Raw genomic sequence first — 113,292 nt, forward strand, 5'->3', positions numbered from 1 at the left:
CATGTCCCTGAAGTGGCTCTGTGCTGTCTATTGTACAGTGCTTGTCCCTGAAACAGCTCTGTGCTGTCTATTTAGAGTCCACGTCCCTGAAGTGGCTCTGTGCTGTTTACTGTACAGCGCATGTCTCTGAAACAGCTCTGTGCTGTCTTTTTTACAATGCACGTCCCTGAAGCAGCTCTGTGCTCTCTATTGTACAGTGCTTGTCCCTGGAGCAGGTCTGTGCAGTCTATTGTACAGTGCATGTCCCTGAAACAGCTCTGTGCTGTCTATTTAGAGTCCACGTCCCTGAAGTGGCTCTGTGCTGTTTACTGTACAGCGCATGTCTCTGAAACAGCTCTGTGCTGTCTTTTTTACAATGCACGTCCCTGAAGCAGCTCTGTGCTCTCTATTGTACAGTGCTTGTCCCTGGAGCAGGTCTGTGCAGTCTATTGTACAGAGCATGTTCCTGTAACAGCTCTGTGCTGTCTATTGTACATTGCATGTCCCTGAAACAGCTCTGTGCTGTCCATTATACAGTGCATGTCTCTGAAGCAGCTCTGTGCTGTCTATTGTACAGTGCATGTCCCTGAAATATCTCTGTGCTGTATATTTTACATGCATGTCCCTGAAGTAGCTCTGAGCTGTCTATTGTACAGTGCATGTCCCTGAAATATCTCTGTGGTGTCTATTGTACAGTGCATGTCCCTGAAATAGCTCTGTGCTGTCTATTGTGCAGTGCATGTCCCTGAAAAAGCTCTGTGCTGTCTATTGTACAGTGCATGTCTCTGAAGCAGCTCTGTGCTGTCTATTGTGCAGTGCATGTCCCTGAAGCAGCTCTGTGCTATTGTGCTGTGCATGTCCCTCAAACAGCTCTGTGCTGTCTATTGTACAGTGCATGTCCCTGAAGCAGCTCTGTGCTGTCTATTGTACAGTGCTTGTCGCTGAAATAGGTCTTTGCTGTGTATTGTGCAGTGCATGTCCCTGAAATATCTCTGTGCTGCCTGTTTTACATGCATGTCCCTGAAGAAGTTCTGCGCTGTCTATTGTGCACTGCATGTCCCAGAAATAGCTCTGTGCTCTCTATTTTACATGCCCGTCCCTGAAGCAGCTCTGTGCTGTCTATTTCACAGTGCATGTCCTGAAGCAGCTCTGTGCTCTCTATTGTACAGTGCTTGTCCCTGGAGCAGGTCTGTGCAGTCTATTATACAGAGCATATTCCTGTAATAGCTCTGTGCTGTTCTATTGTACAGTGCTTGTCCCTGAAGTATCTCTGTGCTGTCTATTGTATAGTGCATGTCCCTGAAGCCACTCTGTGCTGTTAATTGTACAGTGCATGTCCCTGAAGCAGCTCTGTGCTATCTATTGTACAGTGCATGTCCCTGAAACCGCTCTGTGCTGTCTATTGTACAGTGCATGTCCCTGAAACAGCTCTCTGTGCTGTCTATTTACCGTGCATGTCCCTGAAACGCTCTGCGCTGTCTATTGTACAGCGCATGTTCCTGCAGCTCTGTGCTGTCTATTGTATAGTGCATGTCCCTGAAGCGGCTATGTGCTGTCTATTGTGCAGTGCATGTCCCTGAAATAGCTCTGTGCTGTCTATTGTACAGTGCATGTCCCTGAAAAAGCTCTGTGCTGCCTATTTAACATGCATGTCCCTGAAGCAGCTCTGTGCTGTCTATTGTGCAGTGCATGTCCCAGAAGCGGCTGTGTGCTGTCTATTGTACAGTGCTTGTCCCTGAAGCGGCTGTGTGCTGTCTATTGTACAGTGCTTGTCCCTGAAGCAGCTCTGTGCTGTCTATTATACAGTGCATGTCCCTGAAATAGCTCTGTGCTGTCTATTGTACAGTGCATGTCCCTGAAAAAGCTCTGTGCTGCCTATTTAACATGCATGTCCCTGAAGCAGCTCTGTGCTGTCTATTGTGCAGTGCATGTCCCAGAAGCGGCTGTGTGCTGTCTATTGTACAGTGCTTGTCCCTGAAGCGGCTGTGTGCTGTCTATTGTACAGTGCTTGTCCCTGAAGCAGCTCTGTGCTGTCTATTATACAGTGCATGTCCCTGAAGCAGCTCTGCGCTGTCTATTGTGCAGTGCATGTCTCTGAAATAGCTCTGTGCTGTCTATTGTGCAGTGCATGTCCCTGAAATAGCTCTGTGCTGTCTATTGTACAGTGCATGTCCCTGAAAAAGCTCTGTGCTGCCTATTTAACATGCATTTCCCTGAAGCCGCTCTGTTCAGTCTATTGTACAGTGCATGTCCCTGAAACAGCTCTCTGTACTGTCTATTTACCATGCATGTCCCTGAAACAGCTCTGTGCTGTCTATTGTACAGCGCATGTCCCTGAAATATCTCTGTGCTGTCTATTGTATAGTGCATGTCCCTGAAGCGGCTATGTGCTGGCTATTGTGCAGAGCATGTCACTATAACAGCTCTGTGCTGTCTATTGTACAGTGCATGTCCCTGAAAAAGCTCTGTGCTGCCTATTTAACATGCATGTCCCTGAAGCAGCTCTGTGCTGTCTATTGTGCAGTGCATGTCCCAGAAGCGGCTGTGTGCTGTCTATTGTACAGTGCTTGTCCCTGAAGCAGCTCTGTGCTGTCTATTGTATAGTGCACGTCCCTGAAGCGGCTCTGTGCTGTCTATTATACAGCGCATTTTCCTGAAGCATATCTGTGCCGTCTATTGTACAGTGCATGTACCTGAAGCCACTCTGTGCTGTTAATTGTACAGTGCATGTCCATTAAACAGCTCTGTGCTGTCTATTGTATAGTGCACGTCCCTGAAGCGGCTCTGTGCTGTCTATTATACAGCGCATTTTCCTGAAGCATATCTGTGCCGTCTATTGTACAGTGTATTTCCCTGAAGCTGCTCTGTGCTGTCTATTGTACAGTGCATGTCCCTGAAATATCTCTGTGCTGTCTATTGTACAGCGCATGTCCTGAAATAGCTCTGTGCTGTCTATTTTACATGCATGTCCCTAAAGCATCTCTGTGCTGTCTATTGTACAGTGCATGTCCCTGAAGCGGCTTGGTGCTGTCTGTTGTGCAGTGCATGTCCCTGAAGTGGCTCCGTACTGTCTATTGTGCAGTGCATGTCCCCGAAGCAGCTTTGTGCTGTCTATTGTATGGTGCGTGTCCCTGAAACAGCTCTGTGCTGTCCATTATACAGTGCATGTCCCTGAATAATCTCTGTGCTGACTATTTTACATGCATGTCCCTGAAGCATCTCTGCGCTGTCTATTGTGCAGTGCATATCCCTGAAATAGCTCTGTGCTGTCTATTGTGCAGTGCATTTCCCTGAAGGAGCTCTGTGCTGTCTATTGTGCAGTGCATTTCCCTGAAGCAGCTCTGTGCTGTCTATTGTGCACTGTATGTCCCTGAAATATCTCTGTGCTGTCTGTTTTACATGCATGTCCCTGAAGCAGCTCTGCGCTGTCTATTGTGCTCTGCATGTCCCAGAAATAGCTCCGTGCTCTCTATTTTACATGCATGTCCCTGAAGGAGCTCTGTGCTGTCCATTGTATAGTGCATGTCCCTGAAGCGACTATGTGCTGGCTATTGTGCAGTGCATGTCCCTGATGCCGTTCTGTGCTGTCTACTGTACAGTGCATGTCCTGGAAACAGCTCTGTGCTGTCTGCTTACAGTGCAGGTCCCTGAAGCGGCTCTGTGCTGTCTATTGTACAGTGCATGTCCTGGAAACAGCTCTGTGCTGTTAATTGTACAGTGCAGGTCCCTGAAGCGGCTCTGTGCTGTCTATTGTGCAGTGCATGTCCCTGAAGCAGCTCTGTGCTGTCTATTTCACAGTGCATGTCCCTGAAGCAGCTCTGTGCTCTCTATTGGACAGTGCTTGTCCCTGGAGCAGGTCTATGCTGTCTATTGTACAGGGTATGATCCTGTAACAGCTCTGTGATGTCTATTGTGCAGTGCATGTCCATGAAATATTTCTGTGCTGTCTATTTTACATGCATGTCCCTGCAGCAGCTCTGTGCTGTCTATTGTACAGTGCATGTCCCTGAAGCATCTCTGTGCTGTCTATTGTATATGCATGTCCCTGAAACAGCTCTGTGCTGTCTATTGTACAGTGCATTTCCCTGAAACAGCTCTGTGCTGTCCATTATACAGTGCATTTCCCTGAAATAACTCTGTGCTGTCTATTTTACATGCATGTCCCTGAAGCAGCTCTGCGCTGTCTATTGTGCAGTGCATGTCCCTGTAACAACACTGTGCTGTCTATTGTGCAGTGCATGTCCCTGAAGTGGCTCTGTGCTGTCTATTGTGCAGTGCATGTCCCTGAAGCAGCCCTGTGCTGTCTATTGTACAGTGCATGTCCCTGAAATATATCTGTGCTGTCTATTGTATATGCATGTCCCTGAAGCGGCTCTGTGCTGTCCATTATACAGTGCATATCCCTGAAATACGTCTGTGCTGTCTATTTTACATGCATGTCTCTGAAGCAGCTCTGCGCTGTCTATTGTACAGTGCATGTCTCTGAAGCAGCTCTGTACTCTCTATTATATAGAGCATGTCCCTGAAATATTTCTGTGCTGTCTATTTTACATGCATGTCCCTGAAGCAGCTCGGTGCTGTCTATTTCACAGTGCATGTCCCTGAAAAAGCTCTGTGCTGCCTATTTAACATGCATGTCCCTGAAGCAGCTCTGTGCTGTCTATTGTGCAGTGCATGTCCCAGAAGCGGCTGTGTGCTGTCTATTGTACAGTGCTTGTCCCTGAAGCAGCTCTGTGCTGTCTATTATACAGTGCATGTCCCTGAAGCAGCTCCGCGCTGTCTATTGTGCAGTGCATGTCCCAGAAATAGCTCTGTGCTCTCTATTTTACATGCATGTCCCTGAAGCGGCTCTGTGCTGTCTATTGTACAGCGCATGTCCCTGAAGCAGCTCTGTGCTGTCTATTGTACAGTGCATGTCCCTGAAGTGGCTCTGTGCTGTCTATTGTACAGTGCTTGTCCCTGAAACAGCTCTGTGCTGTCTATTTAGAGTCCACGTCCCTGAAGTGGCTCTGTGCTGTTTACTGTACAGCGCATGTCTCTGAAACAGCTCTGTGCTGTCTTTTTTACAATGCACGTCCCTGAAGCAGCTCTGTGCTCTCTATTGTACAGTGCTTGTCCCTGGAGCAGGTCTGTGCAGTCTATTGTACAGTGCATGTCCCTGAAACAGCTCTGTGCTGTCTATTTAGAGTCCACGTCCCTGAAGTGGCTCTGTGCTGTTTACTGTACAGCGCATGTCTCTGAAACAGCTCTGTGCTGTCTTTTTTACAATGCACGTCCCTGAAGCAGCTCTGTGCTCTCTATTGTACAGTGCTTGTCCCTGGAGCAGGCCTGTGCTGTCTATTGTACAGAGCATGTTCCTGTAACAGCTCTGTGCTGTCAATTGTACAGTGCTTGTCCCTGAAGCAGCTCTGCGCTGTCTATTTTACAGTGCATGTCACTGAAGTGGCTCTGTGCTGTCTGTTGTGCAGTGCATGTCCATGAAGCTGCTCTGTGCTGTCTATTGTATAGTGCATGTCCCTGAAGCAGCTATGTGCTGGTTATTGTGCAGTGCATGTCCCTGAAGCCACTCTGTGCTGTCTATTGTACAGTGCATGTCCTGGAAATAGCTCTGTGCTGTCTATTTACCGTGCATGTCCCTGAAGCGGCTCTGTGCTGTCTATTGTACAGTGCATGTCCTTGAAAAAGCTCTGTGCTGTCTATTGTGCAGTGCATTTCCCTGAAACAGCTCTGTGCTGTCCATTATACAGTGCATGTTCTTGAAATAGCTCAGTGCTGTCTATTTTGCATGCATGTCCCTAAAGCGGCTCTGTGCTGTGAATTGTGCAGTGCATGTCCCTGAAATGTCTCTGTGCTGACTATTTTACATTCATGTCCCTGAAGCGACTCTGTGCTGTCTACTGTGCAGTGCATGTCCCTGTAAAAGCTCTGTGCTATCTAATGTGCAGTGTATGTCCCTGAAGCGGCTCTGTGCTATCTATTGTACAGTGCATGTCCCTGAAACAGCTCTGTGCTGTCTATTTTACAGTGCATGTCCCTGAAGCAGCTTTGAGCTGTCTATTGTACAGTGCGTGTCCCTGAAACGGCTCTGTGCTGTCTATTTACAGTGCATGTCCCTGAGGCGTCTCTGTGCTGTCTATTATACAGCGCATGTCCCTGAAGCAGCTTTAAGCTGTCTATTGTACACTGCTTGTCCCTGAAACAGCTCTGTGCTGTCTATTTACAGTGTATGTCCCTGAAGCAGCTCTGTGCTGTCGATTGTACAGTGCATGTCCCTGAAGCCGCTCTGTGCTGTCTATTGTACAGTGCTTGTCCCTGAAGCAGCTTTAAGCTGTCTATTGTACACTGCTTGTCCCTGAAACAGCTCTGTGCTGTCTATTTACAGTGCATGTCCCTGAAGCGGCTCTGTGCTGTCTATTGTACAGTGCATGTCCCTGAAATATCTCTGTGCTGTCTATTTTACATGCATGTCCCTGAAGCAGCTCTGTGCTGTCTATTGTGCAGTGCATGTCCCTGTAGTAGCTCTATGCTGTCTATTTTACAGTGCATGTCCCTGAAGCATCTCTGTGCTGTCTATTGTATATGCATGTCCCTGAAACAGCTCTGTGCTGTCTATTTTACAGTGCATGTCCCTGAAGCAGCTCGGCGCTGTCTATTGTGCAGTGCATGTCCCTGTAACAACTCTGTGCTGTCTATTGTGCAGTGCATGTCCCTGAAATATCTCTGTGCTGTCTATTTTACATGCATGTCCCTGAAGCAGCCCTGTGCTGTCTATTGTACAGTGCATGTCCCTGAAATATCTCTGTGCTGTCTATTGTATATACATGTCCCTGAAGCGGCTCTGTGCTGTCCATTATACAGTGCATATCCCTGAAATACGTCTGTGCTGTCTATTTTACATGCATGTCTCTGAAGCAGCTCTGCACTGTTATTGTACAGTGCATGTCTCTGAAGCAGCTCTGTACTCTCTATTATATAGTGCATGTCCCTGAAATATCTCTGTGCTGTCTATTTTACATGCATGTCCCTGAAGCAGCTCGGTGCTGTCTATTTCACAGTGCACATCCCTGAAGCAGCTCTGTCCTCTCTATTGTACAGTGCTTGTCCCTGGAGCAGGTCTGTGCTGTCTATTGTACAGAGCGTGTTCCTGTAACAGCTCTGTGCTGTCAATTGTACAGTGCTTGTCCCTGAAGCAGCTCTGCGCTGTCTATTTTACAGTGCATGTCACTGAAGTGGCTCTGTGCTGTCTGTTGTGCAGTGCATGTCCCTGAAACAGCTCTGTGCTGTCTATTTACAGTGCATGTCCCTGAAGCGGCTCTGTGCTGTCTATTGTATAGTGCATGTCCCTGAAGCAGTTATGTGCTGGTTATTGTGCAGTGCATGTCCCTGAAGCCACTCTGTGCTGTCTATTGTACAGTGCATGTCCTGGAAATAGCTCTGTGCTGTCTATTGTGCAGTGCATGTCCTTGAAATAGCTCTGTGCTGTTTATTGTGCAGTGCATGTCCTTGAAATAGCTCTGTGCTGTCTATTTTGCATGCATGTCCCTAAAGCATCTCTGTGCTGTCTATTGTGCAGTGCATGTCCCTGAAGCGGCTCTGTGCTGTGAATTGTACAGTGCATGTCCCTGAAATGTCTCTGTGCTGACGATTTTACATTCATGTCCCTGAAGCGACTCTGTGCTGTCTACTGTGCAGTGCATGTCCCTGTAAAAGCTCTGTGCTATCTATTGTGCAGTGCATGTCCCTGAAGCGGCTCTGTGCTATCTATTGTACAGTGCATGTCCCTGAAACAGCTCTGTGCTGTCTATTTTACATGCATGTCCCTGAAGCAGCTTTGAGCTGTCTATTGTACAGTGCGTGTCCCTGAAACAGCTCTGTGTTGTCTATTTACAGTGCATGTCCCTGAGGCGTCTCTGTGCTGTCTATTATACAGCGCATGTCCCTAAAGCAGCTCTGTGCTGTCGATTGTACAGTGCATGTCCCTGAAGCCGCTCTGTGCTGTCTATTGTACAGTGCTTGTCCCTGAAGCAGCTTTAAGCTGTCTATTGTACACTGCTTGTCCCTGAAACAGCTCTGTGCTGTCTATTTACAGTGCATGTCCCTGAAGCATCTCTGTGCTGTCTATTGTGCAGTGCATGTCCCTGAAGCGGCTCTGTGCTGTGAATTGTACAGTGCATGTCCCTGAAATGTCTCTGTGCTGACGATTTTACATTCATGTCCCTGAAGCGACTCTGTGCTGTCTACTGTGCAGTGCATGTCCCTGTAAAAGCTCTGTGCTATCTATTGTGCAGTGCATGTCCCTGAAGCGGCTCTGTGCTATCTATTGTACAGTGCATGTCCCTGAAACAGCTCTGTGCTGTCTATTTTACATGCATGTCCCTGAAGCAGCTTTGAGCTGTCTATTGTACAGTGCGTGTCCCTGAAACAGCTCTGTGTTGTCTATTTACAGTGCATGTCCCTGAGGCGTCTCTGTGCTGTCTATTATACAGCGCATGTCCCTAAAGCAGCTCTGTGCTGTCGATTGTACAGTGCATGTCCCTGAAGCCGCTCTGTGCTGTCTATTGTACAGTGCTTGTCCCTGAAGCAGCTTTAAGCTGTCTATTGTACACTGCTTGTCCCTGAAACAGCTCTGTGCTGTCTATTTACAGTGCATGTCCCTGAAGCGGCTCTGTGCTGTCTATTGTACAGTGCATGTCCCTGAAATATCTCTGTGCTGTCTATTTTACATGCATGCCCCTGAAGCAGCTCTGTACGGTCAACTGTGCAGTGCATGTCCCTAAAATAGCTCTGTGTTGTCTATTTTACAGTGCATGTCCCTGAAGCATCTCTGTGCTGTCTATTGTACAGTGCATGTCCCTGAAATATCTCTGTGCTGTCTATTCTACAGTGCATGTCACTGAAGCCGCTCAGTGCTGTCTATTGTGCAGTGCATGTCCCTGAAGCGACCTGTGCTGTCTATTGTACAGTGCATGTCCCTGAAATATCTCTGTGCTGTCTATTGTACAGTGCATGTCCCTGAAGCCGCTCTGTGCTGTCTATTGTACAGTGCATGTCCCTGAAGCATCTCTGTGCTGTCTATTGTACTGTGCATGTCCCAGAAGCGGCTCTGTGCTGTCTATTGTGCAGTGCATGTCCCTGTAAAAGCTCTGTGCTGTCTATTGTGCGGTGCATGTCCCTGAAACAGCACTGTGCTGTCCATTATGCAGTGCATGTCCCTGAATAATCTCTGTGCTGTCTATTTTACATGCATGTCCCTGAAGCAGCTCTGCGCTGTCTATTGTGCAGTGCATGTCCCTGTAAAAGCTCTGTTCTGTTTATTTAACATGCATGTCCCTGAAGCAGCTCTGTGTTGTCAACGTGCAGTGCATGTCCCTGAAATAGCTCTGTGTTGTCTATTTTACATGCATGTCCCTCAAGCATCTCTGTGCTGTCCATTGTGCAGTGCATGTCCCTGAAGCAGCTCTGTGCTGTCTATTGAGCAGTGCATGTCCCTGAAGCAGCTCTGTGCTGTCTATTGTACAGTGCATGTCCCTGAAGCATATCTGTGCTATCTATTGTGCAGTGTATGTCCCTGAAATATGTCTGTGCTGTCTGTTTTACATGCATGTCCCTGAAGCAGCTCTGTGCTGTCTATTGTGCACTGCATGTCCCAGAAATAGCTCTGTGCTCTCTATTTTAATTGCATGTCTCTGATGCAGCTCTGTGCTGGCTATTGTACAGTGCATGTCCCTGAAATATCTCTGTGCTGTCCATTTTACAGGCATGTCCCTGAAGCAGCTCTGTGCTGTCTATTGTACAGTGCATGTATCTGAAGCAGCTCTGTGCTGTCAATTGTACAGTGCATGTCCCGGAAATATCTCTGTGCTGTCTATTGTACAGTGCATGTCCCTGAAGCAGCTCTGTACTGTCAACTGTGCAGTGCATGTCCCTGAAATAGCTCTGTGTTGTCTATTTTACATGCATGTCCCTGAAGCAGCTCTGTACCGTCAACTGTGCAGTGCATGTCCCTAAAATAGCTCTGTGTTGTCTATTTTACATGCATGTCCCTCAAGCATCTCTGTGCTGTCTATTGTGCAGTGCATGTCCCTGAAGCAGCTCTGTGCTGTCTATTGTACAGTGCATGTCCCGGAAATATCTCTGTGCTGTCTATTGTACAGTGCATGTCCCTGAAGCAGCTCTGTACTGTCAACTGTGCAGTGCATGTCCCTGAAATAGCTCTGTGTTGTCTATTTTACATGCATGTCCCTGAAGCAGCTCTGTACCGTCAACTGTGCAGTGCATGTCCCTAAAATAGCTCTGTGTTGTCTATTTTACATGCATGTCCCTCAAGCATCTCTGTGCTGTCTATTGTGCAGTGCATGTCCCTGAAGCAGCTCTGTGCTGTCTATTGTACAGTGCATGTCTCTGAAGCAGCTCTGTACCGTCAACTGTGCAGTGCATGTCCTGAAATAGCTCTGTGTTGTCTATATTACATGCATGTCCCTCAAGCATCTCTGTGCTGTCTATTGTGCAGTGCATGTCCCTGAAGCCGCTCTGTACTGTCTATTGTACAGTGCATGTCCCTGAAGCAGCTCTGTACCGTCAACTGTGCAGTGCATGTCCCTGAAATAGCTCTGTGTTGTCTATTTTACATGCATGTCCCTCAAGCATCTCTGTGCTGTCTATTGTGCAGTGCATGTCCCTGAAGCAGCTCTGTGCTGTCTATTGTACAGTGCATATCCCTGAAACAGCTCTGTGCTGTCTATTGCACAGTGCATGTCCCTGAAGCGGCTCTGTGCTGTCTATTGTACCGTGCATGTCCCTGAAGCAGCTCTGTGCTGTCTCGTGTGCAGTGCATGTCCCTGAAATAGCTCTGTGCTGTCTATTTTACATGCATGTCCCTGAAGCAGCTCTGTGCTGTCTATTGCACAGTGCTTGTCCCTGAAGCGGCTCTGTGCTGTCTATTGTGCAGAGCATGTCCCTGAAGCAGCTCTGTGCTGTCTATTGTGCAGTGCATATCCCTGAAACAGCTCTGTGCTATCTATTGTGCAGTGCATATCCCTGAAGCAGCTCTGTGCTGTCTATTGCATGGTGCGTGTCCCTGAAACAGCTCTGTGCTGTTTATTGTATACTGCATGTCCCTGAAGCGGCTCCATGCTGTCTATTGTGCAGTGCACGTGCCCTGAAGCAGCTTTGTGCTCTCTATTGTACAGTGCATGTCCCTGAAGCAGCTCTTTGCTGTCTATTTACAGTGCATGTCCCTGAAGCGCCTCTGTGCTGTCTATTATACAGTGCATGTCCCTGAAATAGCTCTGTGCTGACTATTTTACATGCATGTCCCTGAAGCAGCTCTGTGCTGTCTATTGTGCAGTGCATGTCCCTGAAGTGGCTCTGTGCTGTCTATTGTGCAGTGCATGTCCCTGAAGCATCTCTGTGCTGAATATTGTACAGTGCGTGTCCCTGAAACAGCTCTGTGCTGTCCATTAGACAGTGCATTTCCCTGAAATATCTCTGTGCTGTCCATTTTACAGTGCATGTCCCTGAAGCAGCTCTGTGCTGTCTATTGTACAGTGCATGTCCATGAAGCAGCTCTGTGCTGTCTATTGTATGGTGCCTGTCCCTGAAACAGCTCTGTGCTGTCCATTATACAGTGCATGTCACTGAATAATCTCTGTGCTGACTATTTTACATGCATGTCCCTGAAACAGCTCTGTGCTATCTATTGTACAGCGCATGTCCCTGAAGCATCTCTGTGCTCTCTATTGTACAGCGCATGTCCCTGAGGGGGCTCTGTGCTGTCTATTGTGCAGTGCATGTCCCTAAAGCGGCTCTGTGATATCTATTGTGCAGTGCATGTCCCTGTAAAAGCTTTGTGCTGTCTATTGTACAGTGCATGTCCCTGAAGCCGCTCTGTGCTGTCTATTGTACTGTGCATGTCCCTGAAGCATCTCTGTGCTGTCTATTGTACAGTGCATGTCCCAGAAGCGGCTCTGTGCTGTCTATTGTGCAGTGCATGTCCCTGTAAAAGCTCTGTGCTGTCTATTGTGCAGTGTATGTCCCTGAAGCGGCTCTGCTGATTATTGTACACTGCATGTCCCTGAAGCAGCTCTGCGCTGTCTATTGTACGGGTGCCTGTCCCGGAAGCATCTCTGTGCTATCTATTGTACAGTGCATGTCCCTAATGCGGCTCTGTGCTATCTATTGTACAGTGCATGTCCCTGAAGCGACTCTGAGCTGTCTATTGCAGTGCTTGTCCCTGAAGCGGCTCTGTGCTGTCTATTGCAGTGCTTGTCCCTGAAGCGGCTCTGTGCTATCTATTGTACAGTGCATGTCCCTGAAGCGGCGCTGTGCTATCTATTGTACAGTGCATGTCCCTGAAGCGGCTCTGTGCTGTCTATTGCAGTGCATGTCCCTGAAGCGGCTCTGTGCTGTCTATTGTGCAGTGCTTGTCCCTGAAGCGGCTCTGTGCTATCTATTGTGCAGTGCTTGTCCCTGAAGCAGCTCTGTGCTGTCTATTGTGCAGTGCATGTCCCTGAAGCGGCTCTGTGCTGTCTATTGTGCAGTGCATGTCCCTGAAGCGGCTCTGTGCTATCTATTGTGCAGTGCTTGTCCCTGAAGCGGCTCTGTGCTGTCTATTGTGCAGTGCATATCCCTGAAGCGGCTCTGTGCTATCTATTGTGCAGTGCATGTCCCTGAAGCGGCTCTGTGCTATCTATTGTGCATTGCATGTCCCTGAAGCGGCTCTGTGCTATCTATTGTGCAGTGCTTGTCCCTGAAGCGGCTCTGTGCTATCTATTGTGCAGTGCTTGTCCCTGAAGCGGCTCTGTGCTATCTATTGTGCAGTGCATGTCCCTGAAGCGGCTCTGTGCTGTCTTTTGCAGTGCTTGTCCCTGAAGGGGCTCTGTGCTGTCTTTTGCAGTGCTTGTCCCTGAAGGGGCTCTGTGCTGTCTTTTGCAGTGCTTGTCCCTGAAGGGGCTCTGTGCTGTCTATTGTACGGGTGCCTGTCCCGGAAGCATCTCTGTGCTATCTATTGTGCAGTGCATGTCCCTGATGTGGCTCTGTGCTATCTATTGTACAGTGCATGTCCCTGAAGCGACTCTGTGCTGTCTATTGCAGTGCTTGTCCCTGAAGCGGCTCTGTGCTATCTATTGTGCAGTGCTTGTCCCTGAAGCGGCTCTGTGCTATCTATTGTGCAGTGCATGTCCCTGAAGCGGCTCTGTGCTGTCTTTTGCAGTGCTTGTCCCTGAAGGGGCTCTGTGCTGTCTTTTGCAGTGCATGTCCCTGAAGCGGCTCTGTGCTGTCTTTTGCAGTGCATGTCTCTGTGCTGTCTTTTGTGCAGTGCATGTCCCTGAAGCGGCTCTGTGCTGTCTTTTGCAGTGCATGTCTCTGTGCTGTCTTTTGTGCAGTGCATGTCCCTGAAGCGGCTCTGTGCTGTCTTTTGCAGTGCATGTCTCTGTGCTGTCTTTTGTGCAGTGCATGTCCCTGAAGCGGCTCTGTGCTGTCTATTGTACAGTGCATGTCCCTGAAGCGGCTCTGTGCTGTCTATTGTGCAGTGCATGTCCCTGAAGCAGCTCTGTGCAGTGCACGTGCCCTCAGTTTCACGTGTCCTGCCTCTCGTGGGCTCTCGCGAGATGTGTAGGTGGGGCATGCGCAGTCGGTGCGCCCGGGCGGTAAGTGTGTTTGAGGGGGTTTGGTGGTATTTTTAGCCTGAAGGCGGTTGACCCTCTCTCGGGGTTTGGTGGCCGCGTGCGGGCTCCCCTCGTTCGTCGGGACTGGGATAACCGGAGCGGTGGAGGCTGAGGGCTCTCCGTGAACCGGGCACGGCGGCGGAGGCCGCCCTCGGCCTCAGGCGGGCCCTGTCAGTCGGTTTGAAGTCGAACACCGACAGACCCCGGTTTTATACCGTTTATAAATACGCCTCGGGGGTTGCTCTCCTCACTCGCTGCATTATATTATTACTCATCATCTGGTTTTGACATTAAACCAGCGACGAGTGCCTCGCGGGGTTTGTTGTGCCCCGCTTTCTCCCCCCAGATCCTGTCATTAAACTCTGCCCCTCACTCAGTTTTGGGTTTACGTCTGTTTTAAATTAACAAATAAACTGACTGGACCTTGAAGCCCAAAGAATGCTGCAAAACAGAAACGGAGATTGCTGAGCCTTTCCAGCAGTTTCTGTTTGTTTCGTTTTTGCAAAACCGATTTGCGAATTGCTCGTCCTGATGCAGTGCAATGTTTTCGTTGTTTCCATTTATGAAAATCGACAAGTTGGCTGAGGAGGCGGGCTTCCCACTATATGTGATCTATTAGTTCACAAATTACCTCAAAATTGAAGGGCGCGCACGAATCGAAAGTTTCGGTGGTTTCCCGTGCAGATTTGTAAATTCTATTGGAGCACAGTTGTTAGCTTTTGTGAATGGTATTTCTCACATGTTGCTTCACATTTTTTAGATTAGATTAGATTAGATTACATTACAGTGTGGAAACAGGCCCTTCGGGCCAACAAATCCACACCGACCCGCCGAAGCGCAACCCACCCATTCCCCTATATTTACCCCTATACACCTAACACTACGGGCAATTTAGCATAGCCAATTCACCTGACCTGCACATTTTTGGACTGTGGGAGGAAACCGGAGCACCCGGAGGAAACTCCGGATGTACACCTAACCTGTACATCTTTGGACTGTGGGAGGAAACCGGAGCACCCGGAGGAAACTCCGGATGTACACCTAACCTGTACATCTTTGGACTGTGGGAGGAAACCGGAGCACCCGGAGGAAACTCCGGATGTACACCTAACCTGTACATCTTTGGACTGTGGGAGGAAACCCACGCGGACACGGGGAGAACATGCAAACTCCACACAGTCAGTCGTCTGAGGCGGGAATTGAACCCGGGTCTCTGGCACTGTGAGGTAGCAGTGCTAGCCACCGTGCCGCCCACATTGTTTAACCGTTGCAATTTAATTGTTTAGGAAGCCTGTGAAGGCTTAAGAGATTGCAGAAAAGATTAAAGAACATGCTTTTATGTGGATGGGTTGTCCTAAAAGCAGAGAATCATAGAATTCCTACAGTGTGGAAGAAGGCCATTTGGCCTTCCAGTCTATGCTCATCTCCTAACATCATCCCACTTCCGCTACCCTTCCATTTCCCATGACTAATCCACCTAGCTTGTGCAACCCTGGATACTATGTAGAATTTAGAATGACCAATCCACCTAACCTGTACATCTTTGGACTGTGGGAGGAAACCCATGCAGACATGGGGAGAATGTGCAAACTCCATGCAGACAATCACCTGAGGGTGGAATTGAACCCAGGTCCCTGGCACTGAAAGGCAGTGGTACTAACCACTGAGCCAATGTGATCGATTTTATGGTGTTTAAAACAACAAGAAACATGCCAGTGGCTGTATGTGTATTGGTGCCAGCTTAAGTCATCGCTCTCAAAAGGGAAGTGCATAATTTTAAAATTCATTCATGAGATGTGGCTATAGCTGGCTGTGCCAGCATTTATTCCCTGTGCCTAACAATCCTTACTGAAGGCATTGGTGAGTTGCCAATTTGAACTGTTCTGGTCTGTTTTCTGTAGGTAGATTTACATTGTTGCCAGGATTTTGACCCAGTGTCACTGAAAAAACAGTAATATAATTCCAAGTCAGGATGGTAAGTGGCTTTGAGTGGGACTTGCAGATAGTGATATTCCCATTTGTCCACTGTCCTTGCCCTACCTTTTTTAATCTAATTTTAGAGATGCTGTTACACACCCCCAGATCAGGTGGTACTTGAATCCAGGCCTCTTGGTCCAAAGATAGGAGCATAATGCTGTGCCACAAGAAGGGGCCCTGAAGAATCGCTAGCAACAGTGATGAGAGTGGGATATAAAGTGGCTGTGTGTTTGAATGATGTTGTCCAAGGAGCCTTGGTGAATTTCTGCGCTGAATCATTAAGGCATCAGTGGTGGAGGGAGAGGATATTTGTGGAAGTGGTGCCATCATTCGGGTTGCTTTGACTTGGATGTTATCAAGCTTCTTGAATGCTGTTGGATCTACACTCATTCTGGTAAATGGGGGAGTATTCTGTCGCAGTCCTGAGAGGGAGGTGAGTTACTCGCTATAGGATTCCTAATCACTGATCTGCTTTTTTTTTGTCACATTATTTCCACAGCTAGTCCAGTTCAGTTTCTGGTACAAGGCAACTCTTAGATGTTGTTAGTAAGGGATTCAGTGACGGTAATGCCAGTGACTGTCAACAGATTGTCAACAGATATCTAAAGAGTGCTAATTTGCAGAGTTATAGGTAAAGGAGGAGAGAATGGAATTAAGATTAATTCCTATTGTAGAGAAGTATTACAATTCTATAACTGGGTAACTAATGCTGCTGTGACTATGTATGGTGGTGCAACACAGCATCTTGAATACTCTCTTGTTAATATGCTTATGTTTTTGTAATTTTTTTCCATCATAAGGTTTGAATGGAACACAATCTCTAAACCAAGACTGTAATGTTCAGCAATGGATAAGGAAGGAATTATTTGAAGCTAATATAAGCTTGCTAGACTGATTCAACAACAGACAACTTCTTTATGAAGATACTTTTGCAAAATGTCTTGATGACATTCTTATGGAGAACATACATTAGGAATAAAGAAACTGAAAACTAAAAGAGTGTGACAAAATCCTGAATTTTCATTCGATATACATTCTACCACCAGGATATGTGTGCAAGTAAGTCAAAAACTGTTCGTATTCCTCTCAAAAGAATAGTGAGGACGGTTTATTCACTGTCTACCCATCCTATTCATTGCTGTCTTCAATGAGACTTTAGTTGACATCATAAGGGACTGTTATAGGTTGTCTGTGCCAAGTTTTTCTGGAAGATCTGTAGCTTTTTTTTTAAGTAAATGAAATTGTTATTTTGCATACTGCAAGGAACTTAATTGTATTGTACTTATTTAGAAAAAAAATCATGAAGTATATTTGTTGGCTTGACCAGCATATATTTCTATATCCGGTCACCCTTGAGGTAGTGGTAAGCTATCTTCTGAACTGCTACAGTCCATTTGGTGTGGATACCCCTACAATACATCTGGGAGGAAGTTTCAGGATTTTGATCCAGCAACACTGAATGAACAGCAATATATTTTCATGGATAATTATTGGGATCGTCCTGAGAAAGGTGCAGGAACAGCTTATGTCCTTTATTTTAGATGAAATGTTTAATGGTCATCTGCTTTGGAGGTCTTTTGATGTCAGCATGGTCCCGGATAGCTTGCCTAGTGAATTAGATCAAAATAGGATCTCTGTGGCTTACTCAGTAATCTGTCATGGAGAGCAGGTGCTCAAGTCTGCAATTTCCAGGATGCTACTCTTGTGAGAGATCAGATTTTTTTGAACTGCTGTGAACCTCTTCAGATACAGTTGTCTCATAATGAAACGAATTTGTTTTTATTTTTGTGGCCTATAAATGGAAAAAACAACCACACTCAATTAATTGTAATCTTTTTCAGGTCCTTGGACCACCCAAAATCGGAATGGGAGGAATTGAAGAAGATAAACATTATTTTATTGTGATGAAAGAATTTACTGAAAACAGGAAGAAGATCCAAAAAGGCTCATTGGGATATTGCACTAGATCAGAAAATGAATTATCTGCAGTTGTGGAGTTTAACAAAAAGACCATAAAATTAGCAAAAGTGAAGCAGGAAGATCTCCAAGAAATCAGCAAGGATGAAGCAGAGTTGCTTCTTGAAATCCAGGACATGTCTCATCGATGTGTACTTGTTCAGAATGAAAATCTTTTCAAATCTATTTCTGTCCTACAAATTAATGACATTGTGCAAGTGAAACGGAACAGGGTAACATGGGTAGGAATTGTCAAAACTATTATCAAATCTAGGCGTGACAGTGGATTGGAACTAAATGGATTGTTGTTTCGAGTAGAGTGTGTGGTAAGCGCATAACTATTACTAAATATTATAGGGTAGTGGCGCTTTCTCACAAAACGTTATCACACTTTCCAACTCAAGGAGGTATTTATAGATTTGTACTGAAGTACTGCAAGATGCAGGACAAAGTACAGTTGATTATGTTTTGTTGGAATATCAATTTTCTTTTGTCTCCTTTCTCATCTATATCTTCTTATTCTGGAATTAGATATTTGTGTAATTTTGGGCTACAGAGCAGCACAGTGGTGCTTAATAGTTAGCACTATTGCTTCACAGTTTCAGGGACCTGGGTTTAATTACGTCCTTGGGTGACTGTGAATTTTGCATATTATCTCCATGTCTATGTGAGTCCAAAGATATGTAGGCTATGTGGATTGGCCGTGATAAATGTGGAATTACGGAGATAGGTAGGGGGCTAGGTCTGGATGGTATATTCATTGGAGGGTCTGTGTAGACTTGATGGGCTGAATGGCCTCTTTCTGCATTGTAGGAATTCTTAAAAGTCCAGTGATTAGTCTATGCTTTCACTTTGCACTGAGGCTCAAAATGAGGTAGAAAACTCTGGTGATTTATGTGTTGCAGATTGGCTGTCTTTATCCATTAACATCTGATTTTGACTTCAGTGAGTCCGTATAACAATATAAAATTTTCAGAGTTGACCAAAGCTATAACAACTTTTCATCATGTAACAAACTTGAGATTTTAAATCATTTGTCCACTGCCTGTGAACTTTCCTAGCTGGCCAGAATTTATTGCTCATGCCTAACTTCCCTTAGAAAGTGGTAATGAGCCACTGTCCAAAATCGCTGGAATGCAGGTTGTAAGCCACAGTGTCGTTAGGGAGAAAGTTCCAGGATTTTGATCTAACAATAGTGAAGGAACGATGAAAAAGTTCCAAGTCAGAATGGTGTGGGGCTTGGAGGGAACTTGTAGGTGGCGGATTTCCACTGTTTTTGTTGTCCTTTTGTATGGTTGAGTTATGAGTTTGGGAGGTGCTGTCAAAGGAGGCTTGATGAGTTACTGCACTACATTTTGTGGATGGTATGCACTGTTGCCACTTTGTGTCAATGGTAGAAGCAGTGAATCTTTAAGATCGTGAATGCGTGCTTGTCAAGTAGGTGCTTTGTCCTGGATAGTGCACAATTTGTGCATTGGTATCCAGACATGTGAAACATATTTCATCACACTTCTGGCTTGTGCCATGTAGATGGTGGGCAAAGTTTGGACACTCAGGACTTGAGTTACTTGCCATTGAATTCCTAAGCCCTGACTTGCCCTTGTGGCCACATTATTTATATGGCCAATGGTAACCCCCAGAATATTGATAGTGGAGGGTTCAATGATGGTAATACCGTTGAACGTTTTGGGGAGATGGTCTGACCTGTTACTTGTGTGACCATCTTAGATGGTTTTGGAAAACTGGCGTATGTAAATTATTTTCTCCACTAGAGGGGGAATGATTTTCCTTGCTTTGACATGACCTTGTCTCTTTCCCAGGCAAATAAGTTTTTTGAATCCTTAATCCCACACTGAAAGAAACAATATTTTTTTCAACAAAGAATGCAGCTTTTGATTGATTTTCTGTATTGAAGGTGTCTCCACTTTCTCTTTCCCTCTCCACAGTTGCTGCAAAGGGGTTTTGATTTGTAGAGATTCCTGGGTGCACCAAAGGATACTGTATGTTAGTGGTGTAGTGTATTGTACTATCAAGAATGCCCAATTTTAGTTTTACTTTCATTATACTACAGATCTTGCACCTTTCATGATATTTGCCCACAGGCTGCACACAGGCTGGTTTAGGTGGGTAGAATATTCTCTGGTCATGTGGTTATGTTTGGTTGCCTGTATGATTCAACTCTGGAGTGATCCTCTCTTTTAGCATTGAGATAAAAGCTAGAGAAAGTGACCCATTGATTTTCCCTGGTGTTGTTTTCTCATCTCTGTTTGGGGTCAGTTTACATTCTCTTTAAACCTAATAACTTGCAAACTAATGCTGTAGTTATGCTGTTTTGTGTCAAATATTTCTTTTCTCCCATTCAATGCAGGAGGGAGGAGACCATAAAATGAAGGGGAGGAAAAATGACAAAGAAGTTTTCATTAATGCAGGAGATATCACTTGCGCAAGTAATACTAAAGTGGGTCCGTCTCATTCAAATGATAAAGAGAATAAATTATACAGTAATGGTAGGTTCGAACATCAATTGATACTTTTCACTGGTAGGAGTTTATTTTGTGTATATAGCTGTCAATGTGTCTACATTTTTCTAAAGTCTTTGAACATTTTTTTAATACTGATCTCAGTGTATTTTCGTCTTTTAGATAGCTGACGTTTTACAGTATCACATCGATTGATTTAAAAGCTATTTTGTCAGGCCTCTGTAATATAGATCATTCAAGAATCATGGTGATAAAGCTCCCTACATTGACTGAAGATGGGTACTGCAATGTTTTTATGATCCAATAGAGAGCGATAACTCTAAAAGAAAGATTTGAATTGTCACTCACCAAGTTAGAATTGTTCTAACACTTCTAATGTAGCAAACAAAAATCAGTCCTGACTAAATATTACTTAGCAAGCAACTCGTACTCCAAGCAGCAGAAATAATAGCTTTTATTGATGTCTTAATACTGCCAATGGGTGCATTTTTCCCAGCTTTGCTGAATCCATAAAGTCCCTCAACCATTGAAGACTCTCTTCCTTGACCCTGTCAGAATTTCTGATCTGTCAGTCAGTATAAGAGCCAGTGCTGTTTTTTCTTTCTCTGGCTCACCAGGAACAGATCTTCCAGTGTCCCTAACTGGTGGACAAGCTATTCCCAGTATTCTGTCTGGTAGCTAATTGACAATACGGTCTTTCCCCAACTGCTGAGCCATCTCTTTCTTTCTTTCTTTCTTCCTCAGTCTCTGTTCAAAGACTTTGAGATAGAAAATCTGTAAAAAGAAGAACATCTGCTTCATCCTTTGTTTTCAGGTATGTGACATTACACCTTGTTCTCATAGGTTTTGACCTGGGCCTCCTGTTCCATGGTATCCAAGTCACACAGCCCGTTAGGCAGATCATGTGAATTTTTTCATTGCTCCATTTTACATTAGTTAAAGAAACAGATCAAACATAATCATGTTATTAATCACACTTCATAATGCACTTCATGACTGAGGTAGGTTCAGAATCCCATTGCAACCATACAGTTGTTAGCCATTCAACATCATCTTCAATGTACTTTGGGAATTAGGCTTGGAGTAGGAAAAGTTAGAAGTAGAAAATAAATTCCATGTTCATGTTGAAGTGGTATGCAGTTTCTTTTAAGGGAAGAGACACCAGTAAATATTAACACGATCCTTTCCTAGTTTTGCAAAGTTTCCATCACCACCTAAAGGAAAATAGTGCTACAATTGCAGAAAAGATTTCCTTTTGTTCTTGATAACGATCAAATATCCACTTTTTAGTTAAAAGTATAGTAAATTTAGGCAAAATACGTAAGAAAAACACACGTTTATTGACGTTTTCCTGTATTTTATCCATTGATTCTGTGCTCCTTTGCCTTTTATAGTGTAGATCATTTGAACTATGTAGAGTTCTCTGTATTGATGACAAGTGGGTACTGCAGTCAATGTGTGAAGAAGATTCAGATTGCTGTTGTACCCCTACAAATGTTGGCACAATGAGGTTGATTTTCTCTGCACAATGCATACTTGCTAATTGCTAATTTTGTGAGAGCAAGGCATTTTGTAAAAGTGTCCCAAGTGGAGGGCATGTCATGGCTGAAAAATCTATCTTGGATAGTGGGACAAATCCAGTTAGATCTCTCGCTTCAATTTTGAAAATCTAAATTTTTTGAGGGGAAAATAAATAAGGAAAAAAACTACAATTTCATAAGCTACCAGAAATTCCCATTGTACATCCATATCTAAATATTTTACATGACTCCATGTCTTCAAATCCATTCACCCCTATAATACTATACTGAAGTTTTTGTTAGATTTTAAAAACAATATTCAGGCTAATGAGTCATCCTTAGTGCTTGACACCAATAATGTTGGGTGATACTGATTACAGTCAGTTTGCTGTCATGTTACCACCGTCTTTTTCGAACAATTCCTAGCTGCTTCATCTCAGCACAGTGCATGGAATGAGGCACCATTACAGCCTCCAGATGCTGTATTTTCAATTGCTGGATTTCTTTTTATAATGTTGTTTATATCACAAATTGAACCTCTTTAGTAAACACCGACATCAACTTTCAGAGTAGTTTAGGAAATTACCTTAATTTGCAAGAGAAATTGTAAGTCTTTTTAACTAATTTCTTTCTCCTCTCACCTTAAAATTATGCCTTCTAGTTCTGAACTGCCCAACCCTAGAGAAAAGATCTTTTGCTATACATCTTATCTATGCCCCCCCATAATTTTATAAACCTCTAAGGTCTCCCCTCACCACCTACACTTGAGTGAAGAACCTGTTTCTATTCAACCTTTCGTTATAACTGAAACTGTGGGCAATTTGTTTGTGGAATGAACTGCCAGAAGAAGTGATAGATACAGGTCTAGTTACAGCATGAATAGGAAAGTTTTAGACCAATATGAGCCAAAAGCAGGCAGGTGGGACTGGTTTAATTTGGGAAACTTGGTCAGCATGGACGAGTTGGACTGAAAGGTCTGTTTCCATATGACTCTGACTCTTGAAAATTGCAATTCAGAATTTTTTTTATTTGACAGTATTAACATACATGGGAGAAGTAGACAGTTGTTAGCTTAGAGATGTTGAAACCTAAATGCAACACAAAATTAGTTCTGTTAAAAGAACTAAAGTAAACCACTGCCAAATGTACATGTAACAGTGACCACTTGTTTCTATCTGACTATCCCTAGCTCTTTCTGAACTTTGGAAACCTACCATTCAAGTTATTGCTAAGTAACCGATGATCTGGATGAAAAAAAATCCAATTTCCTTCTCTGTTCCAACCCACCCAAGAAAGTGTGATAATGCTTAATAACAAAGAGGCAATCTTCTAAATTTTACAAGGATGACTCTGAGTTCAGTTTGAAAACTTATCCCTGGTTACATTTTTGTGAAATGTCTATGAAATCTTTGTTAGTTTCTTCTCCTCTTGAAGGACAACTTGACTTGCATGCCTGCTGATACTTGTTAAAATTGGCATTTACTTTTTAATTTAGAAAGAATACTTGTCTAAATACAGGATGCATTTTATTTTCAGCATTGAAATAAAGCAAAATATAGGGATTTTTGTACTCTTGTCATTCGTTATAATTTTCCCTCAAGCCAAATGGAGAATTAAGTGCAAACAAAACCAGAAGTTGCAGCTTAATAGGTCTGGCAGCATCTGTGGGAAGAAAGCAGTGTTAATGTTTTGAGACTGGTAACTCTTCATTAGTTCTAATGCTGCACACTGATGCTGCCAGACTTGCTGAATTTCACCAACAATTTCTGTTTTTGTATCTGATCTCCAGCATCCACAGTTTTTCTTTGTTGGGAAATTAAGTAGATAGAGGGGAAAGCTTTTGTGATTGCCAATTCAATAATTTATTCAAAGAGAAGTTCCTGTAATGCAGTTAGAAGAAAAACTTTCAATTTTCTAAACTCCTTGTCAGGCCAGACTTGAGAGACTTGTGCAAGTAATTGAGACTGATACGTCAGTGCAGTATAGATGGAGTGTTGCTCTGTGGCACATACTATCTTTTGAATAAGATGTTAAATTGCTTGCCCCTGTAATTAGATGTAAAAGATCCTACAATACTGTTCAAAGGTGAGAGTTTCTTTCAACAAACCAGCAAACATCTATCAGTTAATCAATCACTAAAACAGGTTCTCTACTCATATCCTTGTTATTTGTGAGATCTTTCTGTGCAAACTTGTCCGTACAATGTAATAGTTGAGAGAGTGGTGCTGGAAAAGTACAGCAGATCAGGCAGTATCCGAGGAGCAGGACAATTGACGTTTCGGGCAAAAGCCCTTCATCAGGAATGAGGCTGTGAGCTGAGGGGGTGGAGAGATGAATGGGAGAGGGGTGGGGCTGGGAGGGAAAAGTAGCTGAGTGTGCAATAGGTGGATGGAGAGCGGGGGGAAATGGTGATAGGTCGGAGAGGAGGGTGGATGGAGCGGATAGGTGGGAAGGAAGATGGATGGTTAGGACAGGTCATGAGGGCGGTGCCGAGTTGGAAGTTTGGAACTGGGATAAGATTGGGAGCCAGGGGAAACTGGTGAAATCCACATCGATGTTGTCTGGTTGGAGGGTTCTGAGGCGGAAGATGAGGCATTCCTCCTCCAGGCATTGGGTGGTTAGGGCCTGGTGTTGGAGGAGGTCCAGGACCTGCACGTCCTTGGTGGAGTGGGATGGGGAGTTGAAGTGTTCAGCCACAGGTGTCCTGGATGTGGTGCGGGTGTCCTGGAGATGTTTTCTAAAGCACTGTGCAAGGATGTGTCCTGTCTCCCCAGTGTGGAGGAGACTGCATCGGGAGCAGCGAATACAGTAAATAAAGTGTGGAAGTGCAGGATATGGAAGGCTCCTTTTGGGTCTTGGTCGGAGGTGAGTTGTGGTGGTGGGGGTGGGGGGGGGGGGGGGGGGGGGGGGGGTGAGTGCAGGTTTTGCAATTCCTGTAGGAGCCGGGAAAGGTGCTGGGAGGGAAGAGTGGGTTGTTGGGGGGCATGGACCTGACTCTCCCTCCCACTCCGCTAAGGACATGTAAGTCCTGGGCTGCCTCCATCGTCACTCTCTAACCACCTGATGCTTGGATGAAGAACGCCTCATCTTTCGCCTCAGAACCCTCTAACTACACGCATCAATGTGGGTTTCCCCATTTCCCTTGTCTCCCACCTTATCCCAGTTCCAAACTTCCAAATCAGCACCGCCCTCATGACCTGTCCTACCTATCCATCTTCCTTCTCACCTATCCGCACCACCTTCCTCTCTGACCTATCACCATTACCCCCACCTCCATCCACCTATCGCACTCTCAGTTACCATCCCCCTCCCATTTATCTCTCCACCCCTCGGCTCACAGCTATATTCCTGATGAAGGGCTTTTGCCCAAAATGTCGATTATGCTGCTCCTCAGCTGCTGCCTGACCTGCTGTGCTTTTTCACCACCACGCCCTCGACTCTGATCTCCAGCATCTGCAGTCCTCATTTTCTCCCTGTACAACGTAATAGTTAATATACGTCAAACAGTTTCTAATTTGGCTATAAAGCATAAGATTGTGAAAGGTGCTATATAAATCTTGAGTTCTTTATTATTTATCAGAATGGAATAATAGATATGTGGCAGAATTATGGACTAATGCTGTGAGCATGTGCCCACAACTATGTAGGTGAACCATATCCTACTGATTCTAACGGCTTGCATCATTGTGGGCTGTATTCTCCAAACTCACGATAGTTAAAGTCAGAATACTGTTGATATGAGGATGTATTTTATATAATCTCAGTGATCATCTTCTGTCACATAAATCAATTGTTAGTGATTTTACACTCCTGTTACTTTCTTAGATACAGAAATCTGGAACAAGTCGCCAGTTGGAAGTCAGTCTCCTAGTTTGTCGCCTAGGAAAATGGGCAGAGAAAAATCGGATGAAATTTCCACCTCAGCTCATTCAAAGATTTCTAAACACAGTTCCAAAACTTTCAATTCTACCCTATCCATTCCTGGTCAAAACCTTGTGGAGAGTGACAGTATTGCTCTCGAGGTTGAGTCGATGGTGGAAGTGAAATTGCCTAATAATGCTATAGTCTATGGAGTTATCAGATGGATCGGTATACCAGAAGGTCACGACAATCTCTGGGCAGGAATTGAGTTGGTGAGTTTAGAGAATGCTGAATCATGTGCACACGTATCTTTTTTCAATTTGAATGTTTAAAAAAATTGTATATTGGGGTGTCAAAAACTTAGTGACCAGTGATATTCTCAAAAAGTGGTTCCAATTTCTTGGTCATCCACAAACTAGCCAACTCAAAAAAAACAACAAAAACAGAAATTGCTGAAAAATGGTCTGGACTCCAAACATTAATTCTGTTTTCTCTCCACAGATGCTGAGTTTCTGCAATTTCTGTTTTTGTTTCAGATTACCAGCATCCACCGTTCTTCATTTTATTTCAGAGAAAAACAAATTTGGAAAAGTTTTCACTCTAACATTTTTATGCAGATGTTAGTTATTGTGCTGTACATTAAACATCCTTTGGGAGGAGCACCATAATATACAAGAAATTTTGTAGAACCCAGTTTGTCCACAGATTTAAGTATCCAGTGAAATCTTTGCTCATGTGATGAGCTGTTGTGCTGATTTATTAGAATTAGTTAAGCAACTTTGTATTTGAAAGCAGTGGTTATCTTGTTCTTTTCTTTTGTTCATGTTTGTTTACTATTAATTGAAAATCAGACTATTGCCACTGCAGCAGAATTAATTTAGGAGGATGTGGGAAGTCTAACCTCTCCTTTACAATGTGGTATGGCTCTTGTGGGATCGTAAGATGGCTGAGCAGAAGTCTGCCATTAAGTCCATTCACCCTGCTCTTCCATTAGTGAGAGATCATGGTTGATCCAATCCTCTTACCTTTCCTCTTACCTAACTCTTGACTCTTTCCTGATTAAGAATCTAGGAGAAAGTGAGGACTACAGATACTGGAGGGTCAGAGTCAAAATGTGGCACTGGAAAAGCACAGCATCCAAGGAGCAGGAGGGTTGACGTTTCAGGTGGGCTTATGCCTGAAACTTCAACTCTGCTGCTCCTCAGATGCTGCCTGACCTGTGCTTTTTTAGTGCCACACTTTTCGACTCTGATTAAGAATTTATCTATCTCAGCCTTGAATATACTTAATGACCTAGACTTGACTGACCTCTGTAATAAAGAATTCCATACATTTACTACCTGAGAGAAGAAATTCCTCTGCATAGCTGTCGTAACTAGGTGACACATTTATTTGAGATTATGGTCTCTGATCCGGGACCCTCCAACAAGAAGAAGCAACCTTTCCACATCTTGTCAAGCTGCATAAGAATCTTGTACGTTTCAATAAAGTCTCTTCTCATTCTTCTAAGCTCCAGCGAGAACAAGCCCAACCTATTCAATCTACCCTCCTGAGAAAATCCCCCATGCCCAGCCATCCTAATTCAAAATAATGCACAGTACTATTTTGTTGTTAAAAACCGGAAGAACTGTAAATCAGAAACAAAAACAGAAATTGCTGGAAAAGCTCAGCAAGTCTGGCAGCATCAGTGGAGAGAAATCAGAGTTATGATTTCGGGTTGAGTGACCAAAACGTTAACTCTGATTTCACTCCACTGATGCTGCCAGACCTGCTGAGCTTTTCGAGCAATTACAGTTTGTTGTCGTTGACTCTAGGAATTAACATATGTAAATACAGAGCTGTTGAGACCATCGTTGTAGTCCACATTAGAGTGTAATCTTTCTGGACAAAATGTTTTCTCGCTGGTGAGATAAAATTGCTTTAAATACTAAATTTATCCTGTCCTTCCTAAGTATTCTACATTCTGGTTTAAATGATTAGACTTCTGGCAAGTTCTTATTAATTATGCATTTAGGATGTTACTTTAAATTTAGGTGTCACCTGATAATGAATTGGATGTTTGATTTCCTGACCATTGTGCTGTGGGGAGATTTTGAGCAGAAGAAATGTTTATTTCCAGAGTTTCATCTGAGTGGACCATCCTGATGTACCTTCCAGCAACTGGAATAACCTGTTTCTTGGTTTTTCCTGGTCGTTGCTGGATAGATTTATGATATTTGTTAAATGGGGATGTAAAATTAAATGGGACATGACACCCCAGGGAGAGAAGGGTCAAGACTGGAAAGAAAGCACAATTTTATAACACTGGCAGGTAATGTTTTGTGTGTCTCATTATATAGGACTATGAACTAAAAGATGCGAGTGATGGAACTTTTGAAAAAAATCGTTATTTTTGTTGTGAACAGAACAAAGCAACTTTTATACCATTAAGGAACTGTAAACCTGACGCACGCTTTTCATCAAACTTACTGAGGGAGATAGTCAGCAGTCCAGTTCCCACACCAGGTAAAACCATCATTTCCACCGTAACGCTTTTGGGTATTTAAGTAAAGAATTATAACCTAGTGGAAGTGGGGCTGTCAAAACTGCAGGGCCTGTGGAGTAAATTGGAATGCAGTAGTACCTTTTCTGGGAGAAGAATAATACATCTATTACTGAAGTAGTTCAACAAATATATTATCAGAAACCTGTTAGAGGAAATGCAGCCACAGCAGAGAAACTTATGTAAAGTGCTTGAGTGCCTGGAAGTTTCCATTCCGTGTTTGAACCAGGTATGATAACAGAAAATATTGGAAATGTTGAGCTGGTTAGGCAATGTTTGTGGAATAAACAGATTGATGTTACTGGTATATGGCTGAAGCTTAATAAGATTGTGACCCAGGATTCATACACTGTTACTTCTGCCCTTGAATGAATTTAAGCACAGTTGATCTTTGTAGAGATCTTCTTCCAGGCGCGTGTTGCCATGGTCTGGCGATGGAGGAGGTCAAGGTCCCAGCCCTGCTGCAGTGTTCTGGTGGAACCCAAACATCAGTTACTTTTCTATCTAAGCAGTTTACCGCCATCAGGACTCAACACTGGGTTCCCTTTGCATCAACTTCTCTCCCTTACCAGTGGCATTTCCTTTTTGTTTTGCTCTGGACACTTCACCATCTGATCTACTTGCTACCCCTCCCCCTTAGTCATCGACGTAAATATCATCATTTTCCAGCCATGTTGACTTCTGAAGACTCATAAGACTCAAAACAGTAACTTTGCTTCTTCCTCTGTAGATGCTGACGTACCTGCTGAGTTTCTCCAGCTCTTTCTGTCTTTATTTTAAGTCTCAAGCATTCGCAGTGTTGTGCTTTAATTTACTATCTCAAGAGTTGTGGGTTGACAATTTTAGTGCTTCTACAGTTTGTGTTCCCAAGCTAAGCCATGTTCAAGGAGAGACATGGTGTAAAAATTGAAGTAATTCCCAAGTCACTGTGTGCCTTCTATTAACTATTTCAGATTTCATACCTGGGAGTATGAAATGCCCTTGGGGTGGCAATGGACAGAAAAATAGATTGCACTAATTGGTGCAAAGTCAGTGAAGCTGCTTTTCTTCATCTTTGTAGAGAAGATAATTAATAGCTTTCATACTTATCAAATGATTGAAGTGGTTTAGAAATATTTATAAGGCAGGAAAATAACCTCTGATTTGTGGACTGATTAGTTAACTGCCAAAGATGAGGTGGCAGATTGCTTTCCTTAGGAAGCTTGGAGTCGTTTCTTGGACTCTTGTTCATTAATGGTTTGTGGCCTTTTGTTTGATGTGGATTGTCTGATGAAGTAGAGGTGTCCTAATGATGTGCTGTGGGTGACCTGTTTTTTTTTATAACTGGGTTGAGTACAGAGCAAAGAATGAGGATTGTTCGTATGAATTCATAGCTCAGTCATTCACTCTTGTCATTGGAACTTCAGGATTAGATTTTGTAGGTTTTTGTGTTGTAGACCAAATAAATTAGTGACTGCGATTTTAATTTTTTTTCGGCTGGGGTTTCTGGTTATGGAGGTGGGTCCAGGATTACTGAGATCATTAGGATACAATGCAGATTTTTGTCACTATTGAAAGGATTAATTTAGTCTGTTTCAATTCCAAGTGAAGACAATTCAAGATAACCTGACCATACAAGAGGATGTTCCTCCAGTGCGAGAAAATGAAGTACTGCAGTTGATGAAAGGAAGAATGAAAGGGATTCAGGGACACCACAATTCTTGCTATTTGGACTCCACAATTTTTAGGTTTGGTTGATTTTTTTTTTCTAGTTTTCAATCAATTGGGAGGATTTTGCTGTTCTTGGGAAGGGGTTGCTTGCATGCTGAATGCATCCAGCATAAGGAATATAAACTCTAGTTTCTGATTTGTACCAGGTATAGTGGACCACCAGACCCTCAAGAAGTACAGACTCCTGTGACAACATACACTCTTTCACACACATTCTAACCTTGAATTATGTATGGAGTCTCACAGCATGGAAATAGACACTTTGGTCCAAATAGTCATGCTGACCATGTTCCCAAACCAAACTAGTGCTGTTTGCCTACATTTGGCCCATATCCCTCCAAACTTTTCCTAATAATGTACTTATCCAAATGTCTTTTAAATGTTGCAATTGTACCTGCATCCACCACTTTCTTTGGCAGTTCATTCCAAATACGAACCACTCTGTAAAAAATAAAAAGTTGCCTGCCTTTTTAGATCTTTCTCCTGTCATCTTAAAAATATAATCCCTGGTTTTGAACTCTCCCACCCTAAGGAAAAGAACCTTGCTATTCATCTTAACTATGCCCTTCATGATTTTATAAACTTCTACAAGGTCACTCCTCAACCTTCTCCGCTCCAATGAAAAATATCACAACCTGTCTTTAAAACTCAAACCCTTCATTCCCATAACATTCTGTTAAATCTTTTCTGAACCTTCTCCGATTTAATAATATCCTTCCTATAGCAGGGTAACTAGAACTGTACATAGTACTCTACTAACATCCTGATCAATCTCTGCATGACATCCTGACGTATATACTCAAAAGGTCTGAGTGAGTGATCCTAGAGTTACCACTACTCCCATCACATGACTGATTAGACTCTGTCCCATTCTGGTTGCCTGCCATTGACATATGGTAGAATAATTTACAGGTTGGTACTCACCCTGTTTGGTTGTTTTTTGAGTGCACCATCCTTGACCGTTAAGTCCTGTGTGGGACTTGAACCTGGGGTGTTTTGGCTCTGAGGCAGAGATGTTACCCACTGGGCCACAAGACCTCCCATAGAATAATATGTGGGCCCTTAATGGGTACTACTACAGAACTTCAGGCATGTCTGACCTGTTACTCCCATTTCTGTCCTCTTCCCCTAGCCCTTCCTCTGAACTATGGTAGGATTCCCCTGGTCCTTGTTTTCTATCCTGCCAGTTGACCTTGACTATTACTGCCATATCTAGGATGCACCACCAAACACTTCATCCTCTCGAGTTGTCAGCATTCTGTAGGACTGTTCTCTCCTTGACAACCTAATCCACTCCCCTGTCAGTCCTAACCACTTCCTCACTCTCCTGTGGTACCTAACTGTTGCAAAGTCACGGGTCACATGACACCAGGTTATGGTCCTACAGGTTTATTTAAAATAGTAAGCTTTTGGAGCGCTGCTCCTTCGTCAGGTCCTCTACTGGCACTCCCACATCCAACCTAACTGTTGGAATCATGTAAGATGTAAGACTTTTTTCTTTTTTTTACTGTTTAGTAAACTCATTCCTTACACTGATAACAATTCTGATGGTGTATAATAACATCTATTGAATCAGATCTGATTGTTTCTTGTTCCATTGAATTCATTATTTAAAATAATGCTTTTCCAGCTTGTTCGCATTCACTTCAGTGGTGGATAGCATACTTCACATGCCTGGAGGACACAGTGAGAAAATTCAACATGTACTGAAGGAGGACATAGTCAACCCACTACGCAAGTGAGTGAGGATAGTGTTTGCAAATGTGTACCTGACAATTTAAAGCTTTCTACAGTTTTTATATTTTTATTACTTTTAATGTTCTGGTAGGAATCACCACCGATTACATCTTGTGCTACCTCTGATGGTGAGCAGCTGAGCCACGAGAGCAGCAAAGTCCCCAAGTGAATTCTCAGTTCATTGACCTCAGTGTAGTATTAGAGGCAGTAGATTAGGCCTCAACAACCCCCATAAGGATTTCCTTCCATTTAATCATGGTTACTTATACTGAGCATGCATTTGTTCAGAGATCTGAAAACAGCATTGTTACGATTTCACAATACTACCATTGATATCCTTTTAGGTTACGAATCACAAATCTATTCCGATAAGTGGACATAGCATTTCTTAACATCCAGAGAACGTTTACTCGGCACAGTATCTGGTTAGATATGGAGTAGAGATTGTAACAATAGATCAACTGTTGTTTATACTGGGTTCTGTGATTTCTCACATGCTTATTTATACCCTCTCCCATCTTTCTCATGAGCAGACTAAACAGCAGTCTGATGAAGTAGGGCTCATTGAAAACCAATCATTTGGTTCATTTTTAGCATGGAACATGAGTGAATTAATGAGTCTTCCATCAATCCTGCTGCTCATCAGACAAAGAAATTCTCAACCAGCTGTTGTATAGTGTCTGCAGGCTTTTAACATCAGGACATTATGGTGAAATTCTGGGGGTTAACTGATCAGAAACAGAATGTGCCTGTAAGCTAACACACTATAAATTAAACCAAAATCCCTTCAAGAACATAGTTTAACTTATTTAAACTGATAACAAAAAAATCCCAGTATAATATCATTTCTAGCTGATATACAGACCGTCTAATATTCTCTACACTTAAGTTTGAAGAGTGACCACTTCAATGAGTTGCTAGAAATCTCTCTGAACGTACAGAATTTTAACCCAACATGAGATGCTGCCTTGGTGACAAAAAGGGAGCAGGGAAATTATTAGTGTAGAAGTGTTCTGAAATATTGCACTTTGTAATTTTCTCTGTAACCTAGGATCCGGATTTTTAATTAAGTGTTCAAGATGCCAAGGATTAACCAACAAATCCTTTGATCCTAGGACTGGAGTTGTGAATGCAGATAAAGTGACAAAATTAAGGAAACTATTAGGATGTGACACGTTTACTTCGGCAGAAAAGGGTAATTGCTTTTTTTCTTGCATAAGTAATGTTCTGTTGAAGTTGAATTAGCCCAAAATGTATGAATTTGTCCTTTCTTCCCTCTTCATTTGCATGCCCTCTCTCTCCTAAACTTATCCAGACCTAGCAACCTTATATGATTTTATATTGATTTGAGATTTTAGTGGTTTGATGCTTAGTTATACAAAATAAGCTAATTTCCATACTTCATCTTCTATTTATTATAATGTTTCTCCACATCAGATATCTTTTATATCTTCAGCGCATCAAATAAGCTCTTTCATAGTGCTAGAATTTTCCAGCCATGTCTCATCAAATCTTCATGCAGCAACTTTGTGGTGTAGAATTTAAGTATTGCTGAAAAAAAGAGACTGGGTTTTGAAGGTTTTAATCTTGCGCTCATCAGGACAGAATGATTTGAACAGATGTATCTGTGATTCTACCCAGGTAAGTATGAAACAAAAAGTGTATCTCTTTTCAGCAATGCAAAAACTTTCTGTACTTTTTTTCAGTTCACTCATGGGCATTGCTGGCTAGACTAGCATTTATTGCCCATGCCTAGTTGTCCTTGAGAAGGCAGTAGTGAGCAGCCTTCTTGAACTGCTGTAGTTCATGTGCTATAGTCAACCTGCAATGCCGTTAGAGAGGAAATTCCAGCATTTTGACCCAGTGACACTGAAGGTATGGTGATGCATTTCGAAATATGGATGGTAAGTTGCTTGAAAGGGAACTTGTATGTGGTGGTATTTCCATGTAAATGCTGCTGCTGTTGTGCTTAGAGATGGAACTGGTCATGGATTTGGAAAGTGCTATCGAAGGACTTTTGGTGAATTTCTACAATGTGTCTTGTAAAAAGTACACACTGCTGCTGCTGAGTATCTCCATTTGACACTATCACTATGTCTTCAAAACTTAATGTAAATTTTATATGATTAGATGAGCTGCTCAAGATTAGCTAGTCTGTTACTGAGGGACATTATTAAAGACAAAGAAAATGCAGATGCTGGAATGAGACGAGCAGGAGGCTGGAAGAACACAGCAAGCCAGGCAGCATTAGGAGGTGGAGAAGTCGATCCTTCTTCAGGACTGTTAAAGAGTATGAACATTTTGGCATTAATTTCAACTTTTTTTTGATAGCTTTGCAAAGGACTGCGTAAAGCATGAAACCTAATGCAAGTGATGGAATGCTTTTAACTGATCTTGCCTGGAATTTAATTAGCAATTAGAATTTCTTTTAAAAGGGACACACCTCCAGTGTAATAGTGCATTGTAGTTTGCAAGCTAAGACTTCGTGGCCTTACAATTCAGAGTTTCATCCAAGAGTGTTCTGCTAAACGTATCTTATCAAATATTATAATTATGTCAAACTAAGCCGACTAACACTGCTTACATAAGTACAAACAAATTGTGCAACTTTTCAAATTTTAGATCCAGAAGAATTCATCAATGTCCTACTGCATGAAGTGCTGGCAGTTGATCCATTGTTAAAGATCAGGTAGCTTGAAAAATCTTTTTTCTGCTTTGTTCCTATCAATATTGAATGTTGCCAGGATCAGTTTCATAAATTACAAATGCTTATTGATACCACATCATTGTGGTCAGTTCATGATATTCATTGAAGCATGATATTCATCAATTGGAATTTTAAAATCACCATTTTCAGACACATTATGACACATCCCTGTGGCAGGTGAGAGTTAAACTGGACATTCTGGAGCAGAGATAGAGATACTACCACTGCACAACAAAAGTCATTCCCTATTTCTACCACAGCTAATCACATAGAGATCAACCTCAGTTCTGGAGTACCTAATGTTCATTAGTCGATACATTTTCTTTTTTCCTCCCTAGCTGAGGAAACTAAGGCTAATTGTAAATCTCAAATTGTCCCACTGATCTGAGTTCAGGCTACACAGAATAGGTTTCGAACCATATTTGGGAAGTACTTGTCAATGTAGCTATTTGTTACACTCAATAATACTATCTCACATTAAAGGATCTCAGCCAATAACTTTAAAATGAAGGGAAATTTGGAATGTTAGTCAACAAACTATTATAACTTGGGACTTCAAATTTGTCCGTTCCTTTACACAAAAGACAGCTATTTAAAAGTGGATGTTTCAATCTTTTCATAAAATTCATGAGTTGCTGCAATTAAGTCATTTCCTCTATTATCACTTGTTGTCAAGCTGTGTGACACTGGCTTAAATGCAAGCCTGAATTCAGTACACAGATTTTCTGTTTTATCATGGTGTCTATTATCTCTCAAAAATACTTGTGTTTTACTTTTGCTTGTATTTAGCGCTGCAGTAAAAGTGATCCCACATATTGACAGTTTGTCATTCGCTATCATTTATTCAGGGGATTAGTGTGATCACTGGTGACAAGAGGCAAATGACAATAGCTCCAAAATAAGAAATGGCTGCCCAACCATGACAAGTGGGAAATTGGAGAAGCTGGTTTGGGAGTAGTGATGGGTCGGCATTATGTCATTATTTCACTGAAACCTACAGCAACCTCTAGAGTCCATGGTTTTTACTGTAGCCACAGTAAGATATTGAAATCCAGAGATTGTCAGTAATTCTACACCACTTTAGATGAACAGCTAAAGTTCCTTCCAACGCAAACAAGTAGAAATAAATGAAATGATAAGAACGTACTCTTCTACACAACTAGTTTTGGTGCAAAATGCTTTGAAAAATATTACATCATTTTGAATTAGGTGTAATTGGGTTTTAAGTGATGGACTAAGGTCAAATCTACAGCTATAAATAATCTCTGTCCTTTTCATTTGTGGAGTGTCAGGTTTCTCTATTATGAGATTATGAGCTTGTATACTAAAAAACTCTTTTCTGTTCTGTGTATTATATGTGTGGTACTGTTTTTCTCCTTGGATACCTTTTTAATAGCTTTGTGAATAAAATAACTCCTTTTGTAGTGCCGTTCTGATGATTTTGCTTTTCAAAAAGAAGTTTGATATTTTCGCTCTACCTTAGTTCCCATGTGTATGTTCAAACTTTTATGTCAATGTCTCGAAAATGGAAAGTGAAGGGGAATTTCTGCATTTTGCTTCTGTTTTTTTGCCTGAGAGAATTTTTAATTGTGCATCTGCTTACCTTGATAGACATCACTGTTGCGTAACACTAGGGAATTATCTTGACATCAGACCAGCTTGATTTCAACAAAGGGGGAATTGCATTAAATTTCCTTCGAGCCTAGGGTTCCTCTTTTACGTGGTCTGGCAGGATCTGTGGAGAGAGAAACAGTTAATGTGTCGAGTCTATAATCACTCATTTTGAGAATAAGGTGGTTAAATTGTACAATAAAATATTGATATTAAGGAAAGCACTATTAACACGTCAAGGGAGAATGAAAGTAGATAAATCCATTACTGAAATTGTTTGGAAATCTAACAGTCTCTGCCCAATTTCTATAATTTCCTTGAAAATACATTTTTTCAAAAACTAGAAAGTACAAGCAGTATGGAAATTAGATGTTGGATTTTTATTTCCTACAATTTATACTGAAATATTGTCACTTTGGTCAAAGTTTCTTTTTGTGATAATGTCAATTTTTATAAAACCAACAACATTTTCTTCTCAAATCTGCTGAAGCTGTGCAGTAACCCCACATTGGGCAGTTACTCATTCTGACATTTTTAGCTTCATTTCTCTTTCCAACTTGTATTTCCTGAGTGACTTGGGTCCTGACCGGAAACTATTCCTGGTATGCTATGCTGTGTGTGTCCTCACATGTGATTTGTAGTGCACTATTATGGTGTGCCATCTTGGATGATGACATTTACTTCAGGTTTTGGAAATTTCATCCTCACCTACAAATCTTTAGCATATTAATTGTTAGTGGTAGTTTTTATGGTTACCTTATAATTGCCATATTTATTGCGCCCAAGAGATTTATGTAATGTTATTATTCATGCTCACAATTCAGGTCAGGCCAGAAAATTCAAGAGAGCTACTGTTATCAGATAATCCTGGAAAAAGATGAGAAACTGACCGTACCAACAGTGCAGTTGCTTCTGGAGAGATCCTTTCTCTCTTGTGACTTAAAATTCGAGGAGGTTGGTTATAGTCTGTTTTCAAACTTATTAAAATCTTTTTATTTACCCCTTGATCTTTTTAGGAGTTGCAGATGTTGATATTCTGTGTAATACAAAGCAGTGTCAGAGATAAAGTTTGATGAATGTGCTTTAGTATTGTCTCGTGACCTTATCTTTTCCACATATATAAGTAACTTATATTTGAACTTAAAAGAACCCCTCCATCCAAATACAATGTACTTCTGACCATTTGTTTATTTTCCACTAAAAACATTGAACTATCTACAAAATTTAAGTCAGCAATGTAGCAGAACACTGGTCTAAAAAATACTTGAATTATCAGATAATTTGAATTAAAAGTAGCCTTACCTCAATAATCAGTGCTTTCACTTTTTTAAAAGCCTACTAGCAAATGATTCATGCCTTGTGTTTCTCAACTTTAAAAGTTGTTTCTTATGGTTTGTGAAGGAAGTTCTATTATATGCTGTCATGGGTGTTACAGAGAATGAATTACACTCTGTTTATAACTGTTTAAAAAACAAATTCACATTGTATGGTCTACATTAATCACTGGGACTTGATTTGAATTATGAACAGATTGATAGCGTTCTCCGTTTACTGTCTGGGTTCAGTCTAGAGAACATGTACAGCCCAACCCCACATCCATTTTTCTGATAACGCAGAAATTCTCAAATCACACAAGTTACAAAAAACACACTTTATTGTAATTAATCCAGCGCGAGATCAATAGTCAATAATCCAGAGTATCAATCATAGATATCGCTGAATATGCTAATAAAAGATCTCAATTCTATTAAGGTTGCAGCATAATTTATACTCTTAAGCTGCGTGATTATCTCATTTTCTCTAATTCTCATCATATGATGTTTCTTTATTAATTAGGTTCTCATTACATAATATAATAAATTTAGTATTGATAAACCAAGCTGCTGATGTGGTTTTATTTGTGTTACTGCATGTGAACCAGATAATTAATGCTTTGTGTCGTTTCACATAGGTTAAACAAAAGCCATTTATGTGACATTATTTACGTCAATTATAGATTAATATCTAGGTTACGATCTATATTCTAGCCATTTTGTTATAGCAAACGTCATGAGAAAGAGACAAATGCTAGCGTTTGCCAAAATTCGTGCATTTCATATTCCGTTCCCATGGTCACTGAGCTTAGCCATTTTAAGAGTCAAGTTATTATTTCAAAATGGAGACTTACTATATGGAGGATTTTAGTTATTATTTCTCCAATACTTTATCACTTCCCCCACTTAGTTGGAAACTGCTGATAATTTGGCAGTAGTGGGAAAGTAGAGAACATTATGGCTGGTGTGGATAGTGAAGTGTTTTGTGCAGTGGGCGATAGGGAGTTAAGACATATTGGGACAGTGTAGCAAGGTTTTTGCTTGCTGCCTAATCTGTATGATCTTGAGCTGTTACAGTGTCTGCTAGAATCCTCCACCACTTTGAGCATTGTTTCTTATTTCAGATCCCATCATGCCTGCTGGTTCAGATGCCACGATTTGGAAAACAGTTTAAAATGTTCCCAAAGATTATTCCCTCATTGGAACTAGATATCACAAATTTGCTTAATAACAGTAAGTATTAGCTCCATGTTAGTTATTGAACAAAAGGTATCAAAAGGCAGCAATATTTTCTTTTGCTTGATGTCCTGAAATGGTACAAGTGAATTAATGAACAGTAGCGGGAAACATACCATTTTGTAATTACTCACCTGCTAGTATCAATATTGTATGGTCGGTGTAATTAGGCAGCGTCTGTTAGAAAGCATTGCAGATTTTTCGTAACTACTGCATGCAGTGTAGAGATTGAAATAACTTTTGTTGTCACTTGTTTTATATCACAGACATAATCAATTATGCAGTTGATCTTGTAACCCATTTTGTACAGGTTATCCTATCCCACTATCAGTATAGGTCCACCCCAACTCAAAACATACTTGACATAGAGTTGGGTGGGAGTGACGGTGAATGTGCTAAATGTTGAGATGGCTAATAGTGCATTTCAGGCTGTGTAAAGAATATGGCCATTTGGTTGTTTGTAGCTCTGAGGCAGTGCTTTATATGTGGAGAAGTGGCAGAATATGAATGTGCCCAGTGTCTTCTGGACCCAACACTTCATCCTGGTGCCATAAAACAATACTGCATCACTTGCAATAAACAGGTACAAATACTGAATTTTAAAAATTGAAAGCGAATAGTTGTGTGCAACTTGTTTTAGTTATGCTTTCTGTTCTAATACTGTTCTGATATCTTTTCTCATGACATTTCCCACAGGTTCATTCCCATAAGGAGAGGAAGGACCACCAATTCAGAAAATTTCCATATCCAAGAGACATTTCTGCTGGATTCCCTTTTCCACGACACAGGATGGAATTGTTTGCAGTGCTTTGCATTGAAACCAGCCATTATGTTTCATTTGTGAAATACGGGCCCAGCAAACACTCATGGCTTTTCTTTGACAGTATGGCTGACCGAATTGGTAATTTCTATTATAGAATCTCTACGGTGCAGGTAGAGGCCATCGAGTCCTCATTGATTCTCCAATGAGCATCCACTGTAACCACAGATGTCACATAGTTAACCTACTTAGCCTATTGCATTTTCAAAGCAAAACGAATTGGGATTTTACAGAAGATTCCCCTTTTCGTTTCCTTCCCATGTCTTCCCTCCATGTAATTTCGTAATTACTTACCAGTGGAAGAAATAAAATGTGTTGTTTGGTGGGGAGTGGAAAAGTGATAGTACTGAAGCAACTCTAGTGATCATTATCTAAATGTTTTCTAATATTGGGAACTCTATATATTGGTATTATGTTAAAATTTGCTGGATGACTGAATGAAGAATTGCTGCTTCTGTGGATTGTGGTAGTTAGGTCAGTCTTTACAGCATTTCTTGCGAGCTTCTCCTTTTGTCCTAATCCATCTTCAGTAACTACTGAAAAATGAGCAGTTTAATTTGATAAAGTGGACTGTACATTTGATGACATATCAAATTCTCCCCTGGCAGTGAAATAGTTGTTGTGACACCTGGACACATGCCGAATCAGAATCTCAAATTGACTCAGGATCTGTACTTATGGATATTACTTAATTTTCAAAAATGTTTAAAATAATCTGCAATGCAAACAGATCAACCACGATGCTTTGAATGGCAGAGCAGGCTCAAGGGCCTGAATGACAACTCCTACTCCTAGTACATACGTTCTTCACTACCTCTAAAACAAAGCAGTTTCTTCTTTATTCTGATATTCTCCTGAATATATCTTTTGGCCTTAACTAGATTGACTTACTTGAAAGCAAGGGCAGTTGATATATTATAAAGCAATCGCCACTTCCTACAACCCAGCGTCTTCAAAGGATAAGGGCTGATTGATTTTGAGTTGATATTAGACAGTAATGTAACAATGTTATGATAACGCACTTAGAATCCCACTTCTTGCTGAACAACAGATAAGCACATTACAGTTTGCTTTAATGATAACACCTATCTCTGAATCATAGCATGTTGGTTCAAGTTCAAACCCCAGGATACAATATCAGGGGATTATGGTGTTATTGAAAGTGACATATTTTAATTGGGGCATTAAATGGAGGTATCATCTGTCTGCACATAGTATTACCTGTCCTTAGGTAGCACTATGGACTCTGGAAAACTCAGAGCACTATTCAGAGAAGATCAAATAATTCTCCTGTTTCCTGACCGACATTTATCCCTCGACTACCACCACCGTACATTAATTAATCATGGAACCTTTGTGTGCAAAGTTATAGTGCAGTTCCTTGAATTTCAAAAAGCAGTCATTTTTAATTCTAAATCCTTAGAGTTTGGAGGCAGTGGGACTATACTTGAGAGAAATCAGGAAGGTAAAAAGGAGACATGAGATAGCTTTGGCAAATAGAGTTAAGGAGAATTCAGAGGGATTTTATAAAAACATAGAGAAAAGGGTAATTAGGGAGAGAATAGGACCCCTCAAAGATCAGCAAGGCAGCCTATGTGTGGAGCTGCAGGAGATGGAATTACTAAATGAGTATTTAAATTAGTGTTTACTGTGGAGAAGGACATGGAAGATATAGAATGTGTGGAAATAGATGGTGACGTTTTGAAAAATGTTCATATTACAGAGGAGGAAATGCTGGATATCTTGAAATGCATAGAAGTGTGTAAATCCCCAGGACCTGATCATGTGTGTCCTAGAACTCTGTGGGAAGTTAGGGAAGTGATTGCTGGGCCTCTTGCTGAGACATTTGTATCATCGATAGTCAGAGGTGAGATGCCAGAAGACTGAAGGTTGGCTAATGTGGTGCCACTGTTTAAGAAGGGCGGTAAGGAAAAGCCAGGGAACTACAGACCGGTAAACCTGACGTTGGTAGTGGGCAAGTTGTTGGAGTGAATCCTGAGGGACAGGATGTACATGTATTTGGAAAGGCAAGGACTAATCAGGGATAGTCAACATGGCTTTGTGCGTGGGAAATCATGTCTTACAAACTTGATTGAGTATTTTAGATAAGTAATGAAGAGGATTGATGAGGGTAGAGCAGTGAATGTAATCTATCTGGACTTCAGTAAGGCATTCAACAAGTGTTCCTCATTGGAGACTGGTTAGCAAGGTTAGATCTCATGGAATAAAGGGAGAACTAGCCATTAGGATACAGAACTAGCTCGAAGGTAGGAGAGGGAGGATGATGATGGAGGGTTGTTTTTCAGCTTGGAGGCCTGTGACCAAATGGAGTGTCACAAGGATCGGTGCTGGGTCCGCTACATTTCATCATTTATGTAAATGATTTGGATGTGAACATTGGTATAGTTAGTAAGTTTGCAGATGTCACTGAAATTGTAGGCATAGTGGACAGCAAAGGTTAGCCCAACATCAGATGGGCCAGTGGGAATTTAATTTAATAAATGCAAGGTGCTGCATTTTAGAAAGGCAAATCAGAGCATGACTTATACACTTCATGGTAGGGTCCTGGGGAATGTTGCTGAACAAAGAGACCTTGGAGTGCAGGTCTATAGTTCCTCGAAAGTGGAGTCTCCAGTAGATAGGATAGTGAAGAAGGCATTTGGTATGCCTTTCTTTATTGATTAGAGCATTCAGTCAAGGAGTTCAGAGGTCATATTGCAACTGTACAGGACATTGGTTAGGCCACTTTTGGAATATTGTGTGCACTTCTGGTTTCCTTTCTATAAGATGTTGTGAAATTTGATAGGGTTCAAAAAGGATATTCAAGGACGTTGCCAAGTTTGGTGGGTTTGAGCTATAGGGAGAGGCTGAATAGGCTGGGGCTGTTTTCCCTGGAGCATTGGAGGCTGAGGGGGTCACCTTTGGAGGTTTATAAAATCATGAGGGGCATTGATAGGATAAATAGACAAAGTCTTTTCCCTGGGGTGGGTAAATTCAAACTAGAGAGCATAGGTTTAGGGTGAGAGGGGAAAGACATAAAAGGGACCTAAGAGGCAATGTTTTCACACAAAGGGTGGTGCATGTATGGAATGCACTACCAGAGGAAGTGGTGCAGTCTGGTACAATTGCAACATTTAAAAAGCATCTAGGTGCGTATATGAATAGGAAGGGTTTAGAGGGATATGGGCCAAGTGCTGGCAGATGGGACTAGATTAGGTTAGGATATCTGGTTGGCATAGACCAGTTAGACCAAAGGGTTTGTTTCTGTGATGTACCTCTCTATGCCTCTTTATAATGTCTCAAGACTATAAATTAATTTTTTTATTTTGATTTGTTAAACCCGAAGTCATTTGACTCACTGAAGATTCTGTATTAAATGTTTCTGCTCTGTAAATTACTTAGAATTTCTGTGCTCAAAGAGCAACCTATTTGTTCTGTTGGTGCTTTGAAATTTGCTTTATTTGTTCTCCAGTCTGCTTTCTGTTTACACTGAAGTAAGGAAGTGTGTCTTTTATATAATACATTATATATTTAAATCCACAATTTTGTACTCCATTTACCAAACATCTTTATATGGTACAGTCTACATTTTCTTTAGGCATAGATTGATGCCTGTCTCATTTCACTGACCAACCTGTTGTCCTTACTCTAGGTGATGAGAATATTCCAGAGATAACAGATTGTCCACAAATAGGTGATTACCTGCTGATGTCAGAGGACATTCTGGCTTATACAGACCTGAAGCAGCTTGATGGATTTGCAAAGAGACTTTTTTGTGATGCCTATATGTGCATGTATCAAAGCCCAAGGATGTGCTTGTATAAATGATGTGCAACAGAATTCAAAAGGCTGATAGTGAAACTGACCTTTCAGAAAGTTATTGGAAATAGTCTTTTCTTCAGTGTTCAATATCCTTGAGTGATGGAGATCGTTGAATGGGAAGTAATAGGTCTGACAAATGCTCCTATACTATCTTCGACTGAAATGCTGTGCATGACAAAACAACTTTGTAAAGATGGCTAGGTATTTTGATTTTGAATTTAAACCTGTTTTAAATAAATGTCTGATGCAACTAATTCTCATCTAGTATTTGTTGTATTGACACAAGCAAGTACACAGGGTTTATTGAATCAGAAGATAAAGCCTAGATGCTGTTGCTGGATTTGGTAGGTGTAGTTTGGCTACAGATTGTAGCAAAGAAAATAAATTCTTGACCATATGGTACAAACAGCTGGACTTTCATGTTGGGAAATCAGACTGTTATATAAATTAAATCTGCAATAACTATTGGAGAAATATCTTCCATTAATACAATTGCAATGTTATAATTACATGCACACATCCTATGCCAGACATAATTTTCTATCTGAATAAACGATGTAAGAATGAAAGAACGTATAATCTAATTTTTATGAAGCAATTACTCATTTTCCACAAAAATCATTGTTACTAATCTTCCTGTTCTATTCAATTAATTCATGCAATGTGTCCATTGGAGATTGGCAGTAAATACTGGCCTGAAGTACAGTGGTTTATTTGACCATTTAAGAGTCCATCATATGCTAATAGGGTCTGGAGACATCACAAGGCTGAAAGAAGAACAATTTCCTTTCCCCAAAGGACAATAATGAACCAGATGGGTTTTTAATAATCTGGTTGTCTACCATTTTCAAGTATGGTCACTGTTACTGTACTAGCTATGATGGGATATCTTGGTTCAGTTTAAATTCATTAATTAAAGTTTGGAAAAATTGTGGCAGGCCTACAATTTTCTGGGAGTGCCAACTGTGCCAGGAACTGAGGATTCAACTATCTAGTCAATGATCATCTTGACTATCCAGCAGTTAGGTAGAGAACGGAATGTTTTTAAAGTGTGGTGATGGACACCAATGAGTTACCACAATTGAATCAGTTAGTTAAAAACCTGTGTTTTGAAGGTCATTTCAATTCCATCCACTCCTCTTGATAATTGTGAATAAATATTTCTATATTTTGACAAGTGGTCTTATGATAAGTATAATTTAATTTGCATTACTTACCATCTCACCTTCATGACATCTCCAGAGTGCAAAGTGGTGCCTGAGGCTGAACCATCTTTAGCTGCTTTATCAATGACTTCTCCTATATCATAGGGTCAGAAGTGGGATGTTTGGTGATGACTGCACAATATTTAGCACTCATACTGAACTAGTCCATGTCCAAATGCACCAAGTCCTGGGTGATGTCCAGGTGTGCACTGATAATTAGCATGCAACACTTGTCACAGGTGCCAGACAATACCTTTCTCAAACAAGAAAGCGCATAACCACTGCCCCATGACATTCAGTGGCATTGCCATTGTTGAATTCCCCCCACTTTCAGCATCATGGTGATGGGGGTGTGCTTACCATTGACCAAAAACTGAACTGGACTAGCCATATAAAGACAATGGCTACAAAGCAGGCTAGAGGTTAGGTGTCCTTCACTGAGTATCTCACCTCCCGACTCCTGAAAGCCTGTTCATTAGTGGTATATATTAGGAATGTAAAGATTTCCCTTTGCCTGATTGAGAACAACTCCAATAACACTATAAACATGACATCATCGATGGTGTCTCCATGGTTAGCTGTACTAGGGACCAGGGTTTGATTCTAGACTTGGGTGACAGCGTAGAGTTTACACATTCTCCGTGTGTCTGCATAGGTTCTCCAATTCCCTTCCACAGTCCAATAATGTACTAATTGCCCTATAGTGTTCAAGGATGTATAGGCTAGGTGCATTAGTTATAGTAAATGCAGTGTTACAGGAATAGGGTGGGGGTGGTCAGTGCAGACTTGATGGGCCAAATAGAATCCATACAGTGCAGGAAGAGGCTATGAAAAGCAGCCCACTTTATTGGCATCGCATCCACAAGTTTTCACTCACTCCACCACTAATGCAGGGTAGCAGCAGCGTGTATATCTGTAAGGTGCAGAAATTCACCAAGGTTCCTTACATTGCACCTTCCGAATCCATGGCCATTACCATTTAGAAGGACAGTGGCAGCAGATAAATGGGACTACCACCCTGTGCAATTTCCCCTCCAAGCTATTCACTATCCTGATTTGTAAACATATCACCATTTCTTCCATGTTGCTGCAGGAAAAATTTGCAGTTCCCTCCCCAACAGCTTTGTGGGTCTACCTGTAGTAAGTGGACTGCAACAGTTCAAGAAGGCAGCTCGCCATTACCTTCTGAAGGGCAACAAGGGGATGGGTCATAAATTCTGGCCTAGACAACATCCCATAAATAAGTGCCAGTGTTTTGGTGATGGCTTGTAATGACTTCACCGTCCATCTATGAAAAAAAGCAATGTAATTGCTGGGTTGGACATTTCTGCGATTTTAGCCATACCAACAGGCAACGAAGTAAGTTTTCTATTCACCAATCTCCATTAAAGCAAGGGAGAGGTAGTGGATTCAACAATCTGTCTTCACTGTTACCAAGCTCGATATAGAAAAAAAGATTTGCTGCTGCTCTAATGGTTGTGGAACTCTATTTGCTAATACTGTCAACAAAGAGACCAATTAAAGTGAGCAGAAGTAACTCTAATATATCAAATTTGTGTAGTGTTAGATTTCACATCACGGATAAACTTCTGTTGATTGTAATTAGAGCACTCTGACTTCCAAAACTGGATTTTTTGGTTCTTTCACATTCAGAGCAAATGTAATTCAACTCTGAGCAGGCAGTAGCTACAATGCACAAATATTCAGCAACTTCGTCACGAGGTTGGAATGTTCCATTTTTAAATATATTGGAATAAAAAAAGACATGAAATTGTTAATGACAGCCCCAATTTATTTCTGGAAAAAAAAAATCAATTTTGTCAAAAATGTAAAGAAATATCAGAAATGAGGCATTGTGCTGTACAATTATCATTACTAATCATCCATGATTGAATAGAATTACCTAATCTTGTTACTTATGATAAATTTAACAATGGACCCATTTAATATTATTTGTTACACTCTCATAAGTTTTTTGCTCCCCTTACTTTACGTAGCTTGTTCTGATCCTTTCCTTGGATGCTAACTAATACTCTATTTTCAACAAATAGCATTTTCCTTTATTAAGGCAGCAAAGTGTTAAATATCACACAGAACACTGCCGACAATTTATAATATTACCATTTTTTAAACTGTAAAAGGTTTATGGAGATTACTGGTGCTGACCCATGGGACGTGATGATGATCCCAATGGTAAAAGCATCGAGAAAGTATCAGCAAACACCAAAGCAAAATGAGGTGAATTAGAATTAAATCAGATACATAAAGAAAAACTACGAGTTAGAGTTTGGATTAAGTTAGAAAACAAACAGGAAATTAAAGTTTTTCGGAAAAGAAAAACTCTAGGAATAATTTACTATTTACAATTACTTTGGCCTGTTCCGGTTTCTTTCAGCCTTTCAAGCATATTCTACCATTCAATGAGATCATGGCTGACCTGTGGTCTAACTCCATATACCTGTCTTTGGCCCATACCCCTTAACACCTTTGCTTAACCAGTAGTTATCTGTCTCAGATTTAACTCAATAACTGATCTAGCAAATCCATTGTGGAAGACTTCCAAACATCTACTACCCTTTGTGTATAGAAGTGCTTCCTAAAATCTCTCCTAAATAGCTTGGCCCTAATATTTAAGTCTATGCCCCCCAGTTCTAGAATCCCCAAACAATGGAAATAGTTTAACTTTATCTACACGGCTATATCCTGCTAATATCTTGAAGGCCTCAATCAGAACACCCCATAACCTTCTGTATTCTAGAGAAAACAGGCTTAATTTGTAATCTCTCCTGAAAACTTAACCCCTGAAGTCCAAGATTTGTTCTTGTAAACCTAGTTGGTATTCTGTCCAAGGCCAATATATCCTTTCTAATCTGCTCACAGTAGTCTAAGTGATCCAACCAGGCTTTTGTATGACTGAAGCATAACTTCTACATCCTCATACTCCAGTCCTCTAGCCACAAAGTCCAATATTCTACCAGATTTCTTGATTTTTTTCAGTTGTATGTTTTCTAGACCGGTGATGTTAAAGTAGCATGTTAAGATCATAAATTGAGTCATTAACAGGATCCTGCAACGTGACAGTAGTATTTTGTCCAAAATACATGACAAGATTATTTCATCTTATTGGTATAAATATAGCAATGTCTTGACACATGATTGATTCAAGGCTTGTAGCAAAGCAGTGCTTTGTTCAACAGTTTGCCACCCATGGTTCCTCTTCATCTTGTCATGAATTGCTGTTCTCTAGACATGATACTCATTATTTTCCAATTTGAGGAACTTGGTGGCTTTGGTAGAGGGAATAAAATTTTAATAAAAGCTTTAAGGAGCATCATGGAGTTAGTGTCATGTTAAATTATGGTCTCTAAATGTGACAACCTGACCACTCAACAGCAAGTAAATATATAGTAGATATTGAGGAAATGAATCTTCTTGCTTCTCATGTGTCTTACTTAGCTAGATCTTTCCCATTTTAAAGCCCTTCTTAAAATCTACCCACCTTTATTCAAGCTTTCAGGCACCCTCCTAACATGGCCTTGCTTCAGCATTCTTTTTCCTCTGGTTTTGGCAGAGGAAGCGGAAATTGTATTTCCTTTGCTATACTGTATCATCCAGTCAGTTGGTTAACATGTCAGTTGCATATGATAGCATTCCACAAAAAAGTTAGTCAATATGAATTTATGCAAGAAAGTCATGTTTAACATACCTAATGAGTCCCACAAAGTCAAAGCACAAGGAATTAAGTGGTAACATACTGGTTGGATAGAGAATTAGCTATCAGACAGGAACAACTTATGATCTTGATATGCTATTTAACACCACAGATCGAGAAATCTAGTGGAACATTGACCCTTGTGGCTAGGGGACTGGAGTATAAGGAAACAGAATAGGAATAAATGGGTTTGTTTTTGGAGTGGAAAGCAGTAACGTGGGATCAGTGCTTGGGCTCCCAAAATTCCCAGTATATACCAACAATTTGGATGAAGCAAACAAATGTAATATTTCTACGTTTGTTGACACAAAACTAGATGGGGTGTCAGAGTGATGAGGAGAACCTTTAGAGTTTTCAGTGAAATTAGACAAGTTGAGTGATCAAATGCATGACTGATGCAACATAACTTAGATAAATTTGAAGTTGTTCACTTCATAAGAAAAACAAAAAGGCAGAGTATTATTTAAATGGTATAGTTGGTTGATGTACATTGGTCACTGAAAGCAAGCCTGCAGGTTAGCAAACAGTTGGAAGATAAAATGGTGTGTTAGCCCTCATTACAAGAGGGTTTGAATACTGGAACCATGAAGGCATACTGTAACGCCACAGGGATTTTGTGACTACATCTAAAACATTCTGTATACGTTGTCTCCTTACTTAAGATATACTTGCCATAGGAGGAGTGCAGAGAAGGTTCACCATACTGATATGTATGCAGGAATGATGTTCTATCGCATATCAAAGGGACACAGCTTGATTCTCTACCTTGTGATAGGGGATAAGCCATCTCAGACAGAGATGAGGAGAAATTCCTTCACTCAGAAGGTGGGGAACCTTTGGAATACCCAACACAAAGTTGTAAAGGGAAAGTCACTTCACATATCTAAGAAAGAAATAGATTGGCCCCTCAAAGATCAGCAAGGCGGCCTTTCTGTGGAGCCATAGAAAATGGGAAGATGCTAAATGAATATTTTGCATCAGTATTTACTGTGGAAAAGGATATGGAAGATATAGACTGTAGGGAAATAGATGGTGACGTCTTGCAGATTACAGAGGAGGAAGTGCTGGATGTCTTGAAACGGTTAAAGGTGGATAAATCCTCGGAACCTATCAGGTGTACCCGAGAACTCTGTAAAGCTAAATAAGTGATTGCTGGACCTCTTGCTGAGATATTTGTATCATTGATAGTCACAGATAAGGTGCTGGATGATTGGAGGTTGGCAAACGTGGTACCACTGTTTAATAAGAGCGGTAAAGACAGGCCAGGGAACTATAGACCGGTGAGCCTGACTTCGGTGGTGGGCAAGTTGTTGGAGGGAATCCTGAGGGACAGGATGTACTTGTATTTGGAAAGGCAAGGACTGATTAGAGATAGTCAACATGGCTTTGTGCGTGGGAAATCATGTCTCACAAACTTGAGTTTTTTTGCAGAAGTAACAAAGACTGATGAGGACAGAGCAGGAGATGTGATCGATGTGGACTTCAGTAAGGCATTCAATAAGTTTCCCCATGGGAGACTTATTAGCAAGGTTAGATCTCACAGAATACAGGGAGAACTAGCCATTTGGATGCAGAACTGGCTCAAAGGTACATAGGGTGGTGGAGGGTTGTTTTTCAGACTGGAGGCCTGTGACAGTGGAGTGCCACAAGGATCGGTGCTGGGCCCTCTACTTTTTGTCATTTACATAAATGATTTGGATGCGAGCATAAGAAGTACAGTTAGTAAGTTTGTAGATGACACCAAAATTGGAGGTGTAGTGGACAGCGAAGAGGGTTACCTCAGATTACAACAAAATCTTGATCAGATGGGCCAATGGGCTGAGAAGTGGCAGATGGAGTTTAATCCAGATAAATGCGAGGTGCTGCATTTTGGGAAAGCAAATCTTAGCAGGACTTATACACTTAATGGTAAGGTCCTAGGGAGGGTTGCTGAACAAAGAGACCTTGGAGTGCAGGTTCATAGCTCCTTGAAAGTGGAGTCACAGGTAGATAGGATAGTGAAGGCGGCGTTTGGTATGCTTTCCTTTATTGGTCAGAGTACTGAGTACAGGAGTTGGTAGGTCATGTTGCGGCTGTATAGGACATTGGTTAGGCCACTGTTGGAATATTGCATGCAATTCTGGTCTCCTTCCTATTGGAAAGATGTTGTGAAACTTGAAAGGGTTCAGAAAGATTTACAAGGATGTTGCCAGGGTTGGAGGATTTGAGCTACAGGGAGAGGCTGAACAGGCTGGGGCTGTTTTCCCTGGAGCATTGGAGGCTGAGGGGTGACCTTATAGAGGTTTACAAAATTATGAGGGGCATGGATAGGATAAATAGACAAAGTCTTTTCCAGAACTAGAGGGCATATGTTTAGGGTGAGAGGGGAAAGATATAAAAGAGACCTAAGGGGCAACCTTTTCACGCAGAGAGTAGTACGTGCATGGAATGAACTGCCAGAGGATGTGGTGGAGGCTTGTACAATTGCAACATTTAAGAGGCATTTAGATGGGTATATGAATAGGAAGGGTTTGGAGGGATATGGGCCAGGTGCTGGCAGGTGGGACTAAGTTGGGTTGGGATATCTGGTCAGCATGGACGGGTTGGACCAAAGGGTCTGCTTCCATGCTGCACATCTCTATGACTCTATTTCTGGAACTTAAAGGTGCCAGGGGTAAGAGGAGAGAGCAGGAGTATAGCATTGAGCTGGAAGGTCAGCCATGATCGTGTTGAATGGCAGTGGACTTGATGAGTCCTGTTTTCTTTGCTCCTATTTTCTTTGTTTGTGTACTTGGGGTTTGGAGAATTGCGGAGAACCTGTTTCCACCAGCAAGATGATTACTAATCAGTAAAATAACTCTGAGGAAGATTCCAGGGGAAGCAAGATTTCCTTTTACAATTATAGAGGCAATTGAAAAGAAATTCAATAGTTCCTTAAAAATATGTTTGATGTCAATTTGAAAAGGAAATTTTGTAGGGTTAAAACCAAGCAGCAAGAATAGGAGAATCATTGATGGCTCTTTCGAAAATCTGACAGATACAGCTGCATAAATGACTTCCTCTTTGCTGTAATATTCTACATGATTTTAAAGTCTCAAGACAACTGGTGGTAAAATATACGATCTCAACCCAGTAGCTTCAATGTACCAGGTCTGGTAAGAAAATAATCAAAGAACGATAGATTTCTTAACTCTAATGCAATTTCAGCTCCCAGGAAGGGTAAACAATTTATGTACTTCTTCCATGGGATGTGGGGACTCCTAGAATGGCCAACATCTGTGTCCATCCACATTTTCTTGGAACTAAGTGATGTGCTGTGGCCTTCTCAGAGGTCACTCAGAACTTAGCCAAATCACTACTGGCCTGGAGTCACATGTAGGCTGAACCAGGAAAGGCAGATTTCCTTGTCTAAAGGGCACCAGTGATACAGATTCTGACTGTATCTTTATATTGCAGATTTAGTAACTGGATTTCAATATCACCAGCATTAGCTCTGGCTCTGCATTACTACTGCAGTTGTTTTCTCATCATTTTTTCTGAATTAAGCATCATGATGGTTTGCTGGAGTATAAAGTACTATCATAGAACAACTAATTTAGAAGAACATTGTTTAAAAACAAACACAATGCATGCACTCAGACAGCTCAGAAAAATATGCTCAATTTAACCTGATGGTACTAATTTGTGTTACTGAAAGTAAAAATCAAGTCTAACACAGGGCTTATGCCCGAAACATTGATTCTCCTGTTCCTTGGATGCTGCCTGACCTGCTGCGCTTTTCCAGCTCTGATCTCCAGCATCTGCAGTCTTCACTTTCTCCTCGAATATTTTTAAGACTGTAATTTTCAGGTCATCTGGTGAAGAGATTGAATTCATTTATGCCCACAACAAAGGCATAAATGAATACATTTCAATACACATTTTCCCTTCAGTGTTCAAAAGGAGAAGATGATTGAAGCTTCAGCCCCTGTACAGCAGATATAGATGAAGGCTGCATCAGCATCACTCAGCAACAAAACCTAGGAGACTTGCAAACAAATGAATTAGGAGCAAAGACTAAGACACTCAGCCCATCAAGCCTGTTCCACCTTACTGTAAGATTTAGCTGAACAGATATATTCTTGTTTTCACAAGAAAACATTTGCATTAAAGTAAAAACAACTCTTAAAATGACATTAGCACACTCATCAGAAGTGATTTTAATGGTCAATCTGCACTTATACAATTCAAACTTTCATCCTAAATCAATATTACCAATGCAATGACTTGTCATTCTGTTAAAATATAAGAACTTCTCATCTGCTCCTTCTATTCCTCTCACCTCAAGCAACATTCCCCTTTATTTGGGTTGTTAGAACTAAAAATATTTCGGTGTGTGATAAATGCAATAACCTTTAGAACTGACTACTCAATGTTTCCTTGGAATTCTGACAATGGGGAGCAAATCTGTACGACAGGGTTACAAAGAGGAGAATTCCTTTAGGATATTCAAACTTTTCGGACATCCAGTAAATCTTTTGTCTGATGTGGACAATTTTACACAGGCATTTGTAACAACCAATCTGGACAAAGTGCTGGAAACAGCAAATGAGATTTCAAAAATCTAGTAACTGTGTTGTGGTGCTGTTGGCTGAGGTAGGAATGTTGGTCAGGACACTGGGACTCCCTGTTCTTCAACAAATTGTGACGTTAGATCTTTTACATCAACTAGATCAAGCAGTCAAACTTTGGTTTCATAACATCTGAGAGATGGGGTGGCACCTTCATCATTCTGCCTGCATTATCTTGACATTAAGCCTGGACCAGATAGTTACCTTCAATGCTGCCTTGTGAACTACAAACTTTAACTCAGTCAGAAATGACACCACCTAATAGAAGCTGTCACTTCAAGAGACAAGGCCATAGACTGCACAGTATGAAATCATATTAAAATATAAAAGATCAGACAACCACTGCATTCAGGTTACATCTTTGTACAAATACTTTGCATACTTTGATATTCATTAGTTTCAAGGCAGTAAACCAAACTGTGACAACTATAAAATGCTTCCAAGAGGATTGTTCAGAATAGCATTATATAATCAAAGTAAATTGTACTTTTATTTTGTTATTTACACTATGTCCATGCTCAAGACAGGATACAACGTGCAAGAGCATCGTTAAACTGAATTAGAGTATTTACTCCCTTATCTTTGCAAGGTCTCCACAGCAGTGAGCAGCATGGTTCCAACATACAGAACCAGAAGGTTTGATCGCTTTGAGGGCTGTGGCTGTCCTCTACTCCCTAAAAAGGGGTCTTACTTCATACAATCATTGAAATATACCCAACATATACAACTTAAACAAATATCATTGCTGTGGTTCTAACTCCAAATGAATGGGATGAGTAAATGCGCTCTATAGTCTGTTTGAAATTAAATCCATGGTGAAGCATTGACCTCTTGCTCACTGCATCTGGCAGTGCTACCACAGTCGAGATTAATAGCAAATACGGACAAAACACAAACCATAGCCCTTAGTTCTGCTATTGCCCAAAATGTTTCTGTTCTTCCATCTTTTCAGCACTATATCAGCAACAGCAGCTCAAAGTGGGTACTGAAATCACTACTGAGTTATCTAAAGGCTCCCAAGGCACATCGTCCTTATCAATCTTTAAAAAATAAATCTTCAGATCATTTGAACCTTGGTACACAGCTGGAGTGATGAGCAAACTGACCAGAAGATATGAGGAGCCTTGTTGAAAATTCAGAGTCCGTCAGTTTGAAACAGACTGCACATTATGAAACATTAGAGAAAAGTCAAGACTCAGATTTCATAAGTGGGTCACATCAATGAAAATATTAACTATAGCATCAGGTTGCGAAGCAGCATTTGAACACTGAGACATATAGCTCTGATCTTAAGATTATGCAAAGAATATTTTAATAATTGAGATCACCTCTAATTCCACATGCAGTACAGACTGCACTCCTTCAGCATTAATACAATCTAGTAGGTCACTCATATTGCATATTGACTGCTCCCACTGTGGTGTATCATTTATATAGCTTTGCACTTCACTAAATATTAAAATAAAATTTATCAAGAGAAGAATGCTGAGCTGCCAGCATTTGAGAACAGATGTGAGGACAATTTGATCGATAAAGTGCAAGGACTAAGTTGCTAGGCAGTTTGTAATTTATTCTAAATCAAGGACTGGCAATAACCAATGGTCATAATTTTAAGATGGAAAAGATGAGGTCTTAGTACTTTTTCTGTCAGAGAATATTGTAACTTTAACAAATTGCTTCCTCGAATAGGAGGCACTAATTCATCAAATTTCTTCAAGCAAGAGTTCCACCTGCTTCTGGTTGTGGTTACGTTAGCTCTTACAAAAAAAAAAAAAGAGGTAACTGAAAAAATTAATAGGGGTCAGAGCAATTTTCTGGATTAGTTTCAATTTGGTAGGAGGGTTAGAGAGGAATTATCAAGATGTTCTCCTCAAAAATTGGCCTATGTTTTAAAATCTATATTTTTTTTCCACCTCTCCTGGGAAGATACTCAATTTTTTTTAAATTGAAAAAGGTATTACAAGTATGTGGACCAGCCTGGACAGATAAGGAGGTCTTCTACTGGTGGTCAATGCTCTGATATTTACCGGACAGGTAAAGCTTTCACAACACTGTACCCCAAAAATAAAGTGTTTGATAGCTATCCATTAACCAGACAACATATATTTGTACCAAAACACAAACAAAGGAGGAAGACAAGAATAGGGGTTAGGATGAGAAACTCAAAACCAGCCCTTACTGGATGGGTGTAATTTTGAAATGCTGGCTGAATACTTGGATTTTTAAAACAGGTACAAAACACCCAAGGGGCAATCATTTTCCATTATAAAGACTGAAATACAAACTCTGAAAGATGCACAAGTCAAAAATTAATGTTTCTTCTCCAATTCTACAAGTCATTTACATTTGTTAAATTAAAACAGATACTAACAACAAGAGTACCAACATTAGAGGGTATGACACTGGAAAGCTGCACTTTGATGTGGTTGTCATCAGACTTCGATGCTTCTGGAGCTCTTGAAACAGTCTTAATGCAGAGATCCATGTCTTGTAAGATTCCTGGGATGTTCCATACATTATTGCAGATATTAAAACAGCCTCAGTGGGAATACTGCTTCCTGCAATATATCCCAAGGTTTCATCACAGGTCCCGTGATTTGATGGCACAAAACACTTCTGAACTATTGCCAGTTTTTATGATGTAAACACAGTTAAAGTGTTTTAATTTCTCTCTTTCGGTAATTTTAAAACTTGACAGGGTTAGGCAGCTGTTTTTGGTCTTTAATCAAAGTGAATTGCAGTGTAAAAAATTATCCAAACCACCTGGAAGGGGGAAAAAAAAAGGAAGTGTTATCAAGCTACATCTGGAAATAGTTTCTAATGGCACTGTCACTGAATGACTAGGATCTGTTGTGTTCAAATCCACTTTGGCCGGTGGTAACCTTTGGGGAAAACAAAGGGACCCACTTGTGGCGTAGAGTCCCTAGCCCTGGAATGGGAGACCTGGGTTCAAGTGCCACCTACTCCAGAGGTGTGCAACATCCCTGAACAGGTTGTTTAGAAAAACAGGTTACTTTTTTTTTAAGAAAAGCTATGACAGATCTATGCAACTAAAATAATCCACACAGCATCAGATTATTCAGGTCAACATTTGGGTAATATATAAATAAGTGATAATAGACCTTAAATAAAAAATGTTTTAACCAATTTAGCCAGCATTTAGGTTTCCCCTCCTCTCAGCTCCTAAAAGGAGTAGACTTGCATTGCAAATTGATTTCAAAAGTGAAAACAATTTTCCAACATGCATAATCCATGCACCAACTTGTCTCATCCATCAGCCCAGAGTTCAACTTTTATCAGGCTATTTCATTCCTGAGAGAATCGTAACTGATTTGTTCCCAATTGGTGCACCTTCCAGCACACAAACACTGTTTTAAGTTCTGCACCTTCAGAACTGCACTGAAACACCAGCCTAAATGTTGTGCTTCAAAGTCTGGAACAAGTTTTGAACCCACCATATTCTGATTCAGGGCAAGGAGAGATATCACAAACAAAAGAATCAAGCCAAGTATGTTTCTGTGTTTCTAATCAAGTGGTGCACCTTGTTCCAATTTTTTTATTCATCCAAGATATCCTATGCGATTGCAATATGGATGCCGTATTTTTTAAAAAATGCTTCAAGGTAATTGCTATTTTCACTTTGCATGATCCACGTTTTTATGCACCATCCTCGTTATTCCAAACAAAACTCACCCCCAGCAACTACCTCAAACCAACTATAATTCATCCTCAGGAGGTTCTACTTCAAAGCTTTTCCTAGCCATTCTAAGCCAGCCAAAAGGAGGTGTATAGCTCAAGTGTTACTTCTTCTATGGTGATACAACAAATCCAACTCTTTTCAACTATTTAAAATAACTAAGTCTTTTTTAAGAAATTAAACTGAACGCTGCATTCTATGACAATCTGCCCCATATGCATAGAATGAGCATAATACGTAATCTTTGTTTTTGGATATAAACATAAAAATAGCTAACTTATCACATTCAGAAGTGGCTACTTCATCTTGAAGTCCAAAAGAAAACATATTCATTTTGTCATTGTTTAATTGTATTGACATTGACTGCCGGAACATGCAGCTTATTGATTGTTATTCCTCCTGCCTACTTTGAATTTTTTTCAAATCTAATTTAGCTTTACACTAAATGATTCATTTACTTAAAGCTGTTCAATAATCTTGAGCTTGTCAACTGCACATGTGATAGTAATTTCCCAAATAATGTATACTTTAAAACTTTCTGGTTCTATTATTAATCATCTGGAACATGTCCAGGTTCTTGTGGTGCACTGTTAGTGATCCTCCCTCTGAACCAGGAGACCTGGGTTCAAGTGTAACCACATCTCTGAACAGGTTGACAAGAAAATAAAAATCAAACGAATTGTGAAATAAATGAGACACAAGAATATCAGAACATATCCAAATCTACTTCCTTTAGCTGCATCATAGAAAGAAGGAACCACACAATTCACACCTGTTAGAGAATGGCACCAATACAAACACATTGAGCAGCAACACTCAAGTTTCTAAAAAGGGTGCAGTTTGAGCTGAAATACGGAAATCTGTAAATGTCTCAGTGTAAAAATTGTTATTGGCAGAATTTCCCTGCATTGAGCGCAGAAATAACTAATTACCAAAAACAACGCAAAAGATGTCATGAATCCCTCTTTTGTTAACTCCCAGGTTCCGCCATATTCCTCTTCATCTACTTGCTGGAAGCTGCTAAAGTAGAGGTACAAAAGTCCAGCATTGATGAGACAAAATCTAGAAGCAGAAAACACAGAATTTATAATAATGTCTGTTCAACATGACAACAAGGAAGTATTTATATTACTCACTCTTGCACTGATCCACCTCTATCATCACTAACCCCATCGAAGACGCTGATTCAGAATGGAATACAGTCAGGAACCCTATCCTACAGTATACTCAACCTGGAGTGTGGATGAGATCGATCAATCATGGTGGACATTGCTGCCATTTGCAACCTTGCCCAGCCACCCCCATTTTCAGTGGTTATTACTAGACTGCAGTCTGGGCAATCTCTCTCCTTCCTAGGACAAAACAAAGAGCTATAGACGTGGAAGGTTAAAAGAAAAGGGAAGGACTCAAAGTGGCTAACTATAGGTCAGTTAGTCGAACACATATCATTCTAGGAAAAATTCTGGAATCAATTATTAAGTAATAGCAGTAGATTTCGCAAGTTGTAATATAAACAAGCAGTCAGCATGGCTTTGTGAAAGAGAATTTGCACTTGACTAATTTATGAGGATTTCTCAAGGAAGTCTCAACCAGAGTGCATACAGGGGAACCAGTAGATTTGTTGTATTTGGACTTCCAGATGGCATTTGATAAGGTACCTCAAAAGTTAAGTCATGGTGTTGGAGGTAGTATATTGGTATGGACAGAGAATTAGTTAATGAGCAGGAAACAGCAAGTTGAGATAAGGGCTCTTTTTCAGGCTGGTAACTTGTAGTGGAATGAGAGGGGATCTCATTGAAATGTATAGGATTCTTAAGGGGCTTGATAGTAAATGATGAGCAGATGTTTTCCCTCATGAGACAGTTTAGGACCGGAGGGCATAGTCTCAGAATAAAAGGACCAATTTAAGACTGAGATGAGGCGGAATTTCTTCTCTCAGAGGATCGAGTGACTTTGCAAGTCCTTGCCACAGAGTGTGTGGGAGCAAAGCCATTGAGAGTATTTACGACTGAAATAGTTTCTTGGATCAGCCAGGAATCAAGGGTTAAAGGGAAAAGGACTGGAAAGTGGATATGAGGATTGTCAAATCAGCCATGATGCTATTGAACAGCCTCAGGGGCTGAACAACGTATTCCTGTTCTATTTCTTATAGTTTTAATTAGAACAGCATCACAGTTAATCATCTGCTTACTTTCCAACTGGTTGGGGGGGGGGGGCGCGTCATATGGTTGACTTAAAAGAGCTTTTTTCAAAGAGGAGATGGATTAGGAAATAGGTCTTTTTCATTAAACCCCACAATGTAAAGTAATTTAATAAGGATGGAGATGAATTATAACTTCGTAAGGTAAAACTGCCTTCAAAGGTAAACATTTTACTCGCATTTTATTAATAAAAAGGAACATAACATGAACTTACATTGCTATTCCCAAGAATCCTTTAAGTGGAACAACGCCCCAGATAACTCCTAAAAAAATTGCAATTAATTGTCGAAACCAATAGATCACATCTAGAAACTCATCCTGTAAGGAGGAGGAGAAATTCAATTAACTTTGGCACAATTTGTAGTCCACCATTTTCATAAAGAAAGCAACTTGTAAAAACGATTAACATTTATCAGCTAACAATTCCATATGCTTCAATTTAAAACTATTTTGATTAAAATTGACAAATCATAAATGATATAGTAATGAAATTTTATCTGAATGTGCATAATATAATGATTGGAGGTGCAAGTGCATCAGTATAGGATAGATAAACATCTCTTTGGTTTGTCTGACTATATGTTACAATCTACTAAACATGGAGAATGGATGAGATTGATCGATCATGGTGGACATTGCTGCCAAATCAATTTTGCCCAAACCCGCCTATTTTCCATGGTTATTACTAGACTGCAGCCCGGGCAATCTCTCTCCTTCCTAGAACAAAGCCCTATTTCACCATTGGAAACACCAGCTTTTTAAGTAGCAATGTCAGAATTTACCTTTTCGATAATATATGAACACTTATTAAGAACAATTCTGTGTTTGTGATGGCAAAAACAGGCTATTATGTATAGTGTGTATGTATACATTATGTATAGTGCATGATATATAACTGATGTGCGCCACATGTTTCCGTCACTTCATTTGAATTTACAGCTTTCAGTAAACGTTGGCCCTTATGGGTTTGCAGGCATGAGACAACTCTTCCAAAGCCCTAGAGATGTTGAAGCAATGAATCAGGAGTAGTTTTGGATTAAAGGGAACAGTCATTTAGGACTGAGGTAAGGAGAAATTGCTTCACTCGAAAGGTTGTAAAGCTATGGTATTAAATTCTGCACAAAGCTGTGGATGTTCAGTCATTTAGTATATTCATTTGGAAGTTGACATTGTTTGATAGCGTGGGAAGGCATAGCTGAGGTCAATCATTTGCGATCTTGTTGAATAACAAAGTATGCTCAAGGGATCAAGTGGCTTAACCTCATTCCTATTTTTTACTTCTCTTTCGAGATCAACAAACTGTAAAAGTTACTTTCCAATTTCAGATTGTCGTGTGCCTGCATTGTTCTTCGCACATCGCACAAAGTGAAGCTTAACTGGAATCGCTGAGAGGACAAATTCCTGCTGTAGAAGTACTGTTCTGCTCTTTTGACAAGTTTTACCAGATTATTTTTAACTTAAAATTTGAATTTGAGTGACCATAGCTGCATGTTACATAAAATATTAGCAAGCTTTTGTATTTCACTGCTTTCGGGACGTACAAAAGAATCAAGTGGGATCGTTTTCCTTTATATTATAATCAACAACCTGTGTTCAAATTGCATATACTCAATAAAATGCTCCAGAGGTTTGAGAAAACAAAGTATGGCACTGAGTCACATAAGGAGATATTAGACAAAATGACACACTTCATGGAGTGTTACCAGCCCACATAATAATGCTGAATCCATGATTAGTACAGTCAGAAAACTAGGTCAAATTTGAAAGGTAATCTGATTGTGGTGTTAACCCTGTCCAATCCAATACATGAATTGGTATCTACTTGACGGTTTCACACTCCTCTAGAGAGATACCCATTCACCTGTTCCACACAATGCGTGCCTTGCTCAGCCTTTGTCTCTGCACTTGGCTCGTTACCTTTATATGTACTTCTTGTCAGATGTGGGAGTTTAAAGAGAGTTTAAGGGTCACTGCGGATTATATCTGCCATAAATGCTGTTGGATGCGAATCTTATCAGATCGAGTGGATCGGTTGGAGAGACAGATAGAAGCAATGAAGAATTTGCAACAGCATGTGATGGATGCCAGTTATAGAAAGGGGGGAAATGTCTCAGATACAGTCACATAGATGGGTTAACTCCAGGAAGGGTAAGAGAGGTAGGCAGCTAAAGCAGGAGTCTTTTGTGGATATACCCATTACAAACAGGTATGCTGTTTTGGAAAATGTAGGGGGGTGATGGATTCTCAGGGGAACGTAGCACAAACAGCTATGTTTCTGATATTGAGACTGGCTCTAATGCAACGAGGGGTATGTCGGTTTCCAAGAGATCAATTGTGTTAGGGGATTCTGTAGTCAGAGGTACAGACAGCCGTTTCTGTGGCCAGAAGAGAAAAAGCAGAATGGGTGTGGTTTCCCTGGTGCCAGGATCAAGGATGTCTCAGAGAGGATGCAGAATGTTCTTATGTGGGAGAGGGGCCAGCAGGAGGTCATTGTCCACATTGGAAGGGAAAAGGTTGAGACTCTGAAGGGAGATTACAGAGAGTTAGGCAGAAATTTAAAGAGGAGGTCCTCAAGGGTAGTAATATCTGGATTACTCCCAGTGCTACGAGCTAGTGAGGGCAGGAATAGGAGGGTAGAGCAGATGAATGCATGGCTGAGGAGCTGGTGTATGGGGGAAAGGATTCACATTTTTGGATCATTAGAATCTCTTTTGGGGTAGAAGTGACCTGAACAAGCAGGACGGATTGCACCTAAATTGGAAGGGGACTAATATACTGGCAGGGAAATTTGCTAGAACTGCTTGGGAAGATTTAAACTAGTCAGGTGGGGGGGTGAGACCCAGGGAGATGGTGAGGAAAGAGATCAGAGACTGGTACAGTTGAGAACAGAAGAGAGTCAAACAGTCAGGGCAGGCAGGGACAAGGTAGGACTAATAAATTAAACTGCACTTATTTCAATGCAAGGGGCAGATGAACTCAGGGCATGGTTAGGGACATGGGACTGGGATATCATAGCAATTACGGAAACATGGCTCAGGGATGGACAGGACTGGCAGCTTAATGTTCCAGGATACAAATGCTACAGGAAGGATAGAAAGGGAGGCAAAAGAGGAAGGGGAGTGGCATTTTTGATAAGGGATAGCATTACAGCTGTGCTAAGGGAGGATATTCCCGGAAATACATCCCGGGAAGTTATTTGGGTGGACCTGAGAAATAAGAAAGGGATGATCACCTTATTGAGATTGTATTATAGACCCCCTAATAGTCAGAGGGAAATTGAGAAACAAACTTGTATGGAGGTCTCAACTATCTGTCAGAATAATAGGGTAGTTATGGTAGGGGATTTTAACTTTCCAAACATAGATTGGGACTGCCATAGTGTTCAAGGTTTAGATGGAGAGGAATTTCTTATGTGTGTACAAGACAATTTTCTGATTCAGTATGTGGATGTACCTACTACAGAAGGTGCAAAACCTGACCTACTCTTGGGAAATAAAGCAGGGCAGGTGACTGAGGTGTCAGTGGGGGAGCACTTTGGGGCCAGCGACCATAATTCTATTTGTTTTAAAATAGTGATGGAAAAGAATAGACCAGATCTAAAAGTTGAAGTTCTAAATTGGAGAAAGGACAATTTTGACGGTATTAGGCAAGAACTTTCAAAAGCAGATTGGAGGCAGAGGTTCGCAGGTAAAGGGACGGCTGGAAAATGGGAAGCCTTCAGAAATTAGATAAGAATCCAGAGAAAGTATATTCCTGTCAGGGTGAAAGGGAAGTCTGGTAGGTATGGGGAATGCTGGATGACTAAAGAAATTGAGAGTTTGGTTAAGAAAAAGAAGGAAGCATATGTCAGGTATAGACAGGATAGATTGAGTGAATCCTTAGAAGATATAAAGCAAGTAGGTGTATACTTAAGAGGGAAATCAGGAGGGCAAAACGGGGACATGAGATAGCTTTGGCAAATAGAATTAAGGAGAATCCAAAGGGGTTTTACAAATATATTAAGGACAAAAGGGTAACTAGGAAGAGAATAGAGCCCCTCAAAGATCAGCAAGGCGGCCTTTGTGTGGAGCCACAGAAAATGGGGAAGATATTAAATGAATATTTTGCATCAGTATTTACTGTGGAAAAGGATATGGAAGATATAGACTGTAGGGAAACAGATGGTAACATTTTGCAAAATGTCCAGATTACAGAGGAGGACGTGCTGGACGTCTTGAAATGGTTAAAGGTGGATAAACCCCCAGGACCTGATCAGGTGTACCCGAGAACACTATGGGAACTTAGAGAAGTGATTGCTGGGCCTCTTGCTGAGATATTTGTATCATTGATAGTCACAGGTGAGGTGCCAGAAGACTGAGGTTGGCAAACGTGGTGCCACTGTTTAAGAAGGGCAGTAAAGACAAGCCAGGGAACTATAGACCGGTGAGCCTGACCTCGGTGGTGGGCATGTTGTTGGAGGGAATCCTGAGGGACAGGATGTACATGTATTCGGAAAGGCAAGGACCGATTCAGGATAGTCAACATGGCTTTGTGCGTGGGAAATCATGTCTCACAAACTTGATTGAGTTTTTTGAAAAAGTAACAAAGACTGATGAGGGCAGAGCAGGAGATGTGATCTATATGGACTTCAGTAAGGTGTTCGACAAGGTTCCCCATGGGAGACTGATTAGCAAGGTTAGATCTCATGGAATACAGGGAGAACTAGCCATTTGGATACAGAACTGGCTCAAAGGTAGAAGACAGAGGGTGGTGGTGGAGGATTGTTTTTCAGACTGGAGGCCTGTGACCAGTGGAGTGCCACAAGGATCAGTGCTGGGTCCTCTACTTTTTGTCATTTACATAAGTGATTTGGATGCGAGCATAAGAGGTACAGTGAGTAAGTTTGCAGATGACACCAAAATTGGAGGTGTAGTGGACAGTGAAGAGGGTTACCTCAGATTACAACAGGATCTGGACCAGATGGGCCAATGGGCTGAGAAGTGGCAGATGGAGTTTAATTCCGATAAATGCGAGGTGCTGCATTTTGGGAAAGCAAATCTTAGCAGGACTTATACACTTAATGGTAAGGTCCTTGAGAGTTTTGCTGAACAAAGAGACCTTGGAGTGCAGGTTCATAGCTCCTTGAAAGTGGAGTCGCAGGTAGATAGGATAGTGAAGGCGGCGTTTGGTGTGCTTTCCTTTATTGGTCAGAGTATTGAGTACAGGAGTTGGGAGGTCATGTTGCGGCTGTACAGGACATTGGTTAGGCCACTGTTGGAATATTGCGTGCAATTCTGGTCTCCTTCCTATCGGAAAGATGTTGTGAAACTTGAAAGGGTTCAGAAAAGATTTACAAGGATGTTGCCAGGGTTGGAGGATCTGAGCTACAGGGAGAGGCTGAACAGGCTGGGGCTGTTTTCCCTGGAGCGTCAGAGGCTGAGGGGTGACCTTAGAGGTTTACAAAATTATGAGGGGCATGGATAGGATAAATAGACAAAGTCTTTTCCCTGGGGTCGGGGAGTCCAGAACTAGAGGGCATATGTTTAGGGTGAGAGGGGAAAGATATAAAAGAGACCTAAGGGGCAACTTTTTCATGCAGAGGGTGGTACGTGTGTGGAATGAGCTGCCAGAGGAAATGGTGGAGGCTGGTACAATTGCAACATTTAAGAGGCATTTGGATGGGTATATGAATAGGAAGGGTTTGGAGGGATTCAGGCTGGGTGCTGGCTGGTGGGACTAGATTGAGTTGGGATATCTGGTCGGCATGGATGGGTTGGACCGAAGGGTCTGTTTCCATGCTGTACATCTCTAAGACTCTATGACTCCCTGGTCGTGCTGCTCTCGATTCCTCACGTCCTCCCTCCTCTTGCCACCTTTCTCCTCACAATAGTGAGCAGTGAGGCAGCAGAGAGGGGAGCAGGAGGAAGGCATTGGGGAGTTTGACGTATGGTAGGCTAGTGCTTTAAGCGAACAAATTGCAATCCCAGGATTTGACTTATTTTAAAACACTGGAAACCCTAATTTTATTGCTTATATTTACTGATCTAGGTATCTCACTGATAGTGGGTGGCGAATGCATTCTGTGCAGTTTCAGTGGCAGCAAATACAAGCTTAAAAATAAACCAATGTGCTTATTTAACTGTTTCTTTTACTTCTAAGGTACAAAACAGTTTTCAAAAAGTTATTTTTCTTTAAAGTTGAAAACTTTACTGCCATTAAAGTTGACAAGTGTTTGGATTGCAAAGGCAAAATTCTTAGTGTCACCCTATGTAATATTCTTTAACCATTATTAGATATCTTCTGCTCAGCCGATTCCTCAGAAACAAACCCAAACAAGCAGACACAATAAAACCAAAAACTATAGCCACATTACCTTACATCAAAGACATATCAGAAATGACTTCCAGACTACTCAGACCTCTTGGCATTATGGTAGCCTACAAACCCACCCACACACTTTAACAGTGACTAATAAACCTAAAGGATCCAACAGATACCACCAGCAAAACTAACGTCATTTACAAGATACCATGCAAGTACTGTAAAAAAAAAACTCTACATTGGACAAACTAGCAGGAAACTTGCCACCAGGATACATGAACACCACTGGCCTCCAAAGACATGACCCACTATCGCTAGTTTCTATACATACAGACAAAGAAGGGCACCACTTTGACTGGGACAACACACACATCCTAGGACAGGTGAAACAAAGACACGCATGAGAATTCTTAGAGCCAAGGCATTCTAACCAGAACTCCATTGATAAAACATCAATTTAGATCCTATGCGGGACATACCACCAGCACTTCACCGGAGACTCACGCTGATGATGTTACCAAGTATGGTGATGAAACGTCTGAAAACAAACCATCAAGCTCAGCAAGCTAACTTACTTATTTCTATCCTTTTAAATGATATTCAAAAATTTTTCGTGCTCTTGCTTATGGCAAATTGCACTTAAATCGTCCCTCTCACACAGTAAAATGTCACAAGGCACTTCACTGGGTGTAATCAGACAAAACATGAGACCAAATCACAAAGTGATATCAGGGCAAGGAACAACTGCTTATACGAGGAGAATGATCTTAAAGAAACATCTTAAAAGTGAAGACAGGGTGCTGAGCTTTAGGGAGGGAATCCCCAGCACTGACTGCCAGACCTTTCAAGACACAGCTGCCAAAAATTGAAAAGTGGGCCTGGATACTTCACCAACAACACTTAGAAACGAGGGCCAGTTAGCTCAATTGGCTGGATAGTCAGATTGCGGTGCAGAGTGATGCAAACAGCGAGAGTTCAATTCCTGCATTGGCTGAGGTTACCACAAAGGACATGCTTCTCAACTCCTCCCCTCACCTGAAGCATGGTGACCCTCAGGTTAAACCACTACCAGTTGTCTCTATCTAAAGAGAGAGCAGCCCTATCGCCTGGTAAGATTATGGCACCGTTACGCACTTAGAACCACTGATTGATAATGACACAGGGAACAAACTGGCAGCTCTGTTAGCACTTTGAAGCAGGTATTCAATTATATTCATTGTCTGACTATTTCCCCATGATTCTGCAAAATGTATTTCTCCTGTTTAAGTATTTATCCAACTCTCTTTTAAAGCCACCACTGAGTCTGCTGTCACTGTCCTTTCAGATAGCTCAGTGCAGATAATCGTAACTTGTTTCTCTCATGTTCCAGTACATGACGAAGTTGCATTCAATAATGTAAAGCCTTGAAAACAGCAGGCTATTAAAATTACTGCTACAAAACATGGAACTACTGGCATTTTGAACTCAAGATAGTCCTGAAGCTCAAGCAAATACCTAATTAAATTTGGACATTCACTGCCATCCAAGGAATTCACACAATTCTTTGTTCAAGGATGGTCCATCAACAAAAGAATTATAGCATTCCCATCATTCTATTTCACCATGGTCAAAAGAAACAGCAAAATTCAATGTGTTAGATGAACGTGAATGGATTCCATTGAGCTTTCATTGAATTATGATGGTGCCCTCAAATAAATTAGGCTGGCTGTGTCTCAAGATGTTAAATGACAATACAGAATTTGTAATCAACACATTCTCTCCTGCTAAAAGGATACTGAAATTGTACAAGTCAGATGAAGTAGTCACCATTTTGTTGGATGCTTATAAAATAACAGTAATAACTACGATGCAGAGACAGAGTTCCATCAGAAACCACCAAACAATCTGCAAGTTATCTTCACAACTAAGGTAATAAACACCATATTTAAAGTGAGAGAAGGACTCCCCTCCAACCAATGGAGAAAGTGAGGACTGCAGATGCTGGAGAGTCAGAGTCAAAAGTGTGGGCTGAAAAAGCACAACAGGTCAGGCAGCATTTGTGGAACAGCAGAGTCGATGTTTCGGGCCCCTGCATCACCCTCTTATCTATCCCTCAGCCCCCTTTCCCTTCCACATTACTAATGAAGGGCTTATGCCCAAAACGTTGACCCTCCTGCTCCTTGGATTTTATAGCTGACCTGCTGTACTTTTCCACACGATTAATTTTGACTCCCCTCCAATCAATTCCAATGTTGGAGTTCTCATGAGAACCAACTGCCTGGAAATTTAAGTAGAAGAGGACAAATTTTGCATGCGATACTGCATTTAAAAAAACATGCGTTCTGATTCTATTACTAACCATCTGAAATAGACAACTGTTTCTCATCTTCTAGACTCAAACAGCATGGAAACAGAGCCTTTGGTCCAATTTGTCTATGCTGACCAAGTGTCCCAACCTAAATTAGTCCCATTTGCCTGTGTTTGACCCATATCCCTCTAAAACATTCCTATCAAATACCTGTCTAAACATTTTACTAAATGTTGTAACTGCATCTGCATCCACCACGTCCTCTGGCAGTTCATTTCACATACGAACCTCTGAAAATGTTGCCCCTCAGGTCCCTTTTAAATCATTATCCCCTCACCTTAAAATGATATGCTCCACTTTTGAACACTCCTACCTTTAGGAAAAGACTTTGATATTCCTTTTATCTATGCCCTCATGATTTTATAAACCTAAGGTCGCCCCTCAACCTCCTCACTACAGTGAAAAAAAATCCCAGTCTATCCAGCCTCTCCTTATAACTCAAACCCTCCAGTCCCAGTAACATCGTCATAAACTTTTTCTGCACCCTCTCCAATTTAATATCCTTTCTATAGTAGGGTGACCAGAAGTGTATACAGTGCTCTAAAAGTGGCCTCACCAACATCCTGTACAACCACATGATGCCCCAATCCTTCCACTCTGAGCAATGAAGACAAGCGTGCCAAACACCTTCTTTACCAACCTGTGACTCAACTTTCAAAGAACTATGTATCTGTACCCCTAGGTCTCTCTGTTCAACAACACTCCCCAGGGCCCTACCATTAACTGCATAAGCCTTGTTCATCTTACCAAAACGCAACACCGCGCATTTATGCAAATCAAACTCCATCTGCCATTCTTGATTAGATTAGATTAGATTCCCTACAGTGTGGAAACAGGTCCATTGGCCTAGCAACTCTCCGAAGTGTGACCCGCCCAGACACATTCCCCTACCCTATATTTACCCCTGACTAATGCACCTGACACTCCTCTGCCATTGGCTCCAATTGATTAAGATCTTAGATCACCTTCTTCACTGTCCAAAAACCTCAAATTCTCAACCAAATTGTTTAAATAAATGACAAACAGTGGGTCCAATACCGATCCCGGTGGGACACCGCTGGTAACAGGCCTCCAGTCTGAAAAACAACTCTCTGCCATTACCATCTCTTACCATCAAGCCAATTTTGTATCCGACCAGCAAGCTCTCCCTGAATCGCGAGTGTTATAACTTCACTAACAGTCTACTATGCAGAACCTTATCAGAGGCTTTATCTCTTTGTAATCTTCACTGCTCTAGCAACAACCCAGCTTCTCAATCCATCCACATTAATAAAATGATAGTGAGTAAATTACTTCAGTATATTAAGTCTATAGCCTCTGAAAAACCCCAACATCACTCCTAAAGAGTGGTGCCCATAATTTAAAAAAACAATAGTTCAGTAAAGCTATTTTGTCATGAAACTGAGCTAAAGAGATCCTGGAGTCAGTGGTATTACACTGATGTTTTCACCTATGGGCCAGCAAATTAATGCTGGTACTATAATACTGTCTTTTGTTTGGAGCAGGATTGTGGCATTTTGTTGTCAAAAAGTCTTTAGGATCATTAGTTTAAATAGGCCAAAAAACGTAACAAAAACAGAAGCTAGCCAGAGGGGAAAGTGAATCTCAGGATCCAGATAAAAGACATGTTTCTTCTCTGTAAAGAAGAGTGATATCATAGAATCATATAGTACAGAAGAGGCCCTTCTGCCCATTGAATCTGCACTAAAAAAAACTACTCTAAATCTGTACTAACACCATTTTCCAGCATTTGGCCCTAGCCTTGCATCATTAGATTAGATTAGATTCCATACAGTGTGGAAATGTTGTAACATTTCAAGTGCACATCCAAGATGCTTTAAGTGTTGGGAGGCTTTTTGCCTCAACTACCCTCCCAGGGAGGGTGTTCCAGATTCATTCCCACAACTCTCTGGGTAAAAGACATTTTTCTTAAATCTTTTCTAAACCACCTGCCTCTCCCTTAAAATTGTGCCCCATTTTATTGACCCTTAAAGTGCTTTCTATTCACCTTGCCTGTGCCCTCGACCTTATACAAATATATGTTTCTATTAAATGGAATTAATGTAGTTTGCCATTTGTTGGTCGGCATAGACGTGGTTTGCCAAAGGACTTGTTTCTATGCAGTATGACTATGACTGCAATCAGGCCCTCACTCAACCTTCTCTGCCCTAAAGAAAACAACCCGAGGTAACCCAGCTTCTCTTCATTGTTAAATTGCTCCATCATAAACAACGTCCTGGTGGATCTCCTCTGCGTCCCCGCCTGTGCGCAGTGACCAGAACTACACACAGTACTCCAGCTGTGGCCTAACCCTCTAACATTACCTCCCTGCTCTTATAAACTATGACACGTCTGATAAAGGCAAACATCAGTACGCCTTTTCAATTACCCTGTTAGCCTGTCTTGCATCTTCAGCGATCTGCGAACAAGCATCCCAAGATCCCTCTGTGCTTCAGTGTCCTACCATTCTTTATTTCCTTCTCTTGTTCCTTCTTTCAAGGTGCTTCGCTTTACACGTTTCAGGGTTAAATTCTATCTGCCACTGATCAATCCACCTTTATCCTCCAAAGGCTTTCCATCGTCACTGTCAAACAACCAGTCAACTTTGTGTCATCCACAAACTTAGTCTCCTCACATTTCTTTCAAAAGCAATAAAGGAATCTAGGCCTGATCCCTGTGGAACACCGACCTCCAGTGACATAAGCAGTCCTCTATCATCACCACCTATCCCACCACTAAAACAAGGGTTGAAGTCAACAAATTACCCTAGATCTCATGTGCTTTTATCTTGTTTATCATCTCCCATGTGCGATCTTGACAAAGAATTGTTGAAATCCACAAAAATGACATCAACTGCACTACCTACACAGAATTTTGAGGAGATATCCATTAAATTTGTTAGGCATGACCACCCTCAGACAAAGCCATATAATCTACACCTGATAAAATCATGTTTCTCCAAGTAAAGATCAATTCTCTCCTTCAGAATTTTCTCCAATGCGTTATGGATACCACAAGATCTGAATTTTGTAACGTATTTATTTTGCCAACTCTAAAATACAATAATGTTACAAGATGAATAGAAAAACACTGACATAACCTGGGAAACTTTGTATTCAATAGTAAAAATGCCCAAATTCAGAATTTCCTACACAACATACACATATTTCATAAAATCCTTTCCATCTACTTAATACTATTTGAAAAGGAAACGTCATGCATCTTATAACTTATCAAATCAAATGTAATGCAGGTTATTTGGAGATAGTGAGGACAGCAGATGCTGGAAAGTCAAGAGTGGAAAAAGTGTGGAGCGAGAAAAAGCATAGCAGGTCAAACAGCAGCAGAGGAGCAGTTTCAGGTCAGAATCTTTCATCAAGACTCCAGGTTATGTCAACAAACTGGATCTCCAATTAAAATCTAATCACTTCAGTACAACTGATATCAGTAACTGATTGAAATCAATTCTTGTTATAGGAAAGATATTAAGCTGGAGAGAGTTCAGAAAACATTTACCAGGATGTTACTAGGAATGGAGGGTGAGTTGCAAGGAGAGGCTGGGACATGTTTCACTGATGTGTCGGAAGCTGAGAGGTGACCTTATAGAGGTTTATAAAATCATGTGGGGTATACATAAGGTGAATGACAGGTGTCTTTTCCCTAAGGTAGGCAATTTATAAAGTCAATTCAGCACGGGAACAGACCCTTCAGTCCACGTGACCAGAATCCCAAACTAAACTAGTCTCAACCGCTTGCACTTGAGCCTATACACAAAGTCAGAACTTTCCTATTCACATATTTATCCAAATGTCTTTTAAATGTTGTAACTGTACCCACATCCACCACTTCCTCTGGAAGTTTATTCCACATATGAACCACTGTGTAAAAAAAACTGCCCTTCATGGCTGTAAAATTTTTCTCCTCACTTTAAAATTATGCCCCCGAGTCTATAAATCTATCACCCTTGGGAAAAGATGCCTGTATTCACCTTATCTACACCCCTCATAATTTTATAAATCACTATAAGATCACCCCTCAACCCCTACTAGGGGGCAAATTTTTAAGGTGAGAGGAGAAATGTTTAAAAAATGTTTGCTTTTTTTTTTACAGAATGGTTCATGTGTGGAATGAACTTCCACAGAAAGTGATGGATATGGATACAGTTACAATGTTTAAAAGACATTCCGATAAGTACATGAACAAGAAATATTTGGAGAGATATGGGTCAACTGCAGGCAGATGGGACTAGTTCAGTTTGGGATTATGGTCGGCAGGGACTGGTTCAACTGAAAAGTCTGTTTCCATGCTGTTATGTCTATGATACTATGACTATCAGAAAGTAAAAACTAAAATGCAAGTCAACTTGCATAACCAGAATCATAAAAATAGACATAAATTTTTCACAACACTAAATGGCGACTTTCATTGCATGACTTAATTTTACACAATCTTAAAACCATCTGTCCTCATAATCCGATGAAATAACTCTGAAAACATTGCATTGCTCCATTTACATGATCAACTTTATTGGTCAGGAGTTGGGAGGTCATGTTGCAGCTGTACAGGGCATTGGTTCGACCACTTTTGAAGTATTGAGTGCAATTCTGGTCTCTCACATATAGGAAGGATGTTGCAAAACATGAAAGGGTTTAGAAAAGATTTACAAGGAAGTTGCCAGGGTTGGAAGCTAAATAGGCTAGGGCTATTTTCCCTGGAGCATTGGAGGCTGAGGTTTATAAAATCATGAGGAACATGGACAGGGTATACAGGCCAGGTCTTTCCCGGGGGTGGGGGAATCCAAAACTAGAGAGCTTAGGTTTAAGGTGAGAGGGGTAAAATATAAAAGGGAACTAAGGGGCAACATTTTCATGCAGAGGGTGGTGCGTGTATGGAATGAGCTGCAAGATGAAGTGGAGGAGGCTGGTACGATTACAACATTTAAAAGGCATCTGAATGGATAGATGAATAGGAAGGATTTAGAAGGCCAAACACTGGCAAATGGGACTAGATTTATATAGGATATCTGGTCAGCATGGATGAGTTAGACCGAAGGGTCTGTTTCCATGCTGATTACCTCTATGACTTTAAGTCAAAGAGTTGAGATGCAACCTTCTTTCTTTTTAGACCCATATACCTTCACTACATTCAACCTTGCCCTGAAAAAAAAAATCAGAGCACCCATCTGGTACACACAATTTTCTTAAAAATGGTTTCCAATTTCATCAAGATAGCATTGTACTTGACAGATGGCACAAACATTCTGCAATATCACTTTTTAAATTTTCTGTGACATGTGGACATCAGTGTGGGTGCCAGTATACCACAGTGCTTTTAGGCAAGATGTTCTAGGATTTTGATCAGCAACCATGAAGAAATGGTGATACAGTTCTAAGTCAGATGGTGTGTGGCTTGGAAATGGTCAAGTTCCTATGTGTCTGCTGCCCTTGTCCTTTTAAGTGGCAGATGTCACAGGCTTTCAAGGTACTGTCTATAAAGCCTTAGTAAGTCGTTTTTAGAATCCCCACAGAGTGGAAGCAGGCCATTTGGCCCATTGAGTCCACACTGACCCTCCAAACAGCCACCACCCAGACCCAAGCCCTACCTTTTCCCTGTAACCCTATATTTCTCAAGGCTAATCCCCTAACCTACACATCCCTGGACAATGGGAGGAAACCGGAGCACCCGGAGGAAACCCGTACAGACATGGGGAGAATGGCTGTGTGGAGTTTGCATTCACTTGTCATGCATCTTGCACACTGTTGCCACAATGCATTACTGGTGAAGGAAGTGAATGTTTAAGATGGTGCAGTTATTTTTTACTGGTTCATGGGATGTGGGCATTGCTCAATAGACCCGCATTTATTACTGACAGCAGTTAATCATCAACTACATTGCTGAGGGTCTGAAGTCATGTGGGCTAGACCATTATGGAAGGCGAATTTCCTTGTCTCAAGGACATTAATAACTGGGTGAGTTTTTATAACTATTAAGATTGGTTTCCATTAATTAATTAATTTCCATTTTTATTCCGGAATTTACTGAATTCAAATTTTGCACAATCTGTCATGGTGGTAATCAAATTGACGTGCCCAGAGTTTTAATATTAGTGATCCAATGACATTTCCACTACCCCACTGCATCCCCCTCCAATCAATATTTGATTACTGACTATTTAAATTAAACAAAAAAAAAATTGCACACATCTTAGTATAAATGAGATCCCATGCTTCCAATCCCTCTCAGTGACCAAAATAAAAATCATGTCAGACAGATCTGCTCAGCCTTCGCTACCACAGATGTGGAGGTGCCGGTGTTGGACTGGGATGGACAAAGTCAGAAGTCAAACGACACCGGGTGACAGTCCAACATGTTATCACTGGCACATTGTTCTTAATACACCGCCACAAAATTTGCACTTGAGCCTATACACAAACAAGTGACAAATCTCTTGAGGTACCCCAGTGTTGGGCGTCGGGGCGGGGTAAATAATCCTCCCTTCTCTCCCACCCCTACACCTCCTTTCACTTTGCAGACACAGCCCGAGCTTGCAAGTGGGTTAACTCTGCAGCCCCAGAAGATTTTCCGAGTGTGGAGATTTTCCACGGGAATGGTTGACACAGTCACTGCCCCTGTGTCAGTCAGACTCTCTCACTGGGACTGGGGGCTGGGGCCTGGTGCCACTCCCCAGGCCGGGGACCAGACCCACTCCGTCTGTCTCCCTGCTCAATCCTTTCACCCACCCGGCTCTAACCTTATCCTCCCAGGCCGCGTTACTCTTCAGCACTTTACTCCAGACGGACACTTTCACGCCGCCATTGGCCAGGTGCTCTCTGGACGACTTGCCCCCACTCATTCTCCTGTCACCACCGGCGGTGGCGGCGGCTGCTCCTCCTCGCTCTCTGTCTCCCGTTCTCCCCTCGCTCCCAGCCCCGGGGGCAGTGCCGCACTCTGCCACACACGCCGATAGCTGCGGGGGACCCCAGCACCGCGCACGCGCGCCCCGCGGGTCCTCCAGCGTCCCGGCATGCTCGGAGGCCGCGCCCCCGCCGCTAGGAGCCGCCATTTTGTCGCGGGGAGGGAGGTGGAAGGCAGCAGTGATCACGTGACAGCGGCCTCGCCGCCTCTACCGACGGCAGGAGCAGCTTTTCTACTTTCTCCGCAGGTCGGACATGGGTTCAAATGATTTAAATTCAGTTCATGAGTCTGCAATCAGTCTCAACTGTGGTGATCTTGAAGCCATCGTTATATCGCAGAGTTTTTTTTCAAACAGCACACAGAGAGACCCTTTGGCCCATCGTGTTCCTGCTGGACATCAACTATCCATTTATTCTAAAGTAAAATAACGTTTCAGGTCCAGTGACCCTTCCTCAGCACCGATCCTTCCTACAGTGTTACAATTAGAAATGCTCACAGTACTCCAGCTGCGGTCTAACTAATGTTACATACAACTCGATCATAACCTCCTTGCTCTTCTATTTCTTTTTTCCTTTTTTAATTCAGTTTCCACCACCAGGAAGAAAGGAAACAGCCAGGTGGACAGTGACAAGCAGTGCCCTTCACATCAAAGGGCAATGCTGTGTGGTCAAACAGTGAATGGGAGGGCAGGGATTAAATCAATATAGAATTGGAGGGGGAAATGATGCACTCCACTCCCTGCGGTGCCCACCTCTCCCTGAACAACTCCAGGGTGTTGGTGGACACCGCGTGCTCCTTCTCCAGAGACACCCGGGCTCTTAACAACTGGGGAAGAGGAGCAGGCAGTGGGCCCTAACAACCCTCTCCACGGCCCGCTCCCTGGACCTGTTTATGGCCAGTTTGGCCAGGCCCAGGAGCAGACCCACGAGGACGTCCTCACTCCTTGCTCTTGTATTCAGTGCCTTGACTAATAAAGACAGGTATCCCATATACCTTCTTAACCACTTTATCTACTCTGTCCTGTTGCCTTCAAGGATCTATGGATGTGCACACCAAGGTCCCTCTGATCCTCTGTACTTCTTGGGGACCTACTGTAGTAAATATTTGTACTTCCTTGCCTTTATAGTCCTCCCAAAATGTATCACCTAATACTCATCAGGGTTAAATTCCTTTGTCAATGTTCAGCCATTGTTGTTGCAACAACCCATCCAATTCACTAATGTCTTTCACAGAAGGAAATGTGTTGGCCTTACTTACTCTGGCTTACACACAACTCCAAATGGACAGCATTGTGCTTGACTCTTAACTGCCCTTTGAAATAGACAATTAAACAAATCAGATCAAGGGAAATATGGAAGGGCAGCAAACACTGATCTTGCCAGGGACATCAAATCCTGTGAAAAAATGTTAAAAAATGCTTATGTTCCGAAGAATAGTCATTGGACCCGAAACATTGATCTTGTTTTCTCTCCATATATGCTGCTGGACCTATTGAGGTTCTGTGACTATTTTTGTTTTTGTTTTAAAAGTCCTTCAATTTGCTGTGTGAGCAGTCATAACCACTGATCATATTGTATGATGTTGTCTGCACTGCTACTAATCATGGCGTGTGTTTGCTGCCACCATCCTCTTTGAGGATGGGATCCATCCATGATAAGTAATAAAGCAGACAGTTTCATACAATATGTTTTTATTTCTGTACATAAGAAGACATGAATTAGGACTGGGAATAGGCTATAAAAATGTGTTGCTGGAAAAGCGCAGCAGGTCAGGCAGCATCAAAGGAGAAGGAGAATCGACATTTCGGGCATAAGCCCTTCTTCAGGAATGAGGAGGGTGTGCCAAGCAGGCTAAGATAAAAGGTAGGGAGGAGGGACTTGGGGGAGGGCGTTGGGAATGCGATAGGTGGAAGGAGGTTAAGGTGAGGGTGATAGGCTGGAGAGTGGGTGGAGGCAGAGAGGTCGGGAAGAAGATTGCAGGTCAAGAAGGCAGTGCTGAGTCCGAGGGTTGGGACTGAGAAAAGGTGGGGGGAGGGGAAATGAGGAAGCTGGAGAAATCTGTATTCATCCCTTGTGGTTGGAGGGTTTCCAGGCGGAAGATGAGTCGCTCTTCCTCCAGGCGTCGTGTTGCCATGGTCTGGCGATGGAGGAGGCCAAGGACCTGCATGTCCTTGGCGGAGTGGGAGGGGGAATTAAAGTGTTCAGCCACGGGGCGGTTGGGTTGGTTGGTGCGGGTGTCCCAGAGGTGTTCTCTGAAACGTTCCGCAAGTAGGCGGCCTGTCTCCCAATGGGCTAGTCAACCCTTTGAGTCTACTCATCATTCAATGAGATCATGGCTGATCTGATTATGACCCTCAGAGAAGACAACTCCCGAGTTCTTCCACAAGGGAAACATTTTTTTTGTATTCACCCTTTCCAGTCCTCTCAGGATTTTATATGTCTCAATAAGATCACCTCTTATTCTTCTTAACTTCAATTGATTCAACAGTTCATCCTTTCTTCAGATAACCACCACAATTCCAGGAACCAGCTCAGTCCAGCTTCTAACTCAGTTATGTTCTTACTTAGACAAGAACACCAAAATTGTACACAATATTCCAGGTAGCTGAAGGAAACATTCTCACCTTTGAATTCGATTCCCCTTGCAAAAAAATGACGTTATTTAATTAGCCTTCTTAATCAGGTGCTATATCTGCATATTCCCACATTCCTGACGAAGGGCTTATGCCTGAAACATCAAATGTCCTGCTACTCGGATGCTGCCTGACGGCTGTGCTTTTCCAGCACCACAGGTTTTGACTCTGATCTCCAGCATCTGCAGCCCTCATTTGCTCCATACCGGCATATTAACACATTGTAATTAATGTACCACCTAGATCCCTGTGTACTTCAGAGTTTTGCAATCTTTCTCAGTTTAAATCATGAGCTGCTTTCCAATTCTTGCTGCCAACTGGTCAAATTTAGATTTTCCAATATTCCATCTGCCATATTTCTCCCATTCACTTAACCTACCTACTTGCATTTGCAGACTCCGATGTTCTCTTCACAACTTACATTCTACTTTTCCTTTAATTCAAAGTGCTTTATTAGATCAGTAAAACATCAGTAATTGACCAGAAGGGATTGTTGCAATCTTGAGAGAGGGACAATACTGAGGGAGCTTTTTAAAGTGGCTTTGGAATTGAAAAGACTGAAGATGAAGGAATGAGAGGAGTTGAATAGATATCCCTGATTGGAGAGGATAATGACCAGGGAACAAATTATGATTTGGAGATGCCGGTGTTGGACTGGGGTGTACAAAGTTAAAAATCACACACCAGGTTATAGTCCAAAAGGTTTAACTGAAATTATACATTGAAAAATTGATTGTCTGTTAAGCCTTTCATCTGTTAACAACTAACCCGAGAATGCAACTTTAAAAAAAAGGGTTTTGTGATTTACACATGAAAGAAGTGAAGCTATCACTGTATTCTAACAGATGAAAGGCTTAATCAATGTTTCAATGTATAATTTCAGTTACATCACACTGCAAATTTTTGCTATAAATTCTGTGTTACGATCGATCCCTCCACAATCACCTGATGAAGGAGCGTCGCTCCGAAAGCTAGTGTGCTTCCAATTAAGCCTGTTGGACTATAACCTGGTGTTGTGTGATTTTTAACAGGGAACAAATTATAATGCTTAATTATGGGAAGCGAGGGAAGAGATTGCTGGGCCCCTTGCTGAGATACTTACATCACTGATAACAATGAGTAAAGTGCCAGAAGACTGGAGGTTAGCTAATGTGGCACCATTATTTAAGAAAGGTGGTAAGGAAAAGCCAGGGAGCAACAGACAGGTGGGCGTGATGTCAGTGGTGGAGGACCGGGGGGGGTTCTGTCCTCATTGATTGGGTGTGGTGGGGTTCAAGGGCAGAGGTGTGGGAGTAGAGAAGATGTGCTGAAGGTTATCGTCAACCATGTGGGAGGGGAAATTGCAGTCTTTGAAGAAGGAAGCTATCTGTCATTTTCTGTGGTGGAACTGGTCATCCTGGGAACAGGTGCAGCAGAGACTGAGGAATTGGAAATAAAGGATGATGTTTTTACAACAGGCAGGGCAGGAGGAGGTGTAGTCCAGGTAACTATGGGAGTCCGTGGTTAGTCATAGAGTCATAGAGATGTACAGCATGGAAACAGACCCTTCAGTCCAACTCGTCCAGGCCGACCAGATATCCCAACCTAATCTAGTCCCACCTGCCAGCACCCAGCACATATCCCTCCAAACCCTTCCTATTCATATACCCATCCAAATGCCTCTTAAATGTTGCAATTGTACCAGCCTCCAACACTTCCTCTGGCAGGTCATTCCATACACGTACCACCCTCTGTGTGAAAAAGTTGCCCCGTAGGTCTCTTTTATATCTTGCCCCCCTCACTCTAAACCTATGCCCTCTAGTTCTGGACTCTCCGACCCCAGGGAAAAGACTTTGTCTATTTACCCTATCTATGCCCCTCATAATTTTGTAAACCTCTAGAAGGTCAACCCTCAGCCTTCGACACTCCAGGGAAAACAGCCCCAGCCTGTTCAGCCTCTCCCTATAGCTCAAATCCTCCAATCCTGGCAACGTCCTTGTAAATCCTTTCTGAACCCTTTCAAGTTTCACAACATCTTTCCGATAGGAAGGAGACCAGAATTGCACGCAATATTCCAAAAGTGGCCTAACCAATGTCCAGTATGGCAGCAACATGAACTCCCAACTCCTGTACTCAATACTCTAACCAGTAAAGGAAGGCATACCAAACGCCTTCTTCACTATCCTATCTACCTGCGACTCCACTTTCAAGGAGCTATGAACCTGCACTCTCTTTGTTCAGCAACACTCTCAAGGACCTTACCATTAAGTGTATAAGTACTGCTAAGATTTGCTTTCCCAAAATGCAGCACCTCGCATTTATCTGAATTAAACTCCCATCTGCCACTTCTCAGCCCATTGGCCCATCTGGTCAAGATCCTGTTGTAATCTGAGGTAACCCTCTTCGCTATTCACTACACCTCCAATTTTGGTGTCATCTGCAAAGTCGCTTGCAAGACATCAAGATGGAGAGGTCTATGAAGGGGAGGGAGGTATCCAAGATGGTTCAGGTGAATTTGACGTCAGGGTGAAAAGTGTTAGTGAAGTTGATGAACTGTTCAACCTCATACTGGGAGCACGAGGTAGCGCCGATACAATCATTGATGTAGCAGAGGAAAAGGGAGTTGGTGCCGGTGTAGCTGCGGAAGATGGACTGTTCCACATACCCGACAAAGAGGCAGGCATAGCTGGGGCCCATGTGGGTGCCCAAGACTACCCCTTTGTTTGGAGGAAGTGGGAGGATTGGAAGAAATTGTTATGGTTGAGGAACAGTTCAGCCAGGTGGATGAGGGTGTCAGTGGAAGGGTACTGGTTGAGACGGCGTGAGAGGAAGAAACAAAGGGCTTGGAGGCTTTTGTCGTGGCGGATAGATGTATACTGGGACTGGATGTCCATGGTGAAGATAAGGTGTAGGGGGCCAGGGAAACAAAAGTCTTGGAGGTGGTGATGGGCATGGGTGGTGCCCTGAACGAAGGTTGGGAGTTCCTAGACGAAGGGGGACAGGACAATGTCAAGGTATGCAGAGATGAGTTCAGTGGAACAGGAGCAGGCTGAGACAATGGGTCGACTGGGAAAGTCATGGTGGTGAGCTGCCTTCTGGAACCACAGCTGTAGGTAAACCTACAATGTGCCATAGGTAAACCTACAATGCCATTAGGGAGGGAATTACTGGATTCTGACCCAGCAACAATGAAGGAATGGAGATATTTCCAATTCGAAATGGTAAATAGCTTGGAGGGAAACTTGAAGGTGGTGGTGTTTCCATGTAACTGCTTCCCTTGTCCTCCCAAATCAAAGTGGTTATGGGTTTGGAAGGTGCTATCTAAGAAACCTTGATGAATTTCTGCAGTGATTCTTGTAGTTAGTACATACTGTTGCTTCTGAGCACAGGTGGAGTGACTGAATGTTTGTGGATGTGGTGCCAATCGGGTGGGTTACTTTATCCTGGATGGTATCAAGCTTCTTGAATGTCACTCATGCAGGCAAGTGGGGAGTATTCCATCAAACTGCTGACTTATGCCTTGGTGGACAGGCTTTAGAGAGTCAGGAGGTGAGTTATTCTGCAGTATTCCTTGCTTCTGACTTGCTTTTGTTGCTCTTGTATTTATATCTTACCACTTGGGCTGACAAGTTGCAAGTAACATTCGTGCCGCACTGATGCCAGGCAATGACCATCTCCTATAAGAGACAATCTAATCACTGCCCCTGACATTCACTGGTGTTAGCATCACTAAATCTTGCATTGTCGACATCCTGTGGGCTACCATTAACCAGACACTCAACTGGACACAGTTGCCACATGAACAAGTTAGAGGCTGGGAATACTGCAGCAAGTAACTCACCTCCTGACTCCCCTAAATCTGTCCACCACCTACAGGCAAAAGTCAGAATACTTCCATTTTCCTGAATGCTTGCAACACTCAAGAGGCTTGACAGCAAAGCAACCAGTGTGATTGGCACCATATCCACAAACATTTACTTCCTCCACTACCAACACTCAGTAGCAGCAGTGTGCACTACCTACAAGGTCCACTGCAGAAATTCACCAAAGATCCTTAGACAGCACCTTCCAGCCCCATGACCACTTCCATCTAGAAGGACAAGGACAGCGGATACATGGGAAAACCAACACCTGAAAGTTCCCCTCCAAACCATTCACTGTTCCTTCACTACCGCTGTGTCAAAATCCAGAGATTCCCTCCTTAAGGGCATTGTGGGTAAACCTACATCACATGAACTGCAGCAGTTGAAGAAGTCAGCTCAACACCACCTTCTCAAGGGCAACTATGGACAGGCAATAAAATGTTGGCCAGCCAGCGATGTCCACATCACACGAGTGAATAAACAAAGGCGAGTCCAGTTCAGTTTCTGCTCATATAAACTTCTGAATGTAGGTAGAGGGGCATTTTGTGATAGATTTTTAAAGAAAAACATTTGTGCGTGTGGGTTTCCTCTGGGTGCTACGGTTTCCTCCCACAGTCCAAAGATGTGCAGGTCAGGTGAATTGGCCATGCTAAATTGCCCATAGTGTTAGGTGCATTAGTCAGAGGGAAATGGGTCTGAGTTGGTTACTCGTCGGAGGGTCGGTGTGGACTTGTTGGACCAAAGGGCTTGTTTCCACATTGTAGGGAATCTAATCTAATCTAAATATTGAAAATAGAAACAAATATTAAGTCTGACAATATAGTATGTCCAATATTTCATGAAGGAATGATGGTAAACCTGGAACTCCCTTCCTATCAACACTGTGCACGTACCCACCATGCACTACAGCAGTTCAAGGCAGATCAACTCCACCCTCTTGAGGGCAACTGGGGATGGGCAATAAGTACTGGCCCCACATCTACATCAATATCACAAGAACAGAAAAATAAACATCAGTGTTGTCTCGAATGTAAAAAGCTATCAGTTAAGATTAACAGTTGACATGGTGCTCCATTTTGTGGCATGTATAAACTTACTAGATCAGTACACAAGGCTTGTTGTTTATGGAAATGGTCTTTTTGATGTGAATACAACAAAACATTGGAAAAAGTTAAATGTAACTGATAACAGATTTTGAATAAAACATCCTTGTGGTTAATAAGAATGCTGCTTATTTAAAGGAAAATTAGGGCTTTGGAGTCATGTGTAACTTGATTGAGAATGTAACTTTTAAAAAAAGGTTTTGCGATTTACATATGAAAGAAGTGAAACTAAGATAGTCATTCTAATAGATGAGAGACTTAACAAACAATCACGGTATTTTTCAATGTAGAATTTCAGTTACATCACACTGTAAACTTTTGCTATAAATTCTGTCTCTTACAACTATGTAGCCCACAACCACCTGAAGGAGCTGCGCTCTGAAAGCTAGTGCTTCCAATTAAACCTGTTGGACTATAACCTTGTGTTTTTTAACAAAAGAGTTTTGAAAAGTCACCAATTCAAAATATGATTCTTTGCGGGCATCATTTTGCAGTATCAAATTGATACTGCAAAACAGTGTAAACAGTAGTTCAGACCTTGAATATTTCGAGACATCCATGCTTTTGAATCTTTCACTCATCAGGACAAACCGAAGAATGCCAAATTTTAAACGCTAACTATTTATACTATAGCAGGAAAAACTATACCGCAGGGCATCAAAGATTAACAGGGTTATGCAGGAATATAGAGTTGAGATTAAAATCAGGTCAGCCATGATCTTATTGATTGTTGAAACAGGCAGAAAGGCCTACTCTTGTTCCTTGTTTGTATGTTGTAAAGAGGTGCTAAGTAAAGAGGTGTCAAGTTTTCTGATTGGCCATGGGGTTGCCATTGTGAAAACAATAGCGAATATAAACTCTCTTAACTCATGAGTTATTCAAAAAAGGCACAAGGGTTTAACATGTTCCTTTTGTTTATAAATGCTTCTGAATTGCTGGATTACATCTCACAATAGGCAGAGTACAGACTATACTAAATGAGTTTACTCTTGCAAAACCAAAACAAAACGTCTTTCAGAGGTAATTCTGTGATTGGGCAACACCTGCTGAATAATCATGAGTACACACTGATCATTAAACTAAGAGTAACATAATAATAAACTTAATTTGTCAGGCTTGTCATATGGCTCATTTATAATTGCATTGAGTGACATATATTCCTAGACAGGAGCTCACCCACGCAAACTAAAGGCTCTCAAGTCCATTTCAGTCGGTGAGATTTAACATAGCCACACTGAAGCTCCAGCTCAATTTGATTTATGTCTGGACCATTGGAAGTCAGGGAAATCCATTATAATGGTTAATAAATTCCTAAGATAAATACATAATTAACAAGCCTAATTGTGATTACCTGGACAAGTTACCACTTGATGGTCTGCTGTTTTTGCAGCCATAACTTCACTTTGTAATTTCTGAATATATCTGCACCTGTCATAAATTGCAACTTTCTTTCTTTGGTCCTTTTAATTCCTATGTTTTCTTTTAGGAAAGATTATTGCCGAAGCCAGAATTATGTAAATTGGTGTTTCTTTTGTCATATATGTCACCTTGCTGTCAGAATAATATGTAACAAATGAAGAAGGTAGATTGCAAAAGATAATACAAAAAGGACCCCTATGAATTCACCCCTTAAATATTTATTATTTACAATAGCTCGAGAAATTAAAAAACCATTGCAATGAATTTTAAACACAACTCTGAAAAACAGATATAATTTCGAATTCAGACTTTTTTTTAAACAGAGTTTGACAAAGTTAAAAAAAAAAGTTGAACAACTTAAAAGTTAAGAGAAAATAAAAATATTTTCATTATCCAACCATTGATCGTTTTCTCCCTCTCTGCCTAACTTCATCAAGTTTTTTTAGCACAGGGCCTGACTTCTTAGAAGTGGTCGAGTAACTCTTAAGGAAAACTTTGAACACATTTTCTGTGTTGGGGTGACTGCTCAGGAAAGCTTTCTCCAGAACATAAAGATCGACCCCTTTATCCTCGGGTAAAGCAGATATAAAACTTAGGCCAAAGTCTATCAGCACCAAACTCAACTCTTCCCCAGGTTGCCGTATCATCATGTTTGAGGTAGTGAGGTCCCCATGGATAACATCCTCATCGTGCATCTTTGCCAGGATCTGCCCAATTTTTTCGGCCAAGGGAAAAAGCTTTGCTGTATCTGTTGCAGAACTGTGAGTGGAAGTTATGTAGTCACGGACAGTTACAGCCCCAACTAAATCTTCAAAGTAGATGCAACTTGTATTGTAGTCCACAAAATACACTACAGGGGTTGCAATACCTAAAATTAAAAGAAGAAAAAAATGACTTTCTACATATTTTGTTTTAACTCAATGAATTTTCTTCCTCTCCAATCGCATGGAAGGTTCAACTCCAACCAGAATATATAGTTTGACAGATTTTTGTTGCTCTGTTACTATCACCATGTAACTAATATCTCGGTCCACATTGCAATTGAAAGCAAGCTATTTCATTTTATGGGGTATCATACTTGAGTCCAATATTTTCTGAGTCACTTTCACACATTTTCTATTGATTCAAGGCCAATGCTATGAATCTTAACCAATTTTTCCTTCACTGGTCCAGTTGGTGCACAGTTAGGTGTTATGCCCTTACTGCAGGGTGGATAGCAAGAATTTCTTTCCCCACAGGAGAGGATTTAATTACTATGGGTCACCAGTGCAAAGTGAGAGGGGAAAAGTTTAGGGGAGATATACGGGGAAAGTTCTTCACGCAGAGGATGGTGGGTGTCTGGAATGCTTTGCCAGTGGAGGTGGTAAGGACAGGAACGATAGCGTCATTTAAGATGTAACTAGACAGATACATGATTGGACAGGGAGCAAAGGGGTACAGATCCTTAGAAAATAGGCTGCAGGTTTAGATAGAGGATCTGGATCAGCGCAAACTTGGAGGACTGAAGAGCCTGTTTCTGTGCTGTAATTTTCTTTGTCCTTTGCGACATCAGCTGAGATCAACTGATATGGCAGATGCTATACTGAACTCAACTCAATGAGAACTCCAATTATACACTTCTCTGAGTAACTGAGCCAATGGGGAACTGAACACTTAACGTGGAATCATGGGTTTGAATTTTAAGGAAGAAATACAAATCTATATACAGAATTATTAAAATGCAGAATTAAACTGTCAAAGCAATATCATATGACTACAGGTCTCTATGCTCTCAGTAATAAATACTGAACAACAAATCATTGTTACAAACTAAACTGCCAAGCTGAAAATTACAGCTGACATGTTTGCAAATTTACACACTGCTTACATAATGAAATTTCTTTGCTTCCTGACATAAATGTTAACCAGTTTACTGATATTAACACCTCTGCTAAACCAAATCAGCAAAGGGATTGAGCACCAATGCACAAAAATTGGTTACATCAGTTATTAGATTCCAGTGACATAGAATAGACTTTCCTGCTTTTTTTTAAATCTACTAAAATTAATAGAAAGAACATTGTAAAATGCTTTGGGATATCTGGAGGCAGTAAAAGACAGTAAACAAATGCTCGCCTTTCTTTCTTGAAGCTGTGTATACTCTTAGACTAATCCAGTTTAAAATCCAATTCCCGAAAATGAAGACCAAAATTCTGAATCCCAACTGCTCAATGTTTACTTAGGAGGAATAGGCTGTCTCCTGAATTTGAGACAAAAAATTTTGAGGGAATTATAATTCATAAAGTATGGCTTCTTGTTGTAGAATAAATCGCCACTAGAAATCCAGAAGTAACACTTTCTGACAGAGCATTCCCATTTGAAATGTTAACACTCAGTCCTCCATCATTTTGATGGTCTTTCAACTTTTCAATCAGTAAGAACAATCCATTATAGTACTGACCAGCTTTCCTGCACCTGAGGATGGATCGTACTTCCTGAGTAGTCCTGCGATTGGTGAGTTTCTTATCCAGAGTTGAGTGTCGATATGATTTGGGGAATCTTTCCTTCACAACTGTTGGCTTTCCAAGGAAATTGCCCCTGTAGATTTTGGCTTCGGCACCTTGTTTGACCATTTGGAAATGAAGAAGGAAGTCTTGGACTCGCAGCTTCCCAATTGTTTCCAGCTCATCCTGCTGTGAAGTTTCTGCCATTTTGATGTATGGAGTTCAAAGGAAAATCTGCAATCAAGATCAGACCATAGGAAAACACTGAAGTAAAACTAGAGTAGAAGGTACGCCGATGTACACTTTCCCAAGTTACTGCGAAATGGGGCTTCCATCCAAAATTTACTTATATATGTTCACCAAATTTATACCTTTGTGAATTTATGATAAAATGAAAATATCAGTACTACAAAATAGAGCATTTTTCCACTTCTGACCCCTAACAATGGCCTTTAGCTTTCTTAAACTGTTGGAGCTTAAATCCAAGTGTCCAAAACCTCTCAAATGTATTCATTATTTCAACTTGCTTCTTGGAGTACATCCTACCTTTTCCATTATGCAGTACTTAAGACTTGTAAGATTTCAGTTTTAAATGCTGCTGTATCGACCCCAAATTTAATTTTTAAAAATTGCACCAAATTTCTGAATCCAAGCAATCAATGTGAATTAGGAACCTGGCCTTGGATCACCATATTCAGTGCTTCCCTTTTTCTCAACCTTAGTTTCTACACTTGAGCCATATTTTTGTCCTTTTCAGGCTTGTTCCTGAACTTTGAGTTTAATTAATGACGCAGAATTTTGCATGGAAATTTCGGTGCATTTCACTATGGGGTTTTCCACAGTCTGTTTGGATGATCACTTTCACACAGAAGTTGGTCAGGAAGAATCATCCCCTTCTAAACCAACAGCTATCTGTTGTACCTACGTTACGGGCCTCTTCCTCCTCTTGCTCTACAAACCTCTGAGATCTCAACACTCTCCTAATTCTGGCCTCTTGCTTGCTGTTGAGTTTCAATGCATTGTTGCTGGCCATGGCTTCAGTTTCATCCTATTCGCTCTATCAAAACATCTCAATTTTCACAACAACTATTAGGTTGCCTTTTAAATTTTCTCTACTCCGCATTTGATAAGACAAATTAGGGTAGGACTTGCACACTTAATAGTAGGGGAGCGTGAGGCAGCATCAAAGGAGAAGGAGAATCGACGTTGATTCTCCTTTTCCTTTGATGCTGCCTGACCTGCTGCGCTTTTCCAGCAACACATTTTTAAGCTCTGATCCCCAGCATCTGCAGTCCTCACTTTCTCCTAGTAGGGGAGTGTGGCCAAACAGTGACATTGGGTGCAGGTTCAGAGTCCCTTGAAAGTTGATTCGCAGGATATTGAAGAAGGCATGCATCGAGTATAGGAGTTTGGATATCTTGTTGTGGACGTACAGGACATTGATGAGTCCAGAGTATTGCGCTGGAAAAGCACAGCAGGTCAGCCAGCATCCGAGGAGCAGGAGAATCGACATTTCGGGCATAAGCCCTTCATCAGGACCTTTTCCAGCACCACAGTCTCGACTCTGACCTCCAACATCTGCAGACCTCACTTTCTCCTAGGACATTGGTGAGGCCACTTTTGGAATATTGCATGCAATTATGGTCTCCCTGAAACAGGCAAGAAGTTGTGAAACTTGAAAGGGTTCAGAAAAGATTTACAAGGATGTTGCCATGGTTGGGGGGTTTGACCTATACGGAGAGGTTGAATAGGCTGGGGCTGTTTTCCCTGGAGCATCGGAGGCTGACGAGTGACCTTACAGAGGCTTATAAAATCATGAGAGGCATGGACAGGGAAAATAGCTCATAGTAGGTGAGTCCAAAACTAGGGCATAGGTTTAAGTCGAGAGGGAATAGATTTAAAATGGACCCAAGGAGCAACATTTCCATGCAGAGGATGGCGCGTGTGTGGAAACAGCTGCAACAGGAAGTGGCAGAGGCTGGTACAACTGGAACATCTAAAATGTGAGTGAATGGGTACATGAGTAGGAAGGGTTTAGAGGGACATGGGCCAGATGCTGGCAAATGGGACTAGATTAATTTAGGATATCTGATCGGCATAAATGAGTTGGACTGAAGAGTCTGTTTCCATGCTGTACATCTCTATGGCTCAAAGAGTTACCACATATTCTCCAATTTCTCAACATAACTGACTTCCTTCAGCTCTATTTCCATCCTCTTCTTTACCCTCCATTTCCATTTTCTCCTCCACTTTCCCCTTTCCAACCCCACTTCAAACTCCCTGCAACCACTCTTTTAACGCCTTAGTCAAAGATCTTATGTCCTACTTTCTATCTCCATATACACCATCACCATATCCATGTCCCCGCCAACTCTCACATCCCTCCCCATAGGGACATAGCAGCAGGCCATTCAGCCCATCAAGTGTGTTCTGCTATTCAATTAGGTCATGAGTTGATCATTTATTTCAATACCACTGTCCCAAGCTAAACTCCTATTACTGATTTTTATCTTATTTTCTAATCAATCTGTTCAGAGATGTTATTTCGCACTCTGGAGCAGGTTGGACTTGAACTCAGATCCCCTGGCTCAGAGTACAGAGACTACCACTATGCCACAAGAACCCTGATGTAATTGGTACCCAGAAATCTATCAACATCCATTTTCAACACCCATTTGGGGTGAAGCATTCTAAAAATTCACCACCTGAGTGAAAAACTTCCTTCTCATTCTCAGTTTTAACCTCAAGTTAAAAGGTAAACCATTTATGCTTTCTTATTCTCGACTCAACAGTCAGGAAAACACTTTAACCATGTAAACTGATCACGTCTGTAAGAATTTTAGAAGGTTAACAGAGATCACCTCCCATTCTTTCACATTCTGGAGACTACATGCTCAGTTTCTTCAATCCCTTCTCAGACAATCCATGATCACAGGAATTAGTCAGATGAACCTCCACTGCACTCCCTCGATGGCACATTTATCCCTCTTCAGATTAGGAAATGAAAACTGTACATAATACTCCAGGTGTGGTCTCATCAAGGTTCTATGCAATTGCAGCAAGATATCTTTACTCCCATACTCAAATTTCCTTTCAATAAATCTAATGTATCATTTGCCTTCCTAATAATTTGTTGCACCTGCATGTTAGCTTTTCGGTGTCTCAGAAACAAGATCACCCAGATCCATTTGGACATCAACATTTCACAACCTCCCATCAGTAAAGAAACACTGTCTTTTTGGGGTTTTTTCTACAAAATGCATAACCGACTATAAAAGCAAAATATTATGGGTGCTAGAAATCTGAAACACATAGAAAGAATGCTAGAGAAACTCAGTAGCTCTGACAGCATCTGTAGAGACAGAAAGAGTTAATGCTCGAGTCTGATACTGGATTCAAAATGTTAACTGTTTCTCTCTCTACAGATGCTGCCAGACCTGTTGGATGTCTACAGCATTCTGTTTATTTTGGATAATTTATTACTTATTGATATCACATTCATTTGGCCATGATTCTGTCATTTCTTTATCTTTTCTGGATCCCTTTGGTGTCTCCTTGCATCCTCCTTGTAATATACACTCTCAAGCTTTGTGTCATCAGTAAATTTGGAAAGAATAATAATTGGTTCCCATGTCAAAAAATTTATACAGATTGTGAACACCACTGGCCTTAGAACAGATCCTTCTGGTGCACCAATGGTAATGCTATGCCGAGAATGATCTATTCATTCTTATTTGTTTTCTGTCTGTTAATCAATTCTCAACCCATATCATTACATTATCCCCATTCCCACGTGCTCTAACATTGATTACCAACTTCTTCTGTCGGACCTAATCGAAAACCTTGTAAAAATCCAAATATACCACGTCCATACGAACATAAGAAATAGGAGCAAGAATAAGCCAACTGGCCCATCAAGCGCTTTGCCACTCAGTAAGATCATGGCTGATATTTTCGTGGACTCAGCTCCACTTATCCTTCTGCTCATCATTACCCTTAATTCCTTTCCTGTACAAAAATGTATTTTTGCCTTAAAAACATTCAATGAAGTAGCCTCAACTGCTTCACTGGTCAGGAAATTCCACAGATTCACAACCCTCTGGGTGAAGAAGTTCCTCCTCAACTCAGTTCTGATTCTGCTCCCCTTTACTTTGAGGATATATCTCCTCGTTTTAGTTTCACCTACCAGTGGATACAACTTGCCTGCTTAGAGAACAAAGAAAATTTACAGCCTAGGAACAGGCCTTTCAGCCCTCCAAGCCTGTCGATCCAAACCCGCTGTCTAAACCTGTTGCCCAATTCCTAAGAATCTGTATACCTCTGCTCTCTACCAATTCATGCATCTGTCCAGATGCATCTTAAGTGACTCCACCATGCCTGCCTCTGCTGGCAACGCATTCCAGGCATCCTACTACCCTCTGAGTAAAGTATTTGCCGCGTATATCCCACTTAAACCTTTCACGTCTCACCTTGAAAGCGTGACCTTTTGTTATTGAACCCTTCACCCTGGGAAAAAGCTTATCTCTATCTACCCTGTCTAGACCCTTCAAGATTTTGTAGACCTCAATCAGGTTCCCCCCCCAATCTTTTTTTTAGTGAAAACAATCCTAACCTACTCAACCTCTCTTTATAGCTAGCACCTTCCATACCAGGCAACATCCTCGTAAACCTTATCTGCACCCTCTCCAAAGCGTCCACATCCTTTTGGTAATGTGGCGACCAGAAGTGTACATAGTATTCTAAATGCAGCCGAACCAATATCTTGCATAATTTTAACATGACCTGCCAGCTCTTATATTCAGGAGCCCGTCCATCTGCTTCTATCTTATCTATTCCCTTCATAACTTTATACATTTCCATAAGATCCCCCGCTCATTCTTCTAAATTACAGTAAGTATAGCCCCAGTCTACTCAATCTCTCCTCTACTGAGTTAAAAAATCACACAACACCAGGTTATAGTCCTACAGGCTTAATTGGAAGCACTAGCTTGCTGAGCGCTGCTCCTTCATCAGGTGGTTGTGGAGTACACAATTGTAAGACACAGCTCCAAATCATTTCCTCTACTGTATCTACTTGTTCTTAATTTTTGAGAAAAGTTACATCCCAAAAAAATTCCAATTGAGCTATCAAATAGTGGAGCTGCATTGCTACAGTCTGCAAAAGCCGTTCCAAATCCTATTGCAGTTTGAAAGATGACCACCAATGCATCCAACTACTTGCACAGCCACTTCCACTCAGGGATGAGGTATATCTGGTCCAGAGGATTACAAATCCACATCTCCCTTGTTCCTGAGAGTACTCCCCCTTACATATCCCCTCTTCTGTTCTATCTTCTCCTCCACCTCTTTTTCCTTTGGAACCCACCACATTGCATCTTCACCACCCCTCTCCCACTCTCCCACTCCCCTCCCTCACACTCCCCCTCCCCTTCCCCTTCCCTTCCCCACTCTCCTCTCCCCTTCCCCACTCTCTCCTCTCCTTTCCTCTCCCCCACCCCTAATGGCTGCTCTAGTCATTGAGCTGCCTCCCCCAGCCACACCGGCCTTACCCTCCCAGGGCCTCGCTACTCTGCAGCCCTTTATTCCGGAGAGAGAAAACACTTTCCAGAAGGCCGCAGGCTAGGAGTAAAAGACAAGGCGAACTTCCTGCTCATGCTCCCTTGCCACAGACCGCGTCGGGAGTGGGGTGCTGCAATGGTCCTCCAGTATCCCGGCACACAGTGTGTTTGGCTGAAGCCGATATGGGGGCTGCCATCTTTAGTCCTGGCATCATGCAACTCTCAATCATTGAAGTGGCATGTATTTGCTTCTGATCTATTACAGTGCAGTTACAAGATTATTCAACTCGTGTTAAACTAGATCTTACGCTGGAATCCTTCTTAAACCACTCCATTTGTATTTCGCCCACTAAGATCTTTACTAAAACCCACCTCTGACCAAACTTCAACCCACCATTCCCATGTTTTCCTCTTCAGACTTCGAGATTACATTCTATGCAATGCACTTCGTGAAGCATCTTGCAATATTTCATCATGTGAAAGGCATCATATAAATCTAAGCTATTATTGTAAAATAACAAAGTGAGCCTAGAATAGTTCCAAGCCAATATTTTCCCAACAAACTAAAAACAACAGTTGAATGTATTGAGTATTAGATCAAAATTATATTCACCTTATCTCTTGTTTTTAACTCTGAAGTTGAGAGTTGAAGGCCTATTCCACCTGAGCACGTCATTTAGGGTGATATCTCCATACAATACTAAATGTGTGAGTTGATAAATGTGTGGCAATGGAAAAAAGCACAGCAGGCCAGGCAGCACCTGAGGAGCAAGAGGGTCAATGTTTCAGGAGGGATATCCCCAAAACGTTGACTCTCTTGCTCCTCAGATGCTGCCTGACCTGCTGTGCCTTTTCCAACACTACACTTAATTGACTCTGGCTCTCCAGTGTTGATAAATATTTTGTTCCACAAATCCAGACGACACAAGTTTCAGTACAATGGTAGATGCTTTATTATCGGATAGCTGGTGAGGGATACTCAATGTCCCCAAAAGTAGTTGTGCATCTACTTGTGGTGACACTTCTCCTCAAATCTCTGCCCTACCCACAAAGGCAGTGCTTTTTAAAGGAATAATACAAAAGGTCTATAAGTTACATGGTTGATTGTTTAAGATGGGCAATTATAATTTTACAAGGTATGGTGAATGCCGATATCCAATGATATACGGGTGAATGGATTACAGGGACTGATTATCGTATTCTTCATGATCATGTGTTGATGGGAAGAGATTGAAACAGAAGGGTTTTACCTGTTCTCACTGGGGGGGGGGAAGGTGGTCACATACCTATGCTAATACAGAGGGGAAGCAAGATAATGGGAGCAGGAGGCAGTTTAACAGGGCTGTGGCCAAGGCTATCAGTCTTGTCTGAGGAGGGCAAATACCTTTGCCTGAGGCTGCAGAGGAATCCATGTGTGTAGCTCCAATGGATTTCTTCTCTAAGATTCAGTCAGCCTCCTCCCTACTGAGGTGGTCTGTGTATTCTGTAAGAGGAGAAAGTGAGGACTGCAGATCAGAGCTGAAAAATGTGTTGCTGGAAAAGCGCAGCAGGTCAGGAAGCATCCAAGGAGCAGGAGAATCGACATTTCAGGCATAAGCTTATGCCCGAAGCGTCGATTCTCCTGCTCCTTGGATGCTGCCTGACCTGCTGCGCTTTTCCAACAACACATTTTTCAGCCGTATTCTGTAAGAGGACAGACATGCAATTGACACTGCAGTGAGTCTCTTTGTTAGTGGAATGTCTAACCTTTGAGTCCCCAGTATGCCTTGAAAGAGATGTAAAACACGGAACTGATCCCTTTGTGGCTTTCTAACTTCCTCATTCCCTCCTATTGATCATTCGATGATCAACCAGGTCCCCTCAGAGCCTATAACGAAATCACTCGGACAACAGTGACCATAAGCACCGGAGCACTAGAATGCAGGTGATTACAATTAGTATTGTAATTCCAATATGTACCAGCAGGCCTCCCAGTCCTCCAAGAATGCCCTCTACTGGCCATCCCTCCATGCCATTGCTAAACCCCTTGTCAATAGTTTGGAGAGTCTGGATTTCCCATGTGATGTGTTTAGAGAAGTCAGTGATGTTAGTGGACTTGTCAGGGACATAGCTGCAGAACTCTCCCCCAACAATAGCATAGGTACAACCCTCCTTGGCTAGCAGGAAGTCCAGGCCCAAACATTTCTGGGGGGCCACAGTCCTAACTGCAAGTAGCTCTGCGTTAATTTCAGTTAAAGCATTAGCCGTATCATTGGCGACCCTTTCCCAGACGGTCCTGAGCTAAGTTCTTGGGCATGTAAATAGATTCCCATTGGAGGAGAGAACATTCCCATCCAGGTGAGGAACCAATGAGGGACATTCTGGGTCTCGGGGGTGAGGGTAAGTTGTCCAAGACGTGAATGCAGAGTACAACATACCCCATGTAGCATGACCCCTCCAATCGGAGGGAAGCCAGGGGTCGGCTTTCAACCTGCAAATACAATATGTGCTACTGTAGGCTGTTAAGATGGAAACTGTCACCCCCCCACAACCTGAGAGCAGGTTTATTCCAGGGCCAGCCTGATGTTCTGCTTGGGACAGCAGACCAATCAAATACAAAGTAGCCATATTCTGTTAAATTCTGAATAGGTTTGACCCAGTGATAGCAAAACAGCATTTACTCGTCCCCACATTAGTACTTTTACAGGGTTTCCCTTCCTACCTGAAACAAATGGTGTAGTCAATGGTGTTGTTGAGAACAACAAGGGAGGGAGGTCTATGTGATTGGTTATAATTAGGTTGATACCAGTCGGTGAATAAGGTCAGGCTATATCCTGCCGACTGCCATTCCTGTGCATCATCAGTGTTAGAAAGGCTTCAATGCAGCAGCCATTCAGCCACTTCATGCCAGTGAAAAGGTACAAGTCACAAAGGGATTTCGCCCCTACCGAGTGGCGTAGCATGTGGGCACATACCCAGCATCGGGTGTCTCTCCCCATTACATGGGCTGTCTGGTAGACCAGGTGCAAAAAGGTATTATGCATAGGCGTGTCAGTTTGAAATTCATTTGTTCCCAAGGCCCCATTTCCCAAAGTCACAAGTATGGAAAACATCTTCCACGCTAATTCTTTTGCAGTCAGTTCTGTGTATCCACTGAGACTGCCCTTGTACCTTCACAGCTCTTGGGGTTGTTCAGCAGCACCTAAAACGGTCCTTTCCATCTTGGTCCCAGCTTCTTTCATTCCCAGTCTTTTATCAGGCTCAGCAGTGGGAGGTCACCATCAAGCAGATTGTCGCTCTCCCGGTAAGCCTGACGTACCTGCGAATGCAAACTTTGAAGAGATTTGGTTAACCGCTGTAGGTGCGCCCTCACCTCCTCTCCCAGGGTGTTCATATCTAGTCTCTCGGGGCAGGGGGTGGGGGGCACTATCTCAAGTCCCCATGGGGTCTTCATGGGCTTCTTGTAAATCATCTCAGCAGGACACAGACCGGTTTTGCTTGAAGGGGTAACCCTCATGTGGAACAGGACCAAGGGTAAGACCTTCAACCAACTTTGGCCTGTTTCTTGTTTTAGTTTTGCAAGCTTATTTTTTAGGGTACCATTTGCTAGTTCCACCACTCCAGCCGCTTATGGATGGTGAATGCAGTGGAATTGTTGTTTTATTGCTAGTTCCCTGCAGATCCTCTCGTTAATTTAGCCACGAAATGTGGCCATTTGTCTAAGCTTATTGTCTCCGGGAGTCCATAGCGGGGAATTATTTCCCTCAACAATATTTTTACCACTGTTGCAGCCGCGTTGTCCCTTGTCGAGATTGACTCAATCCATCTGCTGAAGACATCTACTATTACCAAACAAAACTTATAACATTGTACCTTGGGTAATTCTATGAAACCTAGTTGTAGACAATTGAAAGGCCCACCAGACAAGGGGGTAGTCCCAGAACTGCAAGGCAGCCCTTATCCAGCATTTGTCTTTTTGTGGATCAAACCTGCTTTGGCTCGTTTCTCAGCCATTGATTTGGGAATCAGGATGCCACCAGGTTTGTAGCAAAGCACTGACCATTCCCTCCTTGTGTAGGTGTGCACAGTTATGTACATAATCCACCAAGATTGATAAAAACAAAGGAGGAACACAGACTTGCCCCACAATTTAGTATGAACATCAAGAGTGCACCACAGTCTGTGTTCCTCTGTAGGGGCGTTCCCCTATAAGTGACATGTCTCACCCAGGTCTGGCACACCCGTCCTCATACTTTTTGTAACAAGGTGTTGCTGTGAGGCCAACTGAACCAGGAAAGTGGGGTGTAGGGCTGCCTGCTTGGTGGCAGCACCTACTTGTACATTGCCCTTGGAGATTCTGTCATGGCACCAGTGTGAGCTGAACATTTGATTACTGCTAGGCTTGATGGTAACTGTGAGATCTGCAAAAGATTATACACAAAAACAGCATTATTAATGGATTGCCCTGTGGAGGTGAAAAATCCCCTATGCTCCCATTAGGCGTCATAGTCCTGGGCATAGCGAGAGTCTGTGTAAATATTGGCCGAACTCCCTTCTGCCAGGATGTAAGCCTGAGTGAAGGCAAACAATTTAGCCTTCTATGCTGACAGTGGAGTCTCAAAGCCTGTACATCCAACCACCTCAGAATCGTAACAATCGCGTATCCGGAGCATCGCTGACCTTTAGGTGAAATAAAGGAGCTGCCGTCCACATAGAAACTGAAGTCTGCATGTTTAAGTGGTAGGTCTGTAGTATCCCGGTCCCAATGAAATTCCTCAGTACTGGCTGATGATGCGTTGTGATCATGGGGCAGCTGAACAAACTCAGTTTTTGTGTGACCTTTGGAGCACAACTTGGGGTCGTTCTATCCATCCCAGTAATAAATAAGGGCTCTCCTCATCTGTGTCCTGGTGTTCTCAGACCAATCCATGTTATATGTGCATACCATTTCCACAACACTTGAGGTGTCCTCTTTGAATCTGTCATTTAAATCATCATAAGTGTGGACTGGTTCCTTTCCGTCACCCTCGCCCATTTGTTCCTGCCACTTAGTAACTTCTTCTGGTGACAAGATCATACAACAGGGGGCAAACAGATACCGGGCTGTTGCATTGTCCATTTCAATTGTGTGCCAGACGTATTGGGCGAATTGGGCAGGTTTATCTTAGCGATCCAGAGCCTGATTCATTATCACAATCATCTCTTGGGATTTCTAGGGGACATATATCCACTAATTGGTTGCTCATCTCCCTCATCTGCCTTGGGGTTCAGTAGTTGTCTTATAGGAGCATAGTTTTATTGGGGTGGGGTGACATGGAGATGGTGAACTCCAGTGCAAAGGTAGCAGGGTGCCAATGGTTTCCTAGAGTGCATCTTAACCCGATCAGCTCTACAGGGGCTCGGGTACAGCAGTGGGAATGGAGTCATAGGTGGTTCAACAGGAGGCACCGGTGCACTAGGGTAACATCCCCATTCCTCTCCTACCTCGGTATCATTCTCTCCCTCCTCAAACAGGGTTGGTATGCCAGACCTGAGCTCAGGATCCCGAGAAATGCTTTGGTTCTCTCCACAGCTTTGTTGCTTTAGCCCTCTTGTTTATCTTATTCAGCTTTAGCTTCTTTATGCTGTTTCTCCTGTTCCCTTTTTTAAAACATATCATTAATACATACAATTTCAACATCTAAGAGAAGTATTGCCTCCATACTGTCCAGAAATAGTAGTGTAAAGAATCCCATTAATTAGATTTGTCCTACTCCTAGGCAAGTTTATTGCATAAAAATAAAAGTGCCTACTGCACAGAAGGTTGTTTCAGTGCCAGTGCTTTGCATGAGGAACACAAAGTCTCACTTTCCCTTAACGGTTCCTCACTTGCTATGCTACCTACATGTTTCCTCATATTGCCATAACTTCTCTCACCAACTGAACATTAATCAATGCAGCTCTGCTTTAAAGTAACCATGAGGCAATGACACAGATCACTGACAATGTGGAAAGGTATAAAGCCTTGCCAATTAATTAATTAACCGTGATAATGCAGTTCAGGATAGTACAAATTGTTTTGAAATATTGAGTAATAAGCATATTTAATGAGGGATGGAAACTGAACATGTGACTAGACATCACACTGTGAAGTAATAAGAACGAACAAACAGATTTCACAGAAATGATTAAAATCTGCTTAGTGTTGTATATATGAAATTGTAGCAGGATTGTTCAAGTACATGCATATCCCACTTAGCTGACCAAATCATAAGTTTTTTTCCCATCGAGTAGGAGTTTTGTTAAGAGTCTTCAACATAAACTGGAAATTCATTTAATCAAAATCCAGTGCTATAAGGTAGAATGTGCACAGTTTCCAACTCTGAACTCCATTATAGTTACCTGGTTCTAGTCTTTCAATTAAAATCCCCAATTTGTTTTTGTTTTCAAGCAGTTCTGATCAGTCATTGCTCATTTGTAAGGCTGTGAAATGACTGTGGCAGCATTAATAAAAGTCTTGTCAAGATGCTTCGATTGCACAAATTAAGTGGAGGTAAACGAGTCCGAAACAAAGATTCAATTCAACCAGAATAATTTTCTGAAAACAATATTGTTGGTTTGGTATATCCAGATCCACCTTTATACTCTGTTTTACAATTTTTAAAATTAAACTATATAAAGTTCACTGTGATTCCTCCACTTAATGTTAAAGTCTGAGGTGATTTTCCTCAATGTTAGGTTTCAATTTTTTTGTAAAGAAATGAGCAGATAAGCTTCACAACTCACCATCACTTTCCATTCGGACATTAGGACCCTGTTGAGTACTGACACGACAGTCCCTCTATTTCGTTGCCCCCCTTCCCAACGAAATAGAGGGACTGTTCCATTTTACCTTATGGCTCCTTGCTCTGCTATAAACAATTTCCACCCCATATCAATACTGTGGGGTGAGAAATTTACCAAGCCTGCCCGCTTTCCTTATTATACATTAATTTTCACCAGCCATATCTGAAAGAGGCAGCTCCCTAAACCAAATGCATCAGGTAGTGTCGAACACTTCCCTCACTGGGATGCCCAGTCCCGACCTTTTTCCGACAGGAACAATACAGAGTAGCCAATGTCACCTCGCAGCAATCCAGAACAATCTGACAAAACTTTCCTACCTTACAAGCTGTTTCCGGGTGGTTTGTTTGACCTCTTCAAGGTACCAGTTCCACTGGGCGAGGGACAGATTGTCTGGCTGAACACAATGAGCAGTCTGGGGTAAAATACCCCGGGAAACGCTCACCACCGTTTTGTTCAATTCAGACTTTCGTGTCACTTACTCAGCCCAGTGAGATGTTCCGTGTGTTGAGGTCCAAGTTACGGCACCAAATGTTGAGGTATATTTTGTTCCACAAATCCGGACGACACAAGTTTCAATACAATGGTAAATTCTTTATTATTGGACAACCAACAAGAGATTCTCAATGTCCCCACAAGTAGTCCTGCGTCTACTTGTGGTGACACTTCTCCACGAATCTCTGCCCTACACACAAAGGCAGCACTTTTTATAGGAATAGTACAAAAGGTCCATAAGACACATGATTCTTGATGAAGGGCTTTTGCCTGAAGCATCAATTTTCCTGCTCCTTGGATGCTGCCTGATCTGCTGTACTTTTCCAGCACCACTCTAATCTTGACTCTAATCTCCAGCATCTGCAACACCCACTTCTGCCTATAGGTCACGTGGTTGATCGTTGTTACATTATTTAAGATGGGCAATTATCATTATACAAGGCCCAGTGATTGTCGATCTCCTGTGATAACGAGTGGATGGATTACAGGGGCTGATTAATGTATTCGTCCTCAAATTCCAGGAGCAGCAATTACTGTTTTGGAACTTTGGAAAAAAAGTCAAAACAACAGCAGTATTAAAAGGGTGAAGAGCAGACAAAGGAAGCACATGGTAAGGTCTTTGCAGGAGAGAGAGAGAGAGAGAGAACCTGCACAGTTACTGCCTTTGCTGTTTGAATTCATGTATCGCTGGACATCGGAGTGCATCTGGGAAAATTAACAAACAGTGAAATTCACAACTAATCTTGGAGGAACTGTTGGGCAAAGTTCACAGCACAGAATCAGATAAGTTAATTGTTGTTTTTAAGTGTGGCCTACAGAGAATCTGCAGTAGGGAGTAGAGTGGGTTCTTTCTTGATTATATGTTTTTGGAGATATGTCTCTTGATTAAACTTAAAATATAAGCTATCACTATTAATTTAACCTGGGGCAGTGTTTGTAGAGAAATAAGATGATGTTATTTTCTGGATCTGTAGATTGTGAAGGAGCAAAAATGGCCTTTAATAGGGTGATATGTACTTCTTGTCAGATGTGGGAGTTTAAAGAGAGTTTAAGGGTTACTGTGGATTATATCTGTCATAAATGCTGTAGGCTGCGAATCTCATCAGATCGAATGGATCGGTTGGAGAGACAGTTAGAAGCAATGAGGAATTTGCAACAGCAACAGTATGTGATGGATGGCAGTTATAGGAAGGGGGGATAGTCTCAGATACAGTCACATAGATGGGTTAACTCCAGGAAAGGTAAGAGAGGTAGGCAGCTGGTGCAGGAGTCTTTTGTGGATATACCCATTTCAAACAGGTATGCTGTTTTGGAAAATGTAGGGGGCGATGGATTCTCAGGGGAATGTAGCACGAACAGCCAAGTTTCTGGTATTGAGACTGGCTCTAATGCAATGAAGAGTATGTGGGGTTCCAAGTGATCAATTGTGTTAGGCGATTCTCTAGTCCGAGGTACAGACAGATGTTTTTTGTGGCCAGCAGCTGGTGCCAGGATCAAGGATGTCTCAGAGAGGGTGCAGAATGTTCTCACGGGGGAAGGGGCCAGCAAGAGGTCATTGTCCACATTGGAACCAACGACATAGGAAGGGAAAAGGTTGAGACTCTGAAGGGAGATTACAGAGAGTTCGGCAGAAATTTAAAAAGGAGATCCTCGAGAGTAGTAATATCTGGATTACTCCCAGTGCTACGAGCTAGTGAGGGCAGGAATAGGAGGAAAGAGCAGATGAATGCATGGCTGAGGAGCTGGTGTATGGGAGAAGGATTCCTATTTTTGGATCATTGGAATCTCTTTTGGGGTAGAAGTGACCTGTACAAAGAAGGATGGATTGCACCTAAATTGGAAGGGGACTAATATACTGGCAGGGAAATTTGCTAGAACTGCTCAGGAGGATTTAAACTAGTAAGGTGGGGTGGGACCCAGGGAGATAGTGAGGAAAGAGATCAATCTGAGACTGGTACAGTTGAGAACAGAAGAGAGTCAAACAGTCAGGGCAGGCAGGGACAAGGTAGGACTAATAAATTAAACTGCATTTATTTCAATGCTAGGGGCCTAACAGGGAAGGCAGATTAACTCAGGGCATGGTTAGGAACATGGGACTGGGATATCATAGCAATTACAGAAACATGGCTCAGGGATGGGCAGAACTGGCAGCTGAATGTTCCAGGATACAAATGCTACAGGAAGGGTAGAAAGGGAGGCAAGAGAGGAGGGGAAGTGGCATTTTTGATGAGGGATAGCATTACAGCTGTGCTGAGGAAGGATTTTCCGCGAAATACATCCCGGGAAGTTATTTGGGTGGAATTGAGAAATAAGAAAGGGACGATGACCTTATTGAGATTGTATTATAGACCCCCAATAGTCAGAGGGAAATTGAGAAACAAACTTGTAAGGAGATCTCAGCTATCTGTAAGAATAATAGGGTGGTTATGGTCGGGGATTTTAATTTTCCAAACATAGACTGGGACTGCCATAGTGTTAAGGGTTTAGATAGAGAGGAATTTGTTAAGTGTGTACAAGAAAATTTTCTGATTCAATATGTGGATGTACCTACTAGAGAAGGTGCAAAACTTGACCTACTCTTGGGAAATAAAGCAGGGCAGGCAACTGAGGTGTCAGTGGGGGTGCATTTTGGGGCCAGCGACCATAATTCTATTGCATTTAAAGTAATGATGGAAAAGGATAGACCACATTTAAAAGTTGAAGTTCTGAATTGGAGAAAGGCCAACTTTGATGGTATTAGGCAAGAACTTTCGAAAGCTGACTGGGGGGCAGATGTTCGCAGGTAAGGGGATGGCTGGAAAGTGGGAAGCCTTCAGAAATGAGATAACGAGAATCCAGAGAAAGTATATTCCTGTTAGGGTGAAAGGAAAGGCTGGTAGCTATAGGGAATGCTGGATGACAAAAGAAATTGAGGGTTTGGTTAAGAGAAAGAAGGAAGCTTATGTCAGCTATAGACAGGATAGATCGAGTGAATCCTTAGAAGAGTATAAAGGAAGTAGGAGTATACGTAAGAGGAAAATCAGGAGGACAAAAAGGGGACATGAGATAGCTTTGGCAAATAGAATTAAGGAGAATCCAAAGGGTTTTTACAAATGCATAAATGACAAAAGGGTAACTAGGGAGAGCATAGAGCCCCTATCAGCAAGGCGGCCTTTGTGTGGAGCCGCAGAAAATGGGGGAGATACTAAATGAGTATTTTGCATCAGTATTTACTGTGGAAAAGAATATGGATGATATAGACTGTTGGGAAATAGATGATGACATCTTGCAAGATGTCCAGATTACAGAGGAGGAAGTATTGAATGTTTTGAAACTGGAAAAGGTGGATAAATCACCAGGAACTGATCAGGTGTACCCGAGAACTCTGTGGGAAGCTAGAGAAATGATTGCTGGGCCTCTTGCTGAGATATTTGTATCATCGATAGTCACAGGTGAGGTGCCGGAATACTGGAGTTTGGCTAACGTGGTGCCACTGTTTAAGAAAGGTGGTAAGGACAAGCCAGGGAACTATAGACCGGTGAGCCTGACGTCAGTGGTGGGCAAGTTGTTGGAGGGAGTCCTGAGGGACAGAATGTACATGTATTTGGAAAGGCAAGAACTGATTCGGGACAGTTAACATGGCTTTGTGCGTGGGAAATCATGTCTCACAAATTTGATTGAGTTTTTTGACGAAGTAACAAAGAGGATTGATGAGGGCAGAGTGGTAGATGTGATCTATATGGACTTCAGTAAAGCTTTTGACAAGGTCCCCAAAGGGAGACTGATTAGCAAAGTTAGATCTCATGGAATACCGGGAGAACTAGCCATTTGGATACAGAACTGGCTCAAAGGTAGACGACCGAGGGTGGTGGTGGAGGGTTGTTATTCAGACTGGAGGCCTGTGACCAGTGGAGTGCCACAAGGGTCAGTGCTGGGTCCTCTACTTTTTGTTATTTACATAAATGATGTGGATGAGAGCATAAGAGGTACAGTGAGTAAGTTTGCAGATGACACCAAAATTGGAGGCGTAGTGGACAGCGAAGAGGGTTACCTCAGATTACAACAGAATCTTGACCAGATGGGACAAGGGGCTGAGAAGTGGCAGATGGAGTTTAATTCAGATAAATGCGAGGTGCTGCATTTTGTGAAAGCAAATCTTAGCAGGACTTATACACTTAATGGTAAGGTCTTAGGGAGTGTTGCTGAACAAAGAGACCTTGGAGTGCAGGTTCATAGTTCCCTGAAAATGGAGTCGCAGGTAGATAGGATAGTGAAGAAGGCGTTTGGTGTGCTTTCCTTTATTGGTCAGAGCATTGAGTACAGGAGTTGGGAGGTCATGTTGCAGCTGTACAGGACATTGGTTAGGCCACTGTTGGAATATTGCGTGCAATTCTGGTCTCCTTCCTATCGGAAAGATGCTGTGAAATTTGAAAGGGTTCAGAAAAGATTTACAAGGATGTTGCCAGGGTTGGAGGATTTGAGCTATAGAGAGAGGCTGAGCAGGCTGGGGCTGTTTTCCCTGGAGCGTCGGAGGCTGAGGGGTGACCTTATAGAGGTTTACAAAATTATGAGGGCCATGGATAGGGTAAATAGGCAAAGTCTTTTCCCTGGGGTTGGGGAGTCCAGAACTAGAGGGCATAGATTTAGGGTGAGAGGGGAAAGATATAAAAGAGGCCTAAGGGGCAACTTTTTCACGCAGAGGGTGGTGCGTGTATGGAATGAGCTGCCAGAGGAAGTGGTAGAGGCTGGTACAATTGCAACATTGAAGAGGCATTTGGATGGGTATATGAATAGGAAGGGTTTGGAGGGATATGGGCCAGGTGCTAGCAGGTGGGACTAGATTGGGTTGGGATATCGGGTCGGCATGGACGGGTTGGACCGAAGGATCTGTTTCCATGCTGTACATCTCTATGACTCTATAACTATGTGTTGATGGGATGGGAAGAGATTAAAGCAGACGGGTTTTGCCTGTTCTCAATGGGGGATTCACATACCTGTGCTAGTACAGAGGGGAACCAAGATGATGGGAGCAGGAGGCAGTTTGACAGGGCCGTGGCCAAGGCTATTGTCTGGGGAGGACAAATACCTTTGCCTGAGGCTGCAGAGGAATCCACATGTGTGGCTCCAACAGATTCCTTTTCTAAGATTCAGTCAGCCTCCTCCCTACTGAGATGGTCTGTCTATTCTGTAAGAAGACAGACATGCAATTGATACTGCAGTGAATCTGTTTGGTAGTGGATTATCTAACCCTTGAGTCCCCAGTATGCCTTGAAAGAGAAGTAAAACATGGAACTGATCCCTTTGTGGCTTTCTACCTTCCTCACCAGCATCTGCAGTCCTCACTATGTTCTTGCACTGAATGTGTGCAATACTGTTGGAAGTGCCACCTGTCAGGTGAGACATAAAGTGTCTGTCTACTGAAATTGAATTAAAAGGTCTCTCGGCATTATTCAATATTGGGGAAATAGACCAGGTTGTTACTGGATTCCTAGTCAAACCACAGCAGGAATACTGTAAACAATTTTAGGACCCTTATATGAGGAAAGATGGAAGCATAGAAAATAGGAGCAGGATAGGCCATTCAGCTTCTGCAAGGGTATAGTGGCATTGGAAGCAGTCCAAAGAATGTTTACTAGACCCTGACCCTGAGCTTCCAGGTGCCTACCATTTCAACACACCACTTTGTTTCCTGGCCAATATCTCTGTCTCAGGCTTGCTGCAGTGTTCCAGCAAAGCTCAACGCAAAGTAGAAGAACAACACCTCATTTTCCACTCTACAGCCTTCTGGACTCAATATCGAGTTCCACATTTTTTGGGCTTGAGCTCTTCCATGTCCTTATCCCAACCCCCACACACCAGGCCTTTTATCACATGGTCTGCTATTACACACAACCCATTGTTAGCCGGGAACAGTCCCCATTAACAGCTATTCACTCTCCTAGCTTGATCGTTATCCACTCCTTTGACTATCCAACTGTCCTTTTCTCTCTTTGAGCTCTGTCTCCACCTATCATTTATTCCTTAAGCCCTCCCTGCACCCTAACTTCTATATATTTTCCTAACTGCTATCAGTTCTGAGGAAGGGTCACTGGACCTGAAATATTAACTCTGATTCCTCTCCACAGATGCTGCAAGACCTGTTGAGCTTTTCCAGCAATTTCTGTTTTTGTTGCTAGGCTGATACCAGGTATAGAGGAGCTGTCAATGAGAGGAGATTAAGTAGTTTGGGACGGTACTTGTTGGATTATAGAAGAATGAGAGGCAATATTATTGAAACATTTGAGATTCTTAGAGGATATAAAAACAAAACAAAGAACTGCAGATGCAGGAAATCTGAATCAAAAATAAATTGCTGGAGAAAGTCAACAGGTTTCGCAGAATTTGTGGAGGAAGAAACAGAGTTAACGATTTGAGTCCAGTAACCCTTCTTCAAAACCTCAGTACTGAAGATTCTCAGAGGACGTGGACAGGGTAGGTACTGAGAGGTTATTTCCCCTTGTGGGAGAGGCTAAACTCAGAGTGCAAAACTTTCAAATAAGGGAGTACACGTTTAAGATAGAGATGAGGAAGAACTTATTCTCTCAGAGGGTTATGAATCTGTAGAATTCTTTACCACAAAAGTCTGGTGAGGCCTACCTCAAGGCTGGGAGCAACATATCTCAAGGCAGTGAGGTGAGTTTCTCATTCGGCAGTGGTGAGTTGCCAGTGTGTTAATAGCATGTTAAATGTCTTTTTAACACTGCAACTCCCTTCATTAATATCCAGCTTCCTGTCTTGCCAAACACACGGCAAAAGTTAGACATTGAGAAATCACGACATGGAAGTGACATGGGTATTTGGTGACTTCAGCTCACCTTCCGCTGTGAAGAGTCTCCATGTTGCTTAGAATCAAACAGCATTGCAGGGCACGATCCACAGGACCAGCCACACCCCCATCCATGGACATACATGGTACCTGCATTGACCACTTCCTTAGGAGCACTCTCTATGTAAAATCATTGCCCCCATTTCTTTTTTAAATCTCTCTCCTCTCACCTGAAAAATATGCCCCTTAGTCTTGAAATTCCCCATCCTGGGTAAAATGCCTCTGCCATTCACCTTATCCAACCACTCCAACTTTTGGTCACCACTCCAACCTCCTAGACTCCTGTGAAAAAAGATCCCAGCCTATCCCAGCCTGTCATGTTTCATTGTGTTCGGAATCCAAAGTATGCAGTCAGCAAGAAAATGGCTGTAACCTCACAAGAGTAGGCCAGCTAAATGTCTTGACCTGTGAGGGAGGGGGCTGCAAGACCCACCAATGTGAAGAGAAAGTGAGGTCTGCAGATGCTGGAGATCAGAGATGGAAATGTGTTGCTGGAAAAGCGCAGCAGGTCAGGCAGCATCTAGGGAACAGGAGAATCGACGTTTCGGGCATTAGCCCTTCTTCATTCCTTGACTAAGAACAAAGAAAATTTACAGCCCAGGAACAGGCCCTTCGGCCCTCCAAGCCTGAGCTGATCCAAATCCACTGTATAAACCTGTCGCCCAATTCCTAAGCACCTGTATCCCTCTGCTCCCCACCTACTCATGCATCTGTCCAGCCGCACCGTAAATGAATCTAATATGCCTGCCTATACCACCTCTGCTAACAATGCGTTCCGGGCACCACCACCCTCTGTGTGAAGTACTTGCTGCGGATATCCCCCTTAAACTTTTCACCTCTCACCTTGAATGCGTGACCTCTCGTTATTAATCCTCAAAAGCTTAAGGAAAAAGCTTATCTCTATCCACCCTCAATCAGGTCCCCCCTCAATCTCCTTTTTTCTAATGAAAAGAATCCTAACCTATTCAACCTCTCTTCATAGCTAGCACCTTCCATACCAGGCAACATCCCCATAAACCCTCTCTGCACCCTCTCAAAGCGTCCACATCCTTTTCCTAATGTGGCGACCAGAACTATACACAGTATTCTAAATGCTGCTGAACCAAAGTCTTGCACAATTTTAACATGACCACCAGCTCTTATACTCAGTTCCCCATCCAATGAAGGCAAGCTACTTGACCACTCTGGCCACCTGTGCTGCCACCTTCAGGGTACAATGGACCTGAACTCCCAGATAATGACCTAAAAAAAACTATAGGCAATTTAAGCATGGCCAATTCAACTAACCTGCACATCTTTGGGAGGAAACTCACACAGATACAGGGAGAATGTACAAATTCCACACAGTCACCCAAGGTTGGAATCAAACCTAGGTCCCTGGCACTGTGAGGCAACAGTGCTAACCATTGAGCCACCATGCTGCTCCATGTGCTGAGAGGTCCTGGGTGAGTCGTGGGGCTGCACAAAGGCCATGCGGGGTTAGAGGTATGGGAGACTGGGGGAGTTAGAGTAAGTGGCAGAAGATGTTGCAGACAGTATTGAGAGCAGTAGAGCATGAGCCTTGGCAGAATGTGTGTGGAGTAGCAGAGATAGAGTGAGTATGAAGTTGACAAAGGAAGTGTGCGGCATTTTCCTTGGTAGAGCTGAGAAAGTCATCGATCTTCAAATGGCACTGCTGGCTGTCCCTCTGGGACCATGGATGCCACACTGACTCACCTTGCACTAGACTGTCAGGGTCTGGTTTTGTGGCCTGCTATGTTGGTCATCCTGGAAGAGGATGCCTCCCCTTTGCATCAGTCCTTTGAACAGGATCCTCATGTGACTGGTAGAGAACCATGACCATCTTCCCCTTCCCTGGCATGTTCAGAATCTGTACATTACCAAGCAGATCAGCTTCAAAGTACCGGTGCTCATCCAGTGGGCAGTGGTTTTATAAGAATGGCAGGCAGTTGCTGAAGATGCTGGTCTTTTGGTGGGTGAGTGAGATGTGGGTAAAAATGGATATGAGGGATGTCCTGAGATTGACTAGGTAGTTGATGAGGTGAGTTTGGTAAGATACGGTAAGAAATCACACTAAGTCTCACAGCATGAAAAACATTCATGCAACACACACTGAGCTGAAAGTATATACGATTCATCCAAATGTTTTGGAGTTAGGCCTATTTCTATTTTTAAAAATCTATCAAAACATAAATTCAACACACTTATTATATATGTAAGATATGCATTCTGTCAGATGCGGGGGCTGAAATTTGTTTAGAATTGCAAATGCTCATCTTGCGGCTTCAAATGGTTTTATTTCAGGCAAAAGTTTTTGAAAACACTCTGAGTGGAAAAAGAAATGTTTGTCAATCCCAGGGCTATATCTTTTACATGAGAAGCTGGAGGTGGAGGCATTAGCGATGAGTAAATCTGATGGATAGTGTTGAATTTCAATGTCTGGAATATCAGGATGGCTGGCAGTTTGCAAGCTGTTGTTCAATGTAGGTCATTTCACCACGTTGTAGGCAGATGTTAATGGCTAATGAGGAAACTCTGAGACTAGAGAAAGCAACTGCTGGGAAACGTAAGGTGGAAGCTGAATATGAGAATATGTGCTTATGTATCCATTCTGAGCCGACCATAATTAATTGTGAACAGACCAACTGCTGTTCCTCCTCAACAAAAACAGAAATTGCTGGTGAAACTCAGCAGGTCTGGCAACGTCTGTGGAAAGGAAGTAGAGTTAAGATTTCGAGTCTGGTGATTAGAACTCTGATAAGAGTCATGGACTTGAGACATTAACTCTACTTTTTTCCCCACAGATGTTGCCAGACTTGCTGAGTTTCACCATCAATTTCTGTTTTTCATTTCTGTTTCTGTTTCAGATCTCCACCATCTGCAGTTCTTCATTTCATTATTATACTCTTGCTCTTCCTCCTACCTATTGGTACCTTTATGTCAATGGAGAGGGGATTTGGACAAAGTTGAATGACACTAAACCCCTGTTCTCTAAATATTTGTGTTTACAGGCTGGGGGGGGGGGGTAATACGTGTTCCTAACTTATCCAAATATTATCAGCGAAAGCACTTTGGTGATTTGGGGGCACAGTAACAAGATCAAGTCAGCACTTTTTGCCTATTCCAACATTCTATGGGTGGCTAAATCATGACTTGCAAGTTGCTTGCGTAATTTTTTTATAGAGAAAGTGAAGACCTACAGATAATTGAAATGTGGTGGTTGTTAAAATGGGGAGATTAACCTGGGCCAGGGAGGTGCCCTGGTGATGGTTGGAATTTGGTCCTGATAGTAGCTTCTCTCCAATGCCACATGAGGGCACACAGCGGAAATCCGGATAACAGGGGGGTTCGGAGTAGGAGGGAGGTGTCAGTGGATGTGATTCAGTGGGAAGGAAGGGCTTGTACGAGTGAGTGAGTAAGATGGGTGGGAGCACATGAGTGGGTGGGTGTGTTGGATGTGAGGGCATGAGTGAGTGTCTGAGGGTTGACTGGGTAGGGAACATATGAGTGAGGGAATGGGGAGGCAGTATTTAAAAAAGCATGCAATAGTATTTAAAATGTGTCTGTAAAGATTGTCCGTTTCTTGAGTCTCTCTACTGTGTTGATATTATCAAATACTGAACTGCAAAACCATACTTTAAGTGGATTAGAGATGTATCGTGAGGTGAGGTGGTATGTGCCCAATGCCAATCTGACATCTGCATCGTGTGCCAGCATGTGGCAAACGCTGAGGTCCTTTAACCAAATTGCCACAACATAACTTTGCCCAGCTTCAGAAAGTTTGGTCATCTGTGTTTTATTAGATCAAACCTGATAAGCCTCAACTTTATTCATCCACTCTTTCATTTGTACATTTCTCCCTTTATGCCCGAATAGCACAAAATTCCATCAGGCTCATGTGTAAAACTTGTTGTAGCCTGGAGCTATGGATAGTGATGGTAGAGTCTTTAATTTTCTTTCCCTTACAAAGCTGACCAGAAATTTCTCCCACTCTTACTGTTTGATATCGACCTGAATTGGAAAGGTTTTCTTCATATAGACTTTATATAGATCACTCCTCGACCTTCTGAACTTAAGGCAATTGCAGACCTTTTTTGAATACATCTGCTTTCTGAAGCAAAACGTGGTCTTTTTGTACAAATTGATTTGGGACAGTATACTTCAGTGCAAATGCTTATAGCTTCTACTTTAGGCTGCAATCTGTTAAACAATATTTCACAACGGTGTGTCCTGAGTTTATTAACAAGAAAAACTAAACAGAAGGAAATGCAAACTGCAGATTATATCAGATTGCAGAAATTAACTTGTGGTGTCAGTTTCAAAATTTTTATTATTTAGCAATACTCCTCAGGACCCTACCATTAAGTGCATAAGTCCTGTCTTAGTTAGCCTTACCAAACTGCAACACCTCACATTTATCTAAATAAAACTCCATCTGCCACTCCTCAGCCCATTTGCCAATCTGATAAGGTCCCGTTGTACTCTGAGATGATCTTCTTTACTGTCCACTACGGCACCTATTTTGATGTTTTAGACTACCCCACCCAAGGAAAATGACCTTGACCATTCACCCTGTCCATGCCCCTCCATGATTTTATAAGGTCACCCCTCATCCTCTAATGCTCCAGTGAAAACAACCCCAGCCTATTCAGCATTTCCCTATAGCTCAAACCCTCCGGTGCTGGCAACAGCCTTGTACATCTTTTCTGCACCCTCTCAAGTTTAACAACATCCTTCCCATAGAAGGGTGACCAGAATTGTATGCAATATTCTAAAAGTGGCCTCACCAATGTCCAGTACGGTCACAACATGACCTCCAAACTCCAATACTCAATGTTCTGACCAATGAAGGCAAACATGCCAAATGCCTTCTTCACCAGTTCTGAGGAAGGTTCAATGGACCCGAAATGTTAATTATAATTTCTCTTCACAGATGCTGGTAGACCTGCTGATCTTTTCCAGCAACCTCTGTTTTTGTGCCTTCTTTACTAACCTGTCTACCTGCGACTCCACTTTCAAGGAACTATGTACCTACACCCTAAGGTCTCTTTATTCGGCAACATTTCCTAGGGCCCTACCATTAATTGTATCAGTTCTGTCCTGGTTTGCATAGAAAAGATGTGCCATCTTGCCTTTCAAGAATCTCATGACTTAGTCGTTTCATCGTGTCCACCAACATGTATCTGAATAGCTGGATTAGTGGCATAGAGTACAATAGGTGAGTGGGGGAGGGGATGAAGGTGATAGGTCAGGGAGGAGAGGGTGGAGTGGATAGGTGGAAAAGAAGATAGGCAGGTAGGACAAGTCATGGGGACAGCGCTGAGCTGGAAGTTTGGAACTAGGGTGAGGTGGGGGAAGGGGAAATGAGGAAACTGTTGAGGTCCACATTGATGCCCTGGGGTTGAAGTGTTCCGAGGCGGGAGATGAGGCGTTCTTCCCCCAGACGTCTGGTGGTGAGGGAGCGGCGGTGAAGGAGGCCCAGTACCTCCATGTCCTCGGCAGAGTGGGAGGTGGAGTTGAAATGTTGGGCCACAGGGCGGTGTGGTTGATTGGTGCGGGTGTCCTGGAGATGTTCCCTAAAGCACTCTGTAGGAGGCGCCCAGTCTCCCCAATGTAGAGGAGACCGCAACGGGAGCAACGGATACAATAAATGATATTAGTGGATGTGCAGGTAAAACTTTGATGGATGTGGAAGGCTCCTTTAGGGCCTTGGATGGAGGTGAGGGAGGAGGTGGGGGCGCAAGTTTTACAATTCCTGTGGTGGCAGGGGAAGGTGCCAGGATGGGAGGGTGGGTTGTAGGGGGGCGTGGACCTGACCAGGTAGTAACCGAGGGAACGGTCTTTGCGGAAGGCGGAAGGGGGTGGGGAGGGAAATATATCCCTGGTAGTGGGGTCTTTTTGGAGGTGGCAGAAATGTCGGCGGATGATTTGGTTTATGCGAAGGTTGGTAGGGTGGAAGGTGAGCACCAGGGGTGTTCTGTCCTTGTTACGGTTGGAGGGGTGGGGTCTGAGGGTGGAGGTGCGGGATGTGGATGAGATGCGTTGGAGGGCATCTTTAACCATGTGGGAAGGGAAATTGCGGTCTCTAAAGAAGGAGGCCATCTGGTGTGTTCTGTGGTGGAACTGGTCCTCCTGGGAGCAGATACGGCGGAGGTGGAGGAAGTGGGAATACGGGATGGCATTTTTGCAAGAGGTAGGGTGGGAAGAGGTGTAATCCAGGTAGCTGTGGGAGTCGGTGGGTTTGTAAAAAATGTCAGTGTCAAGTCGGTCGTCATTAATGGAGATGGAGAGGTCCAGGAAGGGGAGGGAGGTGTCAGAGATGTCCAGGTAAATTTAAGGTCAGGGTGGAATGTGTTGGTGAAGTTGATGAATTGTGCAACCTCCTCACGGGAGCACGAGGTGGCACCAATGCAGTCATCAATGTAGCAGAGGAAGAGGTGGGGAGTGGTGCCAGTGTAGTTACGGAAGATTGACTGTTCTACGTAGCCAACAAAGAGGCAGGCATAGCTGGGGCCCATACGTGTGCCCATGGCTACCCTTTTGGTCTGGAGGAAGTGGGAGGATTTGAAGGAGAAATTGTTAAGGGTGAGGACCAGTTCGGCCAAACGAATGAGAGTGTCGGTGGAAGGGTACTGTTGGGGACGTCGGGAGAGGAAAAAACAGAGGGCTTGGAGGCCCAGGTCATGGCGGATGGAGGTGTAGAGGGATTGGATACCCATGGTGAAGATGAGGTGTTGGGGGCCGAAGAAACGGAAGTCTTGGAGGAGGTGGAGGGCATGGGTGGTGTCTCGAACATATATGGGGAGTTCCTGGACTTGGGGGGGATAGGACAGTCTCGAGGTATGTAGAGATGAGTTCAGTGGGGCAGGAGCATGCTGAGACAATGGGTCGGCCGGGGTAGTCAGGCTTGTGGATCTTGGGAAGGAGGTAGAACTGGGCAGTGCGGGGTTCCCAGACTATGAAGTTGGAAGCTGTGGGTGGGAGATTTCCTGAGGTGATGAGGTTCTGTATGGTCTGGGAGATGATGGTTTGGTGATGGGAGTTGGGGTCATGGTCGAGGGGCGGTAGGAAGAGATGTCCTCGAGTTGGCGTTTGGCTTCAGCGGTGTAGAGGTCAGTGCGCCAGAATACCACTGCGCCCCCTTTATCTGCTCCACTCACCTATTGTACTCTATGCTACTTTCTTCACCCACCCAACCCCCCCCCCCCTCCCCACCCACCACCCTCCTCTAGCTTATCTCTCCACACCTCAGGCTCTCTGCCTTTATTCCTGATGAAGGGCTTTTGCCCGAAATGTCGATTTTACTGCTCCTCGGATGCTGTCTGAACTGCTGTGCTCTTCCAGCACCACTAATGCAGAATCTGGTTTCCATCATCTGCAATCATTGTTTTTATCCATGTATCTGAAAAGCTCCAAGTAAACCTATAAGAAATTGGAAACCTCGATTAATAGTTAGATGAACCTCTTTTTACACAATCAGTTGAACAGGCTTTACTTCAAAGGACTTAATTCGGATTTGACCAATACATGTCTAGTGATTGGAACCAGATGGATCTTATTGACTATGAGATCCCTAATTGGGGTTATTAACCTGGGCCCATCAGGGGGCCCTGGCTGACAGAGATAAACAGGGAAGTTCACTCTGAGTGCTGGCTCTTGAGGGAGCTGGACCAGTGTCCAAAAAAAGAGAAAAAAAAATAAACAGGGAATCCAGAAAGTATCCTCACTGCAGGGATTGACTCTGAGCTGGCTTGCCACAGCCAATGTACTGTGCACATGGAAACAAAGCAGAACTTGGTGATGGGAAACTTGCTTCTGTGCAGTTATTTCACCAACTGAATGTACCTGTCCAAATTGGGAAAAGTTCTCTCCATCACTAGACTGTCAAACTCAATTGAACTGCTGACCACTGTGGTTCTAACACATGTAGAATAAACTAGCTTCTTTAATTTGTATGTTTCCTGGATGTATGGTTGTAACTGGTGTGGCATAACCTTTCTGGGGTATGTGTGAATAATTAATAACCCTTGTTTAAATCAATGAAAATCTGTGAATGGTGACTTTGAGACTGATCCAGTGCCAACAGGGTTTTGGGAACACTGGCTCTTCAGGACTGGAGGTGAGCAGGAGTGAATGGAGAGCAGTCTGGGAAGGTAAGAGTTTCTGATCCTGAGGGGGAACATGGGAAGTGATGTCACAGAAGGGCTGTGATTT

The 113,292-nt window shown here is 42.3% G+C and overlaps 3 protein-coding genes and 1 long non-coding RNA gene across 6 annotated transcripts; 1 reads left to right on the plus strand and 3 right to left on the minus strand.

Moving 5' to 3' along the window:
* The first annotated feature begins 14,767 nt into the window (after positions 1 to 14,767).
* On the plus strand, positions 14,768 to 43,189 carry cyld2 (cylindromatosis (turban tumor syndrome) 2). 2 transcript variants are annotated; one of them, XM_087994768.1, is made up of 15 exons: positions 14,888 to 16,053; positions 16,421 to 16,679; positions 17,462 to 17,902; positions 19,945 to 20,083; positions 25,402 to 25,709; positions 27,777 to 27,942; positions 29,565 to 29,706; positions 31,320 to 31,427; positions 32,542 to 32,621; positions 34,049 to 34,115; positions 36,569 to 36,698; positions 38,182 to 38,290; positions 38,758 to 38,876; positions 38,990 to 39,194; positions 42,766 to 43,189. In XM_087994768.1, the coding sequence occupies exons 3-15, from the start codon at positions 17,486 to 17,488 to the stop codon at positions 42,939 to 42,941; spliced, it is 2,166 nt and encodes a 721-aa protein (XP_087850894.1). In that variant the 5' UTR covers positions 14,888 to 16,053; positions 16,421 to 16,679; positions 17,462 to 17,485; the 3' UTR covers positions 42,942 to 43,189. The 2 variants fall into 2 exon arrangements, with proteins under 2 accessions (XP_043566680.2, XP_087850894.1); XM_043710745.2 differs by lacking the exons at positions 38,758 to 38,876; positions 38,990 to 39,194 and having other exon boundaries at positions 14,768 to 16,053.
* Positions 20,494 to 36,571, minus strand: LOC122560255 (uncharacterized). The gene is made up of 2 exons (XR_006314711.2): positions 35,737 to 36,571; positions 20,494 to 20,830 (listed from the first exon to the last, which is right to left on the minus strand). It is a non-coding gene; the product is annotated as an uncharacterized LOC122560255 (long non-coding RNA).
* Positions 43,190 to 52,010: 8,821 nt separating the features above from the next.
* On the minus strand, positions 52,011 to 73,939 carry rab5if (RAB5 interacting factor). The gene is made up of 4 exons (XM_043710743.2): positions 73,738 to 73,939; positions 58,554 to 58,657; positions 57,071 to 57,200; positions 52,011 to 55,204 (listed from the first exon to the last, which is right to left on the minus strand). Exons 1-4 carry the CDS (start codon positions 73,837 to 73,839, stop codon positions 55,163 to 55,165), a joined length of 378 nt encoding a protein of 125 aa, XP_043566678.2. The 5' UTR covers positions 73,840 to 73,939; the 3' UTR covers positions 52,011 to 55,162.
* A 9,160-nt stretch (positions 73,940 to 83,099) lies between these two features.
* tp53rk (TP53 regulating kinase) lies at positions 83,100 to 91,070 on the minus strand. Of its 2 annotated transcripts, none has more exons than XM_043710742.2 (3): positions 90,930 to 91,070; positions 85,338 to 85,614; positions 83,100 to 83,765 (listed from the first exon to the last, which is right to left on the minus strand). In XM_043710742.2, exons 2-3 carry the CDS (start codon positions 85,585 to 85,587, stop codon positions 83,287 to 83,289), a joined length of 729 nt encoding a protein of 242 aa, XP_043566677.1. In that variant the 5' UTR covers positions 85,588 to 85,614; positions 90,930 to 91,070; the 3' UTR covers positions 83,100 to 83,286. The 2 variants fall into 2 exon arrangements, with proteins under 2 accessions (XP_043566677.1, XP_087850895.1); XM_087994769.1 differs by lacking the exon at positions 90,930 to 91,070 and adding an exon at positions 89,850 to 90,700.
* Between the last annotated feature and the right edge of the window lie 22,222 nt (positions 91,071 to 113,292).

The sequence above is a fragment of the Chiloscyllium plagiosum genome, unplaced genomic scaffold (assembly GCF_037043375.1).
Source record: "Chiloscyllium plagiosum isolate Xiang-an unplaced genomic scaffold, Cpla_swu_hap1 HiC_scaffold_15, whole genome shotgun sequence".
NCBI classification, from domain to species: Eukaryota; Metazoa; Chordata; class Chondrichthyes; order Orectolobiformes; family Hemiscylliidae; genus Chiloscyllium; species Chiloscyllium plagiosum.

What these genes read in the sequence shown, in the direction of transcription:
- tp53rk (XM_043710742.2), bottom strand. Translation starts at nt 85,587, where the DNA reads ATGGCAGAAACTTCACAGCAGGATGAGCTGGAAACAATTGGGAAGCTG. An exon ending in CCTCAGGTGCAGGAAAGCTG is followed by an intron (nt 83,766 to 85,337) that starts GTCAGTACTATA and finishes TTTTAATTTTAG; the next exon opens with GTATTGCAACCCCTGTAGTG.
- rab5if (XM_043710743.2), bottom strand. Translation starts at nt 73,839, where the DNA reads ATGAGTGGGGGCAAGTCGTCCAGAGAGCACCTGGCCAATGGCGGCGTG. An exon ending in GGATTCTTGGGAATAGCAAT is followed by an intron (nt 57,201 to 58,553) that starts GTAAGTTCATGT and finishes TTCTGCTTCTAG; the next exon opens with ATTTTGTCTCATCAATGCTG. An exon ending in CATCTTTTGCGTTGTTTTTG is followed by an intron (nt 55,205 to 57,070) that starts GTAATTAGTTAT and finishes TCCCCCTTCCAG; the next exon opens with GTGGTTTGGATAATTTTTTA.
- cyld2 (XM_087994768.1), top strand. Translation starts at nt 17,486, where the DNA reads ATGGGAGGAATTGAAGAAGATAAACATTATTTTATTGTGATGAAAGAA. An exon ending in TCTGGGCAGGAATTGAGTTG is followed by an intron (nt 25,710 to 27,776) that starts GTGAGTTTAGAG and finishes CTCATTATATAG; the next exon opens with GACTATGAACTAAAAGATGC. An exon ending in CAGTCCAGTTCCCACACCAG is followed by an intron (nt 27,943 to 29,564) that starts GTAAAACCATCA and finishes TTCAATTCCAAG; the next exon opens with TGAAGACAATTCAAGATAAC.